Source organism: Salvelinus alpinus, chromosome 28 (assembly GCF_045679555.1).
Source record: "Salvelinus alpinus chromosome 28, SLU_Salpinus.1, whole genome shotgun sequence".
In the NCBI taxonomy this organism is placed as follows: Eukaryota; Metazoa; Chordata; class Actinopteri; order Salmoniformes; family Salmonidae; genus Salvelinus; species Salvelinus alpinus.
The window spans coordinates 25,815,778-25,940,593 of record NC_092113.1 but is presented as its reverse complement, the minus strand read 5'-3'; the positions used below and the strand labels follow the sequence as shown (position 1 = coordinate 25,940,593).

The 124,816-nt window shown below is 43.4% G+C and overlaps 7 protein-coding genes across 16 annotated transcripts; 1 reads left to right on the top strand and 6 right to left on the bottom strand.

Moving 5' to 3' along the window:
• Positions 1-8,946: 8,946 nt before the first annotated feature.
• Positions 8,947-15,271, bottom strand: plp2b (proteolipid protein 2b). Of its 2 annotated transcripts, none has more exons than XM_071372443.1 (5): positions 14,668-15,271; positions 12,408-12,563; positions 12,100-12,198; positions 11,837-11,933; positions 8,947-10,949 (listed from the first exon to the last, which is right to left on the bottom strand). In XM_071372443.1, the coding sequence occupies exons 1-5, from the start codon at positions 14,761-14,763 to the stop codon at positions 10,936-10,938; spliced, it is 462 nt and encodes a 153-aa protein (XP_071228544.1). In that variant the 5' UTR covers positions 14,764-15,271; the 3' UTR covers positions 8,947-10,935. The 2 variants fall into 2 exon arrangements, with proteins under 2 accessions (XP_071228544.1, XP_071228545.1); XM_071372444.1 differs by having other exon boundaries at positions 10,903-10,949; positions 11,819-11,933.
• Positions 15,272-23,821: 8,550 nt separating this feature from the next.
• Positions 23,822-36,171, bottom strand: LOC139557508 (synaptophysin-like). Of its 2 annotated transcripts, none has more exons than XM_071372446.1 (7): positions 36,049-36,171; positions 34,690-34,755; positions 29,049-29,173; positions 28,629-28,827; positions 26,666-26,794; positions 26,198-26,530; positions 23,822-26,014 (listed from the first exon to the last, which is right to left on the bottom strand). In XM_071372446.1, the coding sequence occupies exons 1-6, from the start codon at positions 36,064-36,066 to the stop codon at positions 26,228-26,230; spliced, it is 840 nt and encodes a 279-aa protein (XP_071228547.1). In that variant the 5' UTR covers positions 36,067-36,171; the 3' UTR covers positions 23,822-26,014; positions 26,198-26,227. The 2 variants fall into 2 exon arrangements, with proteins under 2 accessions (XP_071228547.1, XP_071228546.1); XM_071372445.1 differs by having other exon boundaries at positions 26,666-26,857; positions 36,049-36,170.
• A 5,720-nt stretch (positions 36,172-41,891) lies between these two features.
• LOC139557506 (voltage-dependent L-type calcium channel subunit alpha-1D-like) lies at positions 41,892-83,562 on the bottom strand. The gene is made up of 46 exons (XM_071372441.1): positions 83,354-83,562; positions 73,778-73,883; positions 64,736-64,875; positions 64,480-64,625; positions 64,226-64,378; positions 63,743-63,939; positions 63,103-63,206; positions 62,827-62,969; positions 62,636-62,701; positions 58,881-58,947; positions 58,766-58,792; positions 58,453-58,613; positions 58,017-58,242; positions 57,272-57,479; positions 57,036-57,156; positions 56,786-56,858; positions 56,583-56,643; positions 56,077-56,134; positions 55,882-55,975; positions 55,636-55,765; positions 55,289-55,348; positions 54,791-54,897; positions 53,393-53,480; positions 51,087-51,194; positions 50,939-50,991; positions 50,555-50,701; positions 50,261-50,462; positions 49,950-50,108; positions 48,567-48,677; positions 48,349-48,432; positions 47,868-47,874; positions 47,475-47,620; positions 47,294-47,359; positions 47,114-47,205; positions 46,771-46,930; positions 46,430-46,557; positions 46,092-46,188; positions 45,617-45,719; positions 45,409-45,510; positions 45,027-45,151; positions 44,829-44,939; positions 43,529-44,124; positions 43,168-43,436; positions 42,948-43,060; positions 42,440-42,817; positions 41,892-42,098 (listed from the first exon to the last, which is right to left on the bottom strand). The coding sequence occupies exons 1-46, from the start codon at positions 83,470-83,472 to the stop codon at positions 41,892-41,894; spliced, it is 6,219 nt and encodes a 2,072-aa protein (XP_071228542.1). The 5' UTR covers positions 83,473-83,562.
• A 16,442-nt stretch (positions 83,563-100,004) lies between these two features.
• Positions 100,005-102,799, bottom strand: LOC139557505 (PRA1 family protein 2-like). The gene is made up of 3 exons (XM_071372440.1): positions 102,481-102,799; positions 100,388-100,605; positions 100,005-100,219 (listed from the first exon to the last, which is right to left on the bottom strand). The coding sequence occupies exons 1-3, from the start codon at positions 102,684-102,686 to the stop codon at positions 100,080-100,082; spliced, it is 564 nt and encodes a 187-aa protein (XP_071228541.1). The 5' UTR covers positions 102,687-102,799; the 3' UTR covers positions 100,005-100,079.
• LOC139557504 (mitochondrial import inner membrane translocase subunit Tim17-B-like) lies at positions 102,756-111,743 on the bottom strand. The gene is made up of 6 exons (XM_071372439.1): positions 111,611-111,743; positions 104,584-104,683; positions 104,428-104,491; positions 104,190-104,318; positions 103,903-104,013; positions 102,756-103,783 (listed from the first exon to the last, which is right to left on the bottom strand). The coding sequence occupies exons 1-6, from the start codon at positions 111,634-111,636 to the stop codon at positions 103,710-103,712; spliced, it is 504 nt and encodes a 167-aa protein (XP_071228540.1). The 5' UTR covers positions 111,637-111,743; the 3' UTR covers positions 102,756-103,709.
• LOC139557503 (polyglutamine-binding protein 1-like) lies at positions 111,032-113,715 on the top strand. Of its 8 annotated transcripts, none has more exons than XM_071372434.1 (7): positions 111,032-111,254; positions 112,245-112,312; positions 112,405-112,510; positions 112,651-112,751; positions 112,870-112,995; positions 113,119-113,176; positions 113,265-113,715. In XM_071372434.1, exons 2-7 carry the CDS (start codon positions 112,246-112,248, stop codon positions 113,428-113,430), a joined length of 624 nt encoding a protein of 207 aa, XP_071228535.1. In that variant the 5' UTR covers positions 111,032-111,254; position 112,245; the 3' UTR covers positions 113,431-113,715. The 8 variants fall into 8 exon arrangements, with proteins under 8 accessions (XP_071228535.1, XP_071228538.1, XP_071228539.1 ...); XM_071372437.1 differs by having other exon boundaries at positions 111,033-111,254; positions 112,873-112,995; XM_071372438.1 differs by lacking the exon at positions 111,032-111,254 and adding an exon at positions 111,635-111,736 and having other exon boundaries at positions 112,873-112,995.
• A 168-nt stretch (positions 113,716-113,883) lies between these two features.
• LOC139557502 (G-patch domain and KOW motifs-containing protein-like) lies at positions 113,884-122,494 on the bottom strand. Its single transcript, XM_071372429.1, has 11 exons — positions 122,183-122,494; positions 120,105-120,298; positions 119,842-119,981; positions 118,754-118,860; positions 116,747-116,948; positions 116,339-116,471; positions 115,601-115,778; positions 114,885-114,996; positions 114,694-114,763; positions 114,476-114,561; positions 113,884-114,309 (listed from the first exon to the last, which is right to left on the bottom strand). The coding sequence occupies exons 1-11, from the start codon at positions 122,383-122,385 to the stop codon at positions 114,181-114,183; spliced, it is 1,554 nt and encodes a 517-aa protein (XP_071228530.1). The 5' UTR covers positions 122,386-122,494; the 3' UTR covers positions 113,884-114,180.
• Between the last annotated feature and the right edge of the window lie 2,322 nt (positions 122,495-124,816).

Below are 124,816 nucleotides of genomic sequence, written 5' to 3'. Positions count from 1 at the left end.
CTAGGCCCCCGTCCATAATTGAGAATTTCGCATTTTTTCAAATACCCATATAATCATTATGCTTAAGTCTATATAAAATATGTATATTTTCCTGCATATCTAAGCAAACCTCTTGAGCTGTCTGTAGCCTCCTGACTGGTGGCATTTTTTTTGTAAAGAAGCTAAATATGTGTTATGAATACTCCATACGCTCCTCTTGCTGGGTTAGGCGCCACTGTAGCTCCGCTGAATCCATTCGGTTTTTAGGTAAGGTATTCTGTAATGAATACTCAGGGAGAAAAAGGTGTAGATTCATGCGCAGAGCGCGGCAGATGTTTATTACGCCTTCGCAGAAGGCAGGAATCATGGTCGCAGGCAATGGTCAAACACAGGTAGGTAGTCAAAAACAAACAATACCTCACAACCATACAAACAGAAAGAACTAAACTAAATAGGGAGCTGATGAGACCAGGTGAGAAATGAACACAGGTGAAATTAATGAACAAAAATGAAAGACAGGGCTACGTTCCAGAACACAAAGAAACAGGGCTACGTTCAAGAACCCAATGAAAAATAACACAAGGTTGACTAAGAAAAGAAAAGCAGAACCTTACAATATGCTTCTCTGCATCTCTGCTAAAATCTGGGTAAAAGATTGAAAGGAATGTGAGTCTTATTCAGTACATTTAGTTATTGCTTGCTTTTCTAAAGCAGGGGTCTTCAACCTTTTCTTGCCCAGGGAACCCTGCCCAGGGAAACCAGTGACCCCCATAATATGTTTGCAAAACATGTTTCTTTCCACATGTCTTGTCTTACCATCCGATGAATGATAATGGCAAGGACAAGTAATCAACATTTTAAAATGCATAGATCTGGTAGGTAAACAGTTTTTTTCATTATTAGTCAAACAATACCTCACAACCATACAAACAGAAATAACTAAATAGGGAGACACAGGGAGAGCTGGATGAGACCAGGTGAAAAACAGACACAAGTGAAATCAATGAACAAAAATGAGAGACAGGGCTACGTTCAAGAACACAAAGAAAAAGAACACAAGGTTGACTAAGAAAATAAAAACCTTACAGTACCCCCCGGACGCCTACCTGAGGGGCTAGGTCCGGCAGGTTGGTTCGACGAGATCGGGGACTGACCCGATGTTCTGCGTCGAGGCTGATGTCCAGACGGTTATGGTGAAATGCCTGAATCATCTCTGGGTAGAGGATGTCTTGATCGGGGACCCAGGACCGGTCTTCAGGCCCATAACCTTCCCAGTCCACTACGTAGTGGATGCGACCTCTCAGGCGTTTGGAATCAAGGATGGCCCGTATGGCGTAGGCAGGTTCCCCTCTGATGTCCAACGGTGGGGGCGCACTGCGGGTAGAGACTGGAGGATGAAGAGGACTGGAGGTGACCGGTTTGAACAGAGACCCATGGAAGGACGAGGAGATTTTATACTGACGGGTTAACTGGAGGCGGTACATGACAGGGTTGATGCGATGGGTTATCTTGAAGGGACCAATGAAGCGAGGACAGAACTTTTTGCAGGGGAGGTGGATGTCTCTGGTAGAGAGCCACACATGCTGCCCAGGATGAAAGAGTGGCGTAGGTCGGCGGCGTCTGTCGGCAAAGCATTTCTGGGTATTAGAGGCTTCCTGCAGATGCCGGTGAGCGGTCTCCCATTCCCTCTCACTACGCCGAAACCAGTCGTCGACAGCTGGGACAGTACCAGGCTACACCTCCCAGGGAAACATGGGTTGGTTGGTAACCAAGGACACACTGAAATATAGTAAGGAGGAGGGATGAGTGCATGAGTGAGTTCTGAGCGTATTCGGCCCAGACCGTATAACGACTTCAGTCGTGTGGAGAGGCAGAACATTGTTGGCAGAGATACTTCCCTATTTCTTGGTTCAGTCGTTCCGTCTGCCCGTTGGTCTGGGGGTGGTACCCGGAGGAGAGGCTTAGGGCGACCCCCAGTCGGTCACAGAAAGCTCGCCACACCCGGGAGACAAACTGGGGCCCTGCGGTCAGAGACAATGTCCTCTGGGAATCCCATACAGATGGAACACCCGCTGAAACATACACTCAGACAATTCCATGGTGTTAGGTAAATGAGGAAGGGGAACCAGACGACACATTTTTGAAAAACGGTCTATGACAAGGATGGTGGTGTTACCAGAGGATTCAGGAATGCCTGTGATGAAGTCAACAGCTACGTGGGACCAGGGTCTGTGAGGGATTGGCAAAGTTTAAAGCTTCCCGGAAGGGAGAGGAGGGCTTTTGGTTTGGGCACAGACTGGACAGGAGAGTATGTAATCCCTTACATCGGATGCCAGTGAGGACCACCAGAACTTCCGGGCTAGAAGGTTGGTGGTTCGTGTAATGCCCGAATGTCCTGACCCCAAGGACGTGTGGCACCATTGCATCAGTTGGGGTCTAACAGCTGCTGGTACGTAACTCCTCCCAACTGGTGTCTCAGGAGGAGCCGGGTCTGAGGTTAGGGCTTCTTGTATGGCAGAGTGAACCTCCCACTGTACCGGTCCCATAATGCAAGAGGAAGGAAGAATGGGTGTAGGGTCTGAGTTATTGGTCAGAAGGTCAAACTGACAGGAGAGAGCATCAGCTTTTACGTTTCTTTCCAAGGATGTAAGTAACATGAAAATAGAAGCGTGTGAAGAGAGCCCAGCGGGCTTGTCTGGAGTTAAACCTCTTGGCCCCTCTGATATATTCCAGATCAGTTTACCATGATCTGTTAGGACGAGAAAGGGATGTTGTGTGCCCTCCAACCAGTGGCGCCACTCCTCGAGGGCCATCTTGATGGCGAGGAGTTCTGTACCCCACATCGTAATTCCTCTCAGCGGGGATAACTTCCTGGAGAAGAAGGCACAGGGATGTGATTTGGGAGGTGTTCCCACCCGCTGAGAGAGTATGGCTCCTACTTCGGAGGCATCCACCTCCAGTGTGAAAGGAAGGGTCAGATCAGGTTGGCAAAGGACAGGAGCTGAGGTCAAGAGGTGTGTCAAGTTGTTGAACGCAGTCAGGGCGGTATCAGTCCATTGAAGGGTATTTTGGCTGGTAAGGGCAGTGAGAGGAGCAGCGGTAGAACTGACGATAGAAGTTGGAGAACCCAATAAAACGTTGGAGTTACTTAACGGTGGTGGGTTTGGGCCAGTTACTGACGACGGTGACTTTGTTCTCATCCATGCTGACCCCTCCAGGTGTCAGTACGAAGCCGAGGAAGTTTACCAAGGTTACGTGGAAGGCACTCTTTTCAGTCTTCACATAAAGGTTATGGTCAAGGAGCCGTTGAAGAACCTTTTGCACATGCTGTGTGTGTTTCTTCAGGGAGTAGGAGTAAATCAGGATGTCATCAATGTAGACAATGAGAAAGCGGTTGATCATATCCTGGAAAACCTTGTTCATAAAGGATTGGAAGATGGCGGGGGCGTTCGAAAGGCTGTAGAGCATGACCGGGTATTCGTAGTGCTCTCGAGTGGTGATAAAGGCCATCTTCCATTCGTTGCCTTCACGTATACGGACAAGGTTATATGCACTTCGCAGGTCGAGTTTAGTTTAGATGTTGGCGCGGCCCACTTGTTCAAGGGTCGCTGGGATCAGAGGGAATGGTTCTTGACCGTGACGTCATTCAGGAAATGATAATCAACACAAGGACGGAGCCCACCGTCATTTTTTTCAATGAAGAAGAAGCTGGACGCAGCCGGGGAAGAAGAAGGATGAATGAAACCGTTTGAGTGATTCATCAAATGTAGTTCTCCATTGCCTCATTTTCTGGGATAGATAGGGTGTAAACACAGTCCTTCAGTGGGGACACTCCAGCCAGGGAGTAAGTCAATAGCACAGTCTCCTGGGCGATGTGGTGGCAGAGTGGAGGCCTTGACTTTGCTGAAGACATTTCTGTACTGGGCATATTCAGATGGTATGGTGGGTGGCACTGCTGAGGCAGAGTCCTCAATGGTGGTTGCTCTACAGGGTAGGCTGAGACAACTGGAGAATCAGGTAAAGACCAGGACAGTAGATCACCTTGTTGCCACGAGATGGCAGGTTCACGACGACAAAGCCAGGGGTGTCCAAGGATGAGTGGCTGTTTGGGGGATGAGAGTTCCATGAGTCGAATGGTTTCGGTGTGGAAGACGTCAATCTGGAGGGTGACGCTCTGTGTCAGGTGCGTGATGAAGCCCGTGCCCAATGGCTGCCCGTCCAGGGTGTTAATCCTTAAGGGAGGGGTGACAGGTGTTAGATCAATGTCAAGCGCTTGTACTAGCTGGTGATCGATAAAATGACCTGCTGCTCCCGAATCTATCAAGCCTTCTACTTACTTGATAACTCCCTTCACGGTTATCAATACTGGGATGATCTATAGGACGACCGGAGGGTCGTCCTATAGATGATCGAATAACTCACAAACAAAAATACAGTGACAATGTAGCAAATAACTCACGCAAAAACAAACAGAAGAAAATGTAATTCTACAGACCAACTGCGTAGCTACATTTAGCCTCTGCATTATTATCATTATTATTATTATTATTATAGATGATCGAATACGATCTTAAATGATCGAATACCCTTTTTTAAATTTCACCTTTATTTAACCAGGTAGGCCAGTTGAGAACAAGTTCTCATTTACAACTGCGACCTGGCCAAGATAAAGCAAAGCAGTGCGACAAAAACAACACAGAGTTACACATGGGATAAACAAACGTACAGTCAATAACACAATAGAAAAATCTGTATACAGTTTGTGCAAATGAAGTAAGGGAGGTAAGGCAATAAATAGGCCAATAGTGGCGAAGTAATTACAATTTAGCAATTTACACTGGAGTGATAGATGTGCAGATGAGGATGTGCAAGTAGAAATACAGGTGTGCAAAAGAGCAGAAAAACAAAAACAAATATGGGTATGTAGTTGGTTGGATGGGCTATTTACAGATGAGTGTGTACAGCTGCAGTGATCGGTAAGCTGCTCTGACAGCTGAGGCTTAAAGTTCGTGAGGGAGATATAAGTCTCCCTTTTCAGGGATTTTTGCAATTCGTTCCAGTCATTTCCAGCAGAGAACTGGAAGGAAAGGCGGCCAAAGGAGGTGTTGGCTTTGGGGATGACCAGTGAAATATACCTGCTGGAGCGCGTGCTACGGTGATCAGTGAGCTGAGATAAGGCGGAGCTTTACCTAGCAAAGACTTATAGATGACCTGAAGCCAGTGGGTTTGGCGACGAATATGTAGTGAGGACCAGCCAACGAGAGCATACAAGTCGCAGTGGTGGGTAGTATATGGGGCTTTGGTGACAAAACAGATGGCACTGTGATAGACTGCATCCAATTTGCTGAGTAGAGTGTTGGAGGCTATTTTGTAAATGACGTCTCAAGGATCGGTAGGATAGTCAGTTTTACAAGGGTATGTTTGGCAGCATGACTGAAGGAGGCGTTGTTGCGAAGTAGGAAGCCGATTCTAGATTTAACTTTGGATTGGAGATGCTTAATGTGAGTCTGGAAGGAGAGTTTGCAGTCTAGCCAGACACCTAAGTATTTATAGTTGTCCACATATTCTAAGACAGAACCGTCCAGAGTAGTGATGCTAGTCGGGCAGGTGAGGGCAGCGATCGGTTGAAGAGCATGCATTTAGTTTTACTAGCATTTAAGAGCAGTTGGAGGCCACGGAAGGAGTGTTGTATGGCGTTGAAGCACGTTTGGAGGTTTGTTAACACAGTGTACCTCTTTAAAGAGGCGGTGGCCCAATCCAGGGCTTTGCCTGTGAGTAGAGACAACAAAATCCACCCTGCTCTTGTCGGTGGCGAAGTTAGTGGGCTGTGCTCAATGTATTTGCTGCATTGCGTCAGAAATCCCTGACATTTCCTAGGTATACCGTCATATTTTCCAGGAATGGGTATGAACGAAGGAGGGCTATCGGTTATGATACCGGGAGGAGTAGGGATAGGCTGGCGGAGAAGATGTCAAATTTCCTCCATAAGCTCCCCTTGCTGGGTTAGGCGCCGCTGTAGCTCCGCTGAATCCATTTCGTTTTTAGGTAAGGTATTCTGTAATGAATACTCAGGGAGAAAAAGGTGTAGATTCACGCGCAGAGCGCGGCAGATGTTTATTATGCCTTCGCAGAAGGCAGGAATCATGGTCGCAGGCAATGGTCAAACACAGGTAGGTAGTCAAAAACAAACAATACCTCACAACCATACAAACAGAAAGAACTGAACTACAGTGGAAGTCGGAGTTTACATACACTAAGGTTGGAGTCATTAAAACTTGTTTTTCAACCACTCCACAAATTTCTTGTTAACAAACTATAGTTTTGGCAAGTCGGTTAGGACATCTACTTTGTGCATGACACAAGTAATTTTCCCAACAATTGTTTACAGACAGATTATTTCCCTTATAATTCACTGTATCACAATTCCAGCGGGTCAGCAGTTTACATACACAACGTTGACTGTGCCTTTAAACAGTTTGGAAAATTCTAGAAAATGATGTCATGGCTTTAGAAGCTTCTTATAGGCTAATTTACATCATTTGAGTCAACTGGAGGTGTACCTGTGGATGTATTTCAAGGCCTACCTTCAAACTCAGTGCCTCTTTGCTTGACATCATGGGAAAATCAAAAGAAATCAGCCAAGACCTCAGAAAAAAAATTGTAGACCTCCACAAGTCTGGTTCATCCTTGGGAGCAATTTCCAAACACCTGAAGGTACCACGTTCATCTGTACAAACAATAGTACGCAAGTATAAACACCATGAGACCATGCAACCATCATACCGCTCAGGAAGGAGAAATGTTCTGTCTCCTAGAGATGAATGTACTTTGGTGTGAAAAGTGCAAGGAAGAAGCCACTGCTCAAAAACTGCCATAAAAAAGCCAGACTACGGTTTGTAACTACATATAGGGACAAAGATCGTACTTTTTGATGAAATGTCCTCTGGTTTGATGAAATAAAATAGAACTGTTTGGCCATAATGACCATCGTTATGTTTGGAGGAAAAAGGGGGAGACTTGGAAGCCGAAGAACACCATCCCAACCGTGAAGCACAGGGGTGGCAGCATCATGTTGTGGGGTGCTTTGCTGCAGGAGGGACTGGTGCACTTCACAAAATAGATGGCATCATGAGGCAGGAAAATTATGTGGATATATTGAAGCAACATCTCAAGACATCAGTCAGGAAGTTCAAGCTTGGTCGCAAATGGGTCTTCCAAATGGACAATGACCCCAAGCATACTTCCAAAGTTGTGGCAAAATGTCTTAAGGACGACAAAGTCAAGGTATTGGAGTGGCCATCACAAAGCCGTGACCTCAATCCTATAGAAAATGTGTGGGAAGAACTCAAAAAGTGTGTGCGAGCAAGGAGGCCTACAAACCTGACTCAGGTACACCAGCTCTGTCAGGAGGAATTGGACAAAATTCACGCAACTTATTGTGGGAAGCTTGTGGAAGGCTAACCAAAACAATTGACCCAAGTTAAACAATTTAAAGGCAATGCTACCAAATAATAATTGAGTGTATGTAAGCTTGTGACCCACTGGGAATGTGATGAAAGAAATCAAAGCTGAAATAAATAATTCTCTCTACTATTATTCTGACACTTCACATTCTTAAAATAAAGTGGAGATCCTTACTGACCTAAGACAGGGAATTTTAAAAGTTAATGTCCAAGTCAAGAAAGCTTATACCAGCAGCCAGCATCACTTGCCGCGACTGGTAACGTTACTCGTTGGTACTCTTTCAAACCCTTGTCAGATACGCCAGTGAGTGAAATTAGCTACATATTAGGAGTTGAGAACTAAAGTTCACATCGTTAGAAAATCGATATTTCCCTCTTTATAATTAAACATTTGTTTAGTCTGTTGTTGCTAGCGATATTCATAAAAACATTAAAATAAAACATTTATAATACATTTTCGAAGGCTGGGTTCCCCGGTTGAATACCCATGTTCTAAAGGCATACCAGCTAAGATAGCTGGTCTTAGCTGGTATGCCTGCTGGCAAGGTTGGAAGACTTTAGAACATGGGTATTCAACCAGGGAACCGGGCCTTCGAAAATATATATTATACATGTTTTATTTTAATATTTTTATGAAGCTAGCTACTCTAACTTGATTGATAGCCTGAAATGGCTTCTTGGTAGCTAGTTATGTGGTTGGGAGATTGGGAACCTATCTGGGCTAGCTAAAGCCGACTTCATAAAACTGCTGAGTGGCTAGTAAAAAAAAAAGAAGTGTCCCCTAAGGGGCATGATGCCTCTTGAGTGAACCACAGAGAAAGGTAACCTGATTGCAATACTGTGAAATTAATGAATCATCTAAAAACATGGTTTTTCTTCTAGCTGGGTACTCATACTAGGCCCTAGACATACCATTCGCATCCCCTAACCAATCCAATCTCTGTTTCAACTTAGACCTAGTGTACAGCATCTTTACATGGAAAAGTGACTATTCACAGGAGTTAATGTTAGGCCTATATACAGTATATATTTACTTGAGCCAACTATGCACATATGGAGTTCCTGTAGGGGCCCCATTCCAACATGAATTTTCCCAGATTAAGACTTTGCCAGCTTGTGACACATATTTCTAGCATATTTTCTCACTATGATGAGACAATGTATTAATGGTGGGCTTTATTCTAATGTAATTTAAAATCTCTGTTCAAGTGTTTTTTCCAAATAATGGTCCAACATGAATGCTATTTTTTGACGCCAATGAGCAAACATTTTTGTATTAAGGAAGGAATAGGTGATAAGTTGCACAAAAAAACAATATTATATTGGCCAGCATGCAAATGGTCAACCACTACTCCAAGCCAAACGCTACTCCACACCAACGGAGGTATGTAGCAAACAACAAAGCAGAATAATTTAGTGTGAGTCGTCAGGCTAGTAAGTACTATGTATATAACAACAATGTGATTATACAATTTGTAATAGCAGTTATTAGAGAGGTTCATAATTATTGAGAGTAAAACAAATGGCTTTTATTGTACAAAGCATTGTGAATGCTTCAGTGTTCCAAACACACAAAAAGGATGAAACAAGAAATAAAAAATCCTGTTAGAAATAAAACATTGAGGCCAAATTTTACCTTGAAAAATTAATTTTATATTTCGGAGGCAAGATAGCATTTACTAAAGCATATTAAAATTATAACATATGGATCCTGAAATGTCAACCACACAATTGATAAAATAACCTTCTCTTCTAATTAAATTAACTGCTAATTCTAAATAAACAATTTTCTAAGCGTTTACTATAACTGCATACAGACTGTCTAAATCCCTTAACAATGGTGCACTAACTGAGGTAACATTTCTCTTGTACAACACAAAATGTCATTAAAATATCTTCTTTACCATTGGTTAAAAAAACACACAAAAAAACAGGTAAGAAACACACTTAACCTGAGTTAGATTTGTGAAAACCAGGATGATGAAAACATGTGTGTTTCTTATGGCAAGAGTAGCCTACTAACGAGAAGTTCTTTGGTGGCAAAGGAACATCTAACCTTACTATGGGTGCAGAATGAATGGTGGTCAGTAACAGTGCGAGTTGAGAAGAGAGGCAAAATAACAACCCATAAAATGAAGGCACTACAAATGTTTCCAGGTAGGCTACAACAAATGGTGTATTAAAGGCACTGTGTGAGAGAGATGTAGCGCTCTATTGATAGTATGCATTACTGTACAAAAAGCACTATGCACTGAGTGTACAAAACATTACGAACTCCTCCTCTTTCCATGACAGACTGAACAGGTAAATCCAGGTGAAAGCTATGATCCCTTATTGATGTCACTTGTTAAATCCACTTCAAATCAGTGTAGATGAAGGGGAGGAGACAGTTTAAATAATGTTTTTTAAGCCTTGAGACAATTGAGACATGGATTGTGTGTGTGCCATTCAGAGGGTGAATGGGCAAGACAAAATATTTTAGTGCCTTTGAACAGAGTATGGTAGTAGATGCCAGGCCCACCGGTTTGAGTGTGTCAAGAACTGCAACGCTGCTGGGTTTTTCATGCTCAACAGTTTCCCGTGTGTATCAAGAACAGTCCACCACCCAAAGGACATCCAACCAACTTGACACAACTGTGGGAAGCATTGGAGTCATCATCGGGCCAGCATCCCTGTGGAATGCTTTCGACATCTTGTAGAGTCCATGCCCCGACAAATTGAGGCTGTTCTGAGGGCAAAAGGGGGTGCAACTCAATAGTAGGAAGGTGTTGCTAATGTTTTGTACACTCAGTGTAGGTAGCGATATCACTGGTCACAAGGAGAACATTGACTAAGGGGCGGCTAAATTTGACCAGCACAATTATAATATATTACAGTGCGAATATTGAGAGGGCTTTGCCGCTGAGGTGAAATGTTGATGACGCAGAAAGATAGAATGCCGTTTGCAGTTTTAGTACAAATTACTACAAAGGTAAACAGCTGATGTTACATTATGATGTTATATTAATCGGTGCACCTCTATGGATGTAATGCTACAATCTCATTACTAATAAACCAAACCTTTAGTAGTGAATGTAATACAAACGACATCTTTTGACACAATTAATTAGATCAGAAAACAAATGATGTATGAAAACTGACCAAAGCTTTTCACCTCCTTATGCTGCATAATATTTACATCTTTCCCTTTTCGGTAGATGGTAGAATTGTACACCGAGACTGGAATAACGCTTGTCGAGGGAATCCCTCCTGGAATTGACATAATTCTTTTGAACATACTGATCTCAGTGCAGTGTAACATTCTCCTCTGGGTCAGCTATAGATGTACTGCAGATGTTTCTCTCTTCTGACCCTAACATTGGTTCATTTCGGCTATTAATCTCTTCATTTGAGCATCAAACTTCCTTCCAACCTGCTGCACTTCTTTCTCTCTTCATTGTCGACTCCTGCACAAACTTCCTTTTTCTTTTTTTGGGGGTATAGCTTTGAGTGCTTAAACTCTGTCGTCTGTAAACAAAGCAGAGAATAGAACAAATCAAATCAGGTGAGAAAATGTCTGTCAAAACTGTAGTTGGGTCGATCCACGAAATGAGTGACTTTTGAGTCCCTTTGATATTTTAAGTAAAAATTGTTCACCAATGTTAGATTCAATTAAGTGACCTTTAAAATAGACCACATGGAGAATTCAATAAATCAGATTTTCAATATGAATAAAGACTTGCTAAAGTGCCAAAATTCAGCAATGTGGTTCAGATTGGCACCCTCTGTGACTTCTAGGAAGATTTTAATCCACTTAACCCCAACATTTCTCCAAGTTTCCACCATCATTGTAAAGCCCTAGTTATTTTGTTGCTTTGACAAAGTAATTTCGGAAGATGCTTATTTATTTAATGTGATTAGTGATTCACTTACATCTGTCCCTCATATTAAGGTCAACCCTGTTACGTGAACTTAACTCTAATCTTTTTGTCCATTTTCTGGTGTTTTGTGGTGGAAAACCGAGCAGGTCAAGCACAACACATCCACCCTATTACCCATATACAGACAGGATAGAAATGCAAAAAATGTATAATAATTGTGAAGCTTGCATTGCTCATCCCTGTTTCACACAACAAGCTTCCATTTCCCCTGTCAAAAGGGGATTTATGGCTGATTTAAGATGAAATCATGAACCTTGTTACTATCTCCCCTGTTACTTTTTTTGGCACGTAATAGGCACTTACTATAGTCATTTTTATTTATTTAACCTTTTGCGATGGGAAAATGTGTTTTTTTATGAAAATTAGGTGAAATCAAATGTTATTTTCTTTTTACGAAATTCATTCTCTAAAGGCACCGAATTGGTGGAACGACCCAGTTCATAGCAAAGCTGCAACCTTATCTAAATCACCCACCAGTGGGCGCTGCTGTGTGCTGACTGGTGGTCTTGATGACCGGAAAGATGGTGTAGGCGTCATAGGCAAACAGGATCCCAGCCATCAGGCCAAACACCTAAGGGAATGGAAGAACTGTTAATATAAACATATTCTAAGCACCAAGTTCTACTTTTCAGTGATTAATTGGTCTGAAGTATTGGAGAGCTGAAGAAGCAGGCAATTTGAGATGCTCTAGTTTGTTTCTATTTAAAAATCTCAGGGTGGTTAGACATTTGACTCACCCCTCCTGCAATACGGGCGCCGTCCCCGGCTCCACCAATCACACAGATCAGAGAGGTGATAAGGTACAGGGCTGCACCAATAGTAGCACGGATAAAATCCTGAGAGGAATAGACCAACATTAGTGAATGATTGTCCTTCTAATGGCAATTGGAAAGTCCTTGTGTTACTGTCTGTTTTTATGTCTGTGTGCTTCTCTTTCTCTGTGTGTGTGTGTGTGTGTGTCTCTAGGTATGTGTGTCTAGGTGTGTGTGTGTGTGCATGTGTGTTTGTGTGCGTGTGTCTGTGTAAACATATATACTGTACTCACACTCCAGACCCAGTGGACCAACTGGAAGGACTTGTCCATTTCCATCATGAAGACGACAAAGAAGATGGTGGCTAACACCATCTCACAGATGGCCACTGCAGAATAACCTCCATACAATGACGCAACATAGCAGACTAGGATGATAAAACTGATGAGCTGAAAGAAAATGACAGACAATTAATTTGGGGGAAAGGTAGAGTGAGAGAAAGAGGAGAGAAAAAAAAGCCTGCATGAAAATATTCAGTGTAATATGTTTATAAAGGTACTTAGAAAATGCCAAATCTGTAGGGCAAAAATTGCTTTTATGCTCAATTAATCTGTAGCCGAAATGCTTGAATTTGGGATGTTATTCATAACATTTCCTTTTTAGGAAATTACTGCTACGTATCCCAGAATCCTTGGGGAACGTCTCGCTGTAGTTTACAACAAACTAACAATTTGGCTCCAGATTCCTCCCTTTCCTTTGAATTAGCAGTTCAGGTTGAATGACATGATTAAAACTCATCCCAGACAGCAGATCAGCAGTGATAGGAACAGTCATCTCAGAGTCATTTCCACCACATGAAGATGGTGTGACGGTTGACTTAAGACCATATTTTATCCACGATAGTCTTCTACTCCAAGACCCAGGCTGAGTGAGACCAGGGGGCAGCAATGTCAAATGGACAGACACCATAACTGCCATGTCACACACAAACACTAGCATCTCCCACATCAAACAGGACACAATAAACACAGTCTATACGGGGTTAAAGACCCTGTGTTGACACAACGAAGTACACAAACAACCGAGGCTGTCACAAAACACATGCAACAAAAAACATAGTAGCCAACAGAGCCAATCAGTTTAAAGGCCTATATCACACTGAGTAAGATCCCCAGTGCTGGGATTGATATTTTTTATCCTAAACACGCATGTCTTTCTTTAACATGTTGCTTTAATTTTATCTACAGAGGGGTCTGTACCAAGTCAAGAATGCATTTTTCCATCAGAAAAAAACCCAGCTGGCATTCCCTTCAGTCCATTCCAGTGAAATAGGGTCAGTGTGGAGAGTACATAAACTTGGACAGCCCACAGTGTAGCAGCAACACCAGCCCTTACTGAATCTCTCTATTGTTGCTGCTGTTGAGCTATGATTCTGGGTGGGTAGATATATTTAAATACAACCACAGACAGGTTTTGAAAGAATGGTCACATTTCATGGTGGCACTTGACATCACAAAGCCTTTGTGAGGATGACAAAGATGTTACTGACTTAGATGTTCAGGGAAGATATTGAAGATTGTCAACTTTGCTTGCAATTGCAAAGCTACCCTTTTTTTATTTGATTTGTCACAGAGCAGTAAGCCAAGTTAGGGCAAACCCAGTCAAAAGCGTGGTAGTAGCCTACAGATGATGCAATAAACTGCCCCCCCCCCCCCCTCCCGGCACACATCAGTGCTTCGTGTGTTCCAGAGACTGGCACGAGCTGCCTCTGTGCACTGTGCACAAAAACTGCTCCGTTTCTGACCAGACTGAAGACCCAGATGGAATCTGTTCAGTCCTCCTATGGAAAATGACCAACATTTTGTCAATGATTACAGTCAATATATTAACAAACTAAAACAGGAACAGAGTGGCAACCAAAAACACAGAGAGATGTAACTATACACACAATCTCACACAAAGAAATGCCAGGAAAAGTTCAACTGATGTTTCAATGGAACTAGCTTCTCTGAATAGTATCGGGATGAGGCAAAATACAATTTCTAAGCACAGTAATAAGAACAGAATAAGCTACTGCAATGCCTACATCACTCAGCTTACATGGAAGCGATTGCTCATCATCCAGGGAGTGTCACACTGACTATGTTTCACTTTGACATTAGCTAGCTTCTCACAGAGCATGTTCAAAACCAATGAACCAATTCATTGTTTGCGCTACAAAGGTAAAAAGCATATCAAACATTCTTCTGTATAGCAAAAACAGCTGTAGGTAAATGAACTACGCCCACATAGCCTATTCAGTTATGATCTAAGATACATTTTTGTAAACTAGAAGGTTTACTTATTGCGTAATAGAGGCCTATGCTAAGGATATGAATGCAAACCTAAAGTAGTATGTCATCATAACAAGGATATATTCTAGGGAATTATATTATATTTCTACAACAGAGCTTTCATTCATAGTTTTGAATTTCCTAAATAGCAGTATGTTTAGGTTGCAGCAGTAGTCTACTCCTTGTGTGAGGCTTTAAGAGTAAATGGAAACAAACGTACTATTTCTGCAGCAAGAATAGTTCCTTTTCGGGTCCTCACGTAGCCATTCAGTTTCTCCAGGCAGCCCGCAGCGACACTGGCCTCTGTATCAGCCATAACGAAATTAAATGTATAATTTACCAGCTAAGTATAACGGCTGATATTGCAGAACTCAACGAAGACACAAGTTACATTCAGTAGGGAAAAAGCGGACTGCTGTTGCCTCCTAACTTCGGGTTTTTTCTTCTCTCCAACTTGCGACTCCTTCGAATGGGTGAGTAATGGCAACTTCCTGGACTAGAGAACAAAATTGGAAGGAGGGAGTAAAGACGGGCAAACGGGGCGTTGGCTTTAACTTTTCTCTAGAGATTTAGGTGGTGGTGGTGGTGGGGGAACGGAGGTGGGTTTGCTCCAACTGTTGCTGTGATTCATAACTGTTGCTGTGATTAATTTATGGAAGTTATTTATCGTTCATTAACATTATAGCCATCAGCAATATGTTTTCTCAAGTTCAGTGATTAACATTATAGCCATCAGCAATATGTTTTCTCAAGTTCAGTGGGCAGAAACTAATGGAAAGCATTAGACATATCCTATGCAGTTGCTGTATGACAAGCCTCTATTTGCTTTGGCAACACCGTCGACTATGTTCTTGACAACGTAACTAGAACTGTCTACTGGTGGGCACATACGGGAACCACTTCTTAGTGCGCAGCTTTCTCACGCAGGGGGTGCAGCCCAGCCTCACATTCAATTCGCGCATATATGTACAAAATGTATTTCAGCAGATTTCGTGCGTTTTTGTGCATTTTTGGGGTGGTTCAATTCGTTTGAAAATACACGAATTTCTGTGCTACTTAATTCGTGCGAAAATACACGAATTTCTGTGCTACTTATTTCGTGCGAAAAGACACGAATTTAACCAGTAGGCGACACACAAGCCGTTGTAACAACCATAGACGCGATCGCCTGTATTTATTTATTTTACGTTATGAATATATAGATATTTTGTATTTTTTTAACCATTTAATCATAAGAGGTTATATATATATTGTCTTTATTTAATCCCTATTAAAACATTGTGGTTTTATGCCTATATGTACTGTTTTCGATTTTTCTGAACAGACTTTTCAGGATAGAATGAATGTACGCAATGCATGATGGTTAATGGTGTTTTATTCGGTTGTAGTTCCATGTATTTCTTAAAAAATAAACGTGTAAACCATTTTTATTGAACAGAATGTAACTGAAAATACAATGGCAGCCTTGCCATTGTCCATCAATAATGGTATGGTATGGAAGTCTGGATCCCCCCTAAAAGCATTTAAGGCTCTGTGTGTCTTTAAGCACCATACTTTTTCACTCCATCCTTGTGTGTGTGTGTGTGTGTGTGTGTGTGTGTGTGTGTGTGTGTGTGTGTGAGAGAGAGCTTTTCTTTGACATCTGTTTAGCGAAATTACTGATTTACAGTTCATGAGGGTTGACCGATTCACACATTTAAAGTTTTGGAAAGATCTGACTTTTTTAAACCTTCGAAACAGCACCTATGACCCCCTTTTAAGGCACTTCCGGTTGGCACAGGAAGCTATAAGTAAATACATATCCTGATCGGGGTATGCTTTTACAGAATCCTGAGTTTTAAGTCTATACGTTAAGAACTGACTGATTTACACAGGGTTGAATGCACTATATATCACAAACTGCTGGTTGGGTATGGCAAAACACTTTTAGGGTGATTTTATCACTTCCGGTTGCTCCAGGAAGCTTAGAATCAACACAGGTAGACCTCATAGTGGCTTGATGGATTGTCATTGAAGACAGGTTCATAAGACATTCATAACCCACATAGGCTTCAGGTTGAATTTAGGGGTGCAGGCAATGTGTTCCTATGGGGTGAGATGTCATTGTAAACTGTTTGATGTAAACACCTTCTTTTAACTGTTAAGGGTTAATGCCACACGGTCAATGTTAGGCTTGCACAGAGACCTTAGGAACGTTCCTGAGGTCAAATTGTGCTTCTAAACCTTAACAGTTCTCTCTCTGTCTCCCAAAAGCAAAAGACTTGAAATGTAGGTCAAGGGTCATCTTCTTGTCACTGTCGCTGCGCTCAGACCGAGCAAGCTACGGTCAAGCGGGGCATCTCGTTGAACTCGGCACGGCTATGGTGATGTCATTTTTAGTGGTGATTTCAGAATGCTATTTTGGTGGTTTTTCACTGTTGAAACATATTGCAAATGCACAAAAGTCAACTAGCAAGTCAGTGTCCATCAGCCAATTAGATATTTTCAGACACCAAACTGATACCATCTGACTCCAAACTCACTTTTTCCAACTCGTTTAGAAGCCAACTATCACATATTTCAGAGCAGGCCCAAAATTCACAGCGCCTTCCATTTAAACCATAATAAAACAAATAATACGTAGTTATGTTCTAGCTGCGGGTCCAGTTTTCACATTATGTTTAGCCCTATGTGAGGCGACCTCGAATCCCAAGTTTCGGCTCGATAGGTCATTCGGTGCCCGAGCAAAACCTTAATTGGTGCTGAAATTCCACTTTTTTCCATGCCTTGCTACGGGGTCCTTGAATGAGCTATCGGACAGAAATGTCGGGGTCCGTCTCTATGGGCCGAGCCGGTTTCAATGCACCTAGTCTTGCAACTCTGGGACTTTTCTAAATGTCACCATTTTGTAATGCTCAAAATGAATTGAAGTCAATGCAAATGCACCGAGGCTTTTTATCGGTCCGAGAACCTTCTAGAGCCACATAACTCACCGTGCTTAATCGACCTGAGCTCTAGAACAGGTTTGTAAAGTTTCAGAACTCTAGGTCTGACGGTTCTTTAAAAGTTCAAACAAAAGTAACTATTGCAGGCACTGTCTGCCTCTAAGCCCCTCAGTGTGTCACTCCATCCTTTCTGTGTGGGTGTGTACATTTTTCCTTGAAATCTGATGGGATGAATGACTGATTTACAGTTCATGAGGGTTGCCTATTCACATATATTAAGTTTTGGAAAGATTTTACTTTTTTAACCCTTCGAAACAGCCCTTTTGACACCAATTATGGCACTTCCGGTTGGCACAGGAAGCTGAAAGTAAACACATATCCTCATTGGAGTGGGCTTTTACAGAATCCTGAGTTTTAAGTCTATACGTTAAGAACTCACTGATTTATATAGGGTTGAATGCACTATTTCTCTCAAACTGCAGGTTGGGTATGGCAAACACTTTTAGGGTGATTTAACCACTTCCGGTTGCTCCAGGAAGCTTAGAATCGACACAGGTAGACCTCATAGTGGCCTGATGGATTGTCATCGAAGACAGGTTCATAAGGCATTATTAACCCACATAGGCTTCAGGTTGAATTTAGGGGAGCAGGCAATGTATTCCTATGGGGAGACATGTCATTGTAAACTGTTTGATGTAAACACCTTCTTTTAACTATTAAGGGTTAATGCCACACGGTCAATGTGAGGCTTGCACAGATCAGGAGGACCTTAGGAACGTTCCTGAGGTCAAATTGTGCTTCTAACCTTAACGGTTCTCTCTCTGTCTCCCAAAAACAAATAAATATGAAATTGAGGTCAAAGGGTCATTTGGGTCCTTCTTCTTGTCCCTGTCGCTGCACTCAGACCGAGCTAGCTACGGTCAAGCGGGGCATCTCGTTGAACTCGGCACGGCCTGGAGATAATGGCAATGCCATTGCAGGCTTTGTGTGTCTTTAAGCACCGTACTTTTTCACTCCATCCTTTTATCCCCTTTTCTTCGTGGTATCCAATCGCTAGTAATTACTATCTTGTCTCATCGCTACAACTCCCGTATGGGCTCAGGAGAGACGAAGGTCGAAAGCCACGCGTCCTCCGAAGCACAACCCAACCAAGCCGCACTGCTTCTTAACACAGCGCGCCTCCAACCCGGAAGCCAGCCGCACCAATGTGTCGGAGGAAACACCGTGCACATGGCCCCCTTGGCTAGCGCGCACTGCCCCCGGCCCGCCACAGGAGTCGCTGGAGCACGATGAGACAAGGATATCCCTACCGGCCAAACCCTCCCTAACCCGGACGACGCTAGGCCAACGGACCTCCCGGTCGCGGCCGGCTGCGGCAGAGCCTGGGCGCGAACCCAGAGACTCTGGTGGCGCAGCTAGCACTGCGATGCAGTGGCAGAGCTTCGAGACCCACTTAAAAAATGTTTGTCTGAACACACTGCAACTGGATCTGTAACTTTTTTTTTTTTTACTCCTTTTTGTGAACATGACCAATTTGTCAATGTACGATTTCTCTTAAATTACGATAGATAAATGGCTGGTTCTTTTTTTCCTGACACCGTATGCTTATGTACTTTGACGTGAAGCGGTCAAATTAGCACCCTACTTTACGTTTTTGACCTTTAATCCCAGAAAAATGGCCATAACTCAAAAAGCGTTGAGGCCTCGACGCCATCTTGTTCGGGGCCAACTGTCCATTACGTCTTCGAAATATTTTCCGTTTAGGAGAAAAGGCCACATGCATTTGCAATGTGCTTGTGCATTTGCAATATTATTTATTTTCCCTCTGGTGGGAATTTCCTAGACTGCGGAAAAATGACCAAAATGTGTTATTTTTATAAAACGGAAACCGAACGTCCGAGAGATTTAGTTTGATGACTTCCTGAAAGATCTCTCCCCCGCGCACGGCCCGACGCCGTCCGCGAATTTTAGAAACGTTGCAGGACGTCTAGTAAGGGACCTTACATTTGCAATGTGGCGTTTCTCACTAACCATATGGCGAGTGCTAAAATGTTCCCTTAAGGTATGGAAAGGCCTTGGAAAGGCCATAAGTGTAAGCCAACATAATTCATTATTTTACATTAACATGTAATACATGCATTATGAAGAAAATTGTGTAATTTAGACTCCACGAAATATGAAATGGGTTATGAAGAAAATCGTGTATGGTTGCCTACATGACAAAAAGGCGTTCTGATTACAAGTGCACCAGTATCCAAAGTATTAAGCGAAATCAAGCACAGAAAACAGCATTGGCATTAATAAAACAATATTTCCCACGAATTAAGTCGCAGGTAAATGTGCGTCTTTTCTCAAATTCTGTTCAGCAAGTCTAAAACAGTACATATAAGCATACAACGACACATTTTAAAACATGGTTAAACAAAGACAACATTTCTGTATATTCATGACGTTGAATTAGCCATTAAGAAGAACAAAAATGAAATACAAATTATCGCGTCTACATGGTTGTTGCAACGGCTTGTGTGTCACCTACTGGTTAAATTTGTGTCTTTTCGCACGAATTAAGTAGCACAGAAATTCGTGTATTTTCAAACGAATTGAACCACCCCAAAACACCCCAAAAATGCACAAAAACGCACGAAATCTGCTGAAATACATTTTGTACATATATGCGCGAATTGAATGTGAGACTGTGTTGGGGGGTGTGAACAGTAGTTTTTAGAGCAAACAGATTCGGAGCAGTTGCCCACGGCTATGCATGACACGTTACCTTTTTGTAAAATGTGTAGTTTCATTTACTTTGCTCTATGCAGAATAGAATAGGAATAGAACAGAATTGTATTGTTAATTTATTGTTCATTAGAGGGGCAATCTCAGTGGTGTAGTGGAGGGTATACCCACTTATTTTTCAATAGGCATTGCGCATACTCACTTAATCCTCATTGATACTTATCAAGTAGTGTAGTGCAGGTATACGCCCTATCAATGAATCGTGCTGATGAAACAGAATGTTTTACTTAAAATGTTGATAAGCTATTTCTTCACATTTTAGGCACAGCAATGTGCACACGGGCAGTAGGCGAATTAATGCACAGAGATGGAAATATCCGCGAGAAAGAGGAGGGATTTAAAGATGCAACAACTATCTTGGGTTGCTAATATGATTAACATAATGCATTTGGCTGCTAGCCAAGTAAATAACGTTTAAAGAAAATCAATAGAACAGAACGCATATGAGTAAGTCTTTATAAAAACAATTGCCTGCACGTTTCTATGTTTTTTTGTGTGGCTATAGGCTACTTTGAAGCAACGTAAGACATGGCTCATAATATGAAGTAAAACGTCCAGGTTTCAAACAATTGAGGAACAAGGAAAATATAGCGATGCTAATGATAGGCCTAACTGTCTTCTGCTAGATGGAAAGGCTTTCCCAAAAACCTTCTCTATTAAATCTTAACTAGCTACAAAGTAGCCCATGCCTACCGGTCAGAATTATATCATTATTATTATTTGCATTAATCAAGTGGCCATTTATTTTGCAAACTACATGTCATGTGCTACAGAAACAATGCCAATCAAATAATAGTGGTAGGTGCCTGCACACTTGAATTAAAGGGTAACTACCTTCAAAAATCTAAACTGTGAACAACCAATATGGAGTGTATGTCACTGTTTCTCATAGAATTTTTCACACAGGGCACATTTCCTTCGCCAGGCTTGCCGTTTTGATTTTTTTGTGTGCAAAATTAGAGCATACCCACTTCTCCAGGCACAATTACACCACTGGGTAATCTGGAGTTCAAACAATAACAAAGCAACTTCCCCGCCACCTTTTTGGGCAAACAGTTTAAGGATGGTGCTGGAGAGGACCTCCCAAGTAGCACAGCGGTCTAAGGCACTGCATCGCAGTGCTAGAGGTGTCACTACAAACCCGTGTTCGATCCCAGGCTGTGTCGCAGCTGGCCGCGACCAGGAGACCCATGAGGCTGTGCAAAATTGGTCCAGCGTCGTCCGGGTTAAGGGAGGGTTTAGCCGGCCGGGATGTCCTTGTCCCATCACCCTCTAGCGACTCCTTGTGGTGGGCTGGGCTCATGCACGCTGACTTTGGACGCCAGCTGTACGGTGTTTCCTCCGACACATTGGTGCGGCTGGCTTCCGGATTAAGTGAGGAGTGTGTCAAGAAGCAGTGCGGCTTGGTGGGGTCGTGTTTCAGAAGACGCATGGCTCTCGACCTTTGCCTCTCCCAAGTCCGTACGGGAATTGCAGCGATGGGACAAGACTGTAACTACCAATTGGGGAGAAAAAGAGGTTAAAAAAAAGGATTGTGCTGGAGAAATGTAACCACTCTCAAATTCATAGATGGGGCAAAGGGATCAAAATTAGTGTTTTAACCATCTTTTGAATTTAAAAGTAAAAAAAATGTATATATCAATCACAGCCACTTTAAAGGATTTGAAGATTTTCTGAATCATATTTTACAAACCCTGATAATGAAAAAGCATTCAATGCATTACAATAGTAGCATTCTGGAAAACAGAGATATCATGCCATCATGTGGCACAGCAGCAGGACTACATGTGCCAATATTAGAAGTTGTGTCACTCCATTGCTGCGTTTAGACAGGCAGCCCAGTTCTGATCTTTATTTCACTAATTTATCTTTTGACCAATCAGATTAGCTCTGAAATAGTTCTGATGTGAAACGAACTGATGTGATTGGTTAAAATACAAATGAATGGAAAAAAGATCACAATTGGGCTTTGTCTATGCCGGATTAAGTGATATGACATGCTATTCTATAAAATAATTTCTCTGTAATTAATATTACATGATTAAGCTAATCAGGCAAAATAATGTTTATAGAGCTGTTATCTTCCGAATAAACTCTTAAAGACCTGGTAATATTTTACCTCAACAGCAGTCAATATTTAATCGTCACCATATTTAGTCTCATCTGAAAGTTGTAAATTCTTGGTTATCTTCACAAACCCTGGCTAACAAGTTGAATCAGCAATACAAAATGTGGTTTAATTATTTATTTACTAAATACCTAAATAATCACACAGAACTAAATCTACACAGAATGGATCATACATTGATTACAAATTATGTCATAAAGGAAAACGTCCCTAGCGGACAGAACAGATATGACGGCTGGTTACACAAAGAAAGGGGGTTGGGTTTTGAATGAAAGAGCGGGAAGACTGAGGAACAAAAATATTCTGTGTCTCTATCGGGCCTTAGGCAGCTACTCTATCGTAAGTACATAATCTTATGCATTCTAAATAACCGCCCATTTGGAAAAGGAAAATGCAATAAATATTTACTCTATTTACGCTGCGCTTCGATCGGTTGGTCGTAGATGGAAGGCCGGGTTGTTCTTTGAAGAATGTCTGGTGGTAGAACGGTACCCGTTCTACCACCAGACATTCTTCAAAGAACAACGGTAGTACCGTCGTCGACATTCTTCAAAGAACAACGGTAGTACCGTCGTCATGTGGTAGAACAGTTACTCTGTCCGTCCTCTCCTAGCCCATGTCTACAGTTGCTGTGCTAACTCAACAGCTAGGAGGTATCACTTCTTTAGTGAATAAGAGTTCAAAGTTCATACCAAGTTGCCATGCTATATTCTGGCTGGTATAGTCAAAATTCATCCTTCCGGCGTGTAGGTCGTCACCTTCACGTTGAGATTCAATGCTAATTTTGTTAGGTTCCTGTCGTTCAACCAGAGCTCACGCTGAGGTTGGCTGAGTTCAGTAGGTGGTCTTTGTCCTTTCAACGTGGAGACCGCAAGTCCTCACGTCCTTGGAACAGGAAGTTACATTTTCGTCAACGGGTTTATATAGTGGTGACAGAAGGGTGTGTTTCAAAGTTTACAACCAAAGTCTGTTCACTTGGGCGGGGCTTCTGAGCGAGCAGAGTTTCTCTCTGACAAACCGTTCTCTCATTTAAGAAGCTAAAATTACATTTAATCTTTTCACAAATAGTTTCATATTTAAACATTTAAATAGCACAACAATTCCATGTGAATCTGATAACTAGAATGTGTCTACTTTCCAAGATACAGTTTGTCATCCTGTCATTAGTAATAATGTCTCAGACGCCAACTGATCTGACATCATATTCATTAAGTACCAACGCATATTTTCAACTGGTTGGATTACCGAAATATAGTTCAGTTTCCCACCTTTTGATGTTACCAGACTCTCTATGTTAACAAAGGGATTTTCAATAGTCACATTGGTAGAGTAGAGAGAGGAAAAAGGGGAAAGGTATTTATGGGGGTCATAAACCTCCCCCATCAGGCCAACGTCATGACATAGCCTAGTAGTAGGCATGCCTTATACCCTCAGACATGGGACCTCCCCATGCTACTGAACATCAATCAGTAAATAGTACAGCATGAACAATGCATATGATCTACAAGGTTAGAGAATTAGACAAGACATTTACCCTTCAACAGAATAATTTCAAGTTTATTTGATTTTGTTTCACAGGGATTCCATAAAATAAAAATACAATAGAATTCTGGAGAATCTTGGATATTTTTTTCTCTGAATTGTAATAGTCATTATCATAAATAGTAATAAGAATACATCATAAACAATAACCACAACTATCCAAAGGCATAGAGTATCACAAGACATCATTCACCACTAACGACTAACTATACATATTTCATTGAGCATATTTATAAGAGCTACAAGAGAGAGAGATGGAAAGAAAGAGAGAGAGAACGATATAGAGAAAAACACAGGAGAAGGGAGAGAAAGTGAGGTGCCTCTACACCGACTGATAAAAAAAATATGTATGGATCCAAAACTGCATAATGGAATAACATGGATGAAAAACAATTTAATTGTGATGATAACTGTGGAAGCTATTGATCTATCTATCAAGACACACCTGTCCTGTTTCCATTTGGCAATACAGGTTTTCTATCCAAAGAAAGGATTGGCAGTATGGCAGGTAAGCCTATCTACATGACCTTGAAAAGAGTGACCATTGCAACATGTGAAGTCCCTGTAGTTTGTGTAAAATATAGCAGAGCTGCACTGTGCTGTGTTGTCACCTTATGATGAGCCAAACATACTATTACTGTAACACTTGTTTGCCACTTGCACCCCCCCCCTCCCCTAACTCCAGGAGTCAGACACATGGTAAACCTGCTTTTGAGAGTGAATGTGTGGTTGTGGGGGGATCGGGGATGCAGGATATTTTATTTACATGGAAACAAGATACAGTTCAGGACAACTCAGTTGGCTATATTAATATGTAAAAATACTTATTTTCTATGGCTTGTATATGGTCTTGAAAATGACACATTTTGCCATACTGATTTAGTTCTATGTAAATATATGGATGCGTTTTGATCAGATAACCAAAATAAATTGTGAATAAACATGATTACTAACTCTGTCTTATGACTCATCTCTAGACTAGATAAATAGTCGATCGAAACATGACAAGGTTCTGGGCCCAATCTATCCGATGCCAAGTTCTAAACTACATTAAAAATAATGATCCCCTTCACATCAGTTGACTTCACAACCTCAAATCATCTTTAAATAAGAGTGTTGATAGCATAGTACGTACAGCAGTTTTTAGGAACAGCATAGTATTAGCAGAATACCAATTCTTACCATGCTAACTACTTTTTCATTATCCTAGATGCATTTTCTCCTTTTTGCATTTCAGCTTTTAAGAGATTCTCTGGAACAAACATAGCTAAATCCTTGAGTAATATTTAAATGGAAAATATAAGACAATGAATACAAGTTGTAATGAATACATAAATCACTGCTAACACCTCTGCACTGCTAACACCTCTGCACTGCTAACACCTCTCTCATTCTTCTCTACTCTCTCTCTGAATTCGTCGTTCTTTTTGCTTTCTTTTTTGTCTTCATCCTTTGCCATCACATCTTCTCTACTCTATGCCGTTAAACTCACTCAGTAATGTTGAACAAATAAAAAAGCACAATGAGAAAATAGAAAATATATAACTCTATTCTGAAACTGAAAATATGAAGAAACACACATGGAGAAATAAAATAAACACAAAACATAAATATAAAAAAACGACGAGGGTTGAACTATGTGAGCTCCTAAACAGAACTGAAGTAAATACAACTGAATAACTCTGTTCTCTACATTTGTTGTATAACAACTAATATGGAGTGCACAATTATTCAACTGTGTACATTTCTATATGAATATGTTGATATTTACATAGCACAGACAAATACATTCTCCCACGTTAAATATTACTACCATTATTGTCCTTCATGTAAGTGTTATTCCTTTAGAAGATTGATGTTCATGTTTTGGTTTTGTATTCAAGTTTGTCCTTGTGCGATCAAACTGTCAATCAATCCCCTGTTGTCTTCTACAGTTAAATACATCACGAGAATAAACAGCATGTTACAGTAAGGACCCATTTCCCCCTCAACAAAATAACCCTCTCCCAAGGGACACAGTGTTGATAACTTCCCCTTCCAAGAGCCCACCTTCCTCCACCCCTCGCTCCCTGCCTCCCTCCCTCCTCTTGTCAACTCACAGATGCACAAACAGACAAACAGAGGAGTGTGGAATTATGGGTGGTGGTCAGACACCACACTCCTAAATCACATGGTGGCCCCTGGGGTTGGGGGGGGGAGAGAGAGAGAGAGAGAGAGAAATATTACAACTAATGCATACCTAAAGATTATGAAGATGTCATAAAGCCACAGTCTGTATTTCCCTTTGGAAGAGTAATGCAGTATTTCTCACAGTCATTTATCAGTATTCTCAGGATTTCTCCATCATATGCACTGACACTCACCAGCTTCCAGCTGCCATAGGGTGGACCAGCTCACATCTGATTGGCGTAGGAGGTGGGCTGCTGTTCGTATCCCCCCTGCTGATAGTCTCCACCTCCCTCGGTGTAGCCACCCTGGCCATAGTCGGGCTGGTAGCCTCGCTGGTTGCCGGTATAGGCATCCCCCTGCTGTGCATAGCCCTCCTGCCCATAGCCGTCCTGGCCGAAGGACTCTGGGGCAGGCGCTTTCTCCTGGGAAGGTGGGTATGTGCCTCCGAAAGCTGCTAGCCAGCCAGTCTCCTTGAACACGAACCACAGGTTCCCTCCCCACAGGATCAGGTTCAGGAAGCCAAATGCCTACGGGGTGAATGGAAGAAAAAGACGAAGAAAAAGAAAAAGGGGGTCCATATATTGTAGTACAGGATTTTTCCGTCATATCCTCAGCAGTCCATGCCCTTTTACAAATCACAACATTACAATTGAATTCCGTACCACAGATGTGTTGAGACCAGAGACGACAGGGTCATGGACTTCACGGCAGCGGTTCTCCGGTTCGTCGCAGGCCTCGATCAGTAAGAGGACCTTGTCTGGGTCAGTGGATGCCTTCACATCCGACAGACCCTTAGCCCAGGCAGAAGAAGCCACCAGCCAGAAGAAGGTGAACACACAGGTCACAACGAAGTCCTGAGGATAATCTCATTATAAAGCATTAGCAAATTACAGTACCTTCGGAAAGTATTCAAACCCCTTGACTTTTAACCACATTTTGTTAGGTTATAGCCTTATTCTAAAATGTATTAAATCGTTTTTTCCCCCTCATCTATCTACACACAATACCCCATAATGACAAAGCAAAAACTGGTTTTTAGACATTTTTGCTAATTTATAAACAAATAAAAACATCACATTTACAGAAGTATTCAGTACTTTGTTGAATCCCCTTTGGCAGCGATTGCAGCCCCGAGTCTTCTTGGGTATAACGCTACAAGCTTGGCACACCTGTATTTGGGGAGTTTCTTCCATTCTTCTCTGCAGATCCTCTCAAGCTCTGTCAGGTTGGATGGGGAGCGTTGCTGCACACCTATTTTCAGTTCTCTCCAGAGATGGTCGATCGGGTTCAAGTCCGGGCTCTGGCTGGGCCACTCAACGACCTTCAGAGACTTGTCCTAAAGCCACTCCTGTGTTGTCTTGGCTGTGTGCTTAGGATCATTGTCCTGTTGGAAGGTGAATCTTTGCCCCAGTCTAAGGTCCTGAGCGCTCTGGAGCAGGTTTTCATCAAGGATCTTTCTGTACTTTGCTCCGTTCATCTTTGCCTCGATCCTGACTAGTGTCCCAGTCCCTGCCGCTGAAAAATATCCCCACAGCATGATGCTGCTAGCACCATGCTTCACCGTAGGGATTATGCCAGGTTTCCTCCAGACGTGACGCTTGGCATTCAGGCCAAAGAGTTCAATCTTGGTTTCATCAGACCAAAGAATATTGTTTCTCATGGTCTGAGAGTATTTAGGTGCCTTTTGGCTCCAAGCGGGATGTCATGTGCCTTTAACTGAGGAGTGGCTTCCGTCTGGCCACTCTACCATAAAGGCCTGATTGGTGGAGTGCTGCAGAGATGATTGTCCTTCTGTAAGGTTCTCCCATCTCCACAGAGGAACTCTAGAGCTCTGTCAGAGTGACCATCGAGTTCTTGGTGACCTCCCTGACCAAGGCCCTTCTTGCCCGATTGCTCAGTTTGGTCGGGCGGCCAGCTCTAGGAAGAGTCTTGGTGGTTCCAAACTTCTTCCATTTAAGAATGATGGAGGCCAATGTGTTCTTGGGGAAATTCAATGCTGCAGAAATGTTTTGGTACCCTTCCCCAGATCTGTGCCTTGACACAATCCTGTCTTGGAGCTCTACGGACAATTCCTTCAACCTCATGGCTTGATTTTTCTCTGACATGCATTGTCAACTGTGGGACCTTTATATTGACAGGTGTGTGCCTTTCCAATTCATGTCCAATCAAGTTGTAGAAACATCTCAAGGATGATCAATGGAAACAGGATGCACCTGAGCTCAATTTCGAGTCTCATAGCCAAGGGTCTGAATACTTACATTATGTAAATAAGGTATTTTTGTTTTTTATTTGTAATACATTTTCAAAAATGTCTAAACCTGTTTTTGCTTTGTCATTATGGGGTATTATGTGTAGATTGCTGAGTTTTTTACGTTTTTATATCAGTTTTAGAACAAGGCTGCAACGTAACAAAATGTGGAAAAAGTCAAGGGGTCTTAATACTTTCCGAAGGCACTGTACATGCTCATCATCATAATCCATTTCAAAGTTCTTATCAGAAACATCATCATGATCAAGCTCAAAGTTAATATCATTATTACTATGATATTAGTAGCAGAGGTAGCGGAATATGGTATGGAATAGTGTAGGCCTACTAGAAACAAGAAGTGCGAAAGACAAACTCACAATCTGGGCTCCCTTGCAGCCTTCACGGTATTTCTCCAGAATGAAAACATACACAGAAAGGGCTGCCATGGAGTAGAGGAAAGAGAAGACACCGACGGTGACAAAGAACCCAGCTGAGGAGGAGTAGTCTCCGATCAGGAACAGACGCTCAGGGTTTCCCCCCTTACAGGTTGGGGCATCGAAGTACACCTGATGTAGCCTGGAAAGGACAAGCGACATAGAAAGACAGAAGATGGGAGACAGTGAGAAAAGGGGAGAGAGAGAGAAATAGAAAGAGAGAGACGTCAAACGGGGTTAATATAGTTTACAGATTAATGTTCCACCACTGACGTTTGCAGCCCAGTGGTACTGTAGAAATTACAGACGGACCATATTTGTGCGGGTTCAGGGGGTTACGTGTGACTGAATAGGCATACTGACCTGAATGGATACTCAAACTCCACCTCAATGCTCAGGTCACTATCTGACCGGTTTTTACACTCCACACTCATCTTGAACATGCCAGAGTAGCTGCCGCATGTCGAGAAAGCAAAGATGGCAAAGATCTGAAAGACACAGAGGGAGGATGAGAAGAGGAGGAGAATTACAGACAGCAAGTGGAAGTAAAAGGGAAGTGAAAGGGAAGGGTAGGGAAAAATAGAGTAGTGAGATCAAAGGAATGGGGAAAGAATATGACGCAGACAGAGAGACATGTAGGGAGAAGCAGAATACATCTATTAAATGGCCCTTATTTTGGGATGATTTCTTCACAAAGATTGTGCTCTGTCGAGGAATTGGCATAACTCTAGTTTGGTCTGAAATAGGTGTTGATGTGAACCAAAGGAAAGCCCATGCAGTATAATGGAACACCCCAATAAAGCTATGCTGTTGCTGAAAGACCGGACACTGTGGTTTCACCATCTGCTGTGTCTCCTGCACTCCAATGTTTCTCCAACCACTGCAGGCTGCTGACAAAGCCACACAGACTGCAAATTAATGCAGCTATATTGCCAGGTTACAGCGCTACACATGTTGCCATGGTTACCCCGACACCTAAAGTTGTGCGCTTTTGTATAAAGAAAATACAAGAAATGTAAAATAACATGTTTGGTTGATATATCTGTTTTACTAAATAAGTTATTCTTTACGGCCCAGGCTACAGTTCTACAGGGGGGTGTACAGTAATGCAAACCAGCGCTTGTGTACCTGACCACTAACCTACTGTCGTACACACAAGCATGCAGATACACACACTTGCACACACTGACATAGGAGGTTATACAGTCAGCCTATTTTTACCACACCCTCCCTTCCCTGCAGTTCAGATCCCATTGGATGGAAAATCTGTCTATTACTCTGACTGAGGACCTCCACCATCTGTCACTAAAGGACGCTGCACAGGGCTATTGTACACACACCCTCACGCACGGACACACGCGCACACACACAGACCCACAATCGCAAACACACACACGCACACTCCCACACACGCACAATCACACATGCGCGCTCGCGCTTGTGCAACGGTACACTCACATTGACACACACACACGCGCAAACACACAAACACCTAACTTACTCCCTTGTCTCATTACTCTTTAGCGCGCCAACACAGCCCACCTCCACCCCATCTCCTTATTAACAGGTTTTAATAATCATTGGGAGGAGTGTGAGGGGGGAGGGTGATAATGAAAACCTCAACAGATTGGATATAAGCATGCATGAAAGATGGAAGGAGGAGTACAACAAAACAGAACATGGAATCATCTCTGACATGGAAGAATCAAATCTGTTTATGCTTTAGCTGACTACTCTTTGCCGTGTTCGGTCGTTGTCATAGTCAGATGAGTTGAAGAACATACAGATCTGGCACCAGGCTAGTTAACTCTCCCACACCCTCCAACGTGGATAGTCCACAACGTATGCCAAATGATCCTCTTGTAATAATTTAGCTCTCACTTAGGTAGTCTGGCATGCACAGTAACATAAAGTATAATCATTTTCCTGGTTCATAAAGATGCTGTGTCTGTTTTCACTTATTTGCAACATTCATTAACACGCTCTTAGTGCAAGAGGTTGAGGTATATGACTATGGTCTCCCTAACAAGAGGTTTAGGTATATGACTATGGTCTCCCTAACAAGAGGTTGAGGTATATGACTATGGTCTCCCTAACAAGAGGTTGAGGTATATGACTATGGTCTCCCTAACAAGAGGTTGAGGTATATGACTATGGTCTCCCTAACAAGAAGTTGAGGTATATGACTATGGTCTCCCTAACAAGAGGTTGAGGTATATGACCATGGTCTCCCTAACAAGAGGTTGCGGTAAAAAAGGAAGGTTGGAGTAAGGGCAAGGGAATGAATGGGAATATATTGAAGAAAGACAAATGGAGACAGGCTGGCTAGTTGAGAAAATACATAGCTTCACACACATTGTCAGATACCATGGTAATGCTATTGGCAACATACAATGAGCATAGAGGGGGGTGGGTGGGGGTTCCCACTCATAGAAATATAATGAATAGAATGGGCTTGGAACTTCTAACCATGCCAATTTGACTGGTAAACTCATGGGTAAAACTCGCAATGGCTGCCTGGTATTGTGATGCAATAATTTCCATGGTAATGTTTTCAAAGGATGTTAACTGATGTGGCTCATGCAATGGAATTAATTTTTTTGTCATGTGAGTTGAGTTCAATCAACAAATCACAGCACATATTGATGGGTACACTTACTTCCTGCTTTGATCCTATGGGTACACTCGCAATGGTCGCCAGTCCACCCATTATGGCGTCATTGACTTGAATGGGGACGCCCGTTCTGTTCATTCTATTTCTATGTTCCCACTAACATGGTAAATGTTGCAGTCTCTCACATAAATCCACTGACACACTACCCCTGTTCAAGCAGGCACACACACACACACCCTCTCTGTGTTAGAAGCAGCTGCATTTATAAATACCTGCTTATCACCGATTTTATAGCCAAGTCCGACAAGACTGAAAACCACAGGTATTCCAAAATTAACTCAAGTAAATGAATAACTGAACTTAATACATTGATTGATACACAAGCATAAATGGATGTTGTAGGACCACAATTCTAGCCATCACAATGTAATTACTGTATGTATGCTCACCAGCATCTTTCTGTCTCTGAGTTTGGCAGGAATCCAAAGTGTGACAGCTTCAACCAATCACATCTCCTCTAAGCCAGGGGCAGACGAGTGGGCAGAGAGCCCTGGCAATGAGTTTGCAAAGGTTTAACATGTAAACTCCTTACCATATCCTACAATCAGCAGCTTTGATGATCAACAACACCAGGAACCACTTATAGAATACTGGGCCAGATTATCACAGATCTCTACTGTATTGACCACACAGTATGAAAACTGTTCTTACAGCACAACAGTGCACTGAGTGAATCAGTAAAGCAAATATGTAAACTGTAACAGAGCATTTAACTGTAAATCCCAAGGTAAGACAAAAATAACCTAGTTCCCAAGCGTAACCCAGGGCAGGATGTTGTTAGGGTAGACACAGTGGTAACCAAAACATAGAAGGCTTGCATTCTAAAACATCGCAACAAATATAGTTAGCCAAAATGTCTGTGTCAGCGTCCCTCCTGTGTGTACACTACATACACACGTTGACAGAAAAACATACGTGTATATTGGAGAGCAGGAATGTTGAATGAGAGGTCAGTAGGGATGTGTAAATGGAGTAAAAGATGAGTATTGATATGTGAATGTATAAATGCTGAATGCTGATTTAGAGTTACATATGGATCTGTTTAGGCCAGGGGATTAACTCCTTTAGGCTCACCTCGATCCAGATGTAGAAACATGCAGATGTAGGCCTTTATGACTTATGATTCCTGAGCTCTGGCCTCCTCCCTGTGTGCTGCTTCAGGCATGGAGGTTTGTTAACCATGTGACCCAGAGAAGTAACAATGTGATGTTCAAGCACTAGCAGTGCTCCGGGGAAGGACTACAGACAAGGTCATGCTGTCAGAACTGTCCTCTCAGTGTCTGCTACCCTGTGTTACTCTTACCTGCTGTGATTTAGAGTAGAACATTTGTTTGGGGATCTTTTATTTAAATCCTGATGTTGCTTTTTGTATGTAGGTCTATGTGTCTTCTCATAAATTAATCCTATTCTTTCAATCAGCCAATCATCATGTTATTCTAGCAAAGTGAGTCCAAATGGAACATGGGAGGAAGAGATTTCATTACTTTACCTTCCTCAATGAGCACATACTGTACATTGATTTGTTCTGTTGAGTGAGAGTGGTGAGTCAGTGGTGAGTAATGACTATGTATCGTGTTTGTTTGTGTGTGTGTGTGTGTGTGTGTGTGTGTGTGTGTGTGTGTGTGTGTGTGTGTGTGTGTGTGTGTGTGTGTGTGTGTGTGTGTGTGTGTGTGTGTGTGTGTGTGTGTGTGTGTGTGTGTGTGTGTGTGCTAGTTCTGATGCTATCACAAATGTGTGATAACAAATAGATGAGAAAGAATTGGTAATGATGTGGTTGAGAGGTGTTCCTAATTACAAGTTACATACGTAGTACACATTACATTCATATTTTGTCCAAATTATTACAGCTCATAATTTCTGCTTAACATCATCATGCTGGACTCAGCGAGAGTCAGAGGCTACATTTACACAGGTAGCTGAATCCTGATATTTTTGCCACTAATTGGTATTTTGTCCAATCACATCAGATCTATTCACATCAGATCTTTTTCAGATCTGATTGGTCAATATACTATTTAGTGAAACAAATATCAGAATTTGGCTGCCTGTGTAAATTCAGCCAGACTCCTCTTTGTACAATTGAGAGAGCCTATCTACATAGAAGAATACCTCTAGCCCCTGGCACAAAACAAGTTGGAAGAGGGGTCACACTGTGCCTCGAGTGTTACTGAGTAAAGAGAACATAAAGCATGCAGAAACCATGATGTGGATGTATGAAGTACATTTTGTGACATGAATGTGTGGAACGCTTTATTACAGATTCATCATGAATTGCCAATCAACGATTGTCATGCTACAGCACAGTACAACAAATAGAGCATTGAGGCGACATGAAGAATTTTAAAAGGTAAACAAACAAGCAAATAGTGGAGATTCAGATTCAGCACCATGGACAGCGATCAATTGGAACCCCGCGATTTTGACGTTTCAGAACCCCAGAAAGTGGACAGCGCCTTCTTCAGGTGACGCTGCAGCAACGTCAATTACTACTACTACCAAGGTTTAAATTCAGTGTAGGCCTATTAAATCATTATGTGCCACTTCTAAAACATGAAATTATAGCGAAAATGATTAGCCCTAGGAGGGAACAACTACACAACACAAAGAAGTGCGAAAATGATTAACCCTAGAAGGGCGCAACTACACATAAAGAAGTAACTACACCCAAATGCATGAGGTGGTCACAAAAGACTCCAGATTAGATTACAGAGCGAAAGGCTAAAGTGACGTGAGTTAATTATCTGGTGGATCAGGTAGGCCTACAACAAACTTCACAGGAGAGGACACATAAATACAGTGGCCTGGATAGTTTGAACAAAGATTTATCACAATTACCATGATCGATTTACAGTAACATTGTATCACTGAAACAACGTCGAGTTTTCATGAGACCTGCCTGCCGGTGGTAACCGAGAGGAAGCAGCGAGTGGGAGAATGGGCAGTGTCAGCCACCTCGCGCTGCCTGTTAGTCGTCACGAGCACAAAGCTTCACCTAGCTTTGTGACCTCTGTGTGACAGAAGGACATGTTCTGACACAGTACAAGGGCCCAACATCACTATAAATTCATAATCTATTCTCAGAACAGGGCCAACCATAGCATAATATATGGGCCTATCATTTATAGCTTTTAAGTGTATTGGTTAATATCATCACACTCATCTGTAATCTAGATTTTACGCATGCAATATACAATACCAGTACATTCTATAGTCTTCCACACCCACTCATGCGCGCGGAAAGGATACTGGCGCGCACTCACCTTGGCCTCTCATACACTCAGTCACAAGCCAAAAAATGAAACATTGTAAAAAAAAAAAACAGTAACTTACCCATTGTAGGATTTTCATAAATCCCAAAGGCTGTTTGATTATGGTGAACTGTCCGGTGGCCACCAACTGTCAACACAGAAATCAACAATCAACAATTAACATTGCTTTATGAATTTGTCGCGAATTATCTTTTGAACGTTTGTAGTGTGTACTGTGTAGGCCTACATGCATTGTCAGCATAGCCTATCTGTCGTTACTCCACAGTTTGCACCTGTCAGTTAAATTTAAATGTATCTTTCAGGAGCGGTGGAGGAGGCGGTGATACGATCAATTTTTTCATGCTGCCATTTGTTCGCTAGTACAGTAATTGGACTATTTGACTTGGGGCGCGACAGGCCGTGTGACAAAGCACTGACATCGTTTAGTGGAGACGAGAGCGAGAGTGGGAGAGAGACAGAGGGGGGGGGGGGGGAGAGAGAGACTTTGCCAGCATAGAATTAGACAAAGCTGCTTATCCCACTGTTTTCGCTGTCGCCAAAGCTTGACAGACAGCAAGCACTCTACTAGAAATGTATACAGAAAGAAAACCTCGAGTCACCTCGATAGTAGTTGGCCCTATAGTGGATATAGCTAGCCCTATAGTTTAGGCTATAATTTGTGAAGCCTTGTCATGTGCGGTTGAAAGCAACACATCAGTCGCATTTGTGATCGTCCCCAAATAAACTGTGTCCTGTAGCCTATCGATTCTGTCTTTAGCCTATCGATTCACCTCGCAATATCTTACTTTTAACTCCCAGTCGGTCTGTCGCCCCTCGTAAATTGATAGGCCTATAATACAACTCGCTACAGGACTAAGAGACGGACGTCGTCTGATATTGCGATATAGATTAAATAGGCTTTCCAACTAAACAATCAATTTCTGTGTCCACAATTCAAACGGAATATATCTTCATATAGCCTATAGCTTTCACCTCAACTAATACCCTGGATGTGTTAAGCCTATTTGTCTGGGTTATTTGAAATACTGTTGAAATTATGTTGCGCAGGGTGTCTTGATAAATTATTTTGACTTTTGGACCATGGTCTATTTATGAGCCAACCGTTCCACTGCACCAGTCAATTACTGGTGTGAAATTGGTTAAATCACATGTAATCTATCATGCCTGTATTGCGGTGTTTGGAGCTCAGTGCTCGCTTTTCGTTCACATGAGTCGACCACTGAAAGCACTGTATTTCAAACTAACGGTCCGCGGATTTACAATTACAGCGGCCCCTACCATAATGATGTCCTGTTATTTTTTCCCCTAAAACGCTACCGCGTCAAAGTGCGCATTCTGCAGGCGTGCGAAATTATGGCTTTTCAGATAACTAAATCAAATGAAAACATTGGTATTGGTGATTTTCATCCCAGAGCCCTACCTGGTTCACAACATCCATCTTGGCCGTCTGCTTGCCGATAAGAGGATTAGCCGGTAGGCGGGAGGGAGGAGTTACATCCGGAACAGCCCACGGGGGGACGAGGATAAAGAGATGGTAATAGCTGTATTACGTCACGAGCTCGTCTAGGGCATCTGGAGCATAGAGACGTCAGATAAATCATTGGACATACAGTAATGACGATTTCGACAGCTTGGCCAATCAAATGGCTGCTTTATTCTAGTAGACTACAACGATTGCCACAAGGGATAACGGAGAGACTACACCAAGGTATGCAGGCATACGTCTTTTACTACGTTTGTTGGGAGGTGGGCACAAGGCAGGTTTTTGCATTTCTACATGATATTGGAAAGGCAATCGAGTTGCACTGCCAAGACTAGTCTGAGCTTCAGGGCTTCAGGTTGACGCTCATAAGCCTGTAAAGCCTGTTTGGTTACCATTAAGCATACTAAATACCGACTCATCATTACAGAAAACGGGTCTAAAATAGCCTGATATGATGTGAAAAATCAAACAAGAGCTTCAGTAGCCTAGTGGACGCTGACCATGATGGTGGTGACTGGTAATGGTTTTGACTAGTCGGGATACAGTTTATGTGAGATTTGACTTTTCGTACCAGGTTAAGAAAACTTATGCAGAGGTTTATGATAATTATTGTAAAAAGGAAAGGTTCCTGGAGGATCCTTTAGGGGTTATTCAAATTGAAACGGTGGGGGAACCCCTATAAGTTCTTCAAAGAACCCCCATTAATGGTTCCACAAATAACCTTTTGGGGTTAATTATAATTTTTAATCAGCATAAAATAACAACAATAACACAATATTTTAGTTGACAGTGTTAGTTATGATTTTAGTGGCAAAGCATACATAAAACCCAAACATGAGGTACACTCCCAGCCCCAAGTACAATAGGTACAGTATATCCTCTGGCTGTCACGCCCTGATCTGTTTCATCTGTCCTTGTGATTGTCTCCACCCCCTCCAGGTGTCGCCCATCTTCCCCAATATCCCCTGCCTGACCACTCTGCCTGAGCCTGCCTGCCGTCCTGTACCTTTGCCCCACCACTCTGGATTATCGACCCCTGCCTGCCTTGACCTGTCGTTTGCCTGCCTCTGTTGCTGTAATAAACATTGTTACTTCAACACAGTCTGCACTTGGATCTTACCTGTAACGCTATAGTACGAATTGGCCATGATTGACCCAGCAGACTTTGACCAGCTCCGCAACGCCATCTCCTCTCAAGGAGCTACCATTGGAAGGCACGAGGAGTTGCTTCGCCGTCTGATGGAAGGGTTCTAGGCCGTGGCCGAAAGTCCCAACCTAGCTTTGGACGCATTGCGGGAGCAAATCCGTGGGTGACCTACTAGGCAGTCTACCACGACGGTAACCTCCCAGCCCCTCAGTAACCCGGCTGGTAGCAGCGCCGTCACCCCGGTTTCCCGGGAACCCCGCTTACCTCCCATGGAGCGCTACGATGGAGATTCCAGAACCTGCCGGGCCATTCTCTCTCAGTGCTCCCTCATTTTCGAGCTGCAACCTTCTTCATTCCCCTCGGACCGCTCTAGGATAGCGTATATCATTACGCTGATGTCCGGGAGGGCACTCGCCTGGGCCATGGCATTGTGGGAGCAACAATCAGTCTGGAGGTATTCATGGCAGAGGTGAGAAGTGTTCGTGGCTGAGGTGTCTGGGAGAGAGGCAGCCCGGAGGTTACTCCAGCTTCAGCAGGACTCCCTCGGTGTGGCAGACTATGCGGTGGATGCTAGCAGCGGTACCTGGAACCCGGAAGCGCTGTTCGACATGTTCCTGCACAGAGTATCGGAGGAAGTAAAGGACGCGCTTGCAGCCCTGGAACAACCGACGGATCTCGACTCACTCATCGCTTTGACCATCCAGATCGATGGACAGCTACGGGAACGTAGGAGGGAGAAGAGGTCTGATTGCGGTCCCAATTGCTCACTCAAGGATCCCACCTTGCATCTGATGGACTCAGGAAGTCCCCGGTGTCTATGTCCCCGAGAGGATCCGGGCTTACCGGAGTTTCTCCAAAATCCTCTGAAGACTGCCGATTTACCTCTTCCCGGGCTGATGCAGCTCGGCAGGGCTAGGCTGTCTCCAGCTGAACGCGTACGCAGACTTAACACCCAGAGTTGTCTGTATTGCAGTACTGCCGGTCATTATATGTCTACCTGTCCCTTCAAGAGACCTAACTCATTGGTAGGAATGAGTACACTGGTGGGTCCTAAGGACAATTTAGCTTCACCCCCTACTCGCCCCCCTCTCCATGCCACCCTGCTGTGGGGTGACCAGTCCAACTCTTTCCAGATACTCATCGACTCGGGGGCCGATATGAGTCTTATGGACATTACCCTGGCATTCGAGCTGCGCATCCCCACTCAACCCCTCTCCTTTCCCATGAATGTTAGAGCGCTGGACGGGCGTTCTATAGGCCGGGTCACCCACCATACCACCCCCATCAACCTACGAGTGTCGGGGAACCACAGTGAGACGATCCAATTCCTCCTATTTGAGTCTCCACAGGTTCCTGTGGCATTGGGATTCTCTTGGCTCCAGCGACATAATCCCTCGATTGACTGGTCTACTGGTGCCATTGTGGGCTGGAGCCCATTCTGCCACACTCATTGCCTGAAATCAGCTCTGCCTGCCCCGGAACGTCTTCCTGGGGACTTGGAAATTGCCCCGGACCTCTCCGCCATTCCCGTGGAATACCAGGACATCCGGGAGGGGTTCAGTAAGGCCCGGGCCACTTCTTCGCTTCCACAACAACGACCGGTACCCAAGGATGTTAAGCCAGATGCGCTGGCACGCTGCTATAGCCCCGCGGCTACACCACCGGAATCTGAGCCCTTTCCCCCCTGCTCCAAGATCATTAGCCCCTCTGCTGTTCGTCCTCGATTGCCCCGTACCCTCCTTATACTTCTTACTTTTCATGTGTCTAGATGTAAACCCATGTCTCACAGCCCTTTGTCTCCTGTTTCCAAAATGACTTAGCAGTGAATGATGATTGAACAGGTGTAGGGAGGGTGAAGTCTGAATAAAACAAATATATAATTATACATATAATTAACAAAACGTGCACACAACAGTAATCATATCTTATTTTTTGTGGTAAAAATTATGTGAATGAAAAAACTGTTCACTTGACAGTGGTTTTCATACACATATCTTGTCCATTATGTAGAGGCCATCTGGGATCTTCATTGAACAGGTAAGGGAGGAGGAAGATGGCTGCTGTGACTGAGTCATAAGGTTTTAAAGACACCATTCATTCAAATGAATTGTAGGTGATACATGTGATCTGCATAACATTATGAGACAAACCAATACAAATTGCACATACCTTTGTGGGCCTCCTCGTCAGTATACCTGCAGACAGACACAAAAAAAGAAGTGAGCAGTTCAGTCATCTGCGCCCAATACGGCTATAGCCTTTAACATCTTACATATTCTTACCTCGTTGTTGATTCATATCCATTGAAGTGTACATTTTTTGTTTTAAAAATACTTTTTTTTAAAGGGAGAAAGTGTCAAACACAGCCATTTGGACAAATATGAAAAGATAGATGGTAGGCCTATCATCATAAAACAATATCAATTTAGATCATAAAGGGAGAAACCTTACCTTAAATTGAGGACATCTTTACATTTTTCAGTAAGGTGTCTGCACCTCCTGTCCTCTCAAATTCAAATAAAAATATATTTCAGTTGGGCAGGTCGGTTCCTGCAAGAACTCCAAAGAACTAAAGAGGTTCCTCAATGAATCCCATCTCCTATGGGGTTCTTGGAAGAATGTTTTGGGGCCATTTTTCAGTGCCAAAAACCCTAAGGTTCTTCAAGGAACTTTGAGGATCTTAGAAGAACCCTTGTTGAAGCCCTCATTTTTAGAGTGTAGCAAGTTAGGATTATTAGGTTAAGGTTAGGAAGGAAAAGGGTTAGCTAAAATGCCCAAAAAACTTTCGATTTTAAAAAGATCTGACAAAGCAGGGGTTCAAACTGTAGAACCCAGTTCCTACATTTTAATATAAAAATGTATTTTGTCAAACAAAACTATGCTACATTTTATCTCTGGGACCCTCAGGATGACAAATCAGAGAAAGATTACTGAATGTAAGTCCATTATTAACCTTGTGAATCTATCAAACCAAGTGCCGTGATAAGTTTGTTGTTGTGCACTTTCCTCAAACAATAGCATGGTATTTTTTCACTGTAATAGCTACTGTAAATTGGACAGTGCAGTTAGATTAAATTATTGTTAATCTTTATGCCCATATAAGACATGTCTATGTCTTGGGAAATGTTCGTCATGCTAATCACATTAGCGCACGTTAGCTCAACCGTCCCCTTGGAGGTTCATTTGACAAAAGATGTATCCTTTTTAACCATTATCATGTTTCTCAGTCAAATATGGCCAGTCATATACAACTTCATTTATCTTCTTTGCAGAAAAACAAAAACATCTGAAAATCAGCCACTAAGCCAAGTGTTGTCATGGTAATTAAAGAGGAGTTTCTAAATGTGGAACTGAGTGGGCCAAGGAAACACAGATGTTCTCCATCTGTTAAGGCACTAATGAGTCATTACGCAATTCATGTGTTTCTTTTATGATTATTTATGATGTTCCTTAAAATCATGAAATGTTACACCCTCTATAATTATGTAGAGTTATGCCAGTTCTTTATGAAAAGCTCATGTCTCCAGTATTTGCATTATTAAATTCCGGCCTTATTGTTACTGCTACTAAATGAACTAGCTACATGACAACTTTGAGAAAAGTACATGACACTTTATTACTGTACACACAAATACCTGACAGTTCAAAGTGTTAGCAGTCACAATAAAATAAATCTAACAATTGTTATTATTACATTTACAAGTTGCGTTCCTGTTAACCATATACGTACATAAATACTATTTCAAAGTTTCTCACTGAGGGAGATAAATCAATCAATCAAATGTATTTTATAAAGCCCCTTTTACATCAGCAGTTGTCACCAAGTGGTATACAGAAACCCAGCCTAAAACCCCAAACAGCAAGCAATGCAGATGTAGAAGCACAGTGGCTAGGAAAAACTCCCTAGAAAGGCAGGAACCTAGGAAGTAACCTAGAGAGGAACCATTAACATGACTGTCATGAGAATCTTCTTTGGGGTTTCTGTTGATTTAATTTGATATGGTTCAAAAGTCTACTGTTAATGCTATGCTAATGCTTCACTGGGCATAAACCCATTTTCATTATCTATGGTTACAACTGGAGCTCACTTGCACTATAGACAGGTACTGTATTTCTTATTTTTTTATTTGATTTATGCCAGCTTTTAATATGTTTTTATGGCCCTAGCAGGGTTATTGTATGATTTGGGTGTATAAGTGACAGCAATTCTTAAACAGTACCAAAAATGGAAATACAATCCAAAAATGCCGCTTTTGAAAATAGCGATAAACTACTTCAGAGTAGAATACGAATTGCAATCATGTTCGGCAGGCTATAGTACATTAGAATAATGTGTAAAGAGTATTGAGGCCAAACCTCAATAGTTTGGCTCTGTACTGTATATGCTGTCTAATTCACAATGGTTCTTTCAGACTCTTGTTCAAGACACACTGATGCTTTCAACAAAGCCAAATTAACTGAGAAGATCTGGAAAATAAATATAGCATGATTAAAGAGATATAGACCGTTTTCTAAGATCAATAGCTTGCGACAGCATTCTTACCCCCCATGTTGATGGAGACAAAGAGGTAAGGCTCTATCTCATTGCCCTCCAACTCTCCCTCCCTCCCCCTCCCTCTCTGTTTCCTCTCTCTCAGTAGGAAATCACACAGTTCATCTCATCTGCCAACTCCTCCTCGAAGCGTCCTATTGGCTGTCCAGTAGAACGGGTCAGCAGATCTGTGGCTGCGTTCTCCATCTCATCAATGGTCATGTTACATGCGTCAGCGATCTCCCGCTTGGCGAAGTTCACAAACTTTGGGTCTCTTGCATAGAGGCCCAAGCCTTCCGATATCAGGATCTGTGGGAGAGTAAGAAGAGTAGTGAAACACTGAACACAAATCTCTCCCTCTATCAGTCTCTCTCTCCATATATATTTCCATATCCCAACAACCTACAGCATACAAATGTTTATTGAATATTCATAAACATTCTAAAAGGGGAACTTTCATGGGGTGTAAATCACTGACTTAGGCAAATATACTTTTTTGGAAAGCAAAGCTAATTTTCAGGTAAATTACTGACGCTTGGAGTGCGCTTGACTCCTCCACTCACCATTAGGCAGATAAGGTATAGCCTACCGGTTAACAATATGTAGCCTTGGGATTTTTAGCTGGACGTTTTGTTTTATTCATCACTTACCGACTCCACCAGGCTGTTTGCACTGCCCTTCTCTATGAGTCTTTGGCTGATCTGGGAGGGCACTCTGCCGTTGGTGTAGCTCCTGTTCTGGGGCGTGTGCATGGGGAGTGATGGGGCTCCAGGGTACCAGCCGCTGGGCCTAGTTGCAACAGCAGGGAGGCTGGAGGTGGCCTGGGTCCTGTCTCCCCACAGCTGCTGGGTGCCCCCGGCCTCATCCACCAGCATCAGAGGGGCGTAGAGCAGACGCCCTCTCTTTGCGGCTGCTGCTGATGTTGCTGACACCCCTGCACCTGGCATTGACCCTGCAGGTCCTCCTCCATTGTTGGCCCAGGAGGCCGAGGACATGGAGGAGACACTGCTGCGGCGGGAGTCAAGGGTCTGGAGGACGACGGATGACAACGCCAAGAGGAAAATGACAATCTTGATTTCTATTATTAAATTAAAATCAAAATGTCTCTGATTCAGTGAGCATTTGTTGACTATTCTTTTGCATGTGTGTGTTTCTCACCAGTCTAGATCTGCATGGGGGCGAGTTACTCTCATATGTGCCAGGGATGGGGATGTCACCCGCGCTATGCTGTGCCCGCAGACACTGGATGTTAAAGGAGGGCGGCTTACGACCTGGAAGGGAAAATACATGGAAATGTACTAAGACGGTTACTGGGTGTTTCTAGTTCTACTGATTCTACTGGTGTTGAGGAGAAATACTGAGACCATGTGATGATTACCTGCAGGAGTGGGAGGAAGAACACGTCTCCGGACATACGGCTCCAATCCGTTGCCATTGTAGCCATTTCCTATGTAACCATTGCCAGTGTAGCCACTCATGCTAACTCCATTCATACCATTCATAACGCCATTGTAGCCATTCCCATTCATGCCATTTCCATTTCCGTAGGGTACTCCTGCAACACTCCCGTTGGTGAAGTTAGGAGCATGACTCTGCATGTACTCTGGTGGGATATGGGATGCTGCAGGTTGCTCTTGATACGCATACCTGTGAAGGGAAAGGGAACACTTATGCACGCACGCACGCTCTTCAAATAAGCTTCATTAACCTAGATCTGCCTCTCTCCCCTTTCCACTTACCTGTCGTTTGTTAGCATGCCCACTGGGTACTGTTGGTAGTACACCTGCTGTGCAGCGTAAGTTTCACCTCCTCTTCCCTCCATCACTGGATCTGTTTGAGGTGGGGCAGCAGCTGCCTCTAACACTATTTGAGCTGCCTCTGGTTCTGGTGGGGCTACCACTATTTGAGGTTGGGATTGGGCAACCATTTGTGGCGGAGAAGCAACCTGTGGTGGGGGTGGGGCTGGTGCTGGTTGGGGAGGGGATGGGGCCTGTGGTGGGGATGGGTTCGGTGCTGGTTGGGGAGGGGATGGATCTTTTGGTGGTGATGTGGCTGGGGCTGGGAGGGGCGGGGATGGGGCTGGCGCTTCTTCTGGTGGAAGGAGGGCCTCAGATCTCATTGGCTGTTCAATCACCACATCAAAGGATGACAGAGCTGATTCTGATCTCTCACTGGCTGTTAATGGCTGTTCTGTGACCACGTCGCTGAATATAGTGGGCTCGACGAAGGGCTCCATGAAAACGGTGGTGGTGGGCTCCTCCATGTCAGCTGGTATGGGAGTGGTGGATGAAGTATTGGTGGCAGAGGTGCCTGGATCTTCAAAAACATTTTCATTCTGGAGGAAGGGGAAAACAGAGAGATCAGCTTTAATATACAGTCAACTGCTGCTTGTTGTAAACACTATAGAAACATTTATTATGTTTACCTACTGTAAGTGATATTTGCTTATTTGATCAATGTCAAAATAGAAAGGACAAATCATTTTGGCCGCCTTTCTTTCCAGTTCTCTGCTGCCAATGACTGTAACGAATTGCAAAAATCATTGAAGTGGGAGACTTATATCTCCCTCACCAACTTTAAACATCAGCTATCTGAGCAGCTAACCTATCGCTGCAGCTGTACACAGCCCATCTGTAAATAGCCCATCCAACCTACCTACCTCATCCCCATATTGTTTTTTATTTACTTTCTTGCTCTTTTGCACACCAGTATTTCTACTTGCACATCTATCACTCCTGTGTTAATCTGCTAAATTGTAATTACTTCGCTACTATGGCCTATTTATTGCCTTACCTCCTCACGCCATTTGCACACACTTTATATAGACTTTTTTCTATTGTGTTATTGACTAAGTTTGTTTATTCCATGTATAACTCTGATGTTGTTTGTGTTGCACTGCTTTGCTTTATCTTGGCCAGGTTGCAGTTGTAAATGAGAACTTGTTCACAACTGGCCAATCTGGTTAAATAAAGGTGAAATAAAAAAATGTTAGTACATACTGTTTTGATACACTAATGACAGTCAATAGGAGATACTTACTTTGAAAAACTCTTCGTCCAACTCTCCCTCCATACCCTCCTCCTCCTCTCCCTCCATTGCCAAGGCCAGATGCAACTCTGGGGCCAGTGCCTGCAGTGACCGTAGCCCCGCCTGCCACACACACACAAACACACAAAGTGTGATACACAAACACACAGTCACCAAACAGCAACAAGTGTAAACAGGTAACTGGTATACCTGGAGAGAGTCTTTCTTGTCCTTTCCCTTCTTCTTCCTCTCCCGCTCCTTCCTCTTGCGGAACTTCTTAAAGTAGTCCTGGATCAAGAAGCTGGCATAGAACTTCCCACAAGTGACCTCTTCCCCTAAGTCAAGAAGAATCGTCACAGAGGAGGAGAATGGAAAAATAATAATTTTAAACAAAGGGAGGAGGCAAATGGGAAAGTGATAGAGAAGGACTAAGATTTTAAAAAACACAGACAAATATCCTAGGGAGATACAGAAAGAAACCTGTATTTCTGTAACTTTAAAACTACCATTAGAGTGGTCTGTGTGGTTATACGGTAGTATACGGTAATACGTCTCTGTCTAGTTGGCTAAAATGGCACCTCCTGAGGTTTACCTCTAGGGGGTGGAATGACCTCTTCAAGGAGCTTGGGTTTAGTGCGCTTCCATATCTTCTTAATGATGGCCCTGAGCTCCTCGTTGTCCTGGTCAACGGGACCTAGTGGAGTGACACAAGACCTTTAAAAAAACAGGAGTAAAGGCTGCAAGCACCACTGCACTAAATAATGATGTGTGAATGATACACTGTGTGTGTGCTGACTGACCGTCAGTCTTGATCTTGAGTGAGGTTCTGACCAGCGCAAACAGGGTAGCGTTGAAGGTAACTGTCCCATCACTGTGCAGCGGCACGTTCATAGCAACCAGCCTCTGACAGGACAAGCAAGCAGATGAGAGGAAGAGCGGTAGAAAGGGAGAGGAAGTGGAGAAGGAGGAGAGAGGGAGGGTTTAATTGGATTGGCAGGGGGAAGAGGAGGAAAGGCAGCCAAGACTGAAGGAGTAAATTCCACTGATCCGCTAGATTAGACAGGCTTGTATGGGTACAGAGAGACTGTAGGACATGTAGCCTGTCTTGATATATTAAGTGGGAGTCTGACTTTGATGAATAAAACGTAATTTTAAGGATATCATTATCACTGCACACTCCCTGACATATATCAAACATTCAATTATACAAGCTAATACGTTTATTATACTTTTTCATTTATGCAACTTTTAACATTAAAATATGATCTGCCCTACCTTGCAGGCCACACGATGGGGGCACAGTTTGCCAAAACCAAGGGGTGGCTGGATCCTGCGCAGCATAGTGACCACATCTATATGTTTGATTCGACCCCTGCAACAAAGAAAAAAAACAGCACAATGTACACAGCTCCACTACAAGCCATTGGAAATAAAGGACCAAATGGGGAAAAGGGATAGATGAGAAGAGAAAAATAAGAAATTATTAATGGGTTTCCTTTCCTTTCAATTTTAAGAGAATGTGTATATTTTTTCTTTTAATTGGGTTGTTAAGACCATTTACATTAAAATACATTATTTTAAATAAATAAAAAAGAGAGAGAGTCGTCTCTTACGTGGCCTCTGGGTCATAATCCGACCAGACTCGTTTGAACTCGTCCAGGTGATGAGTACCCAGTACGGTCCAATCCCTGGTCAGGTACTCAAAGTTGTCCATGATGACAGCAATGAACAAGTTAATGATCTGAGAAGAGGAACATGGAGTGTATTGATCACAGCCGGTCTGCTTCAGAATGGCTGCAGTCAACATTTCTATATTTTTCCCTTATTTATACAGGTTGGTCTCATTGAGATAAACTTCTCTTTCGCAACAGAGACCTCTCACATACAGATTTCCCCTCCTTCCTCTGACACCACCTCCTCCCTCCCTTCCTCTCTCCCTGCCTTGGCGTCTCACCAGGAAAGCGCAGAGCATGAAGAAGCTGATGAAGTAGATGTAGGCCAGGTTGCTGCCGCACATGCTCTCCTCCCCGGGCTCAAAGTCTGACTCAGGGTCACAGCGTCTCCCTGGCAATGCTGCCAACATGATCTCCTGCCACTGCTCTCCGGTTGCACACCTACAGGAACAGCACACACATTAGGACTGAGGAAAGTAAAGAAGACACAGGAGGAGAGGCTGCAGAGAAGAGAAAAGAAGAGAACAGAGGGGAAACAAAGAGTGGATAGCTACGGGAGAAAAGGAGAACGTGGTTGAGTTTCTACCTATTTACTATTTCTCTCTCTCTTCCTGCAGAGCTCACCTGAAGAGCAGTAGGACAGACATGAAGAAGGTCTGAAAGTTGTTGTTCCTGTTGATATGTGAGTTGTCATCTATAGCAATCTTTCCAAATGTCTGCAAAAGGTGTGAGCATAGGCCATATTGTCACCAGCTGCATTTTAAATACTTTTGAAGGGGATACAATACATGGGAGGAGACCCACCTGCATGCCGATCACAGCGTAGATGAAGAAGATCATAGCAATAAGGAGACCGACATATGGCAAGGCCTGTGAGAGGTAGAAACTTACATTTTATTTACAAAATATAAATCAAACGTCACTGTGCATGTCTGTCTGTCTCTCTGTTTGTTTGTCTTGACATCTGTCTGAGCATAACACTGACCTGGAGGGACTTGACAAAAGTCCAGAGGAGGGTTCGAATGCCCTCCCCTTTGCTGAGCAGCTTGACCAATCGCAAGACTCGGAACAAACGGAAGAATGTGATGGATACTTTTCCGCTTTCCTTCTTGGCCCCGGGTGGAGCTCCAGGTACGGCTACAGCTACAGCTGCGGCTTTGGCTGCGGCCTCGATGACCTGGAGAGAAACACAGAGGTTTCGGGAACAGAAGCTTGTTTTCACACAATTTATGGAGAGAGATTAAAGGAAATCATTTTTTGAAAGAGAGTGACAGAGAGAAAAAGAGAGGCAGAAAGAGAGAGAAGGTGAGAGATAGACACAGACAGACAGAGAGGAGAGAGTTGTGTCCCTGTCGTGGTCTTACTTCTCCATCCTCATCTCCTCCCTGAAATTGAAAAAAACAGAAAAATATACATTAGATACCATATATCAGAGCTCTCCAACCCTGTTCCTGCAGAGCTACCATTCTGTAGGTTTACATTCCAACTCTAATCTAGCGCAGCTGATTCTAATAATTAGCTGGTTGATATGATGAATCAGGTTAGTTATAATGAAGGTTGGAGCGAAAACCTACAGGAGGGTGGCTTTCCAGGAACAGGGCGGGAGAGCCCTGACATATATGAACATCCAACAGTTATTCTGACTGTAGCATACCCTACACAAGAGTATTATAAAGCAATGTGTTTGTTAAACTGACCTTGAGATGTTACAATGAATAACTGTACACAAATAGAGTTGCAGGTCTATCTTCCAAGCGTTTTCTAAGCATCACATGTTTCCCTAACGTAAAGAAATGGCTGAAGATGCAAGAGATGATGTAACATGAAGTAGTTAAAGGAGATACAGAGATAGTACTCACACTAAGCTCTGAGACCATGATGTCTAGCACACTGCCCACAACTATCAGAGCATCAAAGGTGTTCCAAGCATCAATGAAATATTGCTGGATATACAGACACACACAAACACAGTCAACAGCATGGAACATTAGAACATGGTATCGGAACATTAGAACATGGAACATTAGAACACAGTATTGATATCAAAATGTGTCCAGTGAAAGCCTGTTGAACTCACATGTGTTCTGAGAGCCAGTAGCTTGATGACCATCTCTATGGTAAATAGGGCTGTGAAGATCAAGTTGAGGATGTCCATCACAGAGTTGAATGTTTTAGACTGCTCATAATGCTGCAGGGCAATACATGTAAACAGTTTACAATCTTATTCCTGTTGTAAAATATACTGAACAAAAATGTAAACGCAACATGCAACAATTTCAAAGATTTTACTGAGTTACAGTTCATACAGTATAAGGAAATCAGTCAATTGAAATAAATTCATTAGGCCCTAATCTATGAATGTCACATGACTGGGAATACAGATATGCATCTGTTGGTCACAGATACCTTAAAAAAAAAAGTAGGGACGTTGATCAGAAAACCAGTCAGTATCTGGTGTGACCACCATTTCCCTCATGCAGCGTGACACATCTCCTTCACATATAATTGGACAGGCTGTTGATTGTGCCCTCTGGAATGTTGTCCCACTACTCTTCAATGGCTGTGCAAAGTTGCTGGGTATTGGCGGGAACTGGAGCACGCTTTCGTACATGTCAATCCAGAGCATCCCAAACATGTTCAATGGGTGACATGTCTGGTGTTTATGCAGGACATGGAAGAACTGGGACATTTTCAGCTTCCAGGAATTGTGTACAGATCCTTGCGGCATGGGGCCATGCATTATCAGGCTGAAACATGCGGGGATAGCGGCGGATGAATGGCACGACAATGGGCCTCAGGATCTCGTCACATTATCTCTGTGCATTCATATTGTCATTGATAAAATGCAATTCTGTTAGTTGTCCGTAGTTTGTGCTTGCCCATACCATAACCCCACCGCCACCATGGACCACTTAGTTCAAAGTTGACATCAGCAAACCGCTTGCCCACACAACACGATACACGTGGTCTACGTTTGTGAGGTCAGTTGGACCTACTGCCAAATTCTCTAAAACGATGTTGGAGGCGGAAAAATTAACATTCAATTCTCTGGTAACAGCTCTGGTGGACGTTCCTGCAGTCAGCATGCCAATTGCATGCTCCCTCAAAACTGTGGCATTGTGTTGTGTGACAAAACTGCACATTTTAGAGTGGCTTTTTATTGTCCCCAGGACAAGGTGCACCTGTGTAAGGATGTTTAATCAGCTTCTTGATATGCCACAACTATCAGGTAGATGGTTTATCTTGGCAAAGGAGAAATGCTCACTAACAGGGATGTAAATACATTTCTGCACTAAATTTGAGAGAAATAAGCTTTTTGTGTGCTTGGAAAATGCCTGGGATCTTTTATTTCAGCTCATGAAACATGGGACCAACACTTTACATGTTGCGTTTATATTTTGGTTCAATGTACATTATGCATACATTATTACTAGGTGTAGTTGAAACTGCAGTATTGTACCTGCACAGCCAAGGTGAGGGTGTTGAGAAGAATTAAGACAAACATGATGTACTCAAACTGGCTGGAGGCGATGATTTTCCAGAACTTTAGCTGGGATGGGTTTCTGGGAATGTAGATCTTGATGGGCTTGGCTTTCAGAGCGTACTGTACACATTGTCTCTGTGGAGGGCAGGACAGGAGACACAGGGAAGGTGGGAGGTGAAGTGATCACTCGCATTCTCAGTAGACTGAATGCCTTTCACATGATAAGGTACAGTAGCTTTGTGATTGTGATGAACGTCATAATAAGTTCATCAAGGAAAAGGACTAACTTGATTTTTGTTCAGTTCACAGTTTTTGAACTCAGATTCTCCCTGTTCACGGAACGTGATGATGACGAAGCCCACGAAGATGTTCATCATGAAGAAGGCGATGATGATGATGTAGATGATGAAGAATATGGAGATTTCCACACGGTAGTTGTAAATAGGGCCATGGTTTGCTGCATTGGCGTCGATGGCCTTGTACAGCAGCCTACGAGTTTATAATGGGAGAGATGAAAACAACAACTATAATATATAAACAAATAGTCATCATATGTACTAATGTGTGGTCTTGGTACTCACTGCGGCCAGCCTTCAAATGTAGACACAGTGAACAGGGCCAGCATGCCCTGCAGCACATTGTCAAAGTTGAATTCACTGTTTTGCCATTTCCTCTCTCTCACCATAGGATGATTCATATCACCGTCCTTATACACCACAAATGTTCCCCTAAAACACAAAACACACGCGCGCACACACACACACACACACACACACACACACACACACACACACACACACACACACACACACACACACACACACACACACACACACACACACACACACACACACACACACACAGCTATGCTTATTAGTAATCACATATACTGTAGTATGTCATGACAGGAATTTGAGTGAGGCATTGGCTAAAAGACAAATAAATGACAAAATATTAAGTCTTACATGCACTCATATGGAGTGTGTTTAGCTTCATCAGTGCAACTGTAGAATCTTCCCTGTAATACACAGAGCAGAAAAACACATGGCTTTATAATGAGGAGACAACATACAGAGTATTTTCAAAGTACTGCTAAAAGCAATGACCAAGTACCTTGAAGAGCTGCACTCCAATACAAGCAAACATGAACTGGAGGAGCGTTGTGACGATCAAGATGTTTCCGATTGTTTTGATTGCCACAAACACGCACTGTACTACATTCTGCCAACAAAAGCAGAGACAAGACCACGTTTGCAGTTACAGTCGGAAGTTTACACACACCATAGCCAAATACATTTAAACTCAGTTTTATACAATTCCTGACATTTAATCCTAGTAACAATTCCCTGTCTTAGGTCAGTTAGGATCACCACTTTATTTTAAGAATGTAAAATGTCAGAATAGTAGTAGAGAGAATGATTTATTTCAGCTTTTATTTCATTCATCACATTCCCAGTGGGTCAGAAGTTTACATACACTCAATTAGTATTTTGTTGCATTGCCTTTAAATTGTTTAACTTGGGTCAAACATTGCGGGTAGCCTTCCACAAGGTTCCCACAATAAACTCATTTTGGCCTATTCCTCCTGACAGAGCTGGTGTAACCGAGTCTGGTTTGTAGGCCTCCTTGATCGCACACGCTTTTTCAGTTCTGCCCACACATTTTCTATAGGATTGAGGTCAGGGCTTTGTGATGGCCACCCCAATACCTGGACTTTGTTGTCCTTAAGCCATTTTGCCACAACTTTGGAAGTATGCTTGGGATCATTGTCCATTTGGAAGACCCATTTGCGACCAAGCTTGAACTTCCTGACTGATGTCTTGAGATGTTGCTTCAATATATCCACATCATTTTCCTTCCTCCTGATACCATCTATTTTGTGAAGTGCACCATTACCACCTGCAGCAAAGAACCCCCACAACATGATGCTGCCACCCCCATGCTTCGGCTTGCAAGCCTCCCTGCTTTTCCTCCAAACATAACAATGGTCATTATGGCCAAACAGTTCTATTTTTGTTTCATCAGACCAGAGGACATTTCTCCAAAAAGTACGACCTTTGTCCCCATGTGCAGTTGCAAACCGTAGTCTGGCTTTTTTAATGGCGGTTTTGGAGCAGTGGCTTCTTCCTTGCTGAGCGGCCTATCATGTTATGTTGATATAAGACTCGTTTTACTGTGGATATAGATACTTTTGTACCCATTTCCTCCAGCATCTTCACAACGTCCTTTGCTGTTGTTCTGGGATTGATTTGCACTTTTCGCACCAAAGTACGTTCATCTCTAGGAGACAGAACGTGTCTCCTTCCTCAGAGGTATGACGGCTGCGTGGTCCCATGGTGTTTATACTTGCGTACTATTGTTTGTACAGATGAACGTGGTACCTTCAGGCGTTTGGAAATTGCTCCCAAGGATGAACCAAACTTGTGGAGGTCCACAATTTTTTTCTGAGGTCTTGGCTGATTTATTTTGATTTTCCCATGATATCAAGCAAAGAGGCACTGAGTTTGAAGGTAGGTCTTGTTATACATCCACAGGTACACCTCCAATTGACTCAAAGTATGTAAATTAGCCTATCAGAAACTTCTAAAGCCATGACATCATTTTCTGGAATTTTCCAAGCTGTTTAAAGGCACAGTGTTATGAATTTTATGAATAATGACTAAATGATGTATACATTTAACGTAGAACTATAACTAATTGAATTCTACCCTGTTTTTCTGTATTGATAAATAATGTTAGTCAATAAGAAAGAGGTTATGTAGCATGTACATGGGAAGAGAGGAAGGTATGTGTGTGCCTAAAGAAAACTCTGGGGAGATAAGATAGGACATGGAGAGCTGGAACTCTCCATGTCTTATGTGTGGTATGTGTGGTAATAAACTTTGTTGAGACTCCAGGAGAAGAAGAGAGAATCCAAAGTTTAGTGTGTATGTATGTGCGTAGGTTAAGAGAATATTATAAAAGGGACGTTTTTGTATATGCACAGCAGATCTCTCGTGAATAAACATTGCTGACAATTGTGCACTGGACTCTGTCTGTTTCATTTCAATGAGAACCTTACAAATTCTTAGTAACAGACAGAGTAGTTTAAGTGACGTTCAGTTTATGAACATTGAGAAAGATATTCTCTTAACACACAGTCAACTTAATGTATGTAAACTTCTGACCCACTGGAATTGTGAAACAGTGAATTATAAGTGAAATAATCTGTCTGTAAACAATTGTTGGAACAATTACTTGTGTCATGCACAAAGTAGATGTCCTAACCGACTTGCCAAAACTATAGTTTGTTAACAAGAAATTTGTGGAGTGGTTGAAAAATGAGTTTTAATGACTCCAACCTAAGTGTATGTAAACTTCTGACTTCAATTGTATTTGAGAGAGCGAGAGAGAGGTGGTCAAAGTGTTCAAACGATTACCTTGAGTCCTTTGGCTCTGTTGATTGCTCGAAGAGGCCTGAGCACTTTGAGTACCCTGAAAATCTTGACCACAGAGATAGCGCTGGAACTGAGAATATAAGAGAGGCAGATAAGAGTGTGAGAATGAATCACAAAGACCTGTTCTTGTCTGACCAGCAGAGAGTGCTGTTACAGTATTATGTCAATATAACACATCCACACACTGACAGCTGATCAAATCTTACATCCATCTGCATAGCTAGCTAACTACCTTGTGATGGCCTTTGATCCAATGGTCCATTGAAAAGCATGGTACAGCTCCAGTATTTTCGACCAACCTTTACTTGCCGATACTTTTCATAACTCCTGTTTCGGAATGCACCAGTGTCTCTCTTTTCCAGTTGCAGGTGAAACTCCAAAAAACAGAATATTCAGAGAAATATTAAATCCACTTCTTGCACCTCGAGAGGAGGTTCCTCACCATCTTAGTTGCCGGACATCTGGCATTTTACAACATCTTCGTCATTTCTAAGCAATGTGGCAGTAGCCACATGAAGAAGATGATGACAGCACATCACGCAGAGCGACTCAAACAACACAAACAAATATTTACACACATGTGAAAGGCCATTTCTCACTCGATACCAGGGTTGAGGAGTAACTGATTACATGTACATGCAATCAGTTACATTTAATACGATTACAAAAACTGTAACCAGTTACATTACCAGCAAAGATATTGTAATCAGATTACAGATACTAGATGATTACTTCTTGCATTACTTTTAAATTCAGAGAAGATGTTTGCGAAAAAATACATTGTGTCATCTTTCTGTTTTCTCAATGACATTCATTTCAGCATTGAAAAAAGGCACAAGTTTCAGTTTAATCCACCTGAGTGAGTCTGGATACAAGTCAGAGACCACTATGATGACGCACCAAATACGTTTCATGGATCAATTTTATCAATTTATCAAATTAATTTTACATTTTATTAGTTGTATGTTTTCTTCTAATGCCTCTTAAGGGGAAAGTAATCCAAAAGCAACTTAAAGTAATCATATTAAGTTACTGAGTTTGGGTAATCCAAATGTTCCATTACTGATTACAATTTTGGACAGGTAACTAGTAACTGCAACAGATTACATTTAGAAAGTAACCTACCCAACCCTGCTCGATAGAAAAAGTGGATTTAATATTTTTCTGAATATTCTCTGGTTTTTGGAGTTCCACCTGCAACTGGAAACAGAAGGTTAAAAGACACCAGAGCCATTCAAATAATAAAGGCAGTATTGGCAAGTAAAGGTTGGTTGAAAGTTATTGTACCATTTTGTCAATGGACCCCCTGCTTCACCTCAGGCACAAGCTTTAAAGCTGGAGGTTCGAGCCTGCTGGGCTAACATTCTGACAGATACTCACTGGAGGAAGAAGGACGCGAGCGACACACTGACAACCAGTAGGTCCAGAAGGTTAAAGGCATTCCTACAGAACGATCCGGGATGAAGGAACGCACCGAAAACTGTCACCTAGAGAGGGAGAAAAATCACAAGAGTTAAGGGGGATTCTAAATGGCACTAACAATGCCATGTGTACGACTATATATGTTTACAGATAGACATAAAGCTCAGTGGAGGCTGGTGGGAGGAGCGATAGGAGGATGGGCTCATAGTAATGGCTGGAATGGAATGAATGAAATGGAGTCAAACATGTGGTTTCCATATGTTTGAAGTGTTTGATACCGTTCTATTGATTCCATTCCAGCCATTACAATGAGCCTGTTCTGCTATAGCTCCTCCCACCATCCCCCACTGATACAGCCACTGCCAGCAGGAAAGATAGCCTATGCAGAACATTGTCAATTCACAATGAAGGAACATTCCAAAATGAAGTATATATTCATATTTGGTCATATTTTACCTTCAATATAATTTCCACAGTGAATATGGAGGTGAATGCATAGTCAGCATAGCCAAGCATCTGAGGATAGACAAGATATCCTAAGTCAGGATTATGACAGCCATATTGAAACACTATTTGGTGGTGGCCGGTGTAAGGTGAGTGAGTATGAGAACAGTAGTTTTGGTTGAAACTGTTGAGCAGTGGCGGTAGATGTATGGCAGAGTTGAGTGAGAGTGTGAACAGTCGAATCAATGACAGTTATATATTGATTGGGCAGTAGTTTGTGTTTGGTTGTGAGGTCGGGACTGACTGTTGGCTGAGGAGATATCTAGAGGCTCTTTAGTTTCTTTGTTTGTTTGCCTTACGTTGTTCCTAAAGGAGTGAGCTCTGATTGGATCCTCAGCAGCCAGAGAAATGCTACTGGCGATGATGAAGACAAGGATGAGGTTGGTGAAGTAGGAGTGGTGGATGAGGTTGTGACAGGCCACTCGGAGGCTGAGGGGAGAGGAGAGAACATGCAAATTATATGGGTGCTCTGAAATGGCACACAATCCCCTATATAGTGTACTACTTTTGACCAGGGCCCATAGGGCTCTATGGCTGTGACTTACCAGTTTCTCTTTCCAAGAATGAAGAAGGAGCTACCATCTGGAATGGGTTCAATCTTCTCTTTTGGAGCGGATTCAGGCTTCACAGGCATAATTCCTAGAGAGAGAGGGGAGTTGATCAGATCAGCAGATTTAGATAACAATTCATGTGTCACAGTCTGATGAGAAACCATCTGAGGTATATGGAACAACACTTACCCTCCAGACCCTCAATGGCTCTCAACTCCTCATTCTCCTCCCAGTCATCCATCTCATTCTGCACAAGGAAAGAGTGAGCAAAAGAAATGCAAACATGAGATAATTGTTTATCTTTAAAACACAGGATCACAGGCCGTGACCGGGAGTCGCATATGGCGGTGCGCAATTGGCCCAGCATTGTCCGGTTTAGAGGAGGGTTTGGCCAGGAGGGCTCTAGCGACTCGTGGCGGGCCAGACGCCTGCAGGATGACTTCGGTCGTCAGTTGAACAGCGTTTTCTCCGACACATTGGTGCAGCTGGCTTCCGGGTTAAGCAAGAGAGTGTTAAGAAGTGCGGCTTGGCGGGTCATGTTTCGGGGGACGCATGACTCGACCTTCGCCTCTCCCGAGCCCGTTGGGGAATTGCAGCGATGAGACAAGATCGTAATCACGAAAAAGGGGGTGAATAATAAAATCAAAAAATAATAATTGTGTATTGGTACCCTGAAACAACATCTAGGTACATACCGCTGCATCTTCCTCTTTGTCTTCGTCATCGTCCCAGTCCTCTTCCTCCTCCTTTTTCTCTCTGCAAAACCATTCATTCAGCACTTGGTCTTTGTTCACCATCTACATATCATCTTTATTACTGATGCTACTTAGCGATGTCCAGTACTAAGCCCAGACCATCAAATTATACCTTTTCTTTGTCTGCCTTTTGTGATACTTACTCTACTTTCTTTTTTCCACCATCTCCTGCCAAGTTGTCCACAGCGATAGCCAAGAAGACATTGAGCAGGATATCTGATCAAGAGATATTAAGGAACTGATCAAGAGCTTGAGAACATCAGTGAATACAGATCAGTACAGTCTGTATCTTCTAGAGTACCTCTTGATAGAGGTTTGTGTACATTGAATGGCTTTGTACAAATGTGGATTATGGAATAACAAACACTCTGTCTTGGTAAACAGAAAGGATACAGTTACCGACAACAAAGAGGGAGACAAAGTAGATGCACACGATCATCTGTGGGAAGACTGGCCCGCCATAAGCCATGATCCCATCATACATCACTGCATTCCAGTCCTCTCCTGTAAGGATCTACAGAGGAAAAAGGTAGAGAGAGAGAGGGAGAGACAGACAGAAAGAGGGGGTCTGTAAGGAAAAGCACATGCAATGTGATTGTAGTGTGAAGGGTATTAGAAGTATAAGTCACCTGGAAGCAGGTGAGCAGGGCCTGGGGGAAAGTGTCAAATGTGCTCCTCTTCATCTGAGTCTCATCAAAGTTGAATTTACCCCCAAACAGCTGCATACCCAGCAGGGAGAAGATGATTAGGAAGAGGAAGAGCAGAAGCAGTAGAGAGCAGATAGCCTTCATGGAGTTGAGCAGCGAATTGACCAGGTTTGACAGGGCTGCCCAGTGCCTAAACAGGAGACAGATGGTTTCAGTGTTTGAGGGTAAAGAATCAAGGTATGCAGTACCCTTCCATATGGAATTCATGCATGCAAAGCATTTAATCAATTGCAGAGTGACATTTCAGATAGTTCCTTCAGAAGTACATTTGATTTGCATAGCAGCGTATTCTGGAAAGATCTGGGACCAGTCTAGCAAGACAACACAAACAGATCTGGGACCAGTCTAGCAAGACAACACAAACAGATCTGGGACCAAGCTAGCAAGACAACACAAAACAGATCTGGGACCAAGCTAGCAAGACAACACAAACAGATCTGAGACCAAGCTAGCAAGACAACACAAACAGATCTGGAATCAAGCTAGCAAGACAGTACAAACAGATCTGGGACCAAGCTAGCAAGACAACACACACAGATCTGAGACCAAGCTAGCAAGACAACACAAACAGATCTGGGACCAAGCTAGCAAGACAACACACACAGATCTGGGACCAAGCTTGCAAGACAGCACAAACAGATCTGAGACCAGGCCAGCAGTTACCTACCGTGTCACTTTGAACACCCTGAGCAGGCGGACGCAGCGCAGCACAGAGATGCCGATGGGAGGGATGATCTGCAACTCAACCAGGACCGTCTCCAGGATGCCACCACACACCACAAAGCAGTCGAAGCGGTTAAACAGAGCCAAGAAGTGGATCTGGAAACCAAAACTGTACATCTTCAACAGCATCTCCAGCGTGAACAACATCAACAGGATCTTATTGGCCCGCTCTGAAGGAAAGACAGAGAAAATGAAGGTTATTTATTTATTGTTCCTGATGTCTATGTCACCATTTCAACCTGCTGAATTAGAGAGAAAATGACCCAGAGAAAAAGAGAGAGGGGAGGAGGACGTAGAAATAAATAGAAAAGAACAGATACAGGTAGGTGAAGACAGAAAGTAGAACAGACAGAGATGTAGAGAGGAGAGTGGATCCTGACCCTGCATCTCGGTGAGCCACTTGGGCTGGCCGTAGTGTTCAGAGGCGCTGGCTGCAGTGTTGAGAAAAACCAGAAGAAGCACCAGCCAATAGAAGTTCTGGGATTTGACTGCTACACGACAGTTTTTCCGAAAGGCGTGGTTCAGTTGGCATAGCTGGTCACTGAGTGAAGAGAGAATCAGTAGACACGTTATATGAGGAGCGGAAGGGTCAGAAACAGGCTTTGTCAAAAGTCTGTAGTGTAGTGTACACTTTTTTTAAAAACTGAAAATAAAACATTGTGTATATTCTTAGAGGTATCCTGCTCAACTTACCAGAAACTGTTGGCCATCATTTTAGCCCTACAAAAAAGGAGGAAGAACCATTAAAATATCACCATTGATAACAATGACAAATTAACAAAAAATGTACATTTGTTTATTTCCTTACATTAGAGATGCGCAGCAGCCATTGTCGTCATCTAAATATGCTCCAAATTCAGAGTCTGAATCCGATTCTGTTGAACACAGAGCCATAGATTCGATTTTTTGTTGTTGTTGTTTTTATTAGGATCTTCATTAGTCTTACTAGGGTCCGACACATAACGAAAAAGAACAGGCAAAAGACTTTACAATTTCTATACATTTAAAAACATGAACATGTAGTGTACTTGTGTGTGCGTGTGTATGCATCTATCAGTTAAACATACAGTGCATTGGGAAAGTATTTAGACCCCTTGACATTTTCCACATTTTGTTACCTTACAGCCTTACTCAAAATTATTATATATTTTAAATCTCATCAATCTACACACAATACCCAATAATGAGAAAGATTTAAAAATATATATTTTTGCAAGTTAATAAAAAATAAAATAAATAAATAACTATGTATTCAGACCCTTTACTATGAGACTCGAAATTGAGCTCAGGTGCATCCTGTTTCCATTGATTACCCTTGAGATGTTTCTACAACTTGATTGGAGTCCATCTGTGGTAAATTCAATTGATTGGACATGATTTGGAAAGGCACACACCTGTCTATGTAAGGTCCCACAGTTGACAGTGCATGTTAGAGCAAAAACCAAGCCATGAGGTCAAAGGAATTGTCCATAGAGCTCCAAGACGGGATTGTGTCGAGGCACAGAAGCATTGAAGGTCCCCAAGAACACAGTGGCCTCCATCATTCTTAGATGGAAGAAACACCAAGACTCCACAGAGGAACTCTGGAGTTCTGTTAGAGTGACCATCGGGTTCTTGCCCGGCCAAACTGAGCATCGGGGGAGAAGGGCCTTGGCCATGGAGGTGAATAAGAACCCGATGGTCACTCTAACAGAACTCCAGAGTTCCTCTGTGGAGATGGGAGAACATTCTAGAAGGACAACCATCTCTGCAGAACTCCACCAATCAGGCCTTTATGGTAGAGTGGCCAGACAGAAGCCACTCCCAGTAAAAGGAACATGACAGCCCACTTGGAGCTTGCCAAAAGGCACCGAAAGAACTCTCAGGCCATGAGAAACAAGATTCTCTGGTCTGATGAAACCAAGATTGAACTCTTTGGCCTGAATGCCAAGCGTCAAGTCTGGAGGAAACCTGGCATCCTCCCTATGGTGAAGCATGGTGCTGGTAGCATCATGCCGTGGAGATGTTTTTCAGTGGCAGGGACTGGGCGACTAGTCAGGATTGAGGATAAGATGAACGGAGGATCCTTAATGAAAATCTGCTCCAGAGTGCTAAGGACCTCAGACTCAGACTCCCACCCGTAGCACGCGCTCCAGCAGGTATATTTCACTGGTCATCCCCAAAGCCAACTCCTCCTTTGGCCGCCTTTGCTTCCAGTTCTCTGCTGCCAATGACTGGAACGAATTGCAAAAATCGCTGAAGTTGGAGACTTATATCTCCCTCACTAACTTTAAGCGTCAGCTGTCAGAGCAGCCTACCGATCGCTGCAGCTGTACATAGCCCATCTGTAAATAGCCCATCCATCCAACTACCTACCTCATCCACATATTTGTTTTTGTTTTTCTGCTCTTTTGCACACCAGTATTTCTACTTGCACATCCTCATCTGCACATATCACTCCAGTGTAAATTGCTAAATTGTAATTATTTCGCCACTATTAGCCTAATTATTGCCTTTCCTCCTTACTTAATTTGCACACACTGTATACAGATTTTCTATTGTGTTATTGACTATACGTTTGTTTATCCCATGTGTAACTGTGTTGTTTTTGTCGCACTACTTTGCTTTATCTTGGCCAGGTTGCAGTTGTAAATGACAACTTGTTCTCAACTGGCCTACCTGGTTAAATAAAGGTGAAAAAATATATATATAATAATAAACTCTGGTGAAGATTCACCTTCCAACAGGACAATGCAGAAGTGGCTTTGGGACAAGTCTCTAAATGTCTTTGAGTTGGCCCAGCCAGAGCCCTGACTTGAACCCGATCGAACATCTCTGGAGAGACCTGAAAATAGCTGTGCAGCAACGCTCCTCCTCCTACCTTACAGAGCTTGAGAGGATCTGCAGAGAAGAATGGGAAAAACACCCAAATACAGGTGTTCCAAGCTTGTAGCGTCATACCCAAGAAGACTTGAGGCGGTAATTGCTACCAAAGATGCTTCAACAAAGTACTGAGTAAAGGGTCTGAATACTAATGTAAATGTTATATTTCAGTTTTTATATTTATATAAATTAAAAAAGTAAAGTGGTCTGAATACTTTCCGAATGCACTGTACATGTCAATACATTCACACAAAAAGTAGGTCACATAAGGGAAAGGCATTGTGCCGAGAGGTGTTGCTTTATTTGTTAAAAAAAAGAAAAAGTTTTGCGGTTCACTTGCGCTATATGAGATGGAAGGGAGCTCCATCCAATCATGGCTCTATATAGTACTGTACGTTTCCTTGAATTTGTTCTGGACCTGGGGACTGTGAAAAGACCGCTGGAGGCATGTCTGGTAGGGTAAGTGTGTGTGTCAATCATGTGTGTAAGTTTACTATGCAAACAATTTGGAATTAATGTTTCTTATTTAAAAAAGCAGTCAGTCTTTCCTCAACTCTTTGCCAAGAGGGACTGGCATGCATAATATTGATATTAGCCCTCTGATTGCAATGAAGAGCAAAACGTGCAGCTTTGTTCTGGGCCAGCTGCAACTTAACTGGGTCCTTCTTTGTAGCAATTGACCATATGACTGGACAATAATCAAAATAAGATCAAACTAGAGCCTGCAGGACTTGCTTTGTGGAGTGTGGTGTCAAAAAGCAGAGTATCTCTTTATCACACACAGTTCTCTCCCCATCTTTACAACCATTGAATCAATATGTTTTGACCATGACAGTTTACAATCTAAGGTAACACCAAGTAATTTAGTCTCCTCAACTTGCTTAACAGCCACACCATTCATTACCTGATTCAGCTGAGGTCTAGAACTTAGGGAATGATTTGAACCAAATACAATGCTCTTAGTTCCAGAGATGTTTAGGATCAGTTTATTACTGCCCACCCATTCTAAAACTGACTGCAACTCTTTGTTTATGGTTGTAGTGAATTCACTAGCAGTGGTTGCTGACGCGTATAGAGTTGAATTATCAGCATGCATGGACACACAGGCTTTATTTAATGCCAGTGGCTGGTCATTGGTAAAAATAGAAAAGAGTAGAGGGCCAAGAGAGCTGCCCTGTAGTACACCCCACTTTACATGTTTAACATTCGAGAAGCTTCCATTACAGGAACCCCTCTGTGTTCTATTATATAGATAGCTCTGAATCTACAATATGGCAGGTTGAAAAGCCATATATAAAAGCCAACAGTAAAGCTCCCTCAATCTTCTTATTATAAATTTCTTTCAACCAATCATCTGTAATTTGTGTCAGTGCAGTACATGTTGAGTGCTCTTCTCTATAAGCATGCTGAAAGTCTGTAGTTAATTTGTTTACAGAGAAATAGCATTGTATTTGGTCAAACACAATTTTTGTCCAATAGTTTGCTAAGAGCTGGCAGCAAGCTGTTAGCAGAATGACTTTGGCTTCCCTCCAGGCCTGAGGACAAACACTTTCCTCTAGGCTCAGATTAATGATATGACAGATAGGAGTGGCTATAGAGTCAGCTACCATCCTCATTAGCTTTCCATCTAAGATTAGAGAGAGTCAATTAGTACAAATACACAGACAGTAACAGTGAGAAGAGGGTGACAGGTTATCATACCTCCGTCCTCGCTGTGTTTATACCAGCCAAACTTCTTCATCATTTTCTTCTTGGCAACAGCAGCACCTTATTAGGAGACACAAAGGTAGAATATATAGGTGCGAGGCTGTGTTTGTGTGTGGGTACAGTTATATGTTTGTATGTATGTGTGTGTGTGTGTGTGTCTCTCTTAGGCAGTCAGTTAACCATACGTTTGTTTCCTTCCTCATCCACATCCTCGGCCTCGATGAGCCAGTCCATGTAGCCACACATATCCTCCTCCATCTGCTTCTTATTCTGGGCGTCCTGCAGCTCTCCACGAGCCACAGCCTTCTCTCTTTCCTTGGAGAACTCTCTGTACACACAGACATGCACGCATTTACGCACACACACATATAGAGGGTCATTACACAACCTACACTCGGACAAAGCCTTCACACACAAATCTAAAACAAGACAAACATATACACACACTTCAACTCACTCACCCGCTCAACACTCCCAATACAAGGTTGAGTACGAAAAACGAGCCAAAGATGACCAGAGAGACAAAGTAGACCCAGGGCATCTCAAAGCCAATTGCATCATTCATCTGCAGGAATGCAGAGAGAGAGAGAGAGAGATAGAGGGAGATGAAGCATCATTAATCAGACACTGCACACAGGGTACAGATGTCAATTCAACTTATATTCCACGTTGGTTGATTTAAGCAGTGTACCCAGTGGGTGGTGTTCCATATTTATATGAAGATAGAGAATTTGATCAGAGGAGGACAGACGTCGGATCTTAATTTGAGCCAGTTTGCTACAGCGTGAAAATAATCCTGCAGCAACAGGAAATGTGAATTATTAGGTGGATTAGAATGCATTTTGCAGGGATTGATACATTTTCCGAAAGGGAAGACTGAAATGTCAAAGTGGAAATTACAAACTTCAGAAGCCTCAAATACACTACAAGTTAAGATCCTAAAAGGAAAAAAAAAGGACTAGTGTGCATCTGAAATGGAACTATTTTTCCTATGTAGTGTACTACTTTGGACTAGAGTCCACAATGTCCACAGCTTTCTGGTCAAAAGTAACGCACTATAGGGAATAGGGTACCATTTATAAAAATGAAGTCTGATGTTACCCAGTAGAGCACATCGGTCCAGCCCTCCATGGTGATACACTGGAACACAGTCAACATGGCAAAAAATATGTTGTCGAAGTTGGTGATCCCACCGTTAGGCCCCTCCCACGGTCCTCTGCACTCTGTCCCATTGCCAACACATTCCCGCCCGTTTCCAGCAAATGCACACGGTGTGGGGTCATCATCCACGTTCAGTTCTGGGAGAGAGGACAACATGGGGAGGTCAATTATCGTGACAAATATATTTGTCTTCGTAAAAAGATGAATTCCAGGCTTCCAAAGCATTAATTGATAACAAACTTCTACAGTATGTAAATAACTTGTTTTTCCCCAGTCTGTGTACAATGACTGTGTGTACAATGACAGTAACATTGTTATATAGTGTTTGAATGTGTATGTACAGTATTGAGCAGTGTATATGTATATAAGTATTATTATTATTATTATATTATTATTATTCTGTTGTAAAAGTGGAGTCTGTACCTGTGCCCACGTAGAAACAGGTCTTGTGCATCCTGCCGAGGAAGAGCTCCAGGCCGATGATGGCATAGATGATGATGACAAACATGACCAGCAGACCAATGTGCAGCAGGGGAACCATGGCTTTCATGATGGAGTTCAAGACAATCTGGAGACCTGGACACACACACACACAAACACAGCAGAGAGTTTTACTGAAACACACACACACACAAACACAGCAGAGAGGGGTTTTACTGAAACACACACAAACTTACTCGGCACTCCAGACACCAGCCTAAGGGGTCGCAGCACCCTAAAGGCTCTAAGAGCTTTGACATCCAGTCCTCCTGGTTTGCCTGCTGCATGATGGGAATCTCCAGGCTTGTGGTCAGCCGTCCCCTCAGCAACCACACTGAACAACCTGCAACAACAGCCACACAACAATCAGTCAGCACACAACAATACAGCAAAAACACCATAAATAGAAAGAAGGGGGTAACAGAAGTGGAATGGAGACATGAGCTAGCATACCCGACGACGACGATGACAAAATCAAGCAAATTCCAGCCACTGCGGATGTAGGCGCTGGGGTGCATAACCAAGCCATAGGCCAGGATCTTAGTGAAGGTCTCAATGGTAAAGATAACTAGGAAGATGTACTCTACTTGTTCCTGCACTCACAGAGAGGAAGAAGATGGCATGGTCAAATACACATACTTCTAATTTGTCTGTGTACTGTAATCAGTCAAGAGCAAAGACAGATGTTGGGAAAATTAGGTAAAGACAATTTACAAGATGTCTGTGGAAGTTCATTATGCAGGGTTAATATGCAACTAATATCCTAATGAATATATTATATGTAGGGATGTATTGTTTTAATGTTGATATACACTACCGGTCAAAGGTTTTAAAACACCTTCTCATTCAATGGATTTTCTTTATTTTTAATATTTTCTACATTGTAGAATAAAAGTGAAGACATTAAAACTATTAAATAACACAAATAGAATCATGTAGTACCAAAAAAGTCTTAAACATATTCTTCAAATAGCCACCCTTTGCCTTGATGACAGCTTTTTAAATTCTTGGCATTCTCTCAACCAGCTTCACCTGGAATGCTTTTACAACAGTCTTGAAGGAGTTCCCACATATGCTGAGCACTTGTTGGCTGCTTTTTCTTCACTCTGCGGTTCGACTCATCCCAAACCATCTCAATTTGGTTGAGGTCGGGTGATTGTGGAGGCCAGGTCATCTGATGCTCCACTCCATCACTCTCCTTCTTCGTAAAATAGCCCTTACACGGCCTGGAGGTGTGTAGCGGCATTGTCCTGTTGAAAAACAAATGATAGTCCCATTAAGCCCAAAGCAGATGGGATGGCGTATCGCTGCATAATGCTGTGTTAGCCATGCTGGTTAAGTGTGCCTTGAATTGTAAATAAATCACAGTGTCACTAGCAAAGCACCCCCACACCATAACACCTCCTTCTCCATGCTTTATGATGGAAAATACACATGCGGAGACCATCCGTTCATCCACTCCGCATCTCACGAAGACATGGCGGTTGGAAACAAAAATCTCCAATTTGGACTCCAGACCAAAGGACAAATTTCCACCGGTCTAATGTCCATCGCTCGTGTTTCTTGGCCAAAGCGAGTCTCTTCTTATTATTGGTGTCCTTTAGTGGTGGTTTCTTTGCAGAAATTCGACCATGAAGGCCTGATTCACACAGTCTCCTCTGAACAGTTGATGTTGAGATGTGTCTGTTACTTGAAGTCTGAAGCATTTATTTGGGCTGCAATTTCTGAGGCTGGTAACTCTAATGAATTTATCTTCTGCAGCAGAGGTAACTCTGGGTCTTCCATTCCTGTGGCGGTCCTCATAGGAGCCAGTTTCTTTATAGAGCTTGATGGTTTTTGCGACTGCACTTGAAGAAACTTTCAAAGTTCTTAAAATGTTCCGGATTGACTGACCTTCATGTCTTTAAGTAATGATGGACTGTCATTTCTCTTTGCTTCTTTGAGCTGTTCTTGCCATAATATGGACTTCGTCTTTTACCAAATAGGGCTATCTTCTGTATACCCCCCTTACCTTGTCACAACACAACTGATTGGCTCAAAAGCATTAAGGAAAAACATTCCACAAATGAACTTTTAACAAGGCACACCTGTTAATTGAAATGCATTCCAGGTAACTACCTCATGACGATGAGTGTGCAAAGCTGTCATCAAGGCAAAGAGTGGCTACTTCGAAGAATCTAAAATATATTTTGATTTGTTTAATACTTTTGTGGTTACTACATTATTCCATATGTGTTATTTCATAGTTTTGATTCTACAATGTAGAAAATAGTTAAAATAAAGAAAAACCCTTGAATGAGTAGGTGTTCTAAAACTATAGACCGGCAGTGTATCTACTACATGTTGGGCGGAAGGCAGGCACCGTCACGTTGATGGCATATATAGGTCAAAATGTGTGCACAGGAGTAAGGAGCCATAATAAGCCTGTTACTAGAGCGCTAGTCAGTAACCCTGGGCCAAATGCATCCTTATGCTGCTCATCTCTGGCACCACAGTCACTGGGCTTCGATGTCAGGCTGGAATAGAAAGGCAGCCAAAACCTGGCCATATCATCCTGGTCAAGCAAGGTGATGTGACAGATTAGAAGGATAAGCTATAGTAGTATAATGAATGCATGAAGACATAGTGTATCACTATAGCAGAGAGGGGGTGGGGGAGGATTATGGGGAAGCGTCAGACTTCAGCCTCTGTTTCCTCTCCACAAATTCTAATCCAATAAAGGGATCTACTCCAAGATCTATAAAGGGATTTAAGGAGAGTACTATCCAACCACTGTCCTGCCTCACAGCCAAGCAGATGGACTTACACTGACCCAGCATGATGATCTGCAAGGTTGTGTTCAGCGCCATGGCATAGATTTGACATATACCCTGATGAAGACAGCTTGTCTGTCGAAACGATGGTCATAAATATTTTTGCATCTGAGCTCCTAGAGTGTGCGGTTCTCCTTTATTTTTTTAAGTGTTCCACTCCGCTAGCCAGCACCTCGCCTAAATAGGTGTGCGTTTCTTTCGCCTATAGATAGATTTTACAGGTGTCTGGAACTCTATTGGTGGGATGAGACGCCATTCTTTCTCGAGAAATTCCGTCTCAGGCGGCACTCCAGAATCTCCCTAAGTGTTCAATTGGGTTGAGATCTGGTGACAGACGGCCATGGCATATGGTTTAGATCCTTTTCATGCTAATCAAACCACTCAGTGACCACTCCTGCCCTGTGGTGGGGGCATAACCATGATAGCCAAAATAATGGCAAAAATAATGGCCTGCCCAGCATTTTTATACAGTGGGGAGAACAAGTATTTGATACACTGCCGATTTTGCAGGTTTTCCTACTTACAAAGCATGTAGAGGTCTGTAATTTTTATCATAGGTACACTTCAACTGTGAGAGACGGAATTTAAAACAAAAATCCAGAAAATCACATTGTATGATTTTTAAGTAATTAATTCGCATTTTATTGCATGACATACAGTGGGGAGAACAAGTATTTGATACACTGCCGATTTTGCAGGTTTTCCTACTTACAAAGCATGTAGAGGTCTGTAATTTTTATCATAGGTACACTTCAACTGTGAGAGACGGAATCTAAAACAAAAATCCAGAAAATCACATTGTATGATTTTTAAGTAATTAATTAGCATTTTATTGCATGACATAAGTATTTGATCACCTACCAACCAGTAAGAATTCCGGCTCTCACAGACCTGTTAGTTTTTCTTTAAGAAGCCCTCCTGCTCTCCACTCATTACCTGTATTAACTGCACCTGTTTGAACTCGTTACCTGTATAAAAGACACCTGTCCACACACTCAATCAAACATACTCCAACCTCTCCATGGCCAAGACCAGAGAGCTGTGTAAGGACATCAGGGATAAAATTGTAGACCTGCACAAGGCTGGGATGGGCTACAGGACAATAGGCAAGCAGCTTGGTAAGAAGGCAACAACTGTTGGCGCAATTATTAGAAAATGGAAGAAGTTCAAGATGACGGTCAATCACCCTCGGTCTGGGGCTCCATGCAAGATCTCACCTCGTGGGGCATCAATGATCATGAGGAATGTGAGGGATCAGCCCAGAACTACACGGCAGGACCTGGTCAATGACCTGAAGAGAGCTGGGACCACAGTCTCAAAGAAAACCATTAGTAACACACTACGCCATCATGGATTAAAATCCTGCAGCGCACGCAAGGTCCCCCTGCTCAAGCCAGCGCATGTCCAGGCCCGTCTGAAGTTTGCCAATGACCATCTGGATGATCCAGAGGAGGAATGGGAGAAGGTCATGTGGTCTGATGAGACAAAAATAGAGCTTTTTGGTCTAAACTCCACTCGCCGTGTTTGGAGGAAGAAGAAGGATGAGTACAACCCCAAGAACACCATCCCAACCGTGAAGCATGGAGGTGGAAACATCATTCTTTGGGGATGCCTTTCTGCAATGGGGACAGGACGACTGCACCGTATTGAGGGGAGGATGGATGGGGCCATGTATTGCGAGATCTTGGCCAACAACCTCCTTCCCTCAGTAAGAGCATTGAAGATGGGTCGTGGCTGGGTCTTCCAGCATGACAACGACCCAAAACACACAGCCAGGGCAACTAAGTAGTGGCTCCGTAAGAAGCATCTCAAGGTCCTGGAGTGGCCTAGCCAGTCTCCAGACCTGAACCCAATAGAAAATCTTTGGAGGGAGCTGAAAGTCCGTATTGCCCAGCGACAGCCCCGAAACCTGAAGGATCTGGAGAAGTTCTGTATGGAGGAGTGGGCCAAAATCCCTGCTGCAGTGTGTGCAAACCTGGTCAAGAACTACAGGAAACGTATGATCTCTGTAATTGCAAACAAAGGTTTCTGTACCAAATATTAAGTTCTGCTTTTCTGATGTATCAAATACTTATGTCATGCAATAAAATGCAAATTAATTACTTAAAAATCATACAATGTAATTTTCTGGATTTTTGTTTTAGATTCCGTCTCTCACAGTTGAAGTGTACCTATGATAAAAATTACAAACCTCTACATGCTTTGTAAGTAGGAAAACCTGCAAAATCGGCAGTGTATCAAATACTTGTTCTCCCCACTGTAAGTATTTGATCACCTACCAACCAGTAAGAATTCCGGCTCTCACAGACCTGTTAGTTTTTCTTTAAGAAGCCCTCCTGTTCTCCACTCATTACCTGTATTAACTGCACCTGTTTGAACTCGTTACCTGTATAAAAGACACCTGTCCACCCACTCAATCAAACAGACTCCAACCCCTCCACAATGGCCAAGACCAGAGAGCTGTGTAAGGACATCAGGGATAAAATTGTAGACCTGCACAAGGCTGGGATGGGCTACAGGACAATAGGTAAGCAGCTTGGTGAGAAGGCAACAACTGTTGGCGCAATTATTAGAAAATGGAAGAAGTTCAAGATGACGGTCAATCACCCTCGGTCTGGGGCTCCATGCAAGATCTCACCTCGTGGGGCATCAATGATCATGAGGAAGGTGAGGGATCAGCCCAGAACTACACGGCAGGACCTGGTTAATGACCTGAAGAGAGCTGGGACCACAGTCTCAAAGAAAACCATTAGTAACACACTACGCCGTCATGGATTAAAATCCTGCAGCGCACGCAAGGTCCCCCTGCTCAAGCCAGCGCATGTCCAGGCCCGTCTGAAGTTTGCCAATGACCATCTGGATGATCCAGAGGAGGAATTGGAGAAGGTCATGTGGTCTGATGAGACAAAAATAGAGCTTTTTGGTCTAAACTCCACTCGCCGTGTTTGGAGGAAGAAGAAGGATTAGTACAACCCCAAGAACACCATCCTAACCGTGAAGCTTGGAGGTGGAAACATCATTCTTTGGGGATGCTTTTCTGCAAAGGGGACAGGATGACTGCACCGTATTGAGGGGAGGATGGATGGGGCCATGCATCGCGAGATCTTGGCCAACAACCTCCTTCCCTCAGTAAGAGCATTGAAGATAGGTCGTGGCTGGGTCTTCCAGCATGACAACGACCCGAAACACGCAGCCAGGGCAACTAAGGAGTGGCTCCGTAAGAAGCATCTCAAGGTCCTGGAGTGGCCTAGCCAGTCTCCAGACCTGAACCCAATAGAAAATCTTTGGAGGGAGCTGAAAGTCCGTATTGCCCAGCGACAGCCCCGAAACCTGAAGGATCTGGAGAAGGTCTGTATGGAGGAGTGGGCCAAAATCCCTGCTGCAGTGTGTGCAAACCTGGTCAAGAACTACAGGAAACGTATGATCTCTGTAATTGCAAACAAAGGTTTCTGTACCAAATATTAAGTTCTGCTTTTCTGATGTATCAAATACTTATGTCATGCAATAAAATGCGAATTAATTACTTAAAAATCATACAATGTGATTTTCTGGATTTTTGTTTTAAATTCTGTCTCTCACAGTTGAAGTGTACCTATGATAAAAATTACAGACCTCTACATGCTTTGTAAGTAGGAAAACCTGCAAAATCGGCAGTGTATCAAATACTTGTTCTCCCCACTGTACATGACCCTAAGCATGATGGGATGTGTGGAAGCACCTGCTTTCAATATACAGTTGAAGTCAGAAGTTTACGTACACTTAGGTTGGAGTCATTAAACTTGTTTTTCAACCATTCCACAAATTTCTTGTTAACAAACTATAGTTTTGGCAAGCCGGTTAGGACATCTACTTTGTGCATGACACAAGTAATTGTTCCAACAATTGTTTACAGACAGATTATTTCACTGTATCACAATTCCAGTGGGTCAGAAGTTTACATACACTAAGTTGACTGTGCCTTTAAACAGCTTGGAAAATTCCAGAAAATGATGTCATGGCTTTAGAAGCTTCTGATAGGCTAATTGACATAATTTGAGTCAATTGGAGGTGTACCTGTGGATGTATAACAAGGCCTACCTTCAAACTCTGTGCCTCTTGCTTGACACCATGGTAAAATCAAAAGAGATCAGCCAAGACCTCATACCGCTCAGTAAGGTATGAGTTCTGTCTCCTAGAGATGAACGTACTTTGGTGCGAAAAGTGCAAATCAATCCCAGAACAACAGCAAAGGATGTTGTGAAGATGCTGGAGGAAACGGGTACAAAAGTATCTATATCCACAGTAAAACGAGTCCTATATCAATATAACCTGAAAGGCCGCTCAGCAAGGAAGAAGCCACTGCTCCAAAACCGCCATTAAAAAAGCCAGACTATGGTTTGCAACTGCACATGGGGACAAAGATTGTACTTTTTGGAGAAATGTCCTCTGGTCTGATGAAACAAAATAGAACTGTTTGGCCATAATGACCATCGATATGTTTGGAGGAAAAAGGGGGAGATTTGCAAGCCGAAGAACACCATCCCAGGCGTGAAGCATGGGGGTGGCAGCATCATGTTGTGGGGGTTCTTTGCTGCAGGAGGGACTGATGCACTTCACAAAATAGATGGCATCATGAGGGAGGAAAATTATGTGGATATATTGAAGCAACATCTCAAGACATCAGTCAGGAAGTTAAAGCTTGGTCGCAAATGGGTCTTCCAAATGGACAATGACCCCAAGCATACTTCCAAAGTTGTAGCAAAATGGCTTAACGACAACAAAGTCAAGGTATTGGAGTGGCCATCACAAAGCCCTAACCTCAATCCTATAGAAAATTTGTGGGCAGAACTGAAAAAGCTTGTGCGAGCAAGGAGGCCTACAAACCTGACTCAGTTACACCAGCTCTGTCAGGAGGAATGTGCCAAAATTCACCCAACTTATTTTGGGAAGCTTGTGGAAGGCTGACCGAAACATTTGACCCAAGTTAGACAATTTAAAAGGCAATGCTACCAAATACTAATTGAGTGTATGTAAACTTCTGACCCACTGGGAATGTGATGAAAGAAATGAAAGCTGAAATAAATAATTCTCTCTACTATTATTCTGACATTTCACATTCTTAAAATAAAGTGGTGATCCTAACTGACCTAACACAAGGAATCTTTACTAGGATTAAATGTCAGGAATTGTGAAAAACTGAGTTTAAATGTATTTGGCTAAGGTGTATGTAAACTTCCGACTTCAACTGTACTTTGTATCCCTCATTTAGGCAAATGTTTCCTTTATTTTGGCAGTTACATGTACATAAACTACAGTGGATTTGTTTTCTATAAGAGATCACAGATCAGATCATGTCCTCTGCCATAGAGAGAGGGGGGAGGGGCAGAGGGGCTTACATGGGGATGGAACAGATGGTCAGTGTTTAAGTATCATTGTCTCTTATACGGTCACCTGATCTGAGTCAGACCCCCAACTTTTCCTCTTTAAAGGGGCAATCAGCAGTAAAAACAATAACAAAGCGTCTTCTCCGCCCGTTTCGATAAAAAGCTGAGGGATGGGGCTGGGGAAATGTAACCACTCTCAAATTCAGAGACAGAGCTATGGATGCATGTGTAACTAGTGTGAAATGGCTATCCAGTTAGCGGTGCGCGTTAGTAGTGTTTCAGTCGTGACATCACTCGCTCTGAGACCTTGAAGTAGTTGTTTCCCTTGCTGTGCTGCGGTAATTATGCTTCTTGGGTGACCTTTGACAATGTGTTCAGAGGGTCCCTGGTTCGAGCCCAGGTTAGGGCAAGGAAAGGGACGGAAGCAATACTGTTACATTAGTGCTGTGACCCGGATCACTCAGTTGGGCTCTGCCCAGCTGCTGGGGTTTCTGTGGAGAAGGAGGAGGTCAAAGGGGGTTGAGTGTAACTGGAGTGAAATGGCTTGCTAGTTAGCGGTGCGCGCTAGTAGAGTTTCAATCGGTGACGTCACTCGCTCTGAGACCTTGAAGTAGCTGTGGCTTTTGTGGAGCGATAGGTAATTATGCTTATTGGGTGACTGGTGTCGATGTCTTCAGAGGGTCCCTGGTTGAAGCCCAGGTTGGGGCAAGGAGAGGGACGGGAAGCAATACTTTTACACAAGGACTGACCATCCATGATATCAGTATTATAGTTTTAACCATGTTTTGAGGCTATAAAGTATTTGTTTACTTTTATTTTGTTTACAAACAATGTATTAAAACAAGCTGATATTTTGGGTTCTGATTGGATATGACAGTTGAACGGAGTTCATGTGGGATTTATACGTTATATTGTTCAGGAATCAATGGGTACATAGCATACATTTATAAGACAATACATGGATGTAGAAACTGCAGATTGCCCCTTTAACGGCATTATTCTTTAGGATTACACCCCTACCTACCCCTACACCCCACATCTCACTTCATAAAATACTTCCAGGCTTTCCTGAAGTTGTTCAAATACTTTGAGCATTTGCTTGTGCCTGCCTAGAGTCCCAGATGGGTTTTGCACTTTTAGGAGTATTCCACTGATTCAATTGTGCCATGTAAGCTCAGCTAAATTAGCTAAGATTTCAAATACAGTATATCTATTTGAACCCAGGTTTGGCCATTATATAGCACTCCCAATAAGCCAGCCTCTATGATCTCCCTGACTGACACCTCAGCCTCTATATCAGCTGCCTTGCACCAACTCACCAGGTTGTGGTTGGTGGAATTGGAGTCCTCCTCAGGGAAGGGTTTAGATACACCCAGGGCCACACAGTTGGCAAAGATAGCAAGTAGAATGAAAATATCAAAAGGTCTGCAGGACCACAGTTAAGGGTAAATACTACACACCACAGTGAATGCATGATTGACTTACAGTTTCTCAATTGCGTACAAGCAATTTTGGCATCTGCGTTTAAATGTATTGCAGAACAGCAATGATCAAATGCTCAAAATACATTTACAAAACGTCTGATAATTTTCTTGCCTTTGTACCTGACGTGCATATCTTAGACCACCTTTTGAAAAACGTTAAATACAAATGTCATCAGTAAATACAAAATTCACTTTTAGGTGTTTTTTTCACAGACGTTGTCTTCATTAGAAGAGAAATGTGTGCAATTATCTTCACTGTTTCCTGCTATCAGTAAATACTACTGCACAAAAGTCCAAATCACCCCATCAAGGTCATTCCATGTACTGTACAATGTAGGGAAAGATCTAGGCAATGGAGACTGTCTAATTTGTATGATTTTGTACAATATTGCTGACATGCAGATGTAGAGAATGAATGAGCTTACTTTCTAAGTATCTTTGAGTCATCATCTCTAACATTGTGACCTTCTATTATAGAGGTTTGCTTTGGTGTGGACTGAGGCCTCCACATTCATATCAGTTGTGTTAATCCATTGTATTCACCTTTCCTTATTTATATTGTGGATTGTGTTTCTGTGTGCCGATGTAAAGTCTACAAAACTGTGAGCAAACCAGCCTATGTATTGAACACATGGAATTGAATGGTGATAATATCAATATCAATGAATGAATTCTGCACACAATGTGCTTATTTTTTATTGATTTGATGTGTAGGAAATTGTTTGGTGAAATATGCATAATAGGAGATGAATTGCCCATAATTCTGCACCTTTGGATAGTTGTACTTTCAATTTTGATCACCGTGATTTGGTGACTGCAAAGAAGATGTATTGTTCCCTTTCAGTCAGTCGCTCAGTATAACATACTATGGGGAGTTAATGACCAATCATATCCACCTGAAGAAAACTGAAATCACACCACACGGGCCAATGGACGCCGAGCCCACCCTCGTAAGCCTCACCTTCCTGGCTATAATACCGGGACTTGCATTCTTTTTCTCAATTCTTGCTCTTCAGCTTGCCTGATGGAAGAACGTGTCACGCAATTTACAAACACAAATACTACGAGATTTGGCTCCGACTAAGCTGTCTGTTACTGGGGAGAAAGTACTCGTCCCCCTAGATGTTGTGAGTTTTGGGTCTTGGTATCGATTTTTGTGTTTGCTAAAAACCCACTACTTTCTGCTCTGCTTGTGTAGCCAGTGCTTCCTTGCGTGAGTAAGATGGCCAGTGGTAAGTGTAAGTTAAAAAATGCTAACCTGCCAAGTTTGAACCTAAAAAGTACTCTAGGGCATGTGGTTTCACAACTTATATTAAAGATACTCACGAGTGCTGTCATGTTTGTCTGGGTTGGAAACACCCTCAGGAGGGTTTGGCTCGGACCAGTTCATATGACCATTGTCTCCGGCTGGGTTCAACTTCCATTGGGTGTCGGGCTGACTTTGTGAGAAAGATTGTGTCTGCTGGTGAAGGGTCTTCCGGTGAAGCGACCTCAGGAATGGGGTTGTCTGAGCAACGGTGGTGGGAGTTGACAGGGGTGTCATCCCAGCCAAGTGAGGCTCATTCCGGTTTCTCTGGCAGTGTTCAGAGTCCGGATTCCAGGGATGATATACTGTCCCTAGTTGGCTCTGGAGGGTTTTCAGAGTATGAATCGGATGACATCAGTCCGGAGCAGCTTAAAGCCCTGGCTTTGAATTCGGCGGGTGAGAGTGAACCATTGGTGAAGCTGTGTCATAAGGCAGCAGATCACCTGGGAGCGGATTGGCCATCTTCTCCCTAACAGCAGAGTTCCTCCAGGTTTGGCTCGGCTATGGAGTCCTTACAGGCCCGGTTCGAGGAGAAACAAAAACAGGACACAGCTCTACGGGTCCTTTTCCCACAAAACTCCTTTGCGGGGCTGGCTCGGCAGTTCCCAAGGCGTGAAGGAAAGGGTCCAGGCCAGAGGCGGGTAGCCCCGGGCCAGGGGGCGGCTTCGAGTTCAGTTAATGACCATCTTGTTGCTTCTGAACAGCAGGAGATGCTTTGGCACAGACGCCATGCTGGGTCGAAGGAGAGTGGGGTGAATGCTGATTCTTACACAGTGCGGGGGAAGGAGCAGACCCCGCGACCTTTGCTGGAAGCCGGGGGAAGGGGTCCTGTTCTCGGGGCCCTCCTCCCCAAGCATTTACTGTGGCAACAGTGCTCCCAAGTGGCTCGGTCAATGGTTGCTGAAGTCCCCGGACCCAGTGTGGGCCGGGTATCAGAACGGCGGTTTCACAAAAGTACATTGTTTTTACCCAAGGTTCCTCTGTGTTCAAGTGTATCGAGAGTGCGGTATCATCCAGGTGTGGGCATAATAAACACAGTTCCTTCCCTACATTCAGACATACAGTTGTCAAGAGTGGTGGATATGAAAAGAAGCATGACAAAAAACTGATCATCCCAGTCCTCAGAGTGGTGCTCTACCCATTCAGGAGCTAATTTATGGGAGACTGGCAGCGTGCTCTGTCCAGTGGCGGGCATGCTGTCACGTTCTGACCTTAGTTCCTTTTTTATGTCTTTATTTTAGTTTGGTCAGAGCGTGAGTTGGGGTGGGCATTCTATGTTGTTTTTTCTATGTTTTGTTCTGTTGTTCTATTTCTATGTGTTTGGCCTAGTATGGTTTTCAATCAGAGGCAGGTGTCAGTCATTGTCTCTGATTGGGAGCCATATTTAGGTCTGATTGGGAGCCATATTTAGGTAGCCTGTTTTCCTTTGTGTTTTGTGGGTGGTTGTTTCCTGTGTCTGTGTTTGCACCATACGGGAGTGTTTCAATTTTCGTTTGTTCATTTCACTTTGTTATTTTGTAGTGTTCAGTTTTATATATTAAAATGGACACTTACCACTCTGTGTATTGGTCCGATCCTTGCTACTCCTCAGACGAAGAGGACGAGAACCGTTACAGAACCACCCACCAAAAAAGGACCAAGCAGCGTGGTATTGGGCAGCAGCAGAAATCTCTGGACTCATGGACATGGGAGGAGATTCTGGACAGAGAAGGACCCTGGGCACAGGCTAGGGAATATCGCCGTCCCAAGGCAGAGCTGGAGGCAGCGAAAGCTGAGCGGCGGTGGTATGAGGAGGCAGCACGGCAGCGCAGCTGGGACAAGAGGCAGCTCCAAATATTTCTTGGGGGGGGAGGGGGCACACGGAGAGTGTGGCTAAGTCAGGTAGGAGACATGAGCCAACTCCCAGTGCTTACCGTGGAGAGAGAGTGACCGGGCAGGCACCGTGTTACGCGGTGAAGCGCACCGTGTCCCCAGTGTGCATACGTAGCAGCTCCTCGTATCGGTCGGGCTAGAGTGGATATCGAGCCAGGAGTAATGAAGCCGGCTCAGCGCATCTGGTTTCCAGTGTGTCTCCTCAGTCCGTGTTATATGGCACCAGCCCTACGCACTGTGTCTCCCGTGGGTCTGCACAGCCCAGTGCGTCCTGTGCCTGCGCCCCGCAAGTGCCGGGCTAAAATCAACATCCAGCCAGGACGGGTTGTTCAGGCCCTTAGTTCGAGTTCGAGACCTCCAGTGCGCCTCCATGGACCGGTCTATCCTGTGCCTCCTCCAAGGACCAGGCCTCCAGTAGATCTCTCCAGCCTGGTGAGTACTGTGCCTGTTCTAAGAACCAAGTCTCCTGTGTGTTCCTCCAGTCCGGATGCTCCAGAGCCTCCCTCCAGTCCGGACCCTCCAGAGCCGCCCGTCTGTCCCGAGCCGCCAGAACCGCCCATCTGTCCCGAGCCGCCCGTCTGTCCCGAGCCGCCAGAGCCGCCCGTCTGTCCCGAGCCGCCTGAGCCGCCCGTCTGTCCGGAGCCGCCTGAGCCGCCCGTCAGTCAGGAGCCGCCTGAGCCGCCCGTCAGTCAGGAGCCGCTTGAGCCTCCCTCCAGTCCGGAGCCGCCTGAGCCCCTCTCCAGTCCGGATCTGCCGGAGTCTCCCTGCTGTCCGGAGCTGCCGGAGTTGCCCTCCTGTCTGGAGCTGCCCCTCAGTCCAGAGGCGCCCCTCAGTCCAGTGGTGCCTTTTACTAGGGTCTCAAATCCAGGGTCGGTGACGAGGGTCGCCGCTCCTAAGGTATCACAGAAGTGGGCCGAGACTATGGTGGAGTGGGGTCCTCATCCCGCTCCAGAGCCGCCACCGCGGTAAATGCCCACCCAGACCCTCCCCTATAGGTTCAGGTTTTGCGTCCAGAGTCCGCACCTTTGGGGGGGGGGGGGGGGGTACTGTCACGTTCTGACCTTAGTTCCTTTTTTATGTCTTTATTTTAGTTTGGTCAGAGCGTGAGTTGGGGTGGGCATTCTATGTTGTTTTTCTATGTTTTGTTCTGTTGTTCTATTTCTATGTGTTTGGCCTAGTATGGTTCTCAATCAGAGGCAGGTGTCAGTCGTTGTCTCTCACTTGGGAGCCATATTTAGGTAGCCTGTTTTCCTTTGTGTTTTGTGGGTGGTTGTTTCCTGTGTCTGTGTTTGCACCATACGGGACTGTTTCGATTTTCCTTTGTTAATTTCACATTGTTATTTTGTATTTTTGTAGTGTTCAGTTTTATATATTAAAATCCGATCATTGCTACTCCTCAGACGAAGAGGACGAGAACCGTTACACATGCGTAATTTCACTATGGGTGATGAGGACAGTGACGAGGGGGTACGGTCTGCAGTTGGCTGTGCGTCCTCCTCCTTTTCGTGGCGTAATCAATGTTCCCCGAGTTCCTAGCGCCTGTATTGAGAGGGATTTCCTCTCTCTTTCAAAAGCAGGCTATTAGGGTGGTCCCCGTGTTAGAAGTACAGAGTGGTTGGTACTTCTTAGTTCCCAAGAGCGATGGAACGTTGCATCACATCCTGGACTTGCGTGTTTTAAACAAGCACCCCAAGGCTTGCAAGTTTAAAATGCTCATACTTCGCCGGCTATATTGGTTCACGTCCATAGATCTGAAGGACGCGTATTTTCATGTGGTTTCTCCCTGGCCTTCCGAGTGGCGCAGCGAGAGGTGTCACTACAAATCTGGGTTTGTTCCCAGGCTGTGTCACAGCCGGCCGTGACCAGGAGACCCATGAGGCACAGTGTCGTCCGGGTTAGGGGAGGGTTTGGTCGGCCCCCATTTCCTTGTCCAATTGCGCTCTAGAGACTACTTCTGGCGGGCCGGGCGCATGCACGCTGACTTCGGTTGCCAGCTATACGGTGTTTCTGTGTTAAGCAAGCAGTGTGTCAAGAAGCAGTATGACTTGGTGGGGTCGTGTTTTGGAGGACGCATGGCCCTCGACCTTCGCCTCTCCCGAGTCCGTATGGGAGTTGCAGGGATGGGACAAGACTGTACCTACCAATTGGGGAGAAAAAGTACAAAATAATAAAACATTTCTCCCTATCGCCCCACACCTTTCATATGCTGGTGAAGGTGGCTTTAGCACGGGTGTGGTGCCAGGGGATCAGAGTATTGGCCTATCTGGACTTTTGGCTGGTCGTAGTGGAGTCGAGGGAACAGGTAAAGCTCCACACTGCCACAATATTTTCACATATTCAGTCTCTGGTGTTCATAGTGAATCGCAAGAAAGTTGTTTGGACTCAGTTCTGAATCATGCATTTATGTCCCAACAGATGAGGGTCGCATTCCAACTCTGTCTGGCACAGTTCTTCTATGATCGCTGTGGTGCCTCTGGGACTTCTGTTGAGGTTTCAACGCTGGGTGATTGCTACATGTCTGGATGTATCTCGCCACTGCCATTGGTTGCTCAAGGTATCCCCATCTTACCTAAGGGTGTTGACTCCTCGGAGGGACCCGTGACTGCTGTTCCCGGGTAGTGTCCCACAGGGTGATCACAATAGACGTATCCTTACTGGGATGGGGAACGCTGTGTGTGGGCTACTCAGAAAGAGGTATTTGGTCAACAGCGGAGGTAGGGGGGTGGGGTGGGGTGGGGGGGGCGTAGATTGGCAAGGCCGGTGTATATCTTTATGCATCGCAAGAAAACGTGCATTGTCGTCTGTTCTTCTCAATGAGGAATCTGGGCGCTCCGTTGGGAACGGATGCTTTGGCGTATCAATGGTCTCGAACCCTGCTCTATGCGTTTCTTCCGGTGGACCTGATTCAGGCCACAATGGAGAGGGTCCGTCAGGAGGGTTTATGTTGATTCTGGTGGCTCCCCGTTGGCCAAGACCACCCTTGTTCCTGGGGTTTGTCCGCCTGTTGGGCTGGGACCCGTGGAGGGTTCCATGTAGTTGGGATCTATTATCCCAGGCGGACGAGAGAGTTTGGCACCCACGACAGCAGATTTGGGATCTGGGGCCTCCCGAGTGGTGCAGTGGTCTAAGGCACTGCATTGCCGTGCTAGCTGTGCCACTAGAGATTGTGGGTTCAAGTCTAGGCTCTGTCGCAGCCGGCCGCGACCGGGAGACCCATGGGGTGGAGCACAATTGGCCCAGCGTCGTCCGGGTTAGGGGAGAGTTTGTCCTTGTCCCATCGCACACTAGCGACTCCTATGCTGGGCCAGGCGCAGTGCACGCTGACACGGTCGCCAGGTGTACAGTGTTTCCTCTGACACATTGGTGCGGCTGGCTTCCTGGTTAAGTGGGCATTGTGTCAAGAAGCAGTGTGGCTTGGTTGGGTTGTGTTTCGGAGGACGAACGGCTCTTGACCTTCGCCTATCCCGAGTCCATACGAGAGTTGCAGCGATGAGACAAGACTCTAACTGCCAATTGGATACCATGAAAACGGGGTAAATAAATAAAAGATATGGGATCTGGGGGTTTGGCCCCTGAAAGGTTTATTTTTATGGCTAGGGGTTTACCCTTGAACATGATTACTACTATACAATCGGCGCGTGTGCCCTCTACGAAAGTGTTGTAAACATCTAAGTGGTGTGCTTTGAGGGTAGGTGTCAGGTTAAAGGAGTTTCTCCTTTTCAGAGCTCTTTGGTGGAGATTTTCATGTTCTTGTAAGAGATTTTTGAGCAGGGCCTTTCTTTTTCCACATTGAAGGTTTATATGGCAGCCATCTCGGCATGTCATGTAGGTATTGACTGCTCTACCCTGGGGTCTCATCTGGTGGTGCGGTTCCTGAAAGGCGTGCGTTGGCCCAGACCGGTGTCTAAGTCTGTGTCACGCCCTGAACATTGTAAGCTGTTTTTTCTCTGTGTTGGTTGGGGCGTGATGGTGACTTGGGTGGGTTATCTAGGTGTATTTGTATGTCTATGGTGGCCTGATATGGTTCCCAATCAGAGGCAGCTGTTTATCGTTGTCTCTGATTGGGGTCATATTTAGGCAGCCGTTTCCCTTTTGTGTTTGTGGGATCTTGTCTATGTTTAGTTGCCTGTCTGCACTATTTGTATAGCTTCACGTTTCGTTCGTTGATTTTTTTTTTTTTTTTTGTGTTTCATTCATTAAAAGAGAATGTACGCATACCACGCTGCGCCTTGGTCTCACTAATACGACGATCGTGACACTATGGCTCCAACCTGGAACCTGGCTTTGGTCTTGGACACTCTGTGTGAGCCTCTGTTTGAACCATTGTCATCTGTGGACCTGAAGGTCCTTTCATACAAGACTGCTCTGCTCATAGCCTTGGCTTCGGACGAGCGCATTGGGGATCTCCACACACTATCAGTACACCTTTCCTGTTTGGAGTTTGCACCTGGCGAATCCAAAGTGATGTTATGTCCTAATGCAGCTTTTGCCCCCAAGGTCCCTGGCGTATGAAAGCAAAGGATGAGGGTTGTGTGTGTGTGTGTTGTGTGTGTTGGTGTGTGTGCTCATTGTTTAGGGGCATGAGGATTTGTGATATCGCTGCTGCAGCGATTTGGGATTCCCCAGATACCTTTGTGAGGTTTTATTGCTTGGATGTAACTGCTCCGTGTGTGGCTAATAGAGTTCTTATGGCTGGGTCCGGGAGTGGGTGTTAGGCAGCATGCAGATTTCGCATTTATCCGGGTTACAACAGTTCTCTGTAGGTTGGAGCCTTGGGCTGCCTTGGCAGCGCGTGAGTACACTGTTTCTAGGTTACTTCAGGTTTCCTGTGGGTTTGAGACTCGGGTTGATTCTATGCAGCGTGCAATTTACCAAGTCACGACAGGTGTTCTGTTTTGGACTTGCGGTTCCTTGTACGAGTTTTGGGCTTGCAAGGTAAGCATTGTTCTTGGAACCTTGGGGTCTATGGACTTTGGCTGCAGTGGCAGAGTGTCAATGCGCATAGCCACTTAGCAGCAGGTTCTGGTTCCCTATATGGGACTCTGACAGTTCAGGCCCCATGAGGCTCTGACAGTTCAGGCTTCTCGTGTAAGCCGGTGGAACCTGTGTGCTTGGGTTGCCATGGGCCTCCTAGTTTGGTACCCTCTGAGCCAGCTTGGCGTGTTATTGTATGTCTCCATAGTATGTTATACAGAGTGATCGACCGTCAGGGGATTGGGCTTGCTGAAGAGCGGTACTGAATTGAATAAATGAATACGATCCCCGGTATTACAGCCAGGAAGGCAGGGCTTCCAAGGGAGGGCTCGGCATCTTTTGGACTGTTGGGCGTGATTTCAGTTGAATATGATTGGTCGTTGACTCTACATATTATATTATTGTCACACTCTGATCTGTTTCACCTGTCTTTGTGATTGTCTCCACCCCCCTCCAGGTGTCGCCCATCTTCCCCATTATCCCCTGTGTATTTATACCTGTGTTTTCTGTCTGTCTGTGCCAGTTCGTCTTGTTTGTTCAAGCCTACTAGCGGTTTGTTTCAGAGCCTGCTTTTCCCCAGTCTCTCTTTTTCTTGCCCTCCTGGTTTTGACCCTTGCCTGTCCTGTCTCTGAGCCTGCCTACTCTGCCTGCCGAGTGGTACCTTTGCCCAACCTCTGGATTACCGACCTCTGCCTGACCTGACCCTGCCTGCCGTCCTGCACCTTTCCCCCAATTCTTGGGACTATTTACCCCTGCCTGCCTTGACCTGTCTATTTGCCTGCCCCTTTGGGATTATTAAACTATTGGTTATCTGACGTGGTCTGCATCTAGGTCTTACCATCATATCTGATAATTATAACTTGTTTCCTCCTTCAGGGAACAGTAGTGATATTCATAACTGTACGATATACTGCGATTTAAAAAAAAAGACAAACTTTCTGTTTTGTCTGTTTGGACTCGAGATAAGTATGGTTGCGTTATTTTTGCAGGCAGTTTTTTTGATTAATGTATTTGCAATTTGGATGGTATAATATAGTTTTGTTTAATGTATTTATGTTTTAAGAAGGCCACTTTTACATTACATTTACTGTTTTGCAAAAGGCCAGAGTTCTGTGTCCTGTGGACAGTGTTTGAAATCGACAACATTAGTCTCACAACACAGGAGGGGGTTTAACATGCACGCACACACACACATGCATGCGCACACACAAATGCACACACACTAAGGCACACATGCTTTCACACACACACAGAGGTACATCATCATTGAAGGATATTTCCATTCAACAAGGGCCAAGGCAGCCATGCGGATGGGGTTACTGAGGGTGAGGCAGCAGAGCGCTCGAGGAGCTCGGAGAGCAGATTTATTGGCTTGCATCTGCTTCTTCTGTCCTCCACCTCTCTTCTTGCCCGAGGCAGCAGAGCCAAGGGTGTCGGACTTGTCCCCGACAACCGAGCCAGCCAAGGAGACGCCATCCTCTGCAGGAGACAGAGGGAAGATAGTCACCATTCATTCACCAAATGTATTTTCTAGGTTATTGCTATGTTTACTATGCACTACTGTGTCTATACAATGTTGTGTATCATTTATTTGTATTTACTAGTCTTTAATATCTAGCCTATCAAGTGGCCTACTCTTTAAGTGTCAATTACTCAAACTGACCAATAATAATTGACAGTAATGAAAAGAAAGTATTATAAACATATCAAACCTGGGAGACAATTTGGATCCTTCTCTGTCCTTTGATACTCATATAAAACATATCTGAAAAACATACTTTTTCCATCTAAGAAACATTGCCCGGCTCAAACCATTGCTCTCCTAGCCAGATGCAGAGAAACTCGTCCCAGATCGACTACTGCTATGCTCTGTTCAGGGGCCTTCCAGCCAAATCCCTTCAGAGGCTACAACTCCTCCAGAATAGTGCTGCCAGAGTCTTGACCAGGACCAAGAAGTCAGCCCACATCACCCTCATCCTTACTGAACTCCACATGCTACCGGTCAACTATAGGATTGACTTTAAAGTCCTCATAGTGTTTAAAGCCTTGAATGGATTGAGTCCCACCTATAACAGCGACCTAATTTCTATCAATGAGCCACCTCTGACTTTCCGCTCTAGCAACTCACCACTGCTTCAAGTTCCAAGACACGTCTCCGAACTATGGGGGACCGAGCCTTCTGCTGTCTTGCCCCTCGCCTATGGAATACTCTCCCTGACCATTTGAGAGCCGCTCGATCTGATTTTTTTTAATAGAATCTGTAAAGTACTTTTAGCACCGAGCCTACTATTGCTATTTCCTGTCTTGATTCTAAATGCATGATGTTTATATTCTATTTTGTCATGCCTATGTAGAGCTTTGAGATAACACTAATGAAAAGTGCTATACAAATAAAATGGTATTATTATTGTTATTATGTTGGATTAGATTATTGACATGTGGCCAGGGGTTAGGCAGGTATTGGTTTCAGCCTGGAGGCCTACATGGTAAGGTATGATAGGTCTACAGAGTACAGTAATATATGATAGGCCTACATGGTACAGTAATATATGATAGGCCTACAGTGTACGTAAGGTATGATAGGCCTACAAGGTACAGTATATAGGCCTACATGGTACAATATAGGCCTACAAGGTACAGTAAAGTATGATAGGCTTACATAGTACATTAAGGTGCCATATTGAGCAGAACAGCCACAGGTGTTGGTTATTATTTCCTATTGTGTTTCATGACAATGGTACGTAGGCCTAATGGCTTTAAATTGGATAATGACATTAACAAAGCCGACAGAGTTGTTTTTAGAGTGACTAGGACTAACACGTCATTTCAAGGTGGATAATATTTGGTTGAGACATTGATCAATGAGATTACAACCTATATTCACCCACTCAAAAAGATAACCAAAAGTGCAGTTGAATTTCCAATGTGGTATCATTATCCTATCAAACAATTAAAAAGGACAACCAAATTCCAATAACAGATTTTTGGTTTAGTTGTCACCCAAATGTCTATCACTGCACTTTCAACCATTTAAAACCACAGCAAAGTTCAAATGGGAATACACTGTCAGATATTTTGTTTATTTATACAACAGATTGTGTTATCACTGTGCTTCATCTAATAGCACAACCAAATTACCTGAATTGAGATTACATTAAAAGTACAGAACCAGTCAAAAGTTTGGACACACCTACTCATTCAAGGGTTTTTCTTTATTTTGACTATTTTCTACATTGTAGAAAAATAGTGAAGACATCAAAAATATGAAATAACCCACATGGAAGTAACAGTAACCAAAAAAGTGAGATTCTTCAAAGTAGCCACCCTTTGCCTTGATGACAGCTTTGCACACTTGGCATTCTCTCAACCAGCTTCATGAGGTAGTCACCTGGAATGCATTTCAATTAACCTTGTTAAGTGCCTTGTTAAAAATACATTTGTGGAATTTCACTCCTTCTTAACGCGTTTGAGCCAAACAGTTGTGTTGTGACAAGGTAGGGGTGGTATACAGAAGATGGCCCTATTTGTTAAAAGACCAAGTCCCTATTATGGCAAGAACAGTTCAAATTTGTATATCTTTTTTTTATTTTACCTTTATATAACCAGGTAGGCTAGTTGAGAACAAGTTGTCATTTACAACTGCGACCTGGCCAAGATAAAGCAAAGCAGTGCGACACAAACAACAAGACAGAGTTACACATAGAATAAACAAACGTACAGTCAATAACACAATAGAAAAGTCTATATACAGTGTGTGCAAATGAAGTAAGATTAGGGAGGTAAGGCAATAAATAGGCCATAGTGGCGAAATAATTACAATTAAGCAATTAAACACTGGAGTGATAGATGTGCAGAAGATGAATGTGCAAATAGAGATACTGGGGTGCAAAGGAGCAAAAAAATAATAACAATATGGGGATGAGGTAGTTGGGTGGGCTATTTACAGATGGGCTATGTATAGGTACAATGATCTGTAAGCTGCTCTGACAGCTGACACTTAAAGTTCGTGAGGGAGATATGAGTCTCCAGCTTCAGTGATTTTTGCAGTTCGTTCCAGTCATTGGCAGCAGAGAACTGGAAGGAAAGGTGGCCAATGGAGGAATTGGCTTTGGGGGTGACCAGTGAAATATACCTGCTGGGGCGCGTGCTACGGAAGGGCGCTAATATGGTGACCATTGAGCTGAGATAAGGCGGGGTTTTACCTAGCAAAGACTTATAGATGACCTGGAGCCAGTAGGTTTGGCGACGAATATGAAGCGAGGGCCAGCCAACGAGAGCATACAGTTCGCAGTGGTGGGTAGTATATGGGGCTTTGGTGACAAAACGGACGGCACTGTGATAGACTGCATCCAATTTGCTGAGTAGAGTGTTAAAGGCTATTTTGTAAATGACATCACCGAGTCAAAGATCGGTAGGATAGACAGTTTCACGAGGGTATTTTTGGCAGCATGAGTGAAGGATGCTTTTTTGCGAAATAAGTAAAGAGAAACGACAGTCTCATTACTTTCAGACATGAAGGTCAGTCAATGTGGAACATTTCAAGACATTTTAAAGTTTCTTCAAGTGCAGTCGCAAAAACCATCAAGCGCTATGATGAAACTGGCTCTCATGAGGACAGCCACAGGAAAGGAAGACCCAAAGTTACCTCTGCTACAGATGATACGTTCATTAGAGTTAACTGCATCTCAGATTGCAGTCCAAATACATTTTTCACAGAGTTCAAGTAACAGACACATCAACATCAATTGTTCAGAGGAGACTGTGTGAGTCAGGCTTTCATGGTCGAATTTCTGCAAAGAAACCACTACTAAAGGACACAAATAATAAGAAGAGACTTGCTTGGGCCAAGAAACACAAGCAATGGACATTAGACTGGTGGAAATCTGTTCTTTGGTCTGATGAGTCCAAATTTTAGATTTTTGGTTCCAACCGCTGTGTCTTTGTGAGACGCAGAGTAGGTGAACTGATGATCTCTGCATGTGTTGTTCCCACCGTGACGCATGGAAGAGGAGGTGTTATGGTGTGGCGGTGCTTTCCTGGTGACACTGTCAGTGATTTATTTAGAATTCAAGGCACACTTAACCAGCATGGCTACCACAGCATTCTGCAGCAATACACCATCACATCTGGTTTGCACTTAGTGGGACTATCATTTCTTTTTCAACAGGACAAAGACCCAACACACCTCCATGCTTTGTAAGGGCTATTTGACCAAGAAGGAGAGTGATGGAGTGCTGCGTCAGATGACCTGGCCACAATCACCCGACCTCAACCCAGTTGAGATGGTTTGGGATGAGTTGGACCGCAGAGGGAAGGAAAAGCAGCCAACAAGTGCTCAGCATGTGGGTGGCTACTTTGAAGAAACTAAAATATATTTGGATTTGTTTAACACTTTTTTGGTTACTACATTATTCCTTATGTGTTTTTTCATAGTTTTGATGTCTTCACTATTATTCTACAATGTAGAAAATAGTAAAAATAAATAAAAAACCCTTGAATGAGTAGGTGTGTCCAAACGTTTGACTGGTACTCTACATGCTGCAAGTGATCAATGCTGTTTGAAAATCTGCACAGATTATTACAGCAATTGTGAAGGTCTCCACAGAACTGTGGAGCTATGCATGCTTTCTTGAACATGCACACTTTATATGATTACAGAAGAAGAAATGTATAGTTACAGTAACCTCAAAATCTGGCCATTGATGTGTTAATGATTTTAAGGTCGAATGTTACATTAGTTTTTAAATTAGCCTTAACTTCAAGCTATTTACTGTACTACAAAAATAATGTTGAATTGTGTTTGGTTGACATTTAAATATCAACGTTTAAAAAGGAGATGTATCTACAGCTTGGATAGTTCCATCTAAACCACTGGCTTAATCACATTCATTAACTTTTATTTTTGGTTGAGTTGGAGACCTGAATCCAACATCTATAATTTCTTAGCTTGTCGACAAGTTAATAGGCTATTTGTTGTATTTCAAAAGTGATATTGAATTGTGTTTGGTTGTCAACGCAACCAAATATCAACATTTGAATAAGATTTATCTTCTTCTTGGATAGTTCCAGCCGTGCCACTGACTTAGTCTGGATTTAATTCCAATTTGTCTACAAATGCATAGTTGATGTTGGATTCACGTCTCCGTCTCAACCAACAATCTAAGTCAAACAGGACTAAATCAAACTTTGAATGCACTTTAAATAAAGTTTGATTTAATCCTATTCTTTAACTTTGATTGTTGGTTGAGATAGTAGTAGCAGGAGGTGGCCAGTAAGTAGCCTTGCAGTTAAGAGTGTTGGGCCAGTAACCGAAAGGTTACTGGTTTGAATCCCTGAGCCAATTAGGTGAAAAATCTGTCAATGTCACCTTGAGCAACACACGTAACCCTAATTGCTCTGGATAAGAGCATCTGAAATGAAGTGAATTGAACATATAAATTATTAATTTGTAGAAAAACTGGAATAAAAGCCAGACTATTGTAAATCAGTGGCGCAGATGGAACTATCCAAGCAGAAGAAACAGTTCCTTCAAATGTTGATATTTGGTTGTGTTGACAACCAAACACAATTAAATATTACAAATCAACCAGAGCGTGAAACCCTATGCCTATTGTATTGTCTATTTTTAGTTTAATTCAAACAATTGCTGTTGATCGCTTTCCAAATGCTATATACAGTGGGGAGAACAAGTATTTGATACACTGACGATTTTGCAGGTTTTCCTACTTACAAAGCACGTAGAGGTCTGTCATTTTTATCATAGGTACACTTCTACTGTGAGAGTCGGAATCTAAAACAAAAATCCAGAAAATCACATTGTATGATTTTTAAGTAATTCATTTGCATTTTATTGCATGACATAAGTATTTGATACATCAGAAAAGCAGAACTTAATATTTGGTACAGAAACCTTTGTTTGCAATTACAGAGCTCATACGTTTCCTGTAGTTCTTGACCAGGTTTGCACACACTGCAGCAGGGATTTTGGCCCACTCCTCCATACAGACCTTCTCCAGATCTTTCAGGTTTCGGGGCTGTCGCTGGGCAATACGGACTTTCAGCTCCCTCCAAAGATTTTCTATTGGGTTCAGGTCTGGAGACTGGCTAGGCCACTCCAGGACCTTGAGATGCTTCTTACGGAGCCACTCCTTAGTTGCCCTGGCTGTCTGTTTCGAGTCGTTGTCATGCTGGAATACCCAGCCACGACCCATCTTCAATGCTCTTACTGAGGGAAGGAGGTTGTTGGCCAAGATCTCGCGATGCATGGCCCCATCCATCCTCCCTTCAATACGGTAGAATCGTCCTGTCCCCTTTGCAGAAAAGCATCCCCAAAGAATGATGTTTCCACCTCCATGCTTCACGGTTGGGATGGTGTTCTTGGGGTTGTACTCATCCTTCTTCTTCCTCCAAACACGGCGAGTGGAGTTTAGACCAAAAAGCTCTATTTTTGTCTCATCAGACCACATGACCTTCTCCCATTCCTCCTCTGGATCATCCAGATGGTCATTGGCAAACTTCAGACGGGCCTGGACATGCGCTGGCTTGAGCAGGGGGACCTTGCGTGCGCTGCAGGATTTTAATCCATGACGGCGTAATGTGTTACTAATGGTTTTCTTTGAGACTGTGGTCCCAGCTCTCTTCCGGTCATTGACCAGGTCCTGCCGTGTAGTTCTGGGCTGATCCCTCACCTTCCTCATGATCATTGATGCCCCACGAGGTGAGATCTTGCATGGAGCCCCAGACCGAGGGTGATTGACCGTCATCTTGAACTTCTTCCATTTTCTAATAATTGCGCCAACAGTTGTTGCCTTCTCACCAAGCTGCTTGCCTATTGTCCTGTAGCCCATCCCAGCCTTGTGTAGGTCTACAATTTTATCCCTGATGTCCTTACACAGCTCTCTGGTCTTGGCCATTGTGGAGAGGTTGGAGTCTGTTTGATTGAGTGTGTGGACAGGTGTCTTTTATACAGGTAACGAGTTCAAACAGGTGCAGTTAATACAGGTAATTGTCACGTTCCTGACCTGTTTTCTGTTATTTTTGTATGTGTTAGTCGGTCAGGGCGTGAGTTTGGGTGGGCAGTCTATGTTATGTGTTTCTATGTTGGTTTAGGGGTGACCTGATATGGTTCTCAATTAGAGGCAGGTGGTTTACGTTTCCTCTGATTGAGAGCCATATTAAGGTAGGTGGTTTCACATTGTTTGTTGTGGGTGGTTGTTTCCTGTGTCTGTGTTTGTTGCACCATACGGGACTGTATCGTTCGTTCGTTCGTTTGTAGTTTGTACCTGTTCCTGCGTTCTTCGTTACATGTAAGTTCGTAGTCCAGGTCTGTCTACTTCGTTTGTTGTTTTGTATTTTGTTCAAGAGTTTTTTCGTCTTCGTCTGTTTTTTGTAAATAAATAATATGTCTAACTACCACGCTGCAAATTGGTTCTCTGATCCATGCTCCTCCTCGTCAGAGGAGGAGGAAGAAGTAGAAGTCCATTACAGAACCACCCACCTCCTGGTTCACTCTTTCCACCTGCCCATTACTTTCGGGGTGATAACCGGAAGTCAGGCTGACCGTGACCCCCAGACGCTCCATGAACGCCCTCCATACTCGGGACGTGAACTGGGGGCCCCGATCAGAAACGATGTCCTCCGGCACCCCGTAGTGCCGGAAGACGTGGGTGAATAAGGCCTCCACAGTCTGTAGGGCAGTAGGGATACCGGGCAACGGGAGGAGACGGCAGGACTTAGAAAACCGATCCACAATTACCAGAACCGTAGTGTTTCCCTGAGACGGGGGAAGATCGGTCAGGAAGTAATAGATTCACCAATATCAAAGCTAAACAGGGCTGGGATTTGTTAAAACCCTGGATGGGACAACAAAGGGTAGCTGTAGATCAGTGGTTCCCAAACTGTTTATAGTCCCGTGCCCCTTCAAACATTCAACCTCCAACTGCATACCCCCTCTAGCACCAGGGTCAGCGCACTCTCAAATGTTGTTTTTTGCCATCATTGTAAGCCTGCCACACACACTATACAATACATTTATTAAACATAAGAATGAGTTTGTCACAACCCGGCTCGTGGGAAGTGACAAAGAGCTCTTATAGGATCAGGGCACAAATAATAATAATTATTTGATCATCGAAAATTGTGATTAACTCACCACAGGTTAATGAGAAGGGTGTGCGTGAAAGGATGCACATAACTCTGCAATGTTGGGTTGTATTGGAGAGAGTCTCAGTCTTAAATAATTTCCCACACACAATCTGTGTGTCACGTACGTCGTAGTGAGGAGACCAAAGCGCAGCGTGATGTGAATACATCTTCTTTAATGAAACGAAGAACACTAACAAACTAAACAAAATAACAAACGAACGTGAACGCCATAAATACGGAGTGCAGACATGCAACATCAACATAGACAATAACCCACAAACCAAACTGGAAAATGACAACCTAAATAGGATCCCCAATCAGAGACAACGATAAACAGCTGCCTCTGATTGGGAACCAATCCAGGCCACCATAGACCTACATATGTCTAGACTAGACACACACACCTAGACATACAAAAAAACCTAGATAAGACAAAAACACACATACCACCCTCGTCACACCCTGACCTAACGAAAATAATATAGAAAACTAAGGTCAGGGCGTGACAGTACCCCCCCCCAAAGGTGCGGACTCTGGCCGCAAAAAAACAGACTCTAAAGGGGAGGGTCCGGGTGGGCCTTTTTCACGGCGGCGGCTCGGGTGCAGAGGGCCCCGGACTGAAGACCATCGTAGAGGGCGCCACTGGACGGAAGGGCGCCTCTAGACTGAGGGGCGGCTCTGGCAGCTCCGGACAGGAGGGCGACTCTGGCAGCTCCGGACAGGAGGGCGACTCTGGCAGCTCCGGACAGGAGGGCGACTCTGGCAGCTCCGGACAGGAGGGCGACTCTGGCAGCTCCTGACTGTCGAGGCGGCTCTGGCAGCTCCTGACTGTCGAGGCGGCTCTGGCAGCTCCTGACTGTCGAGGCGGCTCTGGCAGCTCCTGACTGTCGAGGCGGCTCTGGCAGCTCCTGACTGTCGAGGCGGCTCTGGCAGCTCCAGACTGTCGAGGCGGCTCTGGCAGCTCCTGACTGTCGAGGCGGCTCTGGCAGCTCCTGACTGTCGAGGCGGCTCTGGCAGCTCCTGACTGTCGAGGCGCACTGTAGGCCTGGTGCGTGGTGCCGGAACTGGTGGTACCGGGCTGAGGACACGCACCTCAGGGCGAGTGCGGAGAGGAGGATCAGGATACACGGGACCGTGGAGACGCATTGAAGATCCAGAACATAGAGCTGGCTCAATATGTCCTGGCTGGATGCCCATTCTAGCCCGGCAAACGCGAGGAGCTGGAATAGAGTGCGCCAGGCTAAGAATGCGAACTGGAGACACCGTGTGCATTTCTGCATAACACGGTGCCTGACCAGTTACACGCGCCCCACGGTAAGCACGAGTTGGCTCAGGTCTCCTACCTGACTCTGCCAATCTCCTCGTGTGCTCCCCCCAAAAACAAATCTTGGGGCTGCCTCTCGGGCTTCCGTGCTAGCCGCGTACCTACATATTTTCGCTGTTCCACTATTCTCCGGTATTTTTCCTCGTAGTATCGCCGTTCCGCTCTCGCTGCTTCTAACTCCTCCTTAGGACGGCGATACTCCCCCGGCTGTGTCCAGGGTCCTGCTCCATCCAATATTTCCTCCCATGGCCATGATCCTTTTCCGTCCAGTATTTCGTCCCAGGTCCATTTTTCCACAACGCGCTGTTCCTTCCTATCACACTGCTTGGTCCTTGTTTGGTGGGTTATTCTGTCACGAACGTCGTAGTGAGGAGACCAAAGCGCAGCGTGATGTGAATACATACTTTTAATGTAAGACGAATGAACACGAAGAACACTAAACAAACTAACAAAACGAACGTGAACGCTATAAACAATGAGTGCAGACATGCAACTTCACATAGACAATAACCCACAAACCAAAACTGGCAAATGGCAACCTAAATAGGATCCCCAATCAGAGACAACGATAAACAGCTGCCTCTGATTGGGAACCAATCCAGGCCACCATAGACCTACATATGTCTAGACTAGACACACACACCTAGACATACAAAACAATAGACAAGATAAAAACAACACATACCACCCTCGTCACACCCTGACCTAACCAAAATAATAAAGAAAACAAAGAATACATGCTAGTGAGGGCCGAGAATCCACTCTCACATAGGTACGTGGTTGCAAAGGGCATCAGTGTCTTAACTAGAAGTCGACCGATTATGATTTTTCAACGCCGATACCGATAATTGGAGGACCAAAAAAGCTGATACCGATTAATCGGACGATTTTTAAAATGTATTTGTAATAATGACAATTACAACAATACTGAATGAACACTTATTTTACCTTAATATAATACATCAATAAAATAAATTTAGCCTCAAATAAATAATGAAACATGTTCAATTTGGTTTAAATAATGCAAAAACAAAGTGTTGGAGAAGAAAGTAAAAGTGCAATATGTGCCATGTAAGAAAGCTAACGTTCAAGTTCCTTACTCAGAACATGAGAACATATGAAAGCTGGTGGTTCCTTTTAACATGAGTCTTCAATATTCCCATGTAAGAAGTTTTAGGTTGTAGTTATTATAGGAATTATAGGACTATTTCTCTCCATACGATTTGTATTTCATATACCTTTGACTATTGGATGTTCTTATAGGCACTTTAGTATTGCCAGTATAACAGTATAGCTTCCATCCCTCTCCTCGCCGCTACCTGGGCTCGAACCAGGAACACATCGACAACAGCCACCCTCGAAGCAGCGTTACCCATGCAGAGCAAGGGGAAAAACTACTCCAAGTCTCAGAGCGAGTGACGTATGTAACGCTATTAGCGCGCACCCCACTAACTAGCTAGCCATTTCACATCGGTTACACCAGCCTAATCTCGGGAGTTGATAGGCTTGAAGTCATAAACAGCTGCTGGCAAAACTCACGAAAGTGCTGTTTGAATGAATGCTTACGAGCCTGCTGGTGCCTACCATCGCTCAGTCAGACTGCTCTATCAAATCATAGACTTAATTATAACATAATAACACACAGAAATACGAGCCTTAGGTCATTAATATGGTCGAATCCGGAAACTATCATCTCGAAAACAAAACGTTTATTCTTTCAGTGAAATACGGAACCGTTCCGTATTTTATCTAACGGGTGGCATCCATAAGTCTAAATATTCCTGTTACATTGCACAACCTTCAGTGTGTCATAATTACGTAAAATTCTGGCAAATTAGTTCGCAATGAGCCAGGCAGCCCAAACTGTTGCATATACTCTGACTCTGCGTGCAATGAACGCAAGAGAAGTGACACAATTTCACCTGGTTAATATTGCCTGCTAACCTGGATTTCTTTTAGCTAAATATGCAGGTTTAAAAATATATACTTCTGTGTATTGATTTTAAGAAAGGCATTGATGTTTATAGTTAGGTACACGTTGGAGCAACGACAGTCCTTTTTCACGAATGCGCACTGCATCGATTATATGCAACGCAGGACACGCTAGATAAACTAGTAATATCATCAACCATGTGTAGTTATAACTAGTGATTAAGATTGATTGTTTTTAATAGGATAAGTTTAATGCTAGCTAGCAACTTACTTTGGCTTCTTACTGCATTCGCGTAACAGGCGGGCTCCTCGTGAGGCAGGTGGTTAGAGCGTTGGACTAGTTAACCGTAAGGTTGCAAGATTGAATCCCTGAGCTGACAAGGTAAAAATCTGTCGTTCTGCCCCTGAACAAGGCAGTTAACCCACCGTTCCTAGGCCGTCATTGAAAATAAGAATGTGTTCTTAATTGACTTGCCTAGTTAAATAAAGGTGTAAAAAAATAAAACATTTAAAATTTTAAAAAACATTTGGCAAAATCGGCATCCAAATTACCGATTTCCGATTGTTATGAAAACTTGAAATTGGCCCTAATTAATCGGTCGACCTCTAGTCTTAACAGCACAATTTGCCAAGGCAGGATACTCTGAGTGCAGCCCAATCCAGAAATCTGGCAGTGGCTTCTGATTAAATACAATTTTCACAGAACCGCTTGTTGCAATTTCGATGAGGCTCTCTTGTTCAGATATCGGTAAGGGGACTGGAGGCAGGGCATGACAGGCATAACGAATCCAGTTGTTTGTGTCATCCGTTTTGGGAAAGTACCTGCGTAATTGGGCACCCAACTCACTCAGGTGCTTCGCTATATCACATTTGACATTGTCCGTAAGCTTGAGTTCATTTGCACACAACAAAAAAAAAATCGTACAATGATGGAAAGAGTGTTGTCCTTGTTAATGCAGACAGAGAAGAGCTCCAACTTCTTAATCATAGCCTCAATTTTGTCCCGCCCATTGAATATAGTTGCGGAGAGTCCCTGTAATCCTAGATTCAGATCATTCAGGCGGGAAAAAACATCACCCAGATAGGCCAGTCGTGTTAGAAACTCATCATCATGCAAGCGGTCAGACAAGTGAAAATGATGGTCAGTAAATAAAACTTTAAGCTCGTCTCTCAATTCAAAAAAACGTATCAATTCCTTGCCCCTTGATAACCAGCGCACTTCTGTACGCTGCCCATATCATTGCATAGTGCAGAAAATACATGAGAGTTCAGGGGGCTTGCTTTAACAAAGTTAACCATTTTCACTGTAGTGTCCAAAACGTCTTTCAAACTGTCATTCCTTTGGCAGCAAGAGCCTCTCGGTGGATGCTGCAGTGTACCCAAGTGGCATTGGGAGCAACTGCTTGCACGCACATTACCACTCCACTACGTCTCCCTGTCATGGGTTTTGCGCCATCAGTACAGATACCAACACATCTTGACCACCAAAGTTTATTTGATGTCACAAAGCTGTCCTGTACTTTAAAAATATCCTCTCCTGTTGTCCTGGTTTCCAGTGGTTTGCAGAAGAGGATGTCTTCCAAAATTGACCCCCCCATCTCCTGCCATGTCACTGATGCGTTGTGAAACAGTGTTGTTTGATGAAGGCATTGTCTGTATAGTTTTTTTGGCCTTTTTCCCCAGCATTGTCCCAGCCATATCCGCTGCAGCAGGAAGAATTAAGTCCTCCACAATAGTATGGGGCTTGCCTGTCCTAGCCACTCAGTAGCTCACCATATAAGATGCTTCTAGCCCCTTCTTATTAATGGTATCTGTTGCATTTATACATTTATACTACTCGAAAGTAATCTTAATTCTCTCTCAAAAAACTACTGTGGCTTATTTTTCAAACGGGCATGTTTTGTTTCTAAATGTCTGAGCAAGAATGAAGGTTTCATCGAGTTGTGAGATAGTAATGTTACGTTTGCACATATAACACACTGTGGCTGAGGAAAGGCACTACTCCCAATGTAAGTGAACCCCAAATCATTGTAGTTATCATATTTGCGTCTCTTCACTGGTTCAACGTCCTGAACTGTTGTTCGGTGCTTTCCTGGGTAAGGGGGCAGTAGCTCTCCGGTTGCATCAGATTCACAACTGTCTGTGTCCATGCTAGCTGGGCTAACAACAAATGTAGAATTACTGATGCTAGCATTGGATGTGCTCGTGGAAGCAGAACAACTTGTGTTGTCTGCAGGTGTAGTACTGCGGGAAGTAGCAGTACTACCAGTAGAGCTGGTATGTGTCTCTATGGACGCAGGCCGTACTTTTTTTTTAACCTTCTATCAATTTTCGAGCAAACGGAATGAACAGCACGAGCATGCTTTTGCGGCACAGTCGATAGCGCGCCGGACCTCGGGCTAGGGGGTCGAGGGTTCGAGACCTGCTCCCTGCTGTTTCATTACAATATGTTATGCTGAGTTTGTCTATGTTGAAATTTGGTTACCACAATGACATAATCCTGTGGTTTAAATTTCACCCTCAAAACAACAGTTGATTACTTTTTTCAAATCCAATGTATTTTCCATATAGATTCCACGTCACAATATGTTGACAAATTATGTTGAAACAACGTTGATTCGACCAGTTTGTGCCCAGTGGGTTACTTTCCTTCAATTTGTAGTCTACATTTTGCATCATTCCATTACATCGTTAGTTTACCTTTCTTTCCTCTGTCACGTCCGTACGTGTTGTTGATCCTGATGGTTGCTAGCAATAGTGGATAATATTACACTAACACTACACAGCTGATTCAAATGATCAAAGCTTGATGATTCGTTGATTATTTGAGTGCTAGGGTAAACACCAAATGTGCACCCCTTGGGGTCCCGAGGACCGAGTTTGTGTAACCGTGGGCTAACATATTACAAGTTGTGCATTAGTTTCGGACATGTAGCCTATTTGAATCATTATGGAATGCAGACCATACACAGCGGTTTAAACCTGGAGCATGGTTCACGACAACTGGACTGTTGTCATCACAGTTCTATGATTAGTGAGGATTAGGGTACATTTATAGGACTATTGTTCAACCCATATTGTACACTTTCTCACCTTCCAATATTTAATGGATTGAACAATTTAATATGTCAACTTTCAGGATATATTTTTGATCCACCTATATATTTAGAGCGTAAAGGCTCTCCAACCCTGTTTATGTACGATTCATAAATACTTCACTAACCCTAAATAAATGCCCTAAGTATTCTTTTAAATCTAATTGGTGCTGAAAATGAGACGTATATGCGTGTATTTAGATGGCTTTCTTTCATTGATCCCTATTCTGAACTTGTCTCTAGATACATTGTAGTGAGTCTGTCGAGAAAATTCGAATTAACGGTACACCATATTTAAAGGATTGCTTTAGATAAATGTACTGAATGAAAACTCCAGGAGAAAATCTATTGGCCAGCAAGTGGGAGGGTTTTCAGCGGTTGAATTAAACGTATTCAGTCTGCTAGGGAGCCACATGTGCCTGCAAAGCCTGTTACACACCTGCATACCAACTATTGAGAAGTACTTTTAAATCAAAACGCATAAAAACTCAATAGATTTCCTAAGTCTGAATTGGGCCAACAATGCATAAAAGAAATAACCAAAATACATTTTGCATGGTCTACAGCTTACCTTTTCCTGCCATGTCGCAGTTCAAAACCACAATATGCCTTCAGGGAAAGAGCCAACATCAAATAGTTGTGCAAGTTGCAGAGTTTGACTGACAACCAATTTCAAAATTGGCTGTGCATCGAGGTATTGACTATTGACCAAACAAACACTTAGAGTTAGCAAGCCATTTCTTAATCGTGTCAGTGCGCCACACCGGTAATTGGGACATCCTTGCCCATTAATTTCTACAGCAAATTACTCATGAAATCTGATCTTCTTATATATTTGATCCAATGCAGCATCTTTTTGACCATGTATGCCCAGTTAAAAATGGAACAAGAATAATAATAAACTCGTCCCCACACACTCTACATGTTGCTAGCTACCTGCTGTGGTCAGCCTTGAATCAGGATTAGAGTAATTGAGCCGTTTAAAAGGATGACCGTCCTGAAATCTTTAAGGGGAGGGCAGTGGGGACGTAGAGAAACTTCTGGTCAGTGTGGTCAGTGGATATACATTTCAGCACCGTGGACAGCAACCGACCACTCAATAACTGGGAGGACGGGCAAGTGGTGTAGGAAGTGTTGCAGTGGACCCTTGTGGGGGCATACTTTTATCGTAAATTGGTTCTGGTACACAATGTCTCTTACTTCCAAGTGCAGCAGCATTCTCTTTACATTCATTTCTATATAGTTGATCATTAATAACAGTTGCATGCTACAGAGAAAATGTGTGATTCTATTTAGAAAAAGCTTTGTGTGCTTGAGCTTTTCCCAGCAGTGCTGACCAGGTACATGTTTTCAGTTATTGTGTGACCAGGAAGGCAGGATGTATCTATTCTTCTACTTTGATCATCAGATCTAATAAGTTATAATTGGCTGATTGAAAAATAAAATCATGACAAGATATTGCATATGTATTAAATGAAGTGTACATTTTGACAGCATTGGAGGGAAAAAAAACATAACCACAATATTATAAGTCCATAGAAGGCGCTGCTAAAAAGAAATACAACATTCTCAATGGAATAACATTTTACACAATGAAGGCAAACTGACATTAATATGAACTGACATTAATATTCACATAATGCTTGGACAGAGACACACACATACATAATCCTGGTAAAAATGATTGGAATCATAGCATCATAGAAGTAGTATTCATTGTATTTCTATTAAAAGCATACAGTTGTTCCACAATTGTCCTTGATCTATCCCAACTCATTGAAACTTTCAACTGCATCAAATAGTAAAACCCAACAGCAGTAGAGAATAGACAATAACACAAAAAGTAGTGTGTTCAGGAGTTAGAGTAGTGGCTCATCAAACACCTTCAGGTTTCCATGTAAAAGAAAATTGTAACCATAACGCTGGCATTTAAATTGCATTTTAAAAACCATCTTATTGTAGCACTCTCCACACTCCATGTCTGTTAGGAGGACACATTTGCTTCTCAGCGCAGTATTTTAGCTCACATAATGTCAGCTTTCTGAGGATAAAATGCAAACTCTAATAAGGAGCTTGTCAAAGTGTGCAACATTACTTGTGTGGGAAAGAACCCACGACAGTTAGTGTGTGCATTAAAAAAGGCTGCAGAGCCCATAGAATTTGCAATCTGTAACACCACATTCGTGACACTGTGATATCATAATAATTTCACCACTGCTTTCCTGTACTTCCCTCCTCTCTTCCTCTACTTTCCTCAGCCTCCCTCCCTCACCACATCCCTCTGTCTCCCACTCTTAGTCTGAGAGGACTCGTTCCATTTAGGTCTCTATCCCCTACCACTGTGATTACATATCAGGCCAGGATATGTGAAGGAACTTAGCTCAACATATTGATAACATTTATTCAGTCCTTTCCGATCTGGGAATAGGGCTAGGTGCAAAAGATTGAAATAGAACCAGGCATCTCTCTACCCCTTCCTCTCCTCCCCCTCTAGGACCCAGCCTCCTGTTCCTGTCGTAGTGACTCCAGTAGGAGCCCCATGGGTGTACTCTTCAGCCCAATGTTCTCCAGCTTGTTCTCCAACTTGTTCTTGAGGGTCCTCAGCCTAACAGAGGCGTGGATCAGTATCACTGTAAGATAGATAGAGGTAGAGAGAAAAGAGAGATCAGGGGCATAACAAAGGGAGAGAGAGCGTGAGCCAGTGTTATGTTACAATATTGCAAAAACCGAAGATTGATATATGTTTACATTGTGGCAACAATAGTGGGGGCGAGGTGAAAGAGAGAATAAATACTAACATAAGATGAGGAAGGCTATGCCGAAGAGGAAGACGGATACTCCTCCGAGCACTGTGATGAAGAGGAAGCTGGCCCCCAGGATGGCACCCAGGGCCAGGGATGGGTGGTTCCGGCGCAACTGTCTGATGGGGGCCTGGTTCTCTGCTGCCCACACAAACCCCATAAATATCAACGTCACCACTGTGGCCCCCAAGAAGAGGTGGAAGGGCCGCAAAAACCTGTCAGAGCAGGAGGGATATCAAATTGTATTGGTCACATACACATGGTTAGCAGATGTTATTGCGAGTGTTGTGAAATCGCTTGTGCTTCTAGTTCTGACAGTGCAGCAATATCTAACAAGTAATCTAACAATTCCACAACAACTACCTAATACGCACAAATCTAAGTAAAGGAATGGAATAAGAATATATACATATAAATATATGGATGAGCAATAACCGAGCGGCATAGGCAAGATATGAGATGAGTAATGCAGGAGGTGTAAACATTATTAAAGTGGCATTTTTAAAGTGACTAGTGATCTATTTATTAAAGTGGCCAAAGTTTTCAAGTCTGTATGTAGTGTGAACGCTGCGTGTAACACATCCGGTGTCAGGATAAATAAAAAGCAAGGTCTGCTAACTTTCTTTAATTATGTTTAATTACCGCAAACAATGAATGGCAAATGCAATTTTCGTATATACGGGTTCGCTGTATCACCGCGCAGGGTAAACAGGGAACTGTCAGGAAGTACGTAAACAGCTTTTCTTATACCGTGATGACGTAGTTCCAACGCGTCTGTTGGCCTATCACAGTAGAGGCTGGGCGCGGTTTAGACTTTGCTCCGCCTTTGCTGGCCCTCGGCCTTGTCCAAGCCCCTTGGCGCTTTCCTTTGTCCACATCTGGTTGCTGGGTAGATTAGCTCCGTCTTGTCTCCCCCTTGAATCTTCACTCAAACAATTCCTAATATGGTACTGATCAGTCTCCCAACCTTCCTGGTTGGCCTAGAGTGATGCACCCCTCCCCTCTCCAGACTGACCACAGCTTTTATGGCCTGTGTTGGTCAGTCCTTACACACACACACACACCCATCTGTATTGTTGGTATGTGTGTGTAACAAAACAATATTCATCTTCAAACAATATGCTAACAGGCTATAGTGCATAAACATAAATCCTAACAGTAGGCAGCAGCCTCTCTGTGTAGAGAAAAGGCTGATGTTAGTGGATTTCTCTATATAGGTTAACTAAATTGTGTGTCACATTGATGAGGCCATGAATCCATTAAAACGATTAATCAGTGCATTATCACAGCCAATGGCTTGTTAGCTAGCTTATACATGATTATGTTGATTCTGGGCCATGGACCCAGCACATCCATTTCCACAGAATTTGTGATGTCTCACATTACATTTACATTTAAGTCATTTAGCAGACGCTCTTATCCAGAGCGACTTACAAGTTGGTGCATTCACCTTATGATGTCCAGTGGAACAACCACTTTACAATAGCGCATCTAACTCTAAGGGGGGGGGGGGGTTAGAAGGATTATTTTATCCTATCCTAGGTATTCCTTAAAGAGGTGGGGTTTCAGGTGTCTCCGGAAGGTGGTGATTGATTCCGCTGATTGATTCCGCTGATTACAATATTAGCTACTAAAAAGCTTTCCAACTTGTAGTCCTAAAAAACGGAAATTAGTTACCTCTTGTTGGTTCAGTCATCCCTATTGGGAAAGGGGAAAGAATAGGGCTTTGGGATGAACGCCGAAAATAAGGTCTGGGGTTAACACGGGCTTAGATCTTATACGTTTTGTTCTATGAGATAATATCAATATGTTAACATAACCTTTATGAATTATGAAGCTTTTATATACTTTTTGTATTACATAAATGCTTCAAAATTCACAAAAAGTGACATCAACCCATTAAGATTATCATAGAACAAAACGTATAAGATCTCCTAAACCTGTGTTGACAACAAAACCCTACTAAAACGCCATTAATTTCCCCATAGACTTTGTCCAACGAACCATGGAGCTGCCTACAAAAAGACGCCATTACTATTTATCTCCATAGCTGTGTTTTCATGCAACAAACGACCACTTCAGAAACATACCCTACTATTCCCAGGAATGTCAAAAACGAGACAAAATAGTTGGACTGGTAATACAGCAAGTTATTTATGATCTGATTGTTCCTTCTCTCCAGATGACGAATGTCTCGCACGGCGAACCGAGACAAATCCAAAACAAACTCATCCAAGGTTCGGATAGGAGGCGGCTGCACGTCCATTTTCACAATATTCAATCTAAAAACGAACATCTCCCATTACTCAAAGCGGCGGTAGGGGCGTGTTCGATTACGGACTTGTTCAAGAGTTTTTCCAGTCAATTACACTGTAAACATTTATTTTTCTGCATCATAAATACATTAAAACCAACAACTATTGTACAGCATTCTATACATTACAAAACATATCTTCATTGTGTCACAAAACCATCTCATTTTTCTCAACACAATAACACAGAGAGATGGAGTAAGAAAGTGCTTTGGTTCATCAACGTGGATAGATAGACCTTATAGTGCTTAGATGGCGGGAATGTCTAGTAATGCATGGCATAGTGGCAGGCATCCAATGAAGGTAGTGACATAAACAGCAGAACAAATGAGCGGTGACTGTATTTGGTCATGACATTCCATTCCAGCTATCTGAGTTTCACAAATGGAAACAAATCATTGGTGCGTTTGTGATGTGACACAGACCCTTATAAGCAATACAATTATAAAAGAAGAGAAGAAATGACAGTGCATTTTACAAGCAGGAGAAAATACATCCGTTTTGAACGGCATTGATTGTGCCATACCTGACACACTTCTGATAAAATTGAGAAAATTTCTAATCCTAAATCTTGGCATCCCATACTTGTATGCCGGTATTAATGCCTATACATTTTCAGCTACCCATTCTATTTCTGTAGCTGTGGTAATAAAGCACCAACATTCTTACAGTCACCATAAAATTACAGGTTTGGGCATAAATGTATCTGATAAATTGTGTATTATTCGGGACTAGTCAGAAGGAACACTGGTGTACCGGTATACACAAACATATATTCATAAATAACTCAAATTAACTGTAATCTAGCCCTGAGGAATAACACTAAAGTGCATCTACATTCTTATTGCCATTGAAAGGATGGGGGCTTAGGTTAGATATTTCCATTCCCCTGAGGTTGCTGACACCTGTGTGGTCAGGTGACAGAGCGCCTCTCTCCTCTCTAGTCAGAGACTGTCACAGTATGCAGGGCTGTAGCTAGGCTCATTAGCTCCAGACCAAGTTGGGCTCTACTGGAACCCAGTCTGCTGTTGGCTGGCATCCTTCGGAGGAAGCTGGCTGGGGTCATACACAAAGGGACTCGCTGGATAGGAGAAAGAGATATAAAAAACTGATTTGTCATGTCTACTAGTTACTGCTGTGTGGTGGTTTTTCAGATGTTTTTCATTCTATAGCTAGAGTCTTTCTCTAAACATTACTTACGGTTCTGAAACTGCTGTGCTGTGTATCTGGTGAGAAGGATCCCAAAGCCCTCGATCAGGGCCAGTAGGATGCCCCCCATCATAGCTGACCCCATCATAGCCAAGGGCCCACCTGAGAAGAGCACAAAGCCAACAGTCAAGCCCTTGAGGTAATCTGACTTTGTTGGGTCGGTGGGGCAAGATGGTCAGGCAAGGGGTGGGGATGTGCTCAGATTAGAGGGTCTAGAAAAAAATTGAAATATACCAAATTTTAATTATTGTCAAATAAATGTTTGATTCAACACTCACTGCGTGCAGCCAGGACTGCCCCAGTCATCGCTCCACTAGTTATAGAGTTCCAGGGATCCTCTTTCCCTCGAATATGGACCAGACCACAGTCGATCGTTGAGAAAAGTCCACCCCACACAGCAAAGCTACCTACAGGAACATCACACAAACTGTTAGTGAGAAATAAACAAATAGTGATGATGGGGTTTGTACTTTGTGCTGTACGAGAGAGAACTCCTGTAGAGACAGTGACCCTTACCGCCGATCTGTGGAGCTCTTATTCTCACAGCATTGGCACTACCTTTTAGTCTGTGCTGAAAGCCCTGTGCAGAGATGGAAAAAAGGATTGAATCACTGTGCTGATATTGATCTTAAAATATATTTGATATGCTCAGAGAAAGTATTTTAAACTGACCACAGGAGCGTTCCGGAAGCCCTTGATTGATTGGAATACCCCTCCGCCAATTGTCCCCATGGTGAATGCACCACCACAATCATCTACTATTCTCCAGGGACTGAGAAGTGTGTGTAAAAGACAATAATGACAGATTCAAGAGAAATCCTTTGTCGATCTATGCATAAATGTGTAGGCTTATTACTGATTTATACACACACACACTACCATAATATTTAAATAGCTAATATTATTATTAGGATACTAATTAAAAACCATTAACAAACATTTTACAAAGACCATGTATAAAAAGGCTAGTTTAAAGAGCAACTGAATGCACCGATTCTGCCTGTGTTTTTCTGTTGCTCATTACGAAAAACGAGATTTCAGTCTTAGGGGTGTGGTTCGATGTGGCAGTTGCTAATGTTTGTCCCCCATGAGATACCATAGGAACAAAGCTAGTATCACTTACTCAAAATAGTCTGAACGAATCAAGACTCAAGAAAATCTGTAATTACTGTTTAGTTTTTTTCTGATAAGGTTTTATTCACGCAATTTTACATCTACCTAAAGTGTTTGCTGCAGTATTTCTCAAGTAAAAACATGGACAGTGTTGTCTTAAGTAAACAAAGTCCGATCCACTGAGCTGCTGGGCAGGTCTGTGTGTTCTGCAATATGGATTGGATAAAGTGCAAAGTGCAATCACCGCAGCTGTATATATCCCGTATTGGTGGGCATTATAGAAAATAAAAAAACAACCCTAAAGTAAGTCCTGACGAACTCTTGTACACAACATTTGATAAAACTCACCGTTGAAAGATACTGACTTTATTTTATTTATTTATTTCACCTTTATTTAACCAGGTAGGCAAGTTGAGAACACGTTCTCATTTACAATTGCGACCTGGCCAAGATTAAGCAAAGCAGTTCGACACATACAACAACACATAGTTACACATGGAGTAAAACAATCATACAGTCAATAATACAGTGAAAAATAAGTCTATATACAATGTGAGCAAGTGAGGTGAGATAAGGGAGGTGAAGGCAAACAAAATATATAAATAAATAAAAATATAAAAAAGGCCATGGTGGCGAAGTAAATACAATATAGCAAGTAAAAACACTGGAATGGTTGGTTTGCAGTGGAAGAATGTGCAAAGTAGAGATAGAAATAATGGGGTGCAAAGGAGCAAAATAAATAAATAAATACAGTAGGTAAAGAGGTAGTTGTTTGGGCTAAATTATAGATGGGCTATGTACAGGTGCAGTAATCTATGAGCTGCTCTGACAGCTGGTGCTTAAAGCTAGTGAGGGAGATAAGTGTTTCCAGTTTCAGAGATTTTTGTAGTTCGTTCCAGTCATTGGCAGCAGAGAACTGGAAGGAGAGGCGGCCAAAGGAAGAATTGGTTTTGGGGGTGACCAGAGAGATATACCTGCTGGAGCGCGTGCTACAGGTAGGTGCTGCTATGGTGACCAGCGAGCTGAGATAAGGGGGGACTTTACCTAGCAGGGTCTTGTAGATGACCTGGAGCCAGTGGGTTTGGCGACGAGTATGAAGCGAGGGCCAGCCAACGAGAGTGTACAGGTCGCAGTGGTGGGTAGTATATAGGGCTTTGGTGACAAAACGGATGGCACTGTGATAGACTGCATCCAATTTATTGAGTAGGGTTTTGGAGGCTATTTTGTAAATGACATCACCGAAGTCGAGGATTGGTAGGATGGTCAGTTTTACAAGGGTATGTTTGGCAGCATGAGTGAAGGATGCTTTGTTGCGGAATAGGAAGCCAATTCTAGATTTAACTTTGGATTGGAGATGTTTGATGTGAGTCTGGAAGGAGAGTTTGCAGTCTAACCAGACACCTAGGTATTTGTAGTTGTCCACATATTCTAAGTCAGAGACGTCCAGAGTAGTGATGTTGGACAGGCGGGCGGGTGCAGGCAGCGATCGGTTGAAGAGCATGCATTTAGTTTTACTTGTATTTAAGAGCAATTGGAGGCCACGGAAGGAGAGTTGTATGGCATTGAAGCTTGCCTGGAGGGTTGTTAACACAGTGTCAAAAGAAGGGCCAGAAGTATACAGAATAGTGTCGTCTGCGTAGAGGAGGATCAGAGACTCACCAGCAGCAAGAGCGACATCATTGATGTATACAGAGAAGAGAGTCGGTCCAAGAATTGAACCCTGTGGCACCCCCATAGAGACTGCCAGAGGCCCGGACAACAGACCCTCCGATTTGACACACTGAACTCGATCAGAGAAGTAGTTATCCCGGAGCTAGCCAGCTGAAGAGTTCCATCAGCCACTCCTGGGCTACAATTACCTATCCGGACCCGTTTTACTGCCGATGCGGAGCCCCACCGGGCCTTCACGACTGGGATACCGACGTTATCTGCCCGAGGGAGTTATTCAACTGGCCCCTCCATCGCGTCGTAACCTGAACGCCCATATGCTAACTGCGGCCCGCTAATCGTTAGCTGTCTTGAGCATATCGGCTGCTATCTGAACAGGTCTATCGAACAATCTTACGCCGCGGGCTAGCTTAGTGGAGGCCTCACTACTCCATCTACGGCTGCCCCCTGGACACTATGATCACTTGGCTACATAGCTGATGCTTGCTTGACTGTCCATTAATTCACGGTACTCCATTCCGTTTATTTGTGTTTTATCTGTCGGCTCTGTGCTTTAACTCAGGATCTGTGTGTAGTTAATCCGACCCTCTCTGCCTAGCCGTCGCCATTTTTACCTGCTGCTGCTGTGTTAACTGACTAGCTGCTGTTATCTCACCTGTTGTTTTAGCTAGCTCTCCCAATCAAGACCTGCAATCACTTTATGCCTTATTGTATGTCTCCCTCAAATATCAATATGCCTTGCATACTGTTGTTCAGGCTAGCTATCATTGTTTTGGTTTGCAATGGACCCCGTAGTTCCACTCTCCGTACCTCTGATACCCCCTTCGTCCCACCCCCCACACATGCGGTGACCTCACCCATTGAGACCAGCATGTCCAGAGATACAACCTCTCTTATCATCACCCAGTGCCTGGGCTTGCCTCCGCTGTACCCACGCCCCACCATACCCCTGTCTGCACATTATGCCCAGAATCTATTCTACCACGCCCATAAATCTGCTCCTTTTATTCTTTGTCCCCAACGCTCTAGGCGACCAGTTTTGATAGCCTTTAGCCGCACCCTCATCCTACTACTCCTCTGTTCCTCGGGTGATGTGGAGGTAAACCCAGGCCCTGCATGTCCCCAGTCACCCTCATTTGTTGACTTCTGTGATCGAAAAAGCCTTGGCCTCATGCATGTCAACATCAGAAGCCTCCTCCCTAAGTTTGCCTTACTCACCGCTTTAGCACACTCTGCCAACCCTGATGTCCTTGCCGTGTCCGAATCCTGGCTTAGGAAGGCCACCAAAAATTCTGAGATTTCCATACCCAACTATAACACTTTCCGTCAAGATAGAACTGCCAAAGGGGGAGGAGTTGCAATCTACTGCAGAGATAGCCTGCAAAGTTCTGTCATACTTTCCAGGTCTATGCCCAAACAGTTCGAACTTCTAATTTTAAAAATTAATCTCTCCAGAAATAAGTCTCTCACTGTTGCCGCCTGCTACCGACCCCCCTCAGCTCCCAGCTGTGCCCTGGACACCATCTGTGAATTGATCGCTCCCCATCTAGCTTCAGAGTTTGTTCTGTTAGGTGACCTAAACTGGGATATGCTTAACACCCCGGCAGTCCTACAATCCAAGCTTGATGCCCTCAATCTCACACAAATCATCAAGGAACCCACCAGGTACAACCCTAAATCCGTAAACATGGGCACCCTAATAGACATTATCCTGACCAACCTGCCCTCCAAATATACCTCTGCTGTCTTCAATCAAGATCTCAGTGATCACTGCCTCATTGCCTGTATCCGCCACGGGTCCGCGGTCAAACGACCACCCCTCATCACTGTCAAACGCTCCCTAAAACACGACCTGGCCCGGGTTCCCTGGAAGGATATTGACCTCATCCCGTCAGTTGAGGATGCCTGGTCATTCTTTAAATGTTACTTCCTCACCATATTAGACAAGCATGCTCCGTTCAAAAAATGCAGAACCAAGAACAGATATAGCCCCTGGTTCACTCCAGACCTGACTGCCCTCGACCAGCACAAAAACATCCTGTGGCGAACTGCAATAGCATCGAAGAGCCCCCGCGATATGCAACTGTTCAGGGAAGTCAGGAACCAATACACGCAGTCAGTCAGGAAAGCAAAGGCCAGCTTTTTCAAGCAGAAATTTGCATCCTGTAGCTCTAACTCCAAAAAGTTCTGGGATACTGTAAAGTCCATGGAGAACAAGAGCACCTCCTCCCAGCTGCCCACTGCACTGAGGCTAGGTAACACGGTCACCACCGATAAATCCGTGATAATCGAAGACTTCAACAAGCATTTCTCAATGGCTGGCCATGCCTTCCTCCTGGCGACTCCAACCTTGGCCAACAGCCCCGTCCCCTCCGCTGCTACTCGCCCAAGCCTCCCCAGCTTCTCCTTTACCCAAATCCAGATAGCAGATGTTCTGAAAGAGCTGGAAAACCTGGACCCATACAAATCAGCTGGGCTTGACAATCTGGACCCCCTATTTCTGAAACTGTCCGCCGCCATTGTCGCACCCCCTATCACCAGCCTGTTCAACCTCTCCTTCGTATCATCTGAGATCCCCAAGGATTGGAAAGCTGCCGCGGTCATCCCCCTCTTCAAAGGGGGAGACACCCTGGACCCAAACTGTTACAGACCTATATCCATCCTGCCCTGCCTATCTAAGGTCTTCGAAAGCCAAGTCAACAAACAGATCACTGACCATCTCGAATCCCACCGTACCTTCTCCACTGTGCAATCCGGTTTCCGAGCCGGTCATGGGTGCACCTCAGCCACGCTCAAGGTACTAAACGATATCATAACCGCCATCGATAAAAGACATTACTGTGCAGCCGTCTTCATCGACCTGGCCAAGGCTTTCGACTCTGTCAATCACCATATTCTTATCGGCAGACTCAGTAGCCTCGGTTTTTCTAATGACTGCCTTGCCTGGTTCACCAACTACTTTGCAGACAGAGTTCAGTGTGTCAAATCGGAGGGCATGTTGTCCGGTCCTCTGGCAGTCTCTATGGGGGTACCACAGGGTTCAATTCTCGGGCCGACTCTTTTCTCTGTATACATCAATGATGTTGCTCTTGCTGCGGGCGATTCCCTGATCCACCTCTACGCAGACGACACCATTCTATATACTTCCGGCCCTTCCTTGGACACTGTACTATCTAACCTCCAAACGAGCTTCAATGCCATACAACACTCCTTCCGTGGCCTCCAACTGCTCTTAAACGCTAGTAAAACCAAATGCATGCTTTTCAACCGCTCGCTGCCTGCACCCGCACGCCCGACTAGCATCACCACCCTGGACGGTTCCGACCTAGAATATGTGGACATCTATAAGTACCTAGGTGTCTGGCTAGACTGCAAACTCTCCTTCCAGACTCATATCAAACATCTCCAATCCAAAATCAAAGCAAGAATCGGCTTTCTATTCCGCAACAAAGCCTCCTTCACTCACGCCGCCAAACTTACCCTAGTAAAACTGACTATCCTACCGATCCTCGACTTCGGCGATGTCATCTACAAAATAGCTTCCAATACTCTACTCAGCAAACTGGATGCAGTTTATCACAGTGCCATTCGTTTTGTTACTAAAGCACCTTATACGACCCACCACTGCGACCTGTATGCCCTAGTCGGCTGGCCCTCGCTACATGTTCGTCGTCAGACCCACTGGCTCCAGGTCATCTACAAGGCTATCCTAGGTAAAGTGCCGCCTTATCTCAGTTCACTGGTCACGATGGCTACACCCACCTGCAACACGCGCTCCAGCAGGTGTATCTCACTGATCATCCCTAAAGCCAAAACCTCATTTGGACGCCTTTCCTTCCAGTTCTCTGCTGCCTGCGACTGGAACGAATTGCAAAAATCTCTGAAGTTGGAGACTTTTATCTCCCTCAACAACTTTAAAAATCTGCTATCCGAGCAGCTAACCGATCGCTGCAGCTGTACATAGTCCATCTGTAAACTACCCACCCAATTTACCTACCTCACCCCCCATACTGCTTTTATTTATTTACTTTTCTGCTCTTTTGCACACCAGTATCTCTTCTTGCACATGATCATCTGATGATTTATCACTCCAGTGTTAATCTGCTAAATTGTAATTATTCGATTTATTGCCTACCTCATGCCTTTTGCACACATTGTATATAGATTCTCTTTTTTTTTCTACCATGTTATTGACTTGTTTATTGTTTACTCCATGTGTAACTCTGTGTTGTCTGTTCACACTGCTATGCTTTATCTTGGCCAGGTCGCAGTTGCAAATGAGAACTTGTTCTCAACTAGCCTACCTGGTTAAATAAAGGTGAAATAAAAATAAATAAAAAAAGTTGGTGAACCAGGCGAGGCAATCATTAGAGAAACCAAGGCTGTCGAGTCTGCCGATGAGGATGTGGTGATTGACAGAGTCAAAAGCCTTGGCCAGGTCAATGAATACGGCTGCACAGTATTGTTTCTTATCGATGGCGGTTAAGATATCGTTTATGACCTTGAGCGTGGCTGAGGTGCACCCATGACCGGCTCTGAAACCAGATTGCATAGCGGAGAAGGTATGGTGAGATTCGAAATGGTCACGACCAAAATGTATATTACTTACACTTTGTCAATTTTTGGCACTGGAATAAATGTTTGACCATATGTCGTTTTCAACGAGAGAAGTCGGTTCTCGATTTCATTTCTCATTTAAAGCAAGGAGTTAAATAAAGGTTATATTTAAAAAAAGGACAAGTAAGCACCAGATCTCTCTTAAGGTTACTGCTAGCTAATTCAACCATAATTGTTGTAATAACTCAGGCATGAAAGGCATAACCATATGGGGAAGCATACTCTTTAACCATATATGTTGGCTAAAGAGAGAGAGGACCAATATTGAAAACGGTTTACTTAATTCTGAAATGTACTTTACCAAGGTTCACGGGCATATTCCTCCATGTTTGTTGTTGCTGTTCGGGCTGTGTGATGACAAATTTCTGAGACGAAGGAATTGGGTTGGTTCACGTGCGTCAATTTCGCCAGTCTGAAGCGATGCTGCGTAGGTAGCTAGTTGTTTGCAATTTTGCATTGTTTCTGGTAGACACAAAACTGGATAGAGCCATAGCTGCAAAAATCAGGAGACTGCGTTTCTATATTTCCCGACTTCAAAATAGAAATGCAGATACAGCAGGCATGTTAGCACGTGAACCCCCCCCACAAATAATGACAATCCTAGTGCGTTTGTGCTGTTTCTATTATCACTGAGGGGGCTAGCTAGCTAGATTTCACTCCACATCTGAAATTAAGTAGCTAAGGACAATTTTGGCTGCAGGTAACGTTAACTATAAACCGGGTCTTTTAGTTGTATTCACATTTGATTATATTAACGTTTCCCTTAAATAACGGCTAATTTGAATTATCTGGAAACGTTAGATTGCTGGCTACAATACTGATGCTTAGACGCGAGTGAGCTAACGTTAGCTACACGTACTTAAAAAAATATATATATTGTATTTGGGCAATGACTATGTGAGTGAGGCTAGTTATAATCATTCATTTTCTCTTAGGATGCCTCTGCCCCCGGCGTTACTGGCTCGCCTCGCTAAAAGAGGGATTCTTAAGCACTCAGATGAAGGTATGGCAACAAACTGTTCCAAACAATCTCATTTATACTCACTGAAAACGTTAGCTAGCTATCTGTCATTTACCGGCACTACTTGTCTATAGATGTGGAAATCATTGCTGAGGACTACGACGACAACAATTTAGATTATGAGGCCACTGCTCGTGAGAATTTACCTCCCAACTGGTACAAAGTATTTGACCCTATTTGGTAAGCACTCTTTCAGATTCTCTACTAAATCTGTAAATTGTACAAAACCCATTGGGTATGGCTACTAGACAACAGCTATGATGGAGTGATTTATTTTTGCTCGTAGACTGACTAAGATTCCATGTATTTTGTATCCTCAGTGGTCTGCCATACTACTGGAATGTGGAATCTGACCTGGTTGCCTGGCTGTCCCCAACCGACCCTACATCTATGATAACCAAAGCTGCCAAGATGTTGAGGGGTAAGATGAGTCCTAGCATGACCACCCAGTAGGAGACTGTTTTATGTATTCACTCAATATTTAGGATGGATTTGATTGACATTCATTAACCCCAATATTCTGTTTTTCTGTCTTACAGCAGAAGTTGGAGAGGACAGAGAGAGGGAGAGAGAACCGGAAATGGAAAGGAATGATGGGAGGGAGAGAGACAGACGGATGCAGAGAAGAGAAGACACTGCCCCTTATAGCAAGAACAAGCGAGGAGGTAAAGATTCATAACCTTCCTCTGGAGGGATGTTGCATTTCTTGCTCAAAACAAATATTGCAAGCATAAACAAATGTAATGAATTGTATACACTTGCTAACAGATCTCTGTAAACTCTTTCAGGGAGGAAGGATGAGGAGATGGACCCAATGGATCCCAGTGCTTATTCCGATGCTCCCAAGTAAGGCCACTGACCCAACCAGTGGTCATTCATCGCCACTCTTTCCCCCCGCTCTGTATGTATCTAAGATTTATTTTCCTTCCCACAGGGGCAATTGGTCCACTGGCTTGCCCAAGCGCAATGAGGCGAAGACTGGGGCAGACACCACGGCATCAGGGCCTTTGTTCCAGCAGCGTCCGTACCCCAGCCCTGGAGCTGTACTCAGGGCCAACGCTGCCAATAAAAAGCCCCCCAGTGATTATGATGACGACTGACCACAGGGCTTCAAACTGAGGGAAACAGAACTGTGTGCTCGTCTGCTACGTTTGGATGAAGTCTCTGAAGTTACCATTCTATTCTCAATCCATACACAGCATGGAATGTGAGACTCCTGACGAAGCTTATCCGGTGAGACGAAAACAAGTTGTCATGTGCTTCAGTACATGTATAAATATTACTCATTTTTGTATTGCTCAGATGTTACCTGCAGGCTACCTTTTTGTTTTCAATGATCATCAGATGAGTGTCATTTCTAAATAAATTACTCTTTTTGTAATTTCTTTTGACTTGAACTGGCTTTTTTCCTTTGGAGAGAGGCTTTGTGCAATGCTATTGCAGGAAACCTAGTAAATATAAAAATGGCATAATTCAGAATATTGTAGTATGGCTAACATGATTTTGCCATTAGTGTTATTGCCACATTTGAGTCGGGACAAAGCACAATAAAATGGCTTTGGACATGATTTTATTAAAAAAGGTACAATATGACAAGTTACTCAGTGTACATAGAGAATCTTGCATTTTATGACAAAGTGTAAAATGTAGACATTACATATCCACTAAGAGGACGTTGGGGCATGTTGACATCAGTGTTGTAGTGGAGGGTAAACACCATTTACACACTTGTGCACGAGCGTTTACCCACCTAACATGGGGAAATGCATTGAAAGTACAGGGAACGTTACTTCACACATTTTTTATTTTTACCACTGCATCACTGGTTGAGCTGGTAAGACCAGAGGGGGTCAGTGATCTCCCCCTCCTACATAATGGCAGATGGAGTCATAGTCCAGGGTGAAGACTTTCTCCTCATATCTGTCCAGCTGCACCATGGCTCTGCTTCGGTCTCTGTCCCTCTGGAGGATGCGGCCCACCTGAAACACCACGTAATTGACAACGGACCCTTTCAAATATGTACTTAAACATTCCCAATTTTGTAGCCCTTCAATCCAATCAGTAATGAAAGCTATGAAACAGAAATCCGCATGGATATTTTACAGGCAAAATGATTACGATGAGCCAGCCAACTCATCCACTCACCTGCCCTCTGTGTTCACCGAGTACAACCATTATGTCCTCCGAGTCACTCTTTGGCACAATGGTCTCTAGCATTGTCTGTTTAACATCTACATTATCATAAAGACAAGGGCATCATTGAGTAAAAAAAATTGGTGCGTAGAGGGAATACCATTTAAAAGCATATGGGTTGGAGTGAGTAGAATGTAATTCAGCAGTAAACCGAAGACTCGTGAACTCACCATCTAAGAATCTGCCTTCCTCAGTACGACACACACAGATGTTTGGCGTCAAGACATCCTCTATTCGCATCTACAAGAAACAAACATTGGATGTTAATTAAACTGATTCTAATGATCGACAACAGAACTGTTGTGGGCTGTAAAGTGTCAATAGGCAATGATTTGTGTACTAGTGCCCCTTGTGTTAGTACCTTTGAATTGTAGTATCTTCCCCCTTTGAAAGCTTTATCTACAAAGCGAACTTTCAGGTCTCTCTGGAGCCAGGGGGGAGAAGCAGGGGGTAGCTTCGCCATAGGCTTCTCTCTGAAGAGAGAAGGAAAAGGTGATATGTGAAGATCAAGAAAAAATTACATTACAAATCTGAAGCAATCTACCCATACCTTTTCATTATTTGTTAAAAGCTGCAATATGTAACTTTTTGGGCGACCTGACCAAATTCACATAGAAATGTGAGTTATAGATCTTTCATTAATTGAAAGCAAGTCTAAGAAACGGTAGATATGTTCTATTTCTATGCTTTCAGGTCTTAAGTTTAGTTTTCGCATTATACTTTCGGTTTTGTACACCAGTTTCAAACAGCTGAAAGTACAATATTTTTGGTTTAATGAAAATACATTTCACAGTGGTTTAGATGGTACAATGATTCTCTACACAATCTATTGCTTGTTTTGTCAAACTGAAATTAGGCAAACTATTAGAATTTTAGCAACCAGGAAATGGCGGAGCGATTTCTGCATATTGCACCTTTAACAAATTAAATGGCGTGGGTAAATAATTGCTTCATATTTGTATTTCTATGAACGAGTACTATATTACAAAATAAACTAATCCAAGTCATATACGTTATCCTCTTGTATTTAATATAAATATTACACTTCCAACATCAAATATTTTCAGGATACTCCACCTGTCCTGACTTGAATCCCGATGTTTCCTTTTTCTTTGGTCCTTCCCTCCATCTCTGTCCCTCTCAGAAGATCTACCTTTCTTCCTCTCATCTTCATTATTCCTTTCTTTCTCCTTCTCTTCCCGTCTCTGCCGTTCCTTCTCTTTCTCCTTTTCTTTGTGGGCCCTGCTGAGGCGACCTGTTTTGAAGAAAGATCGTATTACAGGGGCTCCATTAAACAGTTGCATAAGCATTATCAAGTAGTCTGATCTGCATCATCGATAATAATAGTGCTGATACACATTTACCTGTTCAGCAATAACAAATAAGCCTGTGCATAAACACATGAGCACCAGTATTATTTGACTGGCATTCCTGATGTGTGAATCTCCCTCCACTTTTGGAACAGGTCTGTCTGATTACTGATAATAGAAGTAGTAACAGCATGGCTGTTTTTGGTTTAAATGGATATGGCCAGATTGCTCCTTTTCACACAGTGGCTCAAATGCCAGTTAGCTAGAGAGAGCTCAGCTCATCACTCAACAGACATTTTTTGCCCTTCTTGTCTGGAACCTTCCAGCTTATGTAGAGGGGGTATCTCACAATATTGCAAAGACAATAATATTGGAAATAATGACAGAAAGATAATTTCCATGACTCCCTGTTTGCTCAATTTGTCCAGTATTTTACTGAGAACAGGTTCAATGTCATTTCATAGAGCATTCACAAAAGGAAAATGATGTCAGCAGACAGACTTACTGAGGTCTTTGCAGTTTTTGTCATATTCTGTGCGGTCAACCAGTTTCAGTGCATATTGACTGATTGTCACTGTCTTGCTACCAATTGCGAGCTTGACCACTACTCGTGCATTGTCCGGATCAACCCCTTCGATCTGTAACAAGAATGGTACGGTAATGGGAGGGGTGTGAGAAGGAGGGTGACACAAAACAGTCAATCCCTGTGAAAATGCACAAGTAGAGGGGCAATAACATTTTAGCAAAGTGAAGCTAATTGTCTTGCTCTTTTCAAATAAGGCATCAAACTAGAACAACTATGACACAGCATATTGCCTACTAGACAGTGATATACCACAATGTCATGGTCTCAGGAAATTGCTGTTGCTTTCTGTGGTTTCAGACACTCCAGACACAAAGTCAGATATCTCACCTTCCCGTAAAGGTCCTTGTGTGCTCCAGACTCAACCAGCACATGGCCTCCAGGCCCCAGGATAAGGGTCTCCTCCTTCCGCTCATCGCCTGGCTTGGGGGGCCTCCGGGGCCCACTGGGCTCCAGGTCTCTTATGGAAGAGCGATCAGCTCCCAGACCAAGACCCTTAGGCCTCAGCTGGTGCTCTATAGGCTTCACATCTCTAGAGAAAGAAAAAGAGAAAAAAAATACTGATGCAATAAGCATGGACACTATTGACATTATAAATAAAGCAGACAGTGCAACCTGGTTCTAAAAAGGCATTAACAACAATTTATAATAAATAAATACACACACACACAGTACCAGTCAAAAGTTTAGACAATTACTCATTCCAGGGTTTCTCTTTATTTTGACTATTTTCTACATTGTAGAATAATAGTGAAGACATCCAAACTATGAAATAACACAAATGGAATCATATAGTAACCAAAAAAGTGTTAAACAAATCAAAATATATTGTACATTTGAGAATCTTCAAAGTAGTCACCCTTTGCCTTGATGACAGCTTTGCACTCTTGGCATTCTCTCAACCAGCTTAATGAGGTAGTCACCTGGAATGCATTTCAATTAACAGGTTTGCCTTGTTAAAAGTTAATTTGTGGAATTTCTTTCCTTCTTAATGCATTTGAGACAAGGTAGAGGTGGTATACAGAAGATAGCTCTATTTGTTAAAAGACGAAGTCCATATTATGGCAAAAACAGCTCAAATAAGCACAGAGAAACGACAGTCCATCATTACTTTCAGACATGAAGGTCAGTCAATCCGGAAAATGTCAAGAACTTTGAAAGTTTCTTCAAGTGCAGTCGCAAAAATTATCAAGCGCTATGAGGAAACTGGCTCTCATGAGGACCGCCACAGAAAAGGAAGACCCAGAGTTACCTCTGCTGCAGAGAATAAGTTCATTAGAGTTAACTGCACTTCAGATTGCATCCCAAAAACATTTTTCACAGAGTTCAAGTAACAGACACAGCTCAACATCAACTGTTCAGAGGAGACTGTGTGAATCAGGCCTTCATGGTCGGATTTCTGCAAAGAAACCACTACTAAAGGACACCAATAAGAAGAAGACTTGCTTGGGCCAAGAAACACGAGCGATGGACATTAGACCGGTGGAAATCTGTCCTTTGGTTAGATGACCGCAGTGTCTTTGTGAGACGCAGTGTAGGTGAACGAATGATCTCCGCATGTGTGGTTCCCACTGTGAAGCCTGGAGGAGTTGGTGTGATGTGTGGGGGTGCTTTGCTGGTGACACTGTCTGCGATTTATTTACAATTCAAGGCACACTCAACCAGCATGCCCACCACAGCATTCTGCAGTAATACGCCATTCCATCTGGTTTGTGCTTAGTGGAACTATCATTTGTTTTTCAACAGGACAAACACACACCTCCAGGCTGGGTAAGGGGTATTTGATCAAGAAGGAGAGTGATGGTGCTGCATCAGATGACCTGGCCTCCACAATCACACAACCTCAACCCAATTCAGATGGTTTGGGATGAGTTGGACAGCAGAGTGAAGGAAAAGCAGCCAACAAGTGCTCAGCATATGTGGGAACTCCTTAAAGACTGTTGGAAAAGCATTCCAGGTGAAGCTGGTTGAGAGAATACCAAGAGTGTGCAAAGCCGTCATCAAGGCAAAGGGTGGCTACTTTGAAGAATCTCAAATATATTTGGATTTGTTTAACACTTTTTTTGGTTACTACATGATTCCATATGTGTTATTTCATAGTTTGGATGTCTTCACTATTATTCTACAATGTATAAAATGGTCAAAATAAAGAAAAACCCTGGAATGAGTAGGTGTCCAAACCTTTGACTGGTACTGTATATTTTTTTATGGTTAACTCCGCATTGTTAGAAAAGGACCTATAAGTAAGCATTTCCCTGTTAGTCTACACCAGTTGTTTACGAAGCACGAGACAAATACAATTTTATTTGAAGACTGACCATGAGAGAGAATACTCACTGTTTGAAGGTCCGTCCAATTCCCTCTCCTGCCTTCCAGCCCATCCCCTTCAGCATGGCTAACCCGTACGCCTCGACAGGAACACTGTCATAGTCTGCCTCTGTGGACTGAACATACAGCAACTGATCAGAAACACATCAGTCTTGATGCAGTCCCAGAAAGGGAGAACATTTTAAATCACTCTTTACACACCCATTGGTACAGTCTAAGGCTCTGTACATCTGATTGTCATTTATGTCAGCCTGCCAGACAGTGCTTCCATAGACTGATAAATGCTTGTGTACGTCCGGACTCCATACACAATAAAAGTTGATGCCAATGTTGTTCTTATACAATCCTTTGGCTCAATGCTCACAGACTCAGCCAGTCCAGGCTGACTGATGTCACCAACCACATCACAGCAGTGTAGAGAGATGCTGCTGCCATTAATGTGGGTACTCTCTGTCCCAGTGGCCATGCTCATCAATAGCTCCCTTGTGGGCTCTGTCTACTCTAGGAGAAGCTGGGATCACTCTAATGGGGGGAGAAGCATGAAAGTGAGCCAGAGGTGGAATGAGCCAACCCCTTCCGCATTTCTACAGTCAAGGCAGATGTGGGCGGTGGGAGGGGTGATGAGGAAGAGATGCACAAAGGAAGATGACTCTTGGTCTCTAGGGAGAAGGAGGGTGAGCAAGTGTCATCTCGTTCTTAAGACGCTGTCAGATCTGAAGTGTGTAAATATCCTGCGGTCAGCACTTTCACACAGTCTATGGCTTCAGTCCCAGTTAAACTGGTCAGTCCACATCCCGCTGTCATCGTACACACTCTGTTGACCTGACTTACACACACTCTTGGTAATCCATCTCGCTCACTCACTCTTATCATAACTTTCCATCGCTGTTTATGAATCAACTTCTCTCTCACGAACTGAACCAATTTTCAATCTCCCGCTGTAAAAGTTGCCTTCCCTAATTCGATTTCACACATAACATTTGCTGTGAAAACACATTGAAGTTACTTTACAGCCCAATGAGAAAAGACCTAAGACCCAAACAACAAGAATCAGGCAGTCACAGATAAGGTTTCTCTGACCTTTAACCCATACTTACAGACTCTGGTCGCAAGTCCACCTTGATGTGGTCTCCATCCTCAAACCCCTGTGGAGCCTGGTTCTGCATCAGCAGGGGGATGGTGAGGTTGGGGTCTGCCTGGTCCCCATTTTTCCACTGGTCAAGCTGCCTCTGGGATTCTGAAAGATAGATGTGACGTTGAAAGAGTGCTAACCGACTATACCCTGTGGATTCACAACATTAGGATCATTTCTCAGAGGCTTTTTTCACTGAAGTAGTAACTGAAGCTGACAAACACAAACCTTCAATAATTTCTTTGACAGCCTGTGATTCCACTGAGTCCTGCTCCTGAGAGGGGGGTTGTGTTTTGGCTTTAACCCCTCCTCCATCACCTTGCCCCTGGACCAGGCCAGCTTTGTTTTCCTGCCTGCTGCACCAGCGGTTCCTTTGGATGAGTGGAATGATCAGCTCCTTCGGCTTCTCCACAGGCTTGGTACTACGACAGACAAAAGAGACAGAGGTAGAAAGCATTTACTAACTAGACAACAATTAGCTATACAAGGGCTATGTCCCAATTATCTCTCCTTTCCCCCAGTGTGTGCCCTTGTTCACTTTCCTTCACTGATTTAATGACTGGTCTAAGAGATATTGTGGAAATTCCCACTAGCCCATGCCTCCAACAATCCAGATTTGTGGGAAGTAGGGAACGATTGTACACACTTTAGGGGAAAGGAGATATTATTAGGACGCACCCCCAGTCTCTCGTGGACAGGCGTCACATCGAGAAGCTGGCCGGCGCTCACGTGGGAAAACTGGGCTATGAGATTACTAGCTAAAGAAGGGCGCTAGGTACAAACCGTACAAATCTAAGTCCACGCAACACAAACCAAGTACTTTGTCCTGCTTCGCTCTCCAGAGCAGAGCGCCGCTGAAAGGAGTGATAGCTGGGGTGGGTTTGATTGTTGAGGTGGATCAACTGAAGTTAAGGATCCCCGGTGTCTGTGATGCACGCCGTTTGGTGCAACGCAGACCTGGTGGTGAGCGTGAGACTGAGGAGACCGTGTCCTTCTGAGTTTTGATGCATTGTGTGTTCACTGGATAAAGTCATGCTAAGGTACTGTATATAAATTATCCTGTGAGAACCTTTGTTCCGAACCCACTACGGTGTTTCAAGTTTATGGTCATGTTGCAGCAATATGTACAGGACAAAGTACTTGGTTAGTGTTGCGTGGACTTAGATTTGTACGGTTTGTACCTAGCGCCCTTCTTTCTGCCTCGCATCATCTCGTCATCCGTCATTCCTCCCAATATGAAGGCCCCTCAATACCCGCTCTTTACTCTACTGCCCACCCGCCTGGTGTGGTCTGCTGGCTGTTAGCCTTGCATACTAGCTAGTAATCTCATAGCCCAGTTTTCCCTTTCTTCTGAAACGCATCAGTCTATTTTTGTGCTGAGAAATGAAGGCTATTCCATGCGAGAAATTGCCAAGAAACTGAAGATCTCGTACAACGCTGTGTACTACTCCCTTCACAGAATTGCGTAAACTGGCCCTAACCAGAATAGAAAGAGGAGTGGGAGGCCCTGGTGCACAACTGAGCAAGATGACAAGTATATTAGAGTGTCTAGTTTGAGAAACAGATGCCTCACAAATCACAAATCCTCAACATTAAATAGTACCTGCAAAACACCAGTTTCAGCATCAACAGTGAAGAGGTGACTCCGGGATGCTGGCCTTCTAGGCAGAGTTGCAAAGAAAAAGCCATATCTCAGACTAGCCAATAAGAAGAAAATATTAAGATGATATGGGGGGGAAACACAGACACTGGACAGAGGAACTCTGCCTAGAAGGCCAGCATCGCCTCTTCACTGTTGACATTGAGACTGGTGTTTTGCGGGTACTATTTAATGAGGCTGGCAGTTGGGACTCCCAATCACGGCCAGGTGTGATGCAGCCTGGATTCGAACCAGGGACTGTAGTGACACCTCTTGCACTGAGATGCAGTACCTTAGACCGCTGCGCCACTCGGGAGCCCAAATGGGGGAAGAGTGGTATATATTTAGGGTTAGATGGAGGTGCAATTTATCCACCCCCCCCCCCATTTCCCATTTTTGTGAACAAAATGTGCAATTCACTTTCCGAACTGTGAAAGGCAGCAATACGCAACAAAGCGTCTAGTCTGCCGGAAAACCACATGGAGAAGAAGATCGCACCAGGTTCAAACAAGTGTAGTTAATACATAGCTAACAAACTAATACATGAAGGGGCAGCAACATGTTTATTCAACACAGACTAGTAAAGTTATTAGCTACCTTGGCAACAATACGTACCTAATGGAACTGTATTTAGACACCAACGTTAGAAGAAAGCTAGATTTCTTACCTTAGCAATTCTTTCCCATCGACTCCGGTTAAATAATCTCGCTCATCTGCATCTATAGCTTCATCCCGAGTAGATTTAAATTTACTTAAAGTTTTGCTAAAACCAAAAGATATAGCCCCTGCTTTTCTATCTCCTTGCTGTTGAACACTAGATGTTGAAGTATCAACATTACTGCAGTATTGTTCATGTTGCGACGACGCCATGTTTGCAATGTACGAGAGGAGACAAGAACAGAAAGCTTTGGGCAATATAGTTTTATATGCACCGACAGCGACTTGATGGATCCGTGAAGACACTACATTTCCCAAAATGCAATCGGCTAATGCCTTCGTTATAGGGAATATTATTAGAGGCGGGTTTATTGCACATGCAAACAGTTTTTGTTGTTGTTGGCTGTAGTCTATTTTCCTTTCATATATGTTGTATTTATATTAGAATAAACTTTAACGATTTTATGTCCAACCTGAGTTAATCCAATGAAAGTTCTGTGTATGGTGCATTACTTCAACTACATCGTACTGTGTGTGTACTCATGTCAAAGTAGCCTAATGCTGAAAGACGAGCGCATCAGACAAACGAAATAAAGTGTATAATACTGTACACCACTTTCTCTAGGGGCGGTTCTTTCCCCCATTTTCATCCCCTCCCCTCCATGCCCCACATCCCTTTTACTCATTTGCTTCATCACGGTTTTCCCCCCAGCTTTTTGTGACCGATAACATTATGCCAAACATAGCATCCAATTTTGACTTGTTCAATTGCCTCAAGCCATGGGTATCGCGCTCTGACAGCATCTCATCTGCAATTCCGTAACACCTCTGTCCAGATAAAACCAATTTCGTCGCCGTGTCTGTTCTTTACATTAATGGTCTCAACTACAGTGTAAAAATCGTTTGAAAGTCTATAACCACACTGATATATCAAAAGAAGATAAAAAGCTAAGGAATATGCCTAGAAGAAAGCAGGATATTATGAAGGTGAGCGTCAGTGTCTGGACTGGGTTCGTGTGTTAGCTTATCGATTTTGTATCCCGTAACAAATAAGTAATATGCCACTGTACACCTACGTCAATTCAACGTCTATTTCACGTAGAAATTACGTGGAACCAACATTGATTCAACCAGTGTGTTCCCAATGGGATAGCCCCATAATAAATTAAAACACCCATGCAATGTACCCATTATCATAATTAACAACAGCCCGGTGTATAGCCTACCAGCTCAGGCTCTTAATTTAGAGTAAACCTGTCAGATGTTTTGTCTGACATTTTTTTTTTCGTCTGTCAGATCATCGCGGGTCTCGTGCTCAGCTGTAGAGCATCCTCGTTGTTCATGACACACAAGTCTCCACTACAGTGTCCAAATACTCTGTCTGGCGTGCACATTGGGTCTGAGTGTCTGCAGAAACTGTCGATAACAGCTGTCAATAAACGCGCGTTAGTCCGATTTCAAATAGCTTGTATTGAATTCATGTAGAATAGAAAACTATTTGGCATTTATTTTGTCATATTCAATTCAGTGACCGTTGGGGTCAAGTGTAGTTTTGGTCGGGTCAATGTATATAGACGCGTTTAAACGGCTCCTCTTTGAACGGCTAAATTGCTTGAAAAGAATGTGTGTATGTCAGCGCCAAGGCAGGTCAGTATTTTTACCTAAATATTACGTATTGTGAGAGTGTGGGCTCGTGAGACAGAGATAAGGGAGGGGAGATCGTATTGATAAAGGTATCAGTTGACTGGTCAAAGTTGACCCGTAGGCTGTAGCTTTTCATTTTGTTTAGGTACTTTAACGTTTTGTTATTACAGTATAGTCGGAATGTGATTTTTTTCACCATAAAGTACTTGTTAGGCATAGCCTAATTCTTTTCTAAGAAGTAAGTGTTATTTGTGTTTCTATAATTAAGACAGTCTCAACATGCTAAGAAATATACTTTCATTTTATTGTTGGATTCTGTTTTATACCCAAACAAAAATGTAAAAGGTAATAATGACAAAAGTGTATTATACGTTTGTCTACTGTAACAGTAGAGCATATGTTCAATGAGTGTTTACATAGATACAGCGTTGACATATTTCATGCCTACAACATCTATTGTGCTTGACAAACAGCTTGTATGTTGTTGATGAAATGATGTGTGCAGATGTCCTTTATTATTTGTAAGAAAGCCTTTGTGTTATTGTGTGTGCTTCACTGTCAATTGGTATGTAGGGTGTGTCCCTGCTTGTGAGAGCCTGACTTCACACTGAGCAATGCTTTGGGTTCTAGGAGCAGTCAAGGTTATAGTGGTATTATGAATCATTAATTAAGTCCAAGAGAATCAGAGCCATGCGGCGCTATCCCAGACACTTGTGCTTTGAGAACACTGTCCCCCATACTTTGACAAACACTGTATCCCAGAGAGACCTGATCTTTCCCTCTCATCTTCTCAAACCCCCAAGTTTACCAATTTTTATTTATTTTTTAATTACATTTTAGTCATTTTGCAGACACTCTTATCCAGAGCAACTTACAGTAGTGAGTGCATACATTTTCATTTGTACTGGTCCCCCGTGGGAATCAAACCCACAACCCTAGCATTGCAAGTGCCATGCTCTACCATCTGAGCCATACAGGACCGCAGGTCTTGAGTATTGAC

What these genes read in the sequence shown, in the direction of transcription:
- LOC139557502 (XM_071372429.1), bottom strand. Translation starts at nt 122,385, where the DNA reads ATGGCGTCGTCGCAACATGAACAATACTGCAGTAATGTTGATACTTCA. An exon ending in ACAAGGACCTTTACGGGAAG is followed by an intron (nt 116,472 to 116,746) that starts GTGAGATATCTG and finishes TTCTTGTTACAG; the next exon opens with ATCGAAGGGGTTGATCCGGA. An exon ending in CGGGATTCAAGTCAGGACAG is followed by an intron (nt 114,997 to 115,600) that starts GTGGAGTATCCT and finishes TTCTCTCTTCAG; the next exon opens with AGAGAAGCCTATGGCGAAGC.
- LOC139557508 (XM_071372445.1), bottom strand. An exon ending in TTATGAAAATCCTACAATGG is followed by an intron (nt 29,174 to 34,689) that starts GTAAGTTACTGT and finishes TGTGTCTTTCAG; the next exon opens with ATCTTTGCCATCTTTGCTTT. An exon ending in GCTGCAAGGGAGCCCAGATT is followed by an intron (nt 26,858 to 28,628) that starts GTGAGTTTGTCT and finishes GATTATCCTCAG; the next exon opens with GACTTCGTTGTGACCTGTGT.
- LOC139557506 (XM_071372441.1), bottom strand. Translation starts at nt 83,472, where the DNA reads ATGCAAGCCAATAAATCTGCTCTCCGAGCTCCTCGAGCGCTCTGCTGC. An exon ending in CTTTTGTCAAGTCCCTCCAG is followed by an intron (nt 47,360 to 47,474) that starts GTCAGTGTTATG and finishes TACCTCTCACAG; the next exon opens with GCCTTGCCATATGTCGGTCT. An exon ending in TCTGTCCTACTGCTCTTCAG is followed by an intron (nt 46,931 to 47,113) that starts GTGAGCTCTGCA and finishes CTGTTCCTGTAG; the next exon opens with GTGTGCAACCGGAGAGCAGT.
- plp2b (XM_071372443.1), bottom strand. Translation starts at nt 14,763, where the DNA reads ATGGCTGATACAGAGGCCAGTGTCGCTGCGGGCTGCCTGGAGAAACTG. An exon ending in CTATTCTTGCTGCAGAAATA is followed by an intron (nt 12,564 to 14,667) that starts GTACGTTTGTTT and finishes ATTTTCTTTCAG; the next exon opens with CTCATCAGTTTTATCATCCT. An exon ending in TGGTCCACTGGGTCTGGAGT is followed by an intron (nt 12,199 to 12,407) that starts GTGAGTACAGTA and finishes TATTCCTCTCAG; the next exon opens with GATTTTATCCGTGCTACTAT.
- LOC139557504 (XM_071372439.1), bottom strand. Translation starts at nt 111,636, where the DNA reads ATGGAGGAATATGCCCGTGAACCTTG. An exon ending in AAGAGCTCCACAGATCGGCG is followed by an intron (nt 104,319 to 104,427) that starts GTAAGGGTCACT and finishes ATGTTCCTGTAG; the next exon opens with GTAGCTTTGCTGTGTGGGGT. An exon ending in AGCACAGCAGTTTCAGAACC is followed by an intron (nt 103,784 to 103,902) that starts GTAAGTAATGTT and finishes TCTCCTATCCAG; the next exon opens with CGAGTCCCTTTGTGTATGAC.
- LOC139557505 (XM_071372440.1), bottom strand. Translation starts at nt 102,686, where the DNA reads ATGTTCGTTTTTAGATTGAATATTGTGAAAATGGACGTGCAGCCGCCT. An exon ending in ACATTCCTGGGAATAGTAGG is followed by an intron (nt 100,606 to 102,480) that starts GTATGTTTCTGA and finishes CTGCTCTGACAG; the next exon opens with GTTTTTGCGGCCCTTCCACC. An exon ending in CATAGCCTTCCTCATCTTAT is followed by an intron (nt 100,220 to 100,387) that starts GTTAGTATTTAT and finishes TCTATCTTACAG; the next exon opens with TGATACTGATCCACGCCTCT.
- LOC139557503 (XM_071372430.1), top strand. An exon ending in TCTTAAGCACTCAGATGAAG is followed by an intron (nt 112,313 to 112,404) that starts GTATGGCAACAA and finishes ACTTGTCTATAG; the next exon opens with ATGTGGAAATCATTGCTGAG. An exon ending in AGCTGCCAAGATGTTGAGGG is followed by an intron (nt 112,752 to 112,869) that starts GTAAGATGAGTC and finishes TCTGTCTTACAG; the next exon opens with CAGAAGTTGGAGAGGACAGA.